Source organism: Nuphar pumila, chromosome 14 (genome assembly GCF_984573655.1).
Source record: "Nuphar pumila chromosome 14, dmNupPumi1.hap1.1, whole genome shotgun sequence".
NCBI lineage: Eukaryota > Viridiplantae > Streptophyta > Magnoliopsida > Nymphaeales > Nymphaeaceae > Nuphar > Nuphar pumila.
Window position 1 is genome coordinate 24398538 of NC_143262.1, and position 144179 is coordinate 24542716.

At 37.5% G+C, this 144179-nt stretch overlaps 2 protein-coding genes across 3 annotated transcripts in view; both read left to right on the plus strand.

Moving 5' to 3' along the window:
* Positions 1-1508, plus strand: part of LOC149816644 (pentatricopeptide repeat-containing protein At5g15300-like) — an 8917-nt gene extending 7409 nt beyond the window's left edge. Inside the window, exons 2-3 of the mRNA XM_089986939.1 lie at positions 757-1018; positions 1192-1508. Coding sequence (XP_089843065.1) covers positions 757-871 — 115 coding nt within the window. The 3' untranslated portion in view covers positions 872-1018; positions 1192-1508. The remainder of the gene's footprint in view (positions 1-756; positions 1019-1191) is intronic.
* A 15644-nt stretch (positions 1509-17152) lies between these two features.
* Positions 17153-89911, plus strand: LOC149816645 (uncharacterized). 2 transcript variants are annotated; one of them, XM_089987552.1, is made up of 4 exons: positions 17153-17522; positions 44788-45846; positions 47428-48295; positions 89344-89911. In XM_089987552.1, the coding sequence occupies exons 2-4, from the start codon at positions 44878-44880 to the stop codon at positions 89388-89390; spliced, it is 1884 nt and encodes a 627-aa protein (XP_089843678.1). In that variant the 5' UTR covers positions 17153-17522; positions 44788-44877; the 3' UTR covers positions 89391-89911. The 2 variants fall into 2 exon arrangements, with proteins under 2 accessions (XP_089843678.1, XP_089843679.1); XM_089987553.1 differs by lacking the exon at positions 89344-89911 and adding an exon at positions 69102-69209.
* The last annotated feature ends 54268 nt before the right edge of the window (positions 89912-144179 follow it).

Genomic DNA, 144179 nt, shown 5'->3' on the forward strand with positions numbered 1-144179 from the left:
GTGCTCGGCGGCGGCTCAGCAATGTGGTGGTGGTGCACCCGAGCGCAAAGAGAGAGAGATGCGCAGTGAGAGCGCGTGAGAGAGAGAGAGAGAGAGAGAGAGAGAGAGAGAGAGAGAGAGAGAGAGAGAGAGAGGTTTGACTCCCTTCTCTCTTGCTTTTTTTTCTTCTTCCTCCTTATTCCTGTTCTTCCTCTCATTCATCTTCCTCCTTCATGGCAGAACAACAGCGAGGGAGGAAGAGTGAGCTCGATTGAGAGAGGAAGGGCAACAGTGGCATGCAGTGGGTAGGTTCTCATGTGTTGATGATAATATTGCACTTTTACAGGTTTGGAAAATTTCTCAAGTAATCTTGTTTTATTTATTTCCCATTTGTCCTTTTTAAGCTGAGGTTGTTTTGAATCTGTCAAGCTATTTTGCAGTTAAAAGCTACAGGCATACTTAAGCATTGGACAGTGTTTGTTGGTTGCTTTCTAAACTATGCTCAGAGAGCTTGAAACTACGTAGTTATTTGTTTATATAGTTTCTTTCTGGCTTACACAATATGAAATTATGAATTTACATCTCCTTTTATTCTTTGTTCTTGCTAGTTTCATTTTGATTTCTTGGACAGTGTTTGTTGGTTGCTTTCTAAACTATGCTCAGAGAGCTTGAAACTACATAGTTATTTATTGAAGTTCGATAATGCACTTAGTGTCGGTTTGGTTTAGTTGCTGTGATGACTGAACATGAAGCTAGCTTTATTTTTAACATGCACAGGCTGGTCACTTGGAGAATGTGGTTGGATGGTACCGTTCCCATCTTGGTTATGGATGTTGGCTTTCTGATATGTCAACTCAGATGCTCAATCAACAATTTCAGGAGCCATTCTTAGTAGCTATCATAGACCCTACAAGGACAATCTCTGCTGGAATGGGTTGAGATTGGTGCATTACATGCATACCCTCAGGATGAGGCTGTCTCTGAATATCAAGCAATTCCTCTGTACAAAATTGAAGATTTTAGGCTTCATTGCAAGCAGGTGTGTTGGCAAAGTCATTTTTTTTCTCATGGTTCACTTCATTTGTTCTCACGAGCTGTAATGCTAGTAACTTTTGATCCTGCAATAGCTATTATCATATTGTGGTTTGTGCCTGTCTATTTGGTCTGTTATAGATACCATTTTGCTGATGATTTCTATCTTGTGTTCTGCAGTATTATGCCTTGGATTTAACATACTTTAAATCCTCTCTTGATTTCCATCTCCTAGACCTCTTGTGAAATAAGTATTGGGTGAACACGCTTTCTTCTTCTCCACTGTTGGGCAACAGGCACTATGTAGGCACTATGTTGCAGGACAAATTTCAGATCTTGGTATCTGTTGATACAATTTTTATGGATGTCTTTTTTTTTAAATCATGTCTTGCATGTTTCTTATGTTGCAGGACAAATTTGCATTTTTATGTTTATACACACACACTGCAATGCATAATGAGCATGAAACTCCAGTTGCATAATTGTGACCAAACAAAACTCAATATATTTAGCAAATTACACCTAAAATCATTCCATGGACACATAAAATCATTCCAGGGTGTGTTATTTTTAATTTTTTACTATTTGCCACACACTAAATAAGTGCGCCAGTAAAGGCTAAAAGCACAATGAAGCACATTTCCACTGGTGCTGTGATTGCTTCAGTAATTTGCGCCAGTAAAACCTTTATCAGCGAGGCTTTTACTGGTGCAGTCTGTGCCAGTAAAACTCGAATTTCTTGTAGTAAGAAGAGAGAGAGAGAGAGAGAGAGAGGCTGCCACGTGACAGCTCTCTATTGAGGGAGGGGTCCCTTCCATGGGGAATCCCCAAACAGCCCCTCCTCTTCTTCTTTTATTCCTCTTTTTTTTTATTTTCTTTCCCACAATGCCCCTTCTTTTCACTCTTTCGTAATTTCCCTCTGGGCTTGGGTCGCTTGGATTGAGGTCCAAACCCACCTATGTATTCTGACCTGCTTATCATTAAATGGGTTTTTTGGGGTTTTGGTCTGTCCAAATTCAGTTTGGATCGATTCCTTGGAGCTTGTACCGCTCCATCTCCGGTTTAGACTGGATTTCTCAATTCTGGGCCGTCCTTGGATCCAAACTTAAGTAAATCTTAAGTAATAATCACAAATATTCACATTAAAATTTTACTGTTATTACATTTACCCCCAATCCTCCCTCTTGTCTTGGCCTACAAACATCCTGCTAACAAAGCAAATGTGACGTTTGTTTCTCTTGTGATTGTTGCCACAAAAATGTGAATAATTTTTTCCAAGTTTTGTATAATGCTCATGTGGGAATCTTAAAGCAAATCATAAGATAAATAGGCATAAACGAAAGAACAGGGTTAATCAATGTGATTCTGCCTGACATAGAAAGAAGCTTGCCACTCCATATATGCGAAGGAGATTAGTCTGCTACAAAAGTTAGGCTTCAGTCTACCTATGAAAATCGACACTCAAGATACTTAAATGGAAGATACTCCTCACGCCAGCCAAGCATGCTGTGAATCCAAATCTGATAATTCGGATTCGGTATTGAATTTTGCATCTGATTTTGATTGTGTGTGAATATTGGATTTTAAGCTAGTCAATTCAGATTTGGTTTTATCTGACTCCAAATTCAATTACGTTAGATCTGATTAGGTTAGACTTGATTTTGGATAAATCGGACCCATTTACATCCCTAGGTCATTGTTTAACTTGCAAAAGAGACAAACAAAATGGGAGAATCAAACCTTTTTTTTAAGACACACCCCTATCAGTCAAAGTAGGTTATATGTCCCCCCCCCCCCCCCGAAGACGCAGGTGCGTGTTCGGGTCCGAATGAGTGCCACATATATAAGCACGTGGGGCTCGTATTCTCGTGTATGCTGGCATCACTTAGCATCGGAGTTCGGTGCGGTTGCAAAAACTTAAGTACCCTTTCCCGCTATTCTCGCCATGAAATTGATGGTTCAAGAAAAGAACAAAAATGCCCTCCATCCAGAAAAGTGAGGATGATCTTAACTCTTTAAAGTCCAAATATTCTATTTTCGCCCTAAGCTATAAACTCCCTTGATACAGTCGGATCACCCTTTGACGACACACCATATATTGTAACAAAAGCTCCCTTTTATGATGCATCATTTGCCATCGTCTGTTGTCGTCGGAGCACCCTTTGTCGTCGTCTGTTGTTGTCAGAGCAACCTTTGTCATCATCTGATGCCGTCGGAGCATCCTTTGTCATCGTCTGCGTAGTGGGAGCACAGTTGCCACCATCGGCTGCATCTACCTTCTGGGTGTTTCTCCTTCACTATCGGATTACCAAAACTCATGTCGTTTGGTGAGTTTCGTGTAAGGTTTCGTTACGTAAACAAATCAATTTATAAATTTAAATGTTAAATCTTACAACTGGTTGTACTATTCATGCTAAATAATACCTATTTTCATACTGAAATAAATCGATGTGTACCTATCTACTTTCTCGGTGTCAAAAAATAGTTAGCACAATTTGTAAAACCCGCTTTAAAAAAAAATTTAATCGGACCCGGGCCCGTCATCATTAGGGTTTCATAACCCGACGCAGGAGAGGTTTTGTTTAAAAAACAAAACCCCCTTGTGCACCGCACCTCACCCGCGCAGCCCTCCCCCCCCTCGACAGCAGGATAAGGGTAACCCTTTTAGGGTTTCCCCGAAGATCGCCCCGAGCTCTTTAAGAGCATCCCGGGAAAGGAGGGGAGGCACACCTCCCTTCTCTTCTCCTCCTCTCCTCCCGACGCTGCTGCCTCTCTCCAATCGCTGCCACCGACGACCTCGCAAGTGAGCCGACAGCGACGACGACGCCTCCTTCCAGGTACGCCCTCTATCTCCTCGACCTTCTCCTCCCCCGCCTTCTGATCCTCTTCCCGTTCCCTCTGCATCTATCGGAGGCCCGACAGGTGGCCTACAGGGCCCCTGTCGTCTCCCCCTCTCTCTTGAAGTTGTCGGAGAGCCGGCAGGGGGCCAGTCACCCGTGCGGCACCCTCCTCCTCTTTTTTTTCTCTTGAAGGGTGGCAGGGGATCGACACCCCCCCCTGTCGCACCTTCCCCCTTATTTCGCCGTTGTTTCGTCAGGCAGGGGCCAACCCCCCCTGCCATTATTTCGTTTCGTCAGGCAGGGGCCGAGGCCCCTGCTAGTTTCTGTTTTGTTTGGCAAGGACTGAAGCCCCTGCCATTCATTGTTTTGCAGGGGCCGAGGCCCCTGTCGTCCAGTATTGTCAGGCAGGGACCCAAGTCCCTGCCATTTGTTGTTTTCGTGAGGCAGGGGCCGAGGCCCCCGCCATTGGCTGTTTTGTCAGGCAGGGGCCAAGCCCCCTGCCATTTATTTATTTCGTTAGGCAGGGGCCGAGACCCCTGCCGCTTGATGTTTTGGCAGGTAGGGGCCGAGACCCCTGCCGTTTGTTGTTTTGGCAGGCAGGGGCCGAGACCCCTGCCGCTTGATGTTTTGGCAGGCAGGGGCCGAGACCCCTGCCGTTTGTTGTTTTGGCAGGCAGGGGTCGAGACCCCTGTCGTTCGTTGTTTTGGCCGGCAGGGGCCTCGGCCCTTGCCATTCACTGTTTTGTCAGGCGGGGGCTGAGGCCCCTGCCATCCGCTGTCCTGTTAGACAGGGGCCGAGGCCCCTGTCATTCGTTGTTTGGTCAGTCAGAGGCCGATACCTCTACCACTCTTTTGATTCTGCCGATAGGGCAGGTCTTACCACTGCCCTTCTGTTCTTTTTGTCAACTACGTCATTATAACTCTCACACTCTTACAGATTTAAGCAATAGGTCCCGTTCATGCTTCGCGATCGGACCCTCGTATTATCCTCACGCATAGGCGTACGCAGCTACACAACATTCCGAGGTAGGGTAAAGTTGCACAAGGGGCAATAGATCTAATTAAGTTGAAATAATTAAGATGTCGATGCTAGTTGTACTTAGATTTATATTGCTTTTGCGTGGCGTATTATTCTTGTCTACATGTTTATGAGTCGAGGTACGATTATACTCTTCGAGTATTAATTTGCGTATTTACTTATGTGTTGAAGGTGGTTTCGCACTTTTTGCAATACTTATGCCCTTAATTGCTTGCATATATACTTGCCTGTACGTTCCTATGGTTGATGTACAATTTCATTCTTCGATTATTATTTTGCGTAGTTGTTTTTGAATTTGAGGTGTGGTTTCGTACTTTTTGAAATACATATGCCCTTGTTTGCATGTATACATTTCTGCCTACATATTTCCTTTGAGTGAGGTATGACTTCGTGTCTCATGTATTACTTATGACCTTATGTGTCTGCCTATCTAAGTGGTCAAGGTATGGTTTGGCACCTCGTGTGTTACTTATGCGTTTTTCCCTCGATATGCGGCATCGCAAGTCGAGAGTTGCTTGTCGTCATATTATAATCTGCACATGCTCACATTTATGGTAAATATGTACTTACATAAATGAAGTCTTGTGCCTATCCTGATTCAGTTGTTTTCAAAACACTAAAAGTTGTACTTGTGCATTGCAGTTCTTTAAAAGAGGGTTTCCTCCTGCGAACCCAATGCTCTTCAAATGGCACAACTTTTGCAAGGTTAAGTTTTAATCCTCGAAAGATTTCGAAGTTGCATTTGAGTCCTCCCAAGTCCGCACACTTGGGAGAAATATTTTATAACCCCGATTCGAGTTGCGACCCAATTCGAATAACCCCGATCAGGGGCATGAGCATATGAATGAGCGGGGTTCTGTTGAAGGACCCATTCTTTATTTATCAATCTAGTGTCACATGTCGATTTTGGATGCGAGTTTGATAGTGTTGTGCCTTGCGTGAATGACTTAATGTGGCATTATGACTTTTAAGGATGAATTGTGTCAAATGAGCACTCCTTTATTCTTTGGATCGTTATGAAGTTGTGTGTTGGGTGTTCCTTTTGAGAAGCCCACACACCTCCCTGGTTCAGTATAGAGTACTTTTAGACATGCACAACATGTTAGGTACTTTGTTGATCGGACGAGAGATCCGAGATGACCTTGCATCATGAAATATGAAAATTGTGGTTGAAATGAATTCAAGACTTATCTTGTCAAATTGTGTTGTGTTACTTCTTATGCAGATAATATATGTTGGGGTTTCTTTGGTGAAACCATATCCTTTCATTGTAGTCGTACTTTTGACAAGTACGACTATACTTTTTGACAAGTACGCCTTCTTACGTTGCAATGATTGGATGAGTAGGTTGTGGCAACCTCGATGAGTGCAAGTAACAAAATGTTGTGATCACCTAAATAAGTGATGTTTTCGCCTTCACCGACAAGATACTCGAGTTGGTCTAAAGACCAGAGTATGTAGAATGAGTCTTCAGTTAACTACCCCTGATGTACTCATTCGAATCGCTGACTCCTGTCAGGAGAGAGGACAGGAAGGTACAAAACTTCGATAGACAGGCCATTAATGGCAGTTACGAGCAAAAGACTCGGCTTCCTCAGTCATCGGAGTTAGGGGAATGAGACTACCATAATTATCCTAGGTGGTAGCTCTCCATGTTTGGGATGCATCCATTGTTTATGCTGCTTTGGGGATTTCTCTCTTGGTCACCGACCGTCCCCTTAGGTGCGGACTCAGTCAGCTATCCGGGTTATCATAAAATACATAGTATAATAAACCCCCGGATCAGTCTAGGTTGTTTCTAGAATCGTGCCTTGTGCGTACCCGCTTGGCCAGTTAATATCGAAACATAATTTAAATCCGATCACATAATGTGTTCAGTTATGCACGTATGAAAGTTATAAGGTACAACATGTTCAATACTTATAGAATTGTGTGTGTGGTTGATGTAGCATCGTATTTTGCTAGTTAAATTGCTTATGCAGTTCTTTGCTTATAATAATTAGCCTACTTGTGTCAGTGAAATGCTTGTAATAGTTTTTGCATTTTGCTCATGATAGTTACTCCATAAATCTATTGAAATTAAATTGCTATATAATTGCCTGTCTACTTGACATATTAAATTATTCTGCTTAATTATGTTCTATATTGTCTTGTATGTGCACCTACCAGTTTTTAGTGAAACTGACCCATTTTATGGGCAGGTATTGGATAAGTAATACAGTCTGCGGTGGCAAGATGGCGTGATGAGATCAAATTAGAGCTCTTTCCCTGACGTTTCGCTCCTGAGGACATGTTGGTAAATTTGGTATAAAGGGTATTCCAAAATTTCTCTTTTTATTAAACCTTGAGTTACTAAAGCTGTTTTAGTAAACTTCTTCTCGGTTTCAACAAACAAATTCTCCATCATTGAAATTGCATTTCAAAAGCAATTGATTTCAATAGTTGTGCGGAATTCGACAAAAGAAAGTTTACGCTGTAATGCGCTAAAGGTCCATTGACTTGTGGTTTTAAAAATATCATTTTCCGCTGAAGTGCTATTTAAACTCTGATTATTGTATGATTTCAAAGCTTTCTAAACTATTCTAAAAGTTACAAGTCCTGGATTTTTGGGGCGTTACACAATTTGTTCTTATGAAGGCCAAACATTACAACAATATGTACTTATGAAGGCTAAATTTTTACAACGATTTGTACGTTTGAATGCAACAATGATTTAAACATTTAATACAGTAGCGATGTGTATTTATGCTTTATGAAGTTACCACGATTTGTACTTAAGTTTGCTAAATTGTACAACAATGTTTACTTATGAAGCCCAAATGTTACAATGATATATACTTATGAAAGGTGTGATTTCTACAACAATTTGTACGTTTGAAGCATGAACGGTTTATACATTTAAATCAGTAGCGATTTGTATAAGGAGTTATGAAAGCAGGTGCAGAATTTGAGGAGACAAATGTAGTCACAATATGGTACACTGGTAGAGATTATTACCAGTGGTTTTAATAAGATTAAGGAAACCAAGAGGCCATAGAAGAAAGAGAGTCCACCAAGTAAAAGAAAGAGACGATTCGTATGTCATAGTCCATCTGAGTCGTCAAGTGCCACTGAATAAACATTATGTGTTTTTTGTATCCCGATAATTATTTATTGTAATTATATAATTCTTTGTTGTAATTTTTGTAATTCTTTTTTGTAACGTGACATTCTATAATTGTATAATTCTTCTTTTAATAAGTTTAACACGCAAGTGCCACTGAACAAATCGTTGTAATGTTCGGACTTCATAAATAAAAATCGAAGAAGCGTTTAGCGTTGTGTACTGTGGAAATTATGATTTGCTTTTACGAGTTGTCTTTATATCGTGATTTACACAATGATTGATAAAAGGCTGAAACAATTTGTATGTATGAAGGCTACATGCTATCGCGATTTGCTTGATACTGATTAGTTTGCAACTGGTTATAATTTTTTGTTGTAACATAACATTCTATAATTATATAATTCTTTCTATAAGAGATCACAATTTATTTTTTATAGAGGAAGTGTTCTATCATGATTTGTACAACCACGAACATAAAGCACAAATGATTTGTCCTATCACGATTTGCGTTTATAAGCTTTGTCTATGTGAACGATATGTCCTATCGTGATTTACACATTGACTGATTCAGAAAAGGCGGAAAAGAAAACTAATAAATAAATCGATACGATGTTTAGACTTAGTAAAGTACCTAAACAATACAAATTCACATATTTAGATATTTGAAAAGGAAGTTCGCATAAGAGAAAAAAAATGTATAAAGTCCTCAAATTTTTTAGAATTTTGAAATGAATTAAAAAGATATTTTTGTGAATTATTATAGTTAATTCATTATAAGCTTTTTTTCTGAAAACTTATCGGTTGACTAATTAGCAAATTCATTATCGTTAATATTTCAATATTTATTCAAGTTATTTAATGTTTAATTGAAAAAATTATGAGATCTTTGGAGAGTATTTGGGTCAACCCAGATAGATATGGAAAGCGTTTAGACTAAGATCAGGGTTTGGACTGAACCTATAAGAGATTTGGATCCATTTAAGACCCAAATAGATCTCCTCTAATGTAAAAGTATTTTAGATTCATTTAGAGAACAAATTGGATCCTACTAAGAAAATAAGATATCGAATTTACTTGAAGACTTAATTAGATCCTATTATGTAAATTAACATTTGAACTCACTTGGAGATCTAATTGGAATCCAATAAGTAAATAAGGCTTTTGGATCTAATTGAGACCTAAATGGATCTCATGAAGGCAAAATGAATTTGTTTGGATTTGAATTTAATTTGAGACTAAAATAGATCCTACTTAAGAAAAGTGTACATAAGAATGTAGGATTCACTTATGATCTAAATAAATCATTTTAGTGTACTGTGAATTTCACTAGAATATAATAAGTTTTGGATCTATCTAAATTTCAAATGGATCCTACTTAAATAAATAGAATTTTGGTTCATTTGAGACCCAAATAAATTTAATTAAAATATATATATATGTAAATGTATCTCTCTCTATATATATAATAGTTTAGATTGGGTTTGGATTCGATGAGAGCTAAATGGGTCTCACAACCAACCCAATCCAATAACTCCCCCACCTAAACCCATCCTCTCAATCGAATACATCTCATCCCACCGAATCTGTTGGATTATCCCATCGTGATTTGCCTTTATGAACTTTGTCTATGTGAACAACATGTCCTATCACGATTTACACAATGAATGATTCATAAAAGGTGGAAAAGAAAAACAATAAACAAATCGACACAATGTTTAGAGTTAGTAAAGTATAAATTGGGGTAACTTCATAAATACAAATCTATTTATAACTTGATAATGATTTAAGTTTTATATTAAAATAATATTTTAGTAACAATTGCAATTCAATATGAGTAAATCACGATATTACATATCGATATCGTTCACAAAGACAAACAAAGACATATCGTTGTAGCGTAACTTTATAGATACAAATCGACATGATTTACAACTACATTCATTTACAAACAATATGAGTGTTTAGTTACAATATATCATAACCAATGGTTTGGCTATGAAACGATTTGTATTATGAAGATCTTATCTCGATATTCTATTTTATATAGCGATTTGCAAATGAAACGACATTTTTTAATTTATGCACAATGTAATTTATTTGTTTATTATATACTTTGCGGGCTATTTTTGAAAACAAGCGATATGTGAAACGACATTTCCTTTATAAATGAGACAACAATTTGTATATGTGAAGGCTAAATGAGATAATGATTCTTACTTTTAATACAGTTTATGTATAAAACAACTTTTTGCACAACCTTTCAAATATTGTATATGTACAACAATTTGTATATGTGAAGGCTAGATGAGACAACGATTTTTACTTTTAATACAGTTTATTCACAAAACATTTTTTTGCGCAATGATTCAACTACAATATATGTACAACAATTTGTATATATGAAGGCTAGATGAGACAACGATTTTTACTTGTAATACAGTTTGTTTATAAAAGAACTTTTTCCGCAATGATTCAAATACATTATATGTACAATAATTTGTATATGTGAAGGCTAGATGAGACAACGATTTTTACTTGTAATACCGTTTATTTATAAAATAACTTTTTCCGCAATGATTCAAACACAGTATATGTACAATGATTTGTATATGTGAAGGCTAGATGAGACAACGATTTTTACTTTTAATACAGTTTATTCACAGAACAATTTTTTGAGCAATGATTCAACTATAATATATGTATAACGATTTGTATATGTGAAGGCTAGATGAGACAATATTTTTTACTTTTAATACAGTTTATTCATAGAATAACTTTTTGCGCAACGATTCAACTACAGTGTATGTATAACGATTTGTATATGTGAAGGCTAGATGAGACAATGATTTTTACTTTTAATGCAGTTTATTCATAGAACAACTTTTTGCATGTGAAGGTTACACGAGACAACAATTTTTACTAATTGTATAAGCATTGAACAATGGTTATTTACCTATGGTATTTACCAGCTCAAGGTCACTTACACTCCTAAAACTAATACACCAAAAAGGACAAGCAGACAACCACATCTTGAATCTAGCTTGCTCCTTGTTGGATTTCCACATGACTTTTTCCAACCTTCCTTAGAATAAACAAATGTCTTTCTCACCACGACACTTTGGGCATTTTTTAACTAAGAATACCTTCTAACACTGAAGCCAAGTTTTAAGGCATAATCATTATAAAATTTATATGCAGCTTCCTCATTATTAAACTGAATTCCTTCTACGAGAACAGAATCAAGTGTACTATCATGTGCATTCTCAGTGTTTGCACTTTTATCAAGTGTACTGTCATGATCGTCTACCTCATTATCGAATTATATTTCTTTTGCGGAAATATTCAAGTCACTAGTGAATCCAATGCCCGCACTTTTATTATCATGTGCATTATTAGTGCACATATTCACTTCTTCAGAGGCGTCATTAGTATAGATGTTCACTTCTCCATAACTTTTCAATGATTGAGATACATCATCTTCACTGCAACCAGATGATAAGCTCACCACTGTCATAAGCAAGATATCAATTTGCGTTAGCCAGCACATATGTTTACTACGATTTATTCAAGATGCATATAACAACGGATACCGATTAGTTAAGCAAGTCAAAGAAACGATTGAATGAATCACAGTATAAAAACAACAATAATTTGTTATTTGCTTATACTATGCATCGAGTTGTTATTTATCATGCTAATAAAAGAAACGATTTATTGTATATGTGTGTTGACGATAGCGATTTAATTATATTTACGATGCTGTGAAGCGATTTCAACAGACATCGCTAAATGAGCAGTAATTTGAATACGCAAATCGTTACCGCAAGCGCGCAACAATATAAATTCCGCACACACATATTTTAAAATAATAATACAAATATATTACAAATCGACACTAGAAAACACATAATGTCTTACAAATCGATATACATATCATATACTATATTACAAATCGATACGACAATTCAGCATAATTGCTTACAAATCGATATTAACAAACAAAATAATATCTCAAAAATTGGTAATATGTTACTACACCCGCGATTTGCAATACATTGCATATACTGAGTGAATGAACGATACTAGATAGGGTAAAGGCCATTTTCTCGCATCTGTAACTAAGCATTCTTGTCAACATGTCTCAACGTTCTATAAATATCTTTAATTTTTCAACCGTCAAAAAGCCAGCATCCGCCTGCAATAACAATAGCGCCTTAATGGCACTCACAATGACATACGTTTTTCAATAATAGCATGATGACATGGAAATGTACTCACGATGCCTTAATGACACTTGTTCGAATGTTTGTGCATCATTGTTTTTTTCCATACTGCCTAACAAAAACAAAGATGAAGAGAAGACTGTAAAAAGAGATGGCCGACAAATCCCCCTATGACGCCCACCAATGATCGAACCAGTCGATCGATTTATAGTTATCTTCATGAGGTAGGAACAAACTTGGGAATATTTTGTAACACAAGGCATGAACGAGAAGGCGGTAATGTGTTGTAACACAAGCTAAAAACCAAGGCGAAAACCTCGACTCGCGGGAATGTGCAAAGCTATTTACGGAAGGACATTCCGTTAAACGCATATCTATCTTACGGGAGGACATTTCTGTTAAACACATATCTATTTTTTATATGTTATTTATCTTTTTTATGTGTTATTTTATTATAAAATCATCATGGATAACATTGTCATATGAATTATTGTGGGTCCCAAGATATTCCTTTGTATATCCCCGAACACATGAATTTGTCTTCGGAGGAAAACAAACAACCCCCTCTCCCTATCAGACAAGTGAAGCCTCCCTTAGTGGGGGAATCAAACCTTTTTTTTTTTGAAAGGCAAGCTGGGGTTAGGGGGATCCCTACCAGAACAACACCCACTCCATGTGGCAGAGAGATTTGATCCAGGGCCTTCAGCTTGACACAAGACCCAGCTTAGCACATGGGATACCACCTCGATGGTGGGGGGATCAAACCTTAACAAGAGACAAGAGTGCTAAAAGTTTAGGGAAATGCTACGTGCCTGCTCAACCTTAAAGACCACAAACAAAAAATCAAGAACTACACTCAGCCAACCTGCACGTCATGGCAAATCAACACCATTGAATATTTGGGATATTTTTGAACCTAGAGCAGGCCACGTTTGGCATCATTAAATCATCACCAAGTTCAAACGGGGCTGAGGCGGGGCGGGGAAAAGTGTAAGTCCATCCCCGCCTTCATCCCCGAACGGGGATGGATTTTAACTTTCGTCCCCACCTCCATCCCCGTTTCAAACGGAGCGAGGTGGGGTGGGCCCCGCTTTCCCCGGGTCCACTGCCAAGTGCCATCCCTACGTACAGAAGCCAGGTTTACTATGACGGACAAACAGCCAAAATTCTTACCAAAAAGTGGAGGATAACAAGTAGGGAAATTTTCAATACACACCAAACTTTTTATCAAAATTAATAAGCCACACTTTTCATACTTTTTGAATATCCTGATAACTCGTACCACCGTTAAGTAAATACCTCTATTCTCCACCACCATTAATTTAATCTCAATTTAATATTTCAGTTAATGTTGAGTATCGAGATAAAAAATACCATGCTAAAATGAAGAACAAATTTTCAAATATGGCCAATATAATTTTATCTTTTTCAGCTTTACGAATACCAAATGTTCATCAGTGCTGAGCGTCAAATATTTACTACATCAAATCAGAGCTCTTATTTTTTTATTAGGTTTTAGTGTTTGAGACAAATAAATTTGGACAAGGATAACGCTTATATCCCATATAGGGACCCATCTGATAGTCAGATGGCTCACAGGTTCAGACAGAATGGAGGACAAAGAATGGAGCTGCTGGAATCGCATCTTAAATCAATATCATTTTTGAAACCTCCAGGCTAGATCTGGCGAAGCTGGTGTCCCAATGTTTGGAGGGCAGAGGCATACTGACAAACGTTTTTATGGGCAAAATCTCATTTTTCAAACACTCACGAGAAATTGAAAAAAAAATCATAAATTTTGCATTTTTTTTCGGCAAAAACTTGGCAATAAAAAATAAACAAAAAAATAAAAAAATTAATTTTATAAGAAAATATTAATAAAATTTATTTAAAAATAAAAATACATGGTTTTTTCATGATAAATAGCCATTTAAAATGTAAATATTGCATTTAAACTGCAGTATTTATGTTTTTTTATAAATCTTGTGAGAAATTACCGTTTTAAACTTTAGCCCCTTTTGAATTGGCAAAAGGCCGATTCGATTCTGAATAACCGATTCAGACTGATTTTAACAACATTGCTACAAATATTCTGGCTTTCAACCTTCCCCAAATGGCTTCTGTTTCTTTGGAGCACTGCTGGAAAGATCCGCTTCCATATTGGTCCTGGTGATGTAGGCCATGTAACTAACCATTCATTGTGCATTTTTTTTTGTATGGTATACAATGGTAGGGGGTCTGCCTAACCCCAGCTTACCTATGAAAAAGAAACATATTACAAAAACAAGGTTGATTTTAACCTATTTACAAAATCATGAGTAGCCTTCCACAATTTACAAATACCCGCCTAGTTAACAAACTAATCCTTAAAGGCACGCTTTCTCCAAATCAGTTGGATCTACCATGATAAAGTTGCCCTATCTCTCCCTCAACCAGGGTGAACTTTTTTTTTAAAGGCAAGCTGGGGATAGACAGACTCCTACCAGTTATACACAAGTATACTGATGGGTTTTGAACCTACAACGTCCCAACACAAGGTGACGTACACTAGCTGTTCCTACCAGACAAGCGAAGCCCCAGTTGGTGTTTGAAGTTTGTACCTTTATAGTTTCATGGCTACCACCTTTATTGAAACAACAAAATCCCACCAATAGTTTGATTCTCTAATCATGATATACTCTCTTCTTTCCTTGCCATCTGGGCAAGAGGCCTGGCCACCCGATTCTCTTCTTGCCAAATTGCATTGAAAACTAGCGTTCTCATTAAAGACTTCTCACCACCAGCTCCTCTCCCCCTACCTTTTATAACTGCATTAAGCCACCTTTCTTCTTGAAGAAGCGACTATGACCTTTCCCTCATCTGGAAAATGTTGCAACACATGGCTCCAAGCATACCATTCAGTTTGGCTACTTGCAACCAGCCTAACACAACATTCCAACCCTCATTATTTCTTATTTTGTAAAACCAAATTTTCAACACTCATTTCACATGCTAAATATGTTCACCTTCAACCAACCGCTGGAGAAGAAAGCAACCAGTCGACAAGAACCCACCTTAACTTAATAGGATGGCTCGATTTCTCTCCCAGCCGAAGGACATGTCCTCTCACTTCATTTAAGATAGTACATATCCTTTCCCATCAAACACAATATTCTTAAGAGTCTCTCAAATCTTGCGAACCACAATATAGAAAGAGACCATCCATGCTTGATAGATGTGCTTTTTCTGTAAAAGAGTATTGTTATAATTTGCAGACACCTCAATTTTGACCGATCTATTTTATGTCATATGCAAAAATCTAGTGTTTTCAGTCTATTCCAAAGTTATGGTAACTTCAACTTTATTTTTTAGCTTTCAAAATGGTAGTTTCAAGATTTTTGTCTAAAATATCAATTAGAGTAGATGCTTTTAACTTTCAATCAAGTTAAAATTCAGGTCAATACAATATCAGAGTAGAAAGTTATGACGAAAGCAAGATAACTTATTTAGTAAAAAACTTTTTTTCAGGTAAACTCCATTTTAAGTACATTTTTTATCATCAAAACTATCATATTTAATTTTTTACTTAAAAAATAAATTAAAGTATAAGATCACCTTAAAATAACATTTAGACAGAAAGTTATAGCCAAAACAAGTTAACATGTTCTATCTATTTTGACCAATTTCTTAACAACAATCAAGGATTTTTGTTAAAAAACTATTAACAACAATTGAATTGTCGTTAGCAGTTTTTTATCTGTCATCAAGAGGGACAAAAAATTATGATTTGTCATTAGCACTTTTACATGTATTGTTAACACTTTTGCATGTGTCATTAGCATTTTTATTGATTGTCATCAATAATTGGCTTTTTTGTATTTGTCGTTAGCACTTTTTTAATGACAATCTCTTATTGGCTTCAATCACCTTTTTTGAGTTAAAAAATGTGCATCATTTTTTGTAAAAAACTACTCAAATCCTATCATGATCCTTCCAAAACTGAAATCTGACTTATCATAATCACAAACTACCCTGAACCTATCTAACTCCTAAATTCAGAGTAAAAGTATCCCTAGCTAATCAAAATCGTCAATTTGAAACCCGACCAATAAGATTTCATTCCATGGATGGATTCAAATTTATGTATCTTGAATTCACAAGAACTAGGTCCAAATCCATCAGAAAGACTATAAATAGGGTCCAGTCTCTCCATTTCAGTATATAAAGTTTGTGTCTTGATTTCATCTACGCCCTACCAAAATCTCTACATAATTAGACTCACGTAACCTAACCTAGTTGAGCTCACTTAGCTTAGCCTAGGACTCAAATTCTCTATCTCACCTAGCCTGCAGAACTTGACCCTAGCCAGAGTATTGCTCAAGTTTTACCACGCTCATCAACAATTTTGAAAATTATTACTTATGCCCAATGTGAAATTCAAATTATTATTTTTATTTATTTTATAAGTTTATTTTTTTTAATCTTTGCATATGTTGTTTGTTTTTACTTTTTCTAGAGTTTTGGTATCCCGCTCCACCAAGCTCGTTTTTTACTTTTAAGATTTACATACGAGGTAAGTGCACTCACAAGCCGAAATATGCTATTGAAGATCTCTACCTCCATTGATCCCTACTCAACAAAGGAGGAAAAACGCAACTTGCTTAACTAACCTAGCAACTTTAATTTTGGATCTGATTTTTATTCCCTTTTAAAAAAAAAAAAATTATTGCAGAAAACCTTTTTTTTTTTCAAAATTTGGGATCTCTTCCTAGTATGATATTGAAACTTTCCATTGATCGAAAAGCCTTAAAGTTATCTTCTCTTTGGGCCTATGTAGTGAAATGAAATGAATATTATGAATGACAACGACGCTACCTCTTTCGGCCGTTCTTTCCGTATTTAAACGATGCTTTCAAAATCGTGTAAACTTTGCACGCGGACATCCGTGTCAGAGAGACAGAGAGTTGCAGGCACAGCTAACCTAGCTGCCCTGCCTCTCAGCTACCACAAACTCCTCCTCCTTCTCTCTCTCTCTCTCTGCATCATTGTGCTAGAGTGTAGGCTTTATCTTTTGTGGGTAGGCGTAGGCCTCTGTGTGTGTGTGCGCCAGATCTTGTTGGAAGTGTGCATTCTGGTTTCTTTTTGTCACAGATTAGAGGAGATTTGTAACAAAAAAATCGATATTAAAGTGTTTGGAAGAAGAAAGCACGGGGAGTTCCTCTTTCTCGCTCTACGGTGGTGTCCTCGTTGCTACCATCCACCGAGCTACCTGCCTTTTCCCTCAATCGAGGCAATTTAGCTTCGTTCACGACCATATTCACCACGGTAACCACTCTCTCTCTCTCTCTCTCTCTCTCTCTCTCTCGTGGGGAAGGTGTAGATGGTTGATGGATGTGTAGAGGAAGAGGAGGCGACGAAGACGGCGTAGCAGAAGAGGGGGACGAGTTCCAAGCCGGTATCATGGACTCGGAAGGTTGGCTCTTTCTGGGGGTTCAGCTCGCGACCAACCGGGCGATGGGGGAGGCGAAGTCCTGGTGGTGGTGGTAGTGGTAGTGATAGTGATTCAAAATGCAGAAGGAAGGAGTCAAAAGTTTCCCTTGCGTGAGGTTCCTAGTGTTATGGTTGCAGCATGTGTAGTGGTAGGAAACTAACCCACTTGGTTGCATGCATATCACTGGAAGGTGAGCGTGGAGATGCTTGTTGTGGAGTTGCTACTGGGTTTGTCACACAGGTGTTGATTGGGGAATATGGTTGGGGAGGGAATTTGTTCTTTTTACCTCGGTTGATTTGTGATCTCTTTTGTGAGAGATTGGTAACTAATGCCAAACGTTCAGTGAGATGTATCTGGGAGATGTTTTGCTTAGACAAGTACGATCGTAGGGTTTCACCAATCCCATAGACGAAGATTCAACATAACCTTTTTGATGTGATAAAACGTAGAACAGATTTTAAAATGTCTCTATTCTCTATACAAATTTGGAACTATTATAGGTCACTTTCTGTTTTTCTATGCGAATTCGGAACTATAATAGGTGATTCATGATTGGTTCCTGGTTATTATTGTGTTGAGAGAGAGAGTGGAGTAACATGATGAATTCGACATTTGATGAATTGGTTAACGGTGGAGTATGTCAGAGGTAGGGAATTATAAGGGTATCTTAGCGGGCATCACAAAATGTAGCCCTCCAAGAAAGAGAGAAGTGCGATGACGAGTTGAATGATTATGGTATTGAAAACTGTTTTTGGTTACTAGACATAATTATGCAAATTTTACTGAGCACTCTACCGCTCACAACCAAGAATACATGTTAACCACAATATTGCCTAGAATTTGTCCTGATTCTCCACCCAATTAGGAATAAGCAATCAGATTCATCCATCAATTCAGTGTGAGCACAGCATTTTAAGTATTAGTTAGGCATGTGGGAAAAAGTTTGAACGAGGAACTTGTAGTTTGCCAGTTTTATTTGCAAAGTGCCTAAAAAATACATAGAGAGAAGACACATTTTAAAATGAGAAGTAACTTTGCGATTTTACAAAAAAATATGCAACTTAAAGCTTTGACGATCTAGGTCCATGATAAGTAAAACAGTTGTTAGTTCAATGGAACTCAACTATCTAGTCTAAGGAAATTTTAGAAAAGAACATGGCGTCAGCTGCAGAAAATTAAATAGAGATATTGAATCATTATTTGCATGTATTGCGCATCTGAGAACAAAAAGAAGACCAACTTATTCATAATCTATTTCAATCGGGTCTGGAGCTGATCCAACTTAGGAAGGTGTGCTTGAATGTATTCTGCAGTTGATCACCAACATCATAATTTCTGTGTCATTGGTGGCTCCATCTTTTCCGGATGCATATGTTTCTTTTTGTTTAAAGATCAGTGATGAGCCTTTCAAATATTTGTGCATGTCTGTTAGAAGAAGCACTGTGTGTGGTCTAAGACTTGGCTGGAAACTCTTGGTTTAGTTGAATCATTATGACACAGCTAGGCCTGGGACTTCTTGTGCAACTCAAAGCACTGGTTCAGGTGATGCCAACGCCATCTCAGGTCTCATACTTGATTTCTGCTATCAAAAGTGCCAGCAGCAGTACACGTAATGAGTGTCACCTGGCCTTGTCTAGTGTAGGTGATGTTGGGTAACTTAATGAACGAATTAAGGCTCTGTTTGGGAGCTGGAGATGGGAGGGGAAATATGGAATCAACAAATGCTACCTACCCCATTTTCCCTCATTGATGTTTGAAAGCCACATTTTGGGAGATAGGAAGGGTGATGGGAGTGAAGAAGGCAGTGGAGATGTTTTTTTTTAACTACATCCTCACAATGATGTAGTTGGCAACTCCACTCTCATCACCCATTTTTATCTTCACTCCCATCACCCCTCTCATCTCCTCTCCAACACCAGCTCCCAAACATAGCCTAAACTTACAAAATCCTTGTCATATTTATGGTTTTCATGATTTCTAACAATTTAATTTTCATTTGTCAAGTAGTTTTGATCATAGTTATTGGAAGCTTCTTAGATAGGTAGGAATCTTGCTTCTCAGAAGCTCGCTTTGGAATCTCGATTCTCCCATGTTTTTCCTATGCTTTCCACACACTTTGTCCATGTTTTCCTACAAGCTTCCTATGCACTTTTCTCATGCTTCTTTTCATGTTTTTCATGTGCTTCTTCTCACACTTCCCACTCACTTCTCATGTTCTTTCTCTAAATTGGCAACCGTTATCTTTAGATTTTGAGAAAAATTAAAATTTACACTAAAGAAACATGGTATTTAAGAATAATCTTTTTTATTTTAACTTCTATTCACTTCCTGTTCAATTCCCATATTGCTTCCTTTCTGACTCCTTGCTTTTTTCTCCCTATAAATTTGAAAATGCCTTGCTTCTTGCTTCTATTTCCTAGTCTAGCAACTTTGGTTTTGATCAATTTATATGTTTCACATAAATGTAATTTGAGTAATACAACCAAATATGTGCAGCAAGGCATGAAAATGCAGAATAAACTGTTCATCACTTATTAACATGACAACATAGTTAAACTTGCATACATGCCCATGTCTCTCTTTCTCTCTCTCTCTCTCTCGATATTTTAGAGAGACGAGAGAGAGAGATAAAAGAGAGAGAGAGAGGAGAGAGAAAGAGAGGGAGAGAGCACGATTTTCATTAACCTTAATCACCTATTTAAATAGGGATTAGTAAAATGGAAATTTACAAGTAGGCATACGTAATTTTGCTAAATTACATATGACCACACAGATTTATGAATATTGCTTTTAATACTCCCCCTCAAGCTGTTGCATATATATCTATCATGCTCAGCTTGCTGCAACATCTTGAAAAACCTGTACTTGCAATAGGCTTGGTGAAGACATCTGCAACTTAGTCCTCAGAAGTCAAATGACTAGTAGAAATATGCCCTGACTACACTAAGTCACGTATGTAGTGGCAATCAACTTCAATGTGTTTCGTTCTCTCACGAAAGACTGGATTGTTAGCTATATAGGTGGCTGCTCTATTATTACACATCATCAACATTGGAGATGAAATCATCACTTGTAGATCTCTCAAAATGGACCTAACCCACATCATTTCAGCAGTTGTTTGAGCCATAGCTTTATATTCTGATTCAACACTCAAATGAGCTATCACAGTCTGTTTTTTACTTCTCAAGTAATTAAGATTCCTCTTACAAACACGCAGAACCTTGTGGTGGACTTTCTATCATCGATGGCCCCTGTATAGTTCGCATCGGAGTATGCAATTATATCAAGGTTGAAGCTTTGTTTATATAGCAATCCCTTTCTAGGAGAGGATTTCAATTACCTGAGAATCATCATAGCTGCCTCACAATGCACTCGGATTGGTTTGTCCATGAATTGGCTTATCTTGCTCACGGCCAAGGCGATATCTGACCTTGTTACAATAACATATAAAAGTTTACCAACCAAGGATCTAAAACTTCTACTGTCAATCGGTTCTGCTTGTTCATCATACATATGCAGTTTAAGATCCATTGGTATATTGGCTGATTTGGCACCTAACATTCCTGTTTCCTGCAGTAGATCAAGCACATACTTTCTCTATGATAGAACTAACCCCTCGCTGCTTCTGGTCACCTCTATACCCAAGAAATATCTAAGAGAACCGAGATCTTTTGTAACAAAGTGCTTCCAATGATGATTTTTTTTGTCTGAGATGTCCTTCGTACTGCTCCATGTAAGAATAATATCATCCACAACCATAACCACAATACCAGTAGAGGTTTTCTTGATAAACAAGGAGTGATCTGTTGCTGACCCGTTGAAGCCGAATTCAAACATAATTTCAAATAACTTCTGAAACCATGCACGGAGAGTTTGTTTTAGAGCATATATGGCCTTCTTTAGTTTGCATACTACACTCTCTCTGAACCTCAAACCCGAGAGGTTGCTGCATGTACACAGTCTCTAACAGATCCCTATACAAGAAGGCATTTTTCACATCTAACTGACATAAACTCCACCTATAATGAACAACTAAAGATATGAACAGACGAATAGTCTCAAGACGGGCGACTGGAGAAAAAGTCTCAAAGAAGTCAACTCCATATGTTTGAGTATACTCTTTGGCCATCAACCGGGCCTTGTATCTTTCAATGGAGTCATCCGAGTTGTACTTAATGGTGTAGACCCACTTACATCCAACGATATCTGCATCTGTAGGTGGAACAACTAAATCCCATGTGTCGCATGAGGGCAAGGCATCCATCTCAACCTGCATCACTTGCTTCCACTTAGGATCTAACAACGCTTGATGATGATTAAGTGGAACAAATGTGGCAGATAAAGCTGAATAAAATTCTTCATGTGAACCCCAAGCCTTGTCTTAGTAACAAACTCGAAAATAGGATGTAATGTGCATTGTCTTTTACCTTTCCTGATAACTATAGGTTTGTCATCATCAACATTAGACATCTCAATATTTTGAGGAGAACTTACTTCTGAAGAAGGCGGTGATATAGGTTCTGATTCAGGTGGTGATTTGCGAGTGTACACCAGAGGAGGATCACAATACTGAGCAGTTGTGGGAAGCTGAGAATGAGTAATAGTCTATGAAAATGACTCCAAGGGAAAAAGAGGAACGGGTAGAGGCATGGCATCACCTTGTTCCACATGTAGTCTGGATGCAGTGGTAGAAAAGTAAGGAATAAATTCAAAGAAAGACACATCTGCACTAACATACTCTCGACAGGATGGGATCATAACACCGATATCCTTTTTAATTTTTTGGATATCCAATGAAACCACACTTGATGGCTTGGGCAGATAATTTATCACGGTTAGGTCCAAGTTTATGAACAAAGAAGACACATCCTAATACTTTGCTAGAAATTGGGAAAAGTGGAGCATTAGGATAGAGAATTGGAAAAGGAATTTATTCTTTCAATGATGAAAAAGGCATACGATTAATGAGATAACAAGTCGTGAGAATGACATCCCCCCAATATGAGGGTGACATATTTGATTGCAACATAAAGGTGCGAGCTACATCTAGAAGATGTCTATGTTTTCTCTCAGCGACTCCATTTTGCTGAGATGTATAGGCACAAGTGATTTGAGGACGGATGCCACGATTTCAATAAAATTGCAATAATTCATTAGACTTGAACTCGAGAGCATTATCAGTGCGGATAATCTTGACAAGAGAATGAAACACTGTCTTTATTTTAATGACATAAGACATAAGACATAAGATTTGAGGCAACCTCCGACCTTTCTTTTATTAATAAAACCCATGACAATCTAGAAAAATCATCAACAATAACTAAGTAATAACGACACTGAGATCTATTAGGAACTCTACTAGGTCCCCATACATCAACATGCAAAATCTGAAACATTTCTTGACTCGATGGACTCTGACTAGAAGGGAAGGAACTTCTGTGATGTTTGCCCAATTGACAGGCGTCACACTGGAATGAGTCAGACGGAGAAATCTGAGAAATAAGTCTACGAAGCTTTGGCAAAGGAACATGACCAAGACGGAGATGCCACTGATAGGAAGATGGCTCAGACACAGAATTCATGGATACAACTGGCTGATGTAGATAATAGACACCGTCCTCCTCATGGCCTCCACCAATTCTCTTCCCTGCTAGCAAGTCCTCAAAAATATAACACACAGGATCAAATATTACCCTACAGTTATGCTCCTTAGCAATACGACTAACAAACAATAAATTATGAGGAAATGGAGCGTGAAGGACATTAGTCAATTGAAGTGTTGGGGATATGGAAATGTTTCCTTGGCCTACAACAAGAGAAGGCCTCCCATCAACTAGTATAACATTGCGAGGTTCAACAATAGGATTTAACTTTGAAAAATTATGGGGTGTGCCATACAGGTGTCTAGAGGCACCTGAATCAATAATCCATCTACTACCTTGATAACTCAGGCCATCACCTGTAGAACATGCAACATCGGCAACATGCATAGGAGCACTCGAACTAGGGAGCTGGTGAGACAACAATTCATCGTACTCTGCACGACTGAGGATAACCGAATCACTGGAGGAGGTAGTGGGAGTCTTTGCCTCGATTTTAGCAACTGGAGCCTTGGACACATTCGGTTTAGGTGATGGGATAGGAGGTCGACCAGTCTTATCCTAACACCTATCTTCGAGATGTCCAAGTTTACTACAATATGTACATTGAAGCCTTCTTTTTCCTCCTATACTGTCACCACTGTTAAAATGTAATATATATATATATAATAATAATAATATTTATATTATTATTATATATATATTTTTTGTATTTTTATTTTATTTTTTAGTGTCTAGTTCTAATAGAACTAGACTAACCTTATCTAGTTAAGTTCCACTTGGAACTTAACTAGAAAGGTAACCATTGGAATGGTCCAACGATTACATTTCTAACTGTTGGACCATTCCAACGGCTACAAGGAGAGCTCCTTAAGAGCTCTCCTCTTCTTCCCTTTTTCAAACTTGTATATATAGGGGTGCAACCCTTCTTGTAAAATAGTTCCAATGCTTCTTAAGCATTTGATGTTTTTCATATCAATAAAAGAATATTTTATTTCTTTTGTTTCCCATTATACCCTTTTTTAAGGGTTATGCTTTAGTGTCTTTTTAGACACCTTCTCGTGCGGATCTAAGTTCATGTTTGGAAGATCCTCATTTCATTTCATGGTATCAGAGCAAGGTTCATCTTACGTCGTGAGAATTTCTTGCCTCGTTTTTTCGTGCTAAGCTTACAAAGGTGTTTTATCACCTTGGTTGGGTTCTTTGAAGCCCCTTTTTAAATGAAGGAGAAAAGAGGAAGGCTCGTTGCATCAAAATCTTGTGTTTGCTTTCTTTTAATCTCTCTTCCCCTTTATTTCTTTTCTTTCTTCTTTTATTCTTTTATCACCTTTGTAAAAGATGGATGATCAAGATAAAATAACCATCATACCCATGAAGCTAAACGACACAAATTATGTAATGTGGGCTTCAATAATGAAGCACCACATATGGGGAAAAGGATTATGGGGCATAGTAGATGGTTTCGATTCGGAACCTAAACTTGTCCTCACCAAAATGGAAGGTGATAAAGAAGTTCTTTTAACCGAATAGGAGAAAAACAAAGCCTTAGCCAACTTTGAAAAAAGTTGGAAGGAATGGCGAATAGTGCATGCTAAAATTATGTCATGGCTAATTAATAGTGTTGACATTAAAGAAATGCTCTAGTCTCGCCAAGTTTGAGCATGCCGATAAGGCATGGGAATATCTCAAGAATATGTATTCCCTAAAAGATATTGCACATGTGTGCAATCTTCAAGAAAGAGTGAGATCTATGACCCAAGTTGATATGATAAAACTATACGTGAATACTATAATGAACTATCAGAACTTTGGGGTGAATTGGCTATTTTAGAGCCAAAATGGCATTGTCTCGAGGACATTGAGCTCCGACAAAAGCAACTTGACATGGAGCACTTTTATCAATTCGTAAACGGTCTAAGACCGGAATTCGAGTTGACTAAGTCGGCCCTTCTTCATCGGGGAAAAGTTTCCTCTATTGTCGATACTATAGAGGAATTAACTATGGAAGAAAACATAATCAAGAAGAATACTCCAAAGATTGAAGATGATTCCGTTCTAGCTGTATCTAGATCGGGGAATCATGTACGATCTTATAGACCTCCTCATTTTAATTGACAAAGTAGTGGCTATGACAAGAAAAATGTTATTTGCCATCATTGTCATGAACCTAGACATTATAAGCCTCAATGTCCCAAGCTTAAGGAGTTGAGAGAGAAAAGAGCTGTGATTGCTGGATCGGAGCCCAAAGATCAGGATGCACTAGTTTCCATGGCTCAACTAATGGAGATTCTCCAACCTCTCATCAAAAGAGCCTCCTTTTCATCTAAAGCTTTAACTGGCACAACTGCCTCATCTTTTTCCGATTCAGGTAACTTTCCTTGGCTTCTTGACTCTGGTGCTTCTTTCCATATGACCCAAAATAATCAAAGTCTATTCGAATGTGTTAAAAATAAAACAAGTATGTCAAAAGTTTTTACAACTGATGGAACTTCTCTTGAAATAGACGAAATAAAATTTTTTGAAAAAATTCATAAAACTAAGAAATTTTCTATCCCAGAAGTTAGACATATTCCAAAATTAAATTTAAATCTTTTATCTGTATCTCAAATATCTGATTATGGGTGTAAAATTTCCTTTTCTTCTCATGGTTGCTGGGTTCATGATCGCCAGTCAGGAAAGCTGATTGGGGAAGGCCATAAAGAAGGAGGACTCTATTATATGAATTTTTTGAAAATGCCGAAGAATGCCTTTTGCTATAACGTTCAGAAAATTGAGTTAGAACTGTGGCATAAAAGACTTGGTCATCCACATATAGCCAAAATCCAACATTTTTCAAATCTAAGAAAATTTTGCAACTCTGAATCATTTGATTGTAAAGATTGTATTCTTGGCAAAATGAAAAGATTACCATTTCAGAACAGAACTTTTATCTTTTCAACACCACTTGAATTAGTACACTCGGATGTTTGGGGTCCTGCACCAGTAATTTCTAAAGTACGACTTGCGTATTACATTATTTTTGTCGATGATTTTCCCGACATGCGTGGATTTACTTTTTTAAACATAAGTCTGAAGTATTTTCATACTTTCAAATATTTCATAATATGGTTAAAAACAAGTTTCAAAATGATATTACTATTTTTCGCACAGATTCAGGGGAAGAATTTTTATCCATAGATTTTAAAAATTATCTTAATTTGCATGGCATCACACAGGTGTGATGCGTTTTGAGTTGATTTCTTTCTCTTTATTTTCTTGTTTGCTGAATTTACTTTTCTGCTTAATTGTTTAACTATTTTTAGGCTGTGTATAACTGTTTAGTGTACACTGTCGGTCCCAATTCCGGATAAAGGAGGAGGGTTGCGGTAGGCCAGTGACAGCCAACATAAAAACTTAGCCACAACTTATGCATATGAACCAATATGAGAATTTCGTTGGGGCGTTCATTATTGAGCGACTCACTGTACTAGATAGGTTCGGAGATAGTGATAAATGGGCAAGGATTGCTAGGTCGTCGCCCAGAAGCGATGCGTCACATCGACGCCCAGGTGTGGTGTCAAATAGGCAAGGGTTCTCTCATTTTGTTGGACGGGTGGGGGTAAAGAAGATAGTTCAAGAACATAAACTTAGGTTAGTCACTTGGAACATAGGGTCTTTAACGGGTAAGATGGTAGAGTTAGTAGATGTTATGTGTAGGAGAAAGATTGATATTTTATGTCTACAAGAGACCAAATGGGTAGGTGAGAAAGCAAAAGTGATAGAACCTTGGGGATATAAGATTTGTTTTACAGGAATAAATAGGACTAGGAATGGAGTAGGGATTGTTATTAGTCGTGAGCTTATAGATAATGTAGTTGAGGTCCGTAGGAAGGGTGATAGGATTTTACTTATTAAATTAGTATTAGGTACGGATATTATTATTATTATTAGTGTTTATGCACCTCAAGTAGGTTTAGATGATTCCATTAAGTGTCAATTCTGGGAAGATTTAGATGGAGTAGTACAAGGGATATCGTATGGAGAAAAACTTTTCATCAGCGGTGACCTAAATGGACATGTAGGCATTAGTCGGGATGGATTTGAGAGTATCCATGGAGGCTATGGTATAGGAGAAAGAAACGAAAGTGGAGAAAGGATTTTAGATTTTGGTTTGTCCTATGATATGATCTTAGCAAACACTTGGTTTAGGAAGAGAGAGTCTCACCTAGTAACATTTAAAAGTGAGGTTAATATGAGTCAGATACATTTTTTCCTACTTAGAAAGAGAGATAGGGGGTTTTGCATCGATTGTAAGGTTATACCGGGAGAAAGTGTAGCTACACAACATAAACTCTTAATTTTAGATCTTAGAATTAAAAAATCCTGCAAAAGGGATAGACATAGGATAGATCCTAGAATTAAGTAGTGGGCATTGAAAGGAGCTAAACAAGGAATGTTTGTAGAGCAGGTAGTTAAGGAAGCTGATTGGTGTACCGAGGAGGATTCAGAATCAACGTAGAATAAGATAGCGGGTTGCATGAGAAAAGTGGCTAAGGAGGTATTGGGTGAGTATAAATGCGATGCACCGCTAGGTTAGGATACATCATGGTGGAACGAGGATGTCAAATTAGCTATTAAGGTTAAAAGAGAGTGTTATAGAAATCTAAGAGTCGTGGTAATGAGAATTTGGAGAAGTATATGTTAACAAAGAAGGAAGCTAAAAAAATAGTGTGAAACGCGAGGGATAAGGTCTATAAGGAGGTTTATGACAAGTTGGATACCAAAGAGGGCGAGAAGGATATTTACAGGTTTGCAAAGAGGAGAGATAGGAAATCGAGGGATCTGGGTATGGTTAGATGTATCAAAGATGAAACAGAAAGAGTTTTAGTCAAATCTGAGGAGATTAAGGAGAGATGGAAATATTATTTTGATAAGCTTTTTAATGGAAGTCATGCTTAGGATCTTGGAGACTTCTACATTCCTTTTCATGAGATGAATCGTGACTTCATGTGCAGGATTCAAAAGAAAGAAATTGCAGAGGCTTTGAAAAAAATGAAATCAAGAAAGACAGTTGGCCCTGATGGTATACTTATCGAGGCTTGGAAATGCTTGGGTGAGGAAGACTTAGAATGATTGACAAATCTTTTTAACAAGATTTGGCGGACAAATAAGATGCCTAATGAGTGGAGGAAGAGTACGTTGGTGCCCCTATATAAGAATAAGGGTGATATACAAGATTGCACAAACTATCGTGGTATAAAACTCATCAGTCATACTATGAAACTTTGGGAGAGGGTGATTGAGTATAGGTTGATGAAGGTTGTCATGATATCGGAGAATCAATTTGGTTTTATGCCCGGAAGATCAACTATGGAAGCTATACATCTTCTTAGACAACTTATTGAGAGATATAGAGAGATGAACAAAGAGTTGCATATGGTTTTTATTGATTTGGAGAAGGCATATGATAGAGTACCAAGAGATGTTCTCTGGTGGTCAATGATGAGGAAAGGCGTTTCTCTCAAGTATATTAGTATAATTAAAGATACGTACAACAGAGTAGTAACCAATGTCCGCACTTGTAGAGGGGTGACAACCAATTTTCCTATAATGGTTGGGTTACATCAAGGATCTGCATTAAGCCCTTTCTTATTTGCTATAGTGATGGATGAGCTTACGAGATCAATTCAAGAAAATGTGCCGTGGTGTATGTTGTTTGCTGATGAAATTGTTTTGATTGATGAGACTAGAGCTGGGTTAGTGTAAGTTAGAATTATGGAGACAAACATTGAAAGATAGAGGTTTTAAGTTGAGTAAGAGTATGACAGAATATATGGAATGTCGATTTAGTAAGCAACTAACTAGTGATGGGAGTGTAGTGAAGCTTGATGAGTAGGAAATGTTGAGATTAAGAGGTTTTAAGTTTTAAGTTTGTTGAGAATAGGTGGTTTATGTTTAAATCTTCTTAGTTTGAAGGTTATTTGAAATTTTTATTTAATAAGGGACTTAGATATAATTTATTCTTTTGGCCTCTCTCTATTTAACATAGAGAGCAACCCTAATATGGATTAACAAGTTCTCTTACTGTGCAGTCGTCTCTTCTTCTGTCTCTCTCTCTCTACCTCGGTTTCTGCACATCTCACCTTACCTTCTACATGGTATCAGAGCAGTCGACCTTGGGAGCGTGATCTCGTGTTCTGCCCCAAGTTCTAGTAATTACGGAAAAGGTGTGATCGATCTTTGTTTCGAAATAAGTGATACAAATCTGATAACAGATCTGAGATCTGACAAATGTCATGACTCAGATCTGTAATCAGATCTAATGGTTACGATGAATATCTATATCCATGTTGATAAGTACGAGTGCTGTGCAAAAGTCGTGAAACTGATTTTGTTTTGGCTGTCGTGATTTATGTGGTTGGGAGCAGCTGTCGTGAATATCTATATCCATGTTGATAAGTACGAGTGCTGTGCAAAAGTCGTGAAACTGATTTTGTTTCAGTTGGCGTGAGTTCTATGTTTCTGCGTGCTCATGTTATTGCTGGTTGTGAATCTGGGTGCTGAGATCATCTCAGATTCTATTTGAATATGAATATCAGCAGTCGTGATTCCCTGCTGTGTCGTGATCTTTTTGGCCGGAACGTGTGTGCTGTGAAGGCAGCATGTTAATATAATATTTTTTTGTGGAAGCAGCAGGCGTGATTCCCTGCTGTGTGGAAAAACATTTTGTTTGTGGGAACCTTTTCTTGTGTCGTGGGAATCTGTGTTGAGTACTGCTACTGGTTGTCGTAGTGGCTGATGCGTGATGGTAACACACGCTATTCCCTGTGTCGCTTGAAGGTTGTCCATATTTTATCTCTGGTATGGAAAACTGTGTAGGAGTGGACTTGCCTGACGTGTGATAGTCTTAAAGCTAGGCAACTCCTACTAAATCAACTGAGCTGAATCTGTCCTCAAAGTGTGTCAATAGTGGTAGAGTGGAGGTTGAATAATTCTACTGTTTCGGGCATGAATCAGACACATCTTTATCGTGTTGGATGTGTGATCTTGATATGCAACCTATAGCCATCCTTTGTTGAGGTGGAAGGTTTTGGTCAAGTTTCTTTAAAATTATATTTGAAGTTTGGATCTGAACAGTCGACGATCGTGTTTCTCAGATTTCATTGGTGAATTAAAAAACTTGATATAGTCGGGTTCGTAGTTGATTGTGGGTGTGCGCGTGTGGTTGCTCCTGCATTTTGTGAATCAAGCCCAGTATTGTATATTATGGCTCAAGTGGTTAAATCAGATGCAGATTCCTCCAATGATTATGTAACTCTTAGCAGGGCTGAATATGACGAGCTCCTTGGTTTATGCTCATCCACGTCGAAGTCTTCTGTTGCGGAGGCTGTGTGCTCGGCAGGTGATGGCCTATCTGGTCAAGGTGGTAAGTGGATCTTGATTCTGGAGCCTCCAGACACTTGTGCGGAAGTTCGAGTAACTTTTTGAGTTTAAAACCTGTGATTGGTCAAAAAGGGGTATTTCTTGCTGATGGCATCTCTTCCCCAATTGTAGGGCAGGGAAACATGTCTATTTCCCCTACTCTTCAATTGTCACATGTTCTTCATGCTCCTTCGTTTCCACAAAATTTATTATCTGTCAGTCGAATGACAAAAGAGTTGAATTGTAGAGTGATTTTTGATCCTATGGGGTGCACCTTTCAGGACTTGCTGACGGGGAGAAGGATTGGTGGCGGCTATGAGGAAGGTGGTCTGTATTACTTACACCAACCAGAGGTTTCAGCCTATTCTGCTGTTACATCATCCTCAAGTCCTCTATTGTGGCATCATCGTTTGGGTCACCTTCCAGTGGAAAAACTTCGTCGTGTCATTCCTCATATACCTCCTTTAGTTTCTTTTCAGTGTGAAACATGTCAATTGGGAAAACATTGTCGAAGCTCTTTTCCCTCCGGTTAGAGTCCGTCAAGTCAAGGATTGTTTGATCTTCTTCATGTCGATGTGTGGGGTCCGAGTAGGATTCCTAATAGGTCTCAGTGTCGTTATTATCTAGTTATTGTTGATGACTTCTCAAGGTTATCGTGGGTGTTCCTGTTAAAAGATCGGTCTCAAGGTCCTGTCATTCTTAAATCTTTTATTGCGGAGATAAAAACTCAATTTGATGTATGTGTTAAAACTGTTCGCACTGATAATGCTCTTGAGTTCAAATCCAAAGACTTACTTCAATTCTATTCTGCCAATGAGATTCAACCTCAATTTACATGTCCCCATACCTCCCAACAAAATGGGGTGGCTGAGAGGAAACATAGACAAATCCTCAATGTTGCTCGGTGCCTTATGATTCAATCCAATATGCCTGCTTCATACTGTGGCGATGCGGTTTTGACAGCCGGTTTTCTTATAAATCGCATGCCGTCAAGCTCTGTAGAAGACCAAATCCCTATTCAAATTCTCCATCCAGAGGCTCCGCTCTTCCCTATCCCCCCTAAAGTTTTTGGATGTGTGTGTTTTGTGCATAAGCTGGGTCCTGATCGAGATAAACTTGCTGCACAGTCTATTAAATGTGTTTTCCTTGGGTATCCTAAGAACCAAAAAGGATATCGCTGCTACGACCCTATATCTCATAAAGAGTTTGTCAGTGCGGACGTTACCTTCTTTGAGTCTATTCCTTATTTTTCAAGTACTACTCCAAGATTACAGGAGAGCCTTGGTGATATCCTTCCTCTGCCGATTCTTCCCTTTCCGTTAGAGTCGCTTCCTCCTCAGTCCTTGGATCCATCGTCTGGTGTGTCTCGCTTCCGAAACCCTCCCATAGTATACACTCACAGGGTACCTCCTACCTCCATGCCGCCATTATCTCCTTCTCCTCAGGTAAGTATTTCTGAGCATACTGTTGTCCCTACTTCTGATGATGATCTTCTCATTGCTCTGCGCAAGGGAAAGAGACAATGCACTCTTTATCCCATCTCGCAATTTGTTTCAGATGTTAATCTTGGGGCATCTATGAAGAATTTTATTTCTGCTCTGTCTGCCTCCTCTGTTCCGCTTCATCATAGTCAAGCTCTAGTCGACTCCAACTGGATGTAGGCTATGCGTGATGAGATGGATGCCCTATGGTCTTGAGACACTTGGGACTTGGTTGATCCTCCCACAGATGCAGATATTGTAGGCTGCAAATGGGTATATAGCATTAAATATAACTCGGATGGGTCGATTGAACGGTACAAAGCCCGGTTGGTTGCAAAAGGCTACACTCAGACTTATGGTGTTGACTTTTTTGAAACTTTCTCCTCAATTGCTCGTCTTGGCACTATTCGTCTCGTTCTTTCTGTTGCTGTGCACCATGGATGGCCCCTGTTTCAGTTGGATGTCAAGAATGCCTTTTTGTATGGGGATTTGCATGAAACTGTCTACATGCAACAACCCCCAGGCTTCGAGGTTCAGGGGGAGTGTTAGAAGGTGTGCAAGTTGAAGAAGGCTATTTATGGCCTGAAGCAGAGTCCGCGGGCATGGTTTCACAAATTATTTGAGGTAATGTCGAGTTTTGGATTTGTCAGGTCAGCTTCAGATCACTCCTTGTTTATCAAGAAAACCAGTGCTGAAATTATTGTTATGGTGGTATATGTCGATGATATCATATTAACAGGCAGCAGTGCCCAAGATATTTCTGCAACAAAAGATCATCTTCAGAAACACTTTGTTACTAAAGATCTTGGTCACCTTCGATATTTTCTGGGTATCGAGGTTGCAAGAAACAAAGAGGGCTTAGTGTTGTCTCAAAGAAAGTATGTGTTGGACTTATTAAAAGAGACTGTAATGCTAGGAGCTAAGCCAACTAATATTCTAATGGATCCCAAACTCACATGTTCGATGAGAAGTCTGACTATGTGGATAGTGCCAACTTTAGATCTTTGGTGGGTAAGTTGCTATATGTGGCTGTTACTAGACTTGGCATTTCATTAGCCGTGAGTAAAATTAGTCAGTTCATGGACAAACCTACAAAAGTTCACTGGGATGCAATTATGATGGTTCTTCGGTACTTAAAGTCATCTCCTGGTAAAGGTCTGTTGTTTAAACGAAATCCATTTTTGGACGTTGTTGCTTACACTGACGCAGATTACGCAGGATCTGTTGAAGATAGGAAGTCAACATCTGGATTTTGTGTGTTTGTAGGAGGAAATCTTGTTACCTGGAGGAGTAAGAAACAAACCGTTGTAGCCAGGTCGAGTGCTGAATCTGAATACCGAGCAATGGCCCGGACTGCAACTGAGATTATGTGGGTGAAATCAGTCTTGACCGAGCTTCAGGAGAAAGTATCCCTACCTATGTTGATGATGTGTGACAATAGGGCTGCTACATATATTGCCAACAACCCAGTGTTTCATGAAAGGACTAAACATATTGAAGTTGACTGTCACTATGTTCGCGACTTGGTTCAGGCTGGGTATATCTGCACCGATCATGTATCTTCCGAAGATCAAGTAGCTGATGTTTTTACCAAAGCCTTGGCGAGACCCAATTTCTCAAAATGTTGTGACAAGCTGAGCATGATTGATATCTATGCTCCAGCTTGAGGGGGAGTGTTGAGATTAAGAGGTTTTAAGTTTTAAGTTTGTTGAGAATAGGTGGTTTAAGTTTAAATCTTCTTAGTTTGAAGGTTATTTGAAATTTTTATTTAATAAGGGACTTAGATGTAATTTATTCTTTTGGCCTCTCTCTATTTAACATAGAGAGCAACCCTAATATGGATTAACAATTTCTCTTATTGTGCAACCGTCTCTTCCTCTCTCTCTTTCTCTACCTCGGTTTCTGCGCATCTCACCATACCTTCTACAGGAAATACCGGTGAATGATTGTTTCAAATATTTGGGATTTATCATTAAGAAGAATGGAGAAATTGATGGAGATGTAAATCATAGGATAAAGGTTGGGTGGATGAAATGAAAAAGTGCAACTGGAGTGTTGTGCGATCGTAGAATGCCATTGCGGTTGAAGAGAAAGTTTTATAAGACAACAATTAGGCCCGCTTTACTATATGGTACAGAATATTGGGCTGCCAAGAGACATCATATTCAAAAAATGAGTGTAGCTGAGATGCATATGCTTAGATGGATGTGTGGAAATACAATAAAAGATAAGATTCGAAACGGGGAGATACGTAAGAAGGTAGGCATTGCATCCATTGAAAATAAGATGAGAGAGAATTGTTTACGGTGGTTTGGACATATTCGGCGAAGGCCTAATGATGCTCCAGTTAGAAGGATGGAGAAATGGGATAATATATTAGTTAAAAGAGGTCGGGGTAGGCCTAAGAAGACTTGGATGGAGATGATAAGAAAGTATATGAATGCTTTGAACCTCACCGAGGACATGTCATTGGATATAAATGATTGGAGGAGAAGGATTCATGTGGAAGACCCGAAATGATTTTCTTTTTTGGTTTATATCGCCGACCCCATTTTTTTTGGGGATGAAGGCGTAGTTGTTGTTGTTGCATGACATCACACATCAAAGGTCTTGTCCATACACACCTCAACAAAATAGTTTGGCAGAACACAAACATCGCCATATTATGGAAACCACTAGGACTTTATTAATAGCAAATCAAGTCTCAAAAGATTTTTGGGCAGAAGCTGCCTTAACTGCCACCTATCTGTTTAATAGGATGCCATCCTCTTCTTTGCAAAATATAATTCCCATTAAAAAACTTATGAATGTTTCTTCAGATTACTCTAGACTGAGAATATTTGGATGCAAGTGTTTCATTTTTACCGACAAAAATAATAAACTTTGTCCTCGTGCGATTCCTTGTACCTTTTTAGGATATGCTGAAAATAAAAAAAGTTATAGGTGTTTTGACCTAAAAAATAATAGATTATATGTGTCTAGAAATGTTTCCTTTCTCGAAAATGAGAGCTTCTTTGATTTTGAAAAACCAAAAGAAATAACTGAGTACTCTTTTTTGTTAGATCTGACATCAAAATCTGATGAATATGATCTTGACTATAACTTTGATAATGATGAAGGAATTATTGATCTTGATCATAATGTTGACAATGAAGAAGTTCATAGAGATACTAGTATACAGTATTCCAGGCGATGAGAGCCTAATCTTTCATGTGCACTTGAAAGATATTCTGACATTCCAACTAGACGGTCATCCCGAGTCTCGAGGCCTCCAGGAAAGTTTGTCATACGAGTCCTTCTCACCTACGTATAGGGTTGTCATTGCATTAATTCACTCATACGAAGAACCATCTACGTATTCTCGAGCAAAAAATGATGTCAAATGGATAGAAGTCATGAAAGCTGAATTAGATGCACTCCAAAAAGCTTCTACATGGACTGTTCAAGATCTTCCTTCAGGCAAGAAAACTATAGTATGTCGATGGGTTTATAAAATTAAAACCAAGAGTGATGGCACCCTTGAAAGATATAATGCCCGATTAGTAGTCAAAGGGTATGCCCAAGAATATGACATTGTTTATGAAGAAACCTTTGCCCCTGTGGCTCATATGACAACAGTCAGAACCTTAATTGCCTTAGCCTTCATCAAGAAATGGTCCATCTTCCAAATAAATGTCAAAAATGCATTTCTAAATGGAAAGCTAGTTGAAGAAGTATACTTGGAACCCCCTTCAGGTCTCAGTATTCCTAAGGGTAAAGTTCTTTGCTTGGATAAAGCCCTTTGTGGACTTAAACAAGCACCAAAAGCTTGGTATGATAGGTTTAGTCGGGTTATGATTGATATTGGTTTTCAATTTTGTTTAACTGACACTGCTTTGTTTATTAAGAATTCTGATGCAGGAATTATTGTGCTTCTTCTCTATGTAGATGATATGATCATCACCGGAAGCGATAAACAGGGAGTTGAAACGATCAAAACACTTCTTAAATCTCATTTTGAAATGATTGATTTAGGCTTATTGAGATATTTTCTAGGCATTGAAGTTGCCTATTCTCCTAGAGGATATTTATTGTCTCAAACTAAATTCGCTTTTGACATTGTTTCCAGGTCTGGTATTACTGATGACAAGAGAGTAGACACTCCAGAAGTTGTAAATGTTAAAACGAAGATTGATGATGGAGAACTTCCTGCAGATTCTTCCCTTTACAGACAGCTTGTCGTGGCACTTTTCTATCTATCCATTACCAGACCAGATATAGCACATGTTGTTCACACGGCAAGCCAGTTTCAACACGCTCGCACCTCTGTTCATATGGGAGCAGTCATGCGTATTATCAGATATATCTAGTTCTCTCTTTCACGGGGACTTTTCTTGTCTTCCTCTTCCTCTCTTGATTTAATTGCATATACTGATGCTGATTGGGGGATGTGATCCCAATAACAGACACTCAACCACTGGTTTTTGTGTCTTCTTAGGTGAATCATTAATCTCGTGGAGGTGCAAAAAGCAGCAGAAGGTCTCTCTATCATCCACCAAAGCTGAATACAGAGCTATGACAACCACGACCATGAAAGTAGTTTGGTTCCGGCGTCTGCTCGCTGACATGGGAGCTGAAGCAACAAAAGCTTCACAAATATGTTGTGACAACAAAAGTGCGATCTACATTGCAAGTAAGAGAACATTCTACGAACGCACCAAACACATTGAAATGGATTGTCACTACGTCAGAGAGGAATATCTACATAGGACAATTGGTCTGCCATATGTTACTTCAGAATATCAGCTAGCAGATTTATTTACAAAGCCTCTCGCTGCTTCTCGTTTTCACTTCGTCTTAGACAAACTTTCGCTCATTGTACCATAAGTTTGAGGGGGAGTGTTAAAATGTAAAAAATATATAATAATAATATTTATATTATTATTATGTATATATTTTTCTGTATTTTTATTTTATTTTTATGTATTTTTTCTATATTTTTTAGTGTCTAGTTCTAATAGAACTAGACTAACCTTATCTAGTTGAGTTCCACTTGGAACTTAACTAGAAAGGTAACCATTGGAATGGTCCAACGGTTACATTTCTAACCGTTGTACCCTTCCAACGGCTACAAGGAGAGCTCCTTAAGAGCTCTCCTCTTCTTCCCTTTTTCAAACTTGTATATATAGGGGTGCAACCCCTCTTGTAAAATAGTTCCAATGCTTCTTAAGCATTTGATGTTTTTCATATCAATAAAAGAATATTTTATTTCTTTTGTTTTCCATTATACCCTTTTTTAAGGGTTATGCTTTAGTGCCTTTTTAGACACCTTCTGGTGCAGATCTAAGTTCATGTTTGGAAGATCCTCATTTCATTTCAACCACGACCTCTTCCTTGAAAATTCAAGAAAGTACCTATTCCACGATCTGAGGTGATTGCTAGGGTTGATGCCTGTGATTCAGATTGGGTTTGAGGAAGAGTGATGACAAGCCTACTCGGACTATTGTAGGCTTCTACAAGAGTAGGAACATCAGAACTAGTTAGCATTTGAACTTTGACAACTGAAAATTCAGATGATAACCCTGTAAGGAATCAGACAACCATAATTTGCTCCTGATGGGTCTTCTGTTTGGTGCAACATAAGAGTCTGTGTGCATTTAGCCTCTCAAAAGCAGATTTAACAGAGACATAGTATTGGGCCAAAGTCTGTTCTCCTTGCTGCAACTGGTAAATCTCCTGCTCAACTTGTAGAATACGACTCACATTTGTTTCATGAGAATATGTATCATGGAGATTGTCCTACATTTGTTTAGCTGAGGTATAATAAATCAGTTCATCAACTATATGAGGCTATACACTGTTCATTATCCATGACATCACGATGTCATTGTCTTCGTCCCAGGTAACATATTTTTTGGTTCTTTCAGTGGGTTCCAATTCCAACAGGATGTGCTTTTTTCGATGACCAGAAACCGACATCATGAAGATGCGAGACCACCTTGCATAATTAGTATCATCTAGCTTAACTAAAGATCCATACGAAAATGGATTCACAAAGGCCTTATATTCACCAATGACCTCTGCTTTTTGGTCATTATCTTGAGCGCGTGACTCAGCCATAAAAAAAATTTATTTGCTCACCAAGGCAACAACTAAACACATTTTTTTTTAACAACCCAGCTATTTCTGCGCAACAAGAGTCTCCTGCATAATTTGCTTCCGGATCATTTAATCTCCACGGTAATGATCTGATCGCAAACATTCAACAACGATCTGTTTGCAACATAGTTTCGCCGACTGCAACATAGTTTAATAGCCTCCATTAAAATTTTTAACCCAAGACGACACCAATCAGATCTGAACCATGATCTATTTATTTTTAGATCCAATCACTGTCTTCAGATCTGCTTGCTTCTCCTTATGTGTCACGATGATCAGACACGATCTGATCTTTTTTTTAAGATCCACAAGCATATCACGATCCACAACATCCAATCCTTCTTCACACTTCACGATCAACAACAACCTCATCACCACGATCAACAACAACAAGGTCATCCCAGAAGGGAGACCCGCTTTGATACCATGTTGCGACTATCATCCTTTGATCTATTTTAGAGAGAGGAGAGAGAGAGAGAGAGGAGAGAGGAGAGAGGAGAGAGAGAGATAGAGAAGGGGAGAGATCATGATTTTCATTAACCCTAATCACCTATTTAAATAGGGATTAGTAAAATGGAAATTTACAAGTAGGCATACATAATTTTGCTAAATTACGTATGACCACCCATATTTATGAATATTGCTTTTAACATATACTTAGCATGCAAAGTCATACTAATACCAATTTAGATATGCTATCAATTATCATTCAGCATGTTGTAACAACTATCAAGCCTATTCCAAATTTTCACCACCCATTCTATATAGAGTAATAGTGGGAGAAAATACCCCTCTAGTGTTTCTAAAGCCAACGGGATTTTCACGCCAAAAACTCCACCTGAAACCATAATTTCCTAATTTCTTGTGTGAGAGAAAATCCCTTGCCTAGTTGACCCATGCACTTGCCTAACTCAACTAGGCTAGAGCCCTCTGTTAGTTTTGGATCATGGATCCGACCCGCACCACATTCCAAGGATCCATCTTGGGATGCGTGGGCAGTGGCTTGATTGTAATTTGGTTTTAGTTCTTGTGTAATGTCATACTATGTACAACACTTATAAATAATAAGTAAAAGAGGGAAACCCTATTGCCGCCGACCCCTCTCTTCTCTCTTTACCTCATCTCTAACCCTTGCAGGTGGATATTTCTGACATGGTATCAGAGCACAGGCGCGGAAATCAATCATCTAGAAGGCCTCTAAAGACCAACACGTGGTGCTAAAGGACGTAGGTTTATTTCTGTCCCTTCTTTCTTAATCAGTTTTTGCTTCTTTCCTCCTTTTTCTTAACCCTCTTTCACGTCATTCCAGTTTTTCTTTTTGGTTATTCTCATTCTCAATATTTCTGGTACGCACGTCTTAACATCCTGTTTCAGTCTGCCGAGTTTTTGTTTTTCTCCCCAAAATATTTTTGATTCTTTCCCTTTTTCTGGTTCGCACATTACTATTCTCTGTGTAACGTGTGTGCTGATATCTTTTTCAGCACACAACAACATTGCTGCTTCCTTTTCTCTGTGTAACGTGTGTGCTGATATCATTTTCAGCACACAGCAGCATTGCTGTTCCTTTTTCTCTGTGTAACGTGTGTGCTGGTAGCATTTTCAGCACACAGCAGCATTGCTGTTTTCCTCTTTCTCTGAATAACGTGTGTGCTGATATTATTTTCAGCACACAACATTGCTGTCTCCTCTTCAATACACTCTTAGAACAATTTTGGCTTCTCATTCTTCATATAATCCATGGATTCCAAGTTGAACCCTAGTTTTCTTACTCACCTCTTGACCCACAAGTTATCTCATGATAACTACTTACTTTGGAAACGTCAGATTGTGCCTTTTATTCACAGTCATGGTCTTTATGGGCATCTAGATGGGCGATCACCCGCCCCACCTACACATATCATGCAAGAAATAACAGGTGAAGATGGGAAGGTGAGTCAACTTCGAACCACTAATCCTGCTTATGACATATGGGTACAACGGGATCAGACATTAGTTGCTTACATAACTTCCACACTTTCTGATCGTGTTTTACAAACTATTTCTGATGATCAATCTGCTGCCGAGTTGTGGAATGGACTAGCTCATTCCTTTTCTCAGGTTTCTGAATCTCGGGCTTTGCAACTCAAGTGGCAATTCCAATCCATGCGAAAAGGAAACAAATCTATTACAGAGTTCATGGGGGATGTCAGGGTTATTACAGATCAGTTAGCTACCATTGGAAGTCCTGTATCAGATAAGGACATGGTACAAAAGGTATTAGGTAGCCTTGGACCTGAATATCGCATGTTTTGCACAACACTTCAGGTTGTCTCAGTTCTTCCATGTTTTGATGATCTTCAATCTAAGCTTTTGCAATATGAGGTCAGTTTAAATCAGGAACACGCGTCAGATGATACTCATCCTGTGATGATGGCACATACGCCTATTCAAACAGGAGCCTTCTTTACTCCTCCTCGTCCAAATGAAACAACTATAAACAAAGGAGGATTACTACCTACACTAGCTGGAGGAGGCCTTGGCTCAGGCAGTGTACCACGAGGGGGACGTGTTCCTACTTGTTTTCTATGCAACAAGCGGGGACATGTTAAAGAAAATTGCTGGTACAATCCTCAGAACCAGAACAAAACAGGGAGGCCAGGGAAGAGGGCAACTCAGACGTTTGCACGCACTCCTCAGGGACAGGTTCTTCCACAGGACGTACAAAATATCCTTATGACTACTTTCAATCAGATGAACTTGCGTCAAAATGATGATGGTGTATGATATATTGATTCAGGGGCAGCAACACATGTTACTTCTGATGCAGGTAAATTTTCTCACTTGACTCCTTACACTAGAAATGGCACTATAGTCATAAGAGATGAATCTCACCACCCCATCTCTCACACTGGAAATGTCTCCCTTTCTTTGCCTGAATCTCAATTACTCTTGTCAAATGTCTTACTCACACCTGCTATTCAAAAGAATATTCTATCTGTGTCTAAATTAGTTGATGAAACAAATTCTTCCGTTGAATTTACTCCTTCTGTTTATCTTAAGGATCTTCACACCAAGAAGACGCTCGCTAAAGGTGAACGACGCAGGAACATGTACGTCTTTGAAGAATCTCATGTGCCTTTGAAGACGTCGTCTTCCGTAGCCGTGGCTTCTTCAGCTCCTTCCTTTCCAACATTTTTGAGTCGATCCACAGATCATAGTTCTTCATCTAGAGTCTCGAAACTTAATAAGCCAGACTTATGGCATCTTCGTTTGGGTCATTGTAGTCAAGTTTTTCTTGACAAGTTGTCTGCTAAAGGTCTAATACTCGCAGTCAGTTTAGAGTCAAAATGTCCAAGTTGTCATTTATGCAAAAGTCATGTACTTCCTTTTCATAGTATCAATAAAAGAGCAACAAAGCCTTTTGAGATTATATGCTCAGATGTTTGGGGTCCTGCGCCCATTGCCTCTCTTTCTGGATCTCGATACTGTGTACTCTTTCTTGATTCTTACACTCGATTTAGTTGGATTTACTTCATGAAAAACAAACATGAAGTTTTCAAGTTGTTCAAACAGTTTCATGCACTAGTCCAAAACCAATTCAATACCAATGTTGTATATTTTCAGTGTGATGGGGGGGGGAGAATGCATATCCCATGATTTTAGTGAATATTTGAAGGAGCATGGCATTACACGTAACATTTCTTGCCCTCATACCCCTCAATAAAATAGAGTAGCTGAGAGAAAACACAGGCATATTGTTGAGACAACCTTGAGCATGATGCACACTGTGGGTATTCCCTTCTCTCTTTGGACCGAGGCTTTCCATACAGCTGTTTACGTTATCAACAGGTTGCCCATGACCATCCTTGAAGATAATTCTCCATACTTTGTTCTTTATAATTGTCATCTATTATATGAAGAACTACATCCTTTTGGTTGTGTATGTTATGTTCACATTGATCATTCATTGAGAAATAAGTTTCAAGACAGAGCTGTACAATGCAAGTTTCTTGGGTATGCAGATGAATATAAGGGATACAAGTGTTATGATCCTCATACAGGCAAAATTCGGGTATCTAGAAATGCTGTTTTTGATGATGAGAATTTTGACACTCTGGGTTCGTCTTCCACAAATACACATGACCGTTATGATCCTTGGCTCAGTGACTCACTTTTATATGACTCGTTGCCTTATGAGGATTCATCTTTATTGACAGACAATGAGCCCTATACTTTCGATGTGGAACCACATATGGAAGACATTCCTCCTACAACAACATCCTCACGTTTTTTCTGGTCTTGTTTATTCTCGTAGAGCTCATCCAGTGAATGATGAGACTCCTCTACGACGTTCCACTCGGATTAGACATCCTATAGATCGTTGGGTAAGTTATAACAATTTCTCTTTGGATTTTCAAACATTTTTAACCAGAGTGTCCAAAGAAACAGAACCTTCCTCCTTTCATGATGCTGTACATTCCCGTGCCTGGATAGAGGCGATGAATGAGGAAATAGAAGCATTGCATGAATGCAATACATGAGAAATTGTACCAAGGCCAGATAACAAGAATGTTGTAGGGTCCAAATGGGTGTACAAGATCAAGCACAAACCGGATGGCAGTGTTGAGCGCTATAAAGCTCGTCTGGTCGCACGAGGTTTCACACAACAGTATGGGTAGGACTACGATGAAACGTTCAACCCAGTAGTAAAATTGGGCACCGTCAGGATTATCATTGCATTGGCATTACAATATGGATGGTCACTTAGTCAACTTGATGTTAAAAATGCCTTTTTGCATGGTGAACTAAAGGAAGAAGTTTACATGGAGCAGCCACCTGGTTATAGTATGCATGATTCATCCAATTGGGTATGTAAACTTCGACGCTCTCTTTATAGCTTGAAACAAGCTTCTCGATCTTGGTTTGAGAGTTTTTCCACGGAGATCCAGCATCATGGGTTCACTAAAAGTGTTCTAGATCATTCATTGTTCATATTCAAAAGTGATTCAGCTATTGTTTGGGTGCTTATATATGTTGATGACATCATTATTACCGGGAGTGATGAGGTTCACATATCTTGAGTTAAGTCTATGCTGATGGCTAAATTCAAGATGAAAGACTTGGGTCCCTTGCGATATTTTTTGGGTGTGGAAGTTGATAGTCGACATGAGACTATTACGTTGAGCCAACATAAGTACACCATTGATATTTTACTTGCTACAGGGATGGAGAATTGTAAACCAATTAGCACACCTTGCCTTCTAAATCATAAGCTAAGTGCTAAAGAAGGCACTACTTATCATGATCCTACTTTGTATTGTCGAGTTGTAAGGATGTTACAATACTTAACATTCACTAGGCCTGACATAGCATACTCTGTCAATCAGGCTTCACAGTTTATGCATGCTCCTACAGATGTACATATGGAAGGAGTAAAAATGATCCTTCGGTATTTAAAGGGTACAATTGGAGATGGCTTGATGTACACCAAGGACACAACTTATATGTCAGGGCATCGACTATTCACCTACACAAACGCGGACTGGGCGGGTGATCCTGACGAGCGCAGATCAGTTTCGGGGTATTGCATTCTTATCGGCAATAATATTGTAACATGGAGTAGCAAGAAGCAAAAGGCAGTGGCGCGATCTAGTACTGAAGCAGAATATCGTGCAATGGCAGCAGGAACAACCGATGTTACATGGGTGAGACATCTACTGCAAGAATTACAAGAACCGATCTCGTCCTCTATGCTTCTTTGCGTTAATCAGAGTGCTATTAATATTGCCTTCAATCCCATCCTTCATTGTCGCACGAAGCATATCGAGATCGATCAACATTTTGTTAGGCAAAAGGTGGAAGAAAAAGAAATTGAACCTGCATATGTTCGGTCAGATATGCAAGTTGCTGACATCTTTACCAAGGGATTATCCACTCATCAGTTTTGGGCACTCAAAGGCAAGTTGAGCATGATCAAAGACCATACTCAACTTGAGGGAGGCTGTTAGTTTTGGATCATGGATCCGACCTGCACCACATTCCAAGGATCCATCTTGGGATGCGTGGGCGGTGGCATGTTTGTAATTTGGTTTTACTTCTTGTGTAATGTCATACTATGTACAACACTTATAAATAATAAGAGGGAAACCCTATTGCCGCCGACCCCTCTCTTCTCTCTTTACCTCATCTCTAACCCTTGCAGGTGGATATTTCTGACACCCTGGACCTAGCCTCACCTAATCAGAGGCAAGCAATAAAGTTCTGATGGTTCTGTTGCTGGTACTGAAGGATTTTATTCCATTAGTATCCAGATCTTGGTTGCAGTTGTGTGAAAGATGGACTGCCATGACATCTATTGTAAATGTCTATTATGGCGTTCTTGCTGAAACTATGGTTCTTTTACATATTTATGCCAATTGTGGTTGGTTAATTCTTTTATTTACAACTTCCAGGTTGCTTTAGAATGTATTCTACTAAGGTTTGTCTTCTTTCTGATGCAGGAAAGAATATTTGTCTTTTCCTTATTCAGGTGTTTCTTGAAATCAACAATGTTGGTTATGTAATTACTTGTTTGGAATAGGTTTTAAACAATGGATTTGGTTCCTCCTGACTGTCCATATCCTGGATGCTTCTTCTGTGTTATGAAGGAGGGGAATCCTAGTAAGCGTAGGGCAAGTGTTTTGAAGTTCTTTAGGGAACTTCCTTCCCAAGATGATGATGGCCAGGTTCTCCCGATCAGTGGCCTCTGGAATACTGCCATGGCACATCCCAATGATCCCGAGTTCATTGAGTTGGGAATATTTGAATGCATGTCTGCTCTTATATGGAAGGGCTTGAAGAATAGGCGGTGGCTTTCCCATGACCAGAATATCTATATTCCATACTATGCAGCACATATTATTGGATCATACACAATGAATATGGAAGAATTTGCAGAGCGTGCTGTGCACTCAGGGGTCATCCCACCTTTGGTGGAGCTTTTAAGAGGACGGTTGACTTGGGTGGAGCAAAGGGTGGCAGTTCGAGCTCTTGGACATTTGGCAACATATGCCTCTACTTTTCCTGCTGTGGCTAGTCATGGTGAAGTTCTTGAACTCTCCATTCAACTTGCAATGAGTTCACTTGAAATTGTCTATTCACATTTCTATCAGTTTGAGGATAGACGTCTTAGTTATCACTGTGATCTGCTGACACGTGGAATGGGTGGAGCAGAAATGGAATCAAGAAAAGCTGAAGAATGGGCTAGTCAGTTGCAGTGCTGGTCATTGCAACTGATTAACTGTTTTGCCTTCAAGCCAGAGTTTATCCCTTCTGTTTGCAAGTCTGATTTTCTTGTGAAACTACCAGGCATGTGGGGAGGACTAGTAAATGAGAATTCACCTGCTGGTATTGGTTTACTAAGAACAATATGTCACCATAAGCATGGTAGGGGACATGTTGCTAATTTCCCTGGAATCATTGAAGCTCTTTGCAACATTGCTCGCTCTTCGGATGACTGGCAATATATGGCTATTGATTGCCTTCTGTGGTTGCTTCAAGATCAAAATACTTCTCATAAGGTAAATCCCCTACTTATATTTAATTTGTGTATGCCTTAGCATAATACAATCCTCTTATGGGTTTTCTTTCCTCCACAGTGGGCTGTATGCTTGATGATTGATTTGATAGTTTTATTTCTGGACTTGAGATACGTTAATGCAGTGCAAAAAATAAAAAACTAACTGATTTTCACATACGGTAAAACAGTTCTAGGAGCCATATTCTATTTTCATCTGAAGTTGACAAATCATCTGTTTCTTAATGTTTATGTACTGCCCTGTTTCTTCCTAATGTTTTTCACAATGAGGGCATGAAAGGGGAGTCTTTTTGAAATGTTCCTCAAATGTTGTTTTCCGCTTGCTTTACCAGAACTGGTTCCATGATAGTGACATTTGCCCTGTTTTATTTGTATCTAATGTTGACATGTTTATCTATTTTTGAATATTTATGTACTGTTATGTTCATTCCTAATGTATTTTGCAATGAGGCCACACCATTTATATTTTACTGTTAGTTATCATGATTTATCCAGTTGTTTCTAGTTCGTAAAGTGTGTTGGGCTTCTTCGCTTTTTTCATTTAATGCCAAATGAGAGGTTTTAGCAAGGTTCCTCAAATCTGTATGTGTGTGTCCGTGTGCGTGTGTGCCTGTGTTTTTGTGTGTGACACGTGTGTGTGTGTGTGTGTGTGTGTGTGTGTGTGTGTGTGACCATATAGGGAAACTAATTTTGAAGTTTTCCTTGACATTGTAATTTTAGGATGTACTTTTCTACTAGGGTTTCCTTGAGGAAAATTGGCAAAGCTTTTAATTTAAAACATGGAAATTGCAAAAACTGTGCAAAAAATAAAATGATAAAAAGGTCTTGTAGGAATTAGGAATTTTCCAAGAAAGAGTGGATCTTCTGTGTACTTTTGGTATAAATTTTGATGATGTATAAATTGTTGAGAACTCTTGTTTATTAAAATGGCATTTAAGAGTTTCAGAATACTAATGATGCATTAGTACGGAGATAATTAATTTAACAAGTACATGTTGCAGGAATGAATTGCTACTTCTGTTTCCCTTACTCATCTTTGTTGATTATTTCTACAAATAGTATCATGAATTCTTTATGTTGACATATATGCCATCAAACTTTATTTTGGTACCATAAAATCATCCTTACAGCTTGACAAGGCACAAACTGTATGATGAAGTTGAATTCGAGTTTTTCTTTCAGGTTCGATCTTGATTTCAGAAGATTGATTATACCCAGAAAAATCATCCCACTGGCAAAGGAAGAAAAAATCATAAACATCTTAATGAAAAACAGAAATATAATATATTATGTGATTCTTCCCATGATTTTTGGTCCATTTGTTTTCCTATGCGTGTTTTTTCATAATGTCAAATATTGAATTTATCCAATTAATGCAGTAAATTAGTGTTTATTGTCAAATTCACAGTTATCGCTGCCCATTATTCTGCACACTCACTGCCTTGATCAATGCAGAAAATTAGTGTTTGTTGTGAACTTCACAGTTATTATTATTGCCCATTATTATGCATATGTACCAGCTTGGTTTTTCAACTTTTTTTCTTTTTCCTTTCAATTTGCATAGGTGATCGATAAGGCTGCACCTGCTCTCATAGACTTGTCCGAAGTCTCTACTCTAGGTGATCACAAAAAACTTGGGGAATCTATTGTTAATGTTCTTCAGGAATGTGTCCAATTGCATGGCATAGTAATGAACTCTCTAAGCGACCACACAAAGGAGCAACTTGATGAGCTTGCAAGCTCCCGGCAGAGAATGAAATGGGAGAAGAATATGCCAAAAGAGGATCTTCACATCAAACAGGCTGCAGCATTAGTTGTGAAACTTGAAGGAAATTCTCTTTTTTCTTCAGGTAACATTGCAGGTTCAGCTGTCAAGTATACTGAGGCCTTAGCTTCATGTCCTATGAAGTTTAGAAAGGAGAGAGTTGTGCTCTACAGTAATCGTGCTCAGTGCCATCTTCTCATGCAACAACCATTGGCAGCCATAAGTGATGCTACACGTGCACTCTGCCTTCATAATCCTATTAATCGCCATGCCAAAAGTCTATGGAGAAGGGCTCAGGCATATGATATGTTGGGCTTGGCTAAAGAAAGCTTGCTTGATGCCATTCTTTTCATCAATGAGTGCTCTCAGTCAAATGATTCGGACCTCACACTCAGACAAAATAAAGTCCCTGATTATGCCGAGCGTTTGGTCAAGAAGCAGATGCATGCCACTTGGTTGTTCAGAGAGGCTGCTATAAAGCATGGAGGTGTGAACTGTGATGGTGATAATGGTGATGTTTATGGGGAGGAAGGGAATGATTCTGAATGGGAGACTGCAAGTGAAAGTGATATAGAGAATATTGGCAGGGGAGAAACAGGTGACGAGGGCATTGATTGGCATAATGAGGAAAAGTTGAAAGTTAAATACAGGAAGTCTTCTAGAAAAGGTATTCTCTTTGTTTAGAATCCTTTTATATCGAGTTCTTTGTTAATCTTTTCATCTGCTGCAGGTTCTGTATGCTGGATATAATATAGGAAGCTTATGCTTTCAGTTATATTAGTTATGTGTAGATATTATGTTATCTGAAATCAATATTCTTTCCATCGGTCCTAAACAGGATTGTTTGAACAGTGAGATTAACTAAAACCCAGGAAACAATGTTTGCTCACACTTTATTCGTTTTGTGTGTGTATCATGCTAAATTTATGTTTCAGGAGCTTTGACATTATTAGATTTGGCAAATTCTCCATCTAGAGTACACAGAAGATTGCCTCACTGGTAATCCTCAGCTGCAGCATTGATTATGAAATCAGTTCTAAGGCTTTTTGTGAACCGTCTGAACTATATAGATGAACAACACCAATGGGTGCAACTGCAAAATTGTATCACAAAGAAACGGTGATGAAATAAACTCTCGATGGTTATCATGATTTCAAATTTATTTTTTTAATAATGATTAGCACATGCAATTTGTTAGCCTGGTGCCATGTCGCAATTGAGTAAAATGCTGCATTTTATGGTGCAAGCAGCCTTCCTCTATGGAACCAGTCCTCCATTGTGTCCAGCAGGGGATCAGAGATGTAACTGCTGCTTTCTGGTCGCAATTGGATAGGGCCCATCTGCAGGCCTCTTCTTTTGTTGTTAGGTCTATGTGTTACTGTGTAACCTGAGTTCCTTATTGGACTCTTAATTTTTCTTTTCGTTAATAATATCTTTTTGTTTCATAAAATGGCAAAATGCTGGTGGAGCATATGAGTATTTTTGAAGTGAAGCATGTGTTTTCCTAACCAGTTATCAAATCATTGTGACCAAGTAAAAGATCCTTTATTCTCATGCTAGTAAGGTTGAGCGTAAAAGGATCTTAGAATTGCTTTATCTAGCCTCTTTGGTTGTCCATGGGGATTGGCCTATCATCATTAAGCTTGTGATTGGACTCGATCCTTTCCATGCCTCAGATAAGGACAAACCGGCACCCTAAAAAATTCAGCTGCCTGTCTTTGGATGCTAGGGGTAAACTCTTTAGAGGACTTTAAGGTATCTAGGTATCCAAACATACATCAAATTTTCAATGTGATTAGTAGTTTTCTTGTTAAGGAGTCTAAATTGGACGATTTAGGGAGATATGGGGTCCTCTTAGATGCCTCTCTCTGTACACACACACAAAATACGCACATGTCTACATGCACACACAGCCATATTGGATCATCTTTTTTCATTAGTATGCTAGAGGTAAACTCTTTAGAGGACTTTAAGGTATCTAGGTATCTAAACATGCATCAAATTTTCAATATGGATGCTAGAGGTAAACTCTTTAGAGGACTTTAAGGTATCTAAACATACATCAAATTTTCAATGTGATTAGTAGTTTTCTTGTTAAGGAGTCTAAATTGGACGATTTAGGGAGATATGGGGTCCTCTTGGATGCCTCTCTATACACACACACAAAATACACACATGTCTACACACACACACAGCCATATTGGATCATATTTTTTCATTAGTATGCCTCATTTCAAGGCTTGAAAAGAAAATCACGTATCTTTTGCTTTTCTTCACCAAACTCACAGATTTGCCTGTTAAGAACAGACGTGAAATGTGTAATTTCTGTCATTCAAGTTAAAAGACTCCTTATGTATATTAAGGGACATTGTATTTTTTCAACATGAATACATGCATAAATATATTAGAGGACATCCCAAAAGCTTTCTTGGACTGCTTGGGCATCTTCTTTGGCTGCAACTTCTTCTCTTGTTGTCTTCTCTTTTACTTGTATATTTCTGTTAGGGTATCAGAGCCAGCAAGAGGTGAGTCCCTGTTAAATCAGCAACCTCTTTTTCCCTTTCTTCATCTTCTATTCCTTTAATCTTTTTCCTTCTTTCCTGCCCTTATCTCCTTTCTTTAATCCCTAAAAATTTTTTAAATTGTTTTTCATATATTTGTCTCTTTCTCAAACTCTTTTTTTCCTTTCATTGTTTTCTTCAAAGCTTCATCCTTTTCTTTCAGGTTCATGTAATGGCCCAATTTTCAAAACCAAAATTTTAGGGATTTTTTTTAAATCCCTTTACACGATTTTCAAGAAAACAGCGGGAACTCTTTTTAAGTTCGGTTCAAGCCTTGGGCGGGTTACAAATACAACACACACCAGTAAGACTGAAATAACTGAATCAAACCACCGTTTGAATTGCAATAAATCAAATAATAGTCTTCCAAATATCTGAGTTTACAGGACTAAATGAAATAATGAAGTAAATAAATTAATCTAGTCCATTCAACAACCTAAAGGAGTGTGACCCTCTTGATGCCACCCTGAGCCTCCTTTGATCACCCTCCAACTTATTTGTTATCTGAAATATTATAAGTAGGGGTATTAGCCACAACCCCAGAAGGAAAACACTCTACACTTAGGCATGAAAAAAACACAAATATATAAAGCATACATCTTTCCCAATACAAACAAATCATAACATATAAACTCAACAAAATTAATAATCACAACAATAATAATTTAATCATGCAGGATTACACAATAATTCATTCTTATCAACAAGTAATGAGCTTGCTTCATATTATTAGTTCATCATATTATTACTAATCAAGATCACAGTAAAACATATCCATATATGCCAACACATGAATTAAAAACTATACATGATATGCATAAACTTTTATGCCAACAATTAATGAATCATTTAATCACTTGTGAATCTAATCTAATGCATTGTTTCTCTTTCCTTTCCTAAAGGGTACACACTTAGGACCTAATCCTGACTCAACAATCAAATGGGGGTTTATTATGCTATTTATTTTAATTAACTCATTGATTCGAAGAGTCTGACCAAACATCCATTAAAGCGGTCTTTAACCGAGAGAGACTGAACAGTGGTCGAGGGAATCAATTCTTAGGGAATCAATTCTTACTCTGCAGTATCTCATACTAAACAATATATCATAATCAACATGGGTAATCACAAATATACATCCTTAATCTGGTATATCAGAATTTATTTTCATTATTTATCTTAAAAAAATCTCCGTATCTTGAAAACAAGTTCCACTTCGGATCACCTGGTCTTGAAAATGTATAACCTCACATGTAGTTTCCGCTCTAATCGGATTACCTGGTCTTGTACAATGCACTTTTTCACAGGAATTTACTGTATTTGCAGGTTACCTGATCTTGGACAATGCACCTCCTCACAGAGATTACCGCCCTAACCAGATCACCCGATCTTGGTCATGCATACCTTCACAAATATTTCATTTGGAATAGTTCCTCAATGGATCTATTGCTATGCATGCATAAACATAGTTAACCGCTCACAGGGTCAATAGCCACCAATTCGGGCACAAGTAGGTATACATTTAATATGCATCACATCAAAGGTTACAATCATATGACAATTCAATATGTAATCACATGTTAGCATATCAACAAGGTTTTATGACCCAATAGCTCCATCATTGAGCTTAAACTTTTATGTCTTGCATTCATAACCTTAGATCATGAGGCATTTCAACATCACATAGAATCTATGTCACATGGGTGCGGGTGCGGGTGCGGGGATTCGGCACTTCCGAAAAACCCGGGTGCGGGGGTGCGACAGGGGCAAAAATGTAATATATATATATATATATATATATATATATATATATATATTCCGTAGGTTCCCCCGGCGCGGGTCGGGGTCCAGTTATCGACCCAGCCTGCTGCTGACTGTCATGATTCAATCATGTCTGAAATTCCCTGGTCTTCACGAAAAAAAATATTAGCAAAGGTTTGATGTGGTTTGTTGGAGAGAGTCTTTACGAGGCCCACGACTCCACTGCCACACCACTGCCTAGGGTTCTTCAAATTTCATTTTATATATAGTTGCACACAGATGATAGCTAAAAGAAATTTATTGGATTTGACATGTGGAAAAGAGAGGTCTACACATGGCTACAACATCTCGTCAGGAGAAAAGTGAATACTAATAGCCACCAAGGCTACCACCATCATTATCATTTATTATGGAGAGAGAAAATCCTTGACGAAGAAGGATCTGGATCGTTGAAGCCTTGAAAGATAAAGACTTCAAAAGGCTCTTGAATTTTGGTTTTAATTTTTGAGGAAGATGGATCATCATTTCCAAGTTAACAGTGTGTTTTCCAACGCTGTGAATTAATTGTTTGGAGGCAGGAATAGCATGGGAATCTGGGATGCCAACAAAGCTCGTGAGATGTTGTGGACACAAGTGCCCCTTTATAAAACAAGAGCAGCATCAAGCAGTTGTCAGCAGATTTTTTTTTTAAATTCCGCAGCCCATTTCGTAGGGCAATTTTTAAAAAAAAAAAATCCAAAAAAATGGATCGAAATGACCCTGGGTGCGGTCAACGCACCCATGATCGGGTTGACCGCACCCGAACCCGAACCCACGTCGAGTCGCGTCGACGCGTGTACGACACCCTGCTAGCCGAATCTTTGTGACATAGCATAGAATCATATCATCACTTGCCTTGACATCGCAACATAGCCACATGTAACATCATATTTCATATTATTTAAATTTAATACATTTATAAATTGAACCTCGAAGCATACATATTTAATTAATTAAATCAATTATATCTTATAATTCAAAACATGTGTATTTCATAATATGAAATATCTAAACCTCAATCCTACGTATTTTCTATGTACGTCATTCAAGTCATAGATACATAATTTATACATGTATGCCTATGCATACTTCATGGCCCAATTATCATACTTAAATCTCATATTTTAACATGCAGTTTCATATGTCATCATGCACAAACTGTAAAACCCCCATTTAAAAAAAAAAAAATGTTTTGGACCCGGGTCGGGTCCGGACCCGACCCGGGCCCCTTCTTCATTAGGGTTTTAAGTAACCCAAGCATTCCCGAGCGCCGCACCTCCTCCCCTTCGATATCGGGCGAATTAGGGAAACCCATCGAGGGTTTCCCCATTCGTTGCCCCCTGTGCCTTTAAGAGAGACGTTGGAGGGCGAGGGGAGTCACGCTTCCCTCTCGCAGCCCTCGCCCCCCATCGCGCCAGTCTCCTCCTTCGCTGCGCACGCCGCCGACGCCGGCCACCGCCTCCTAGGTACGTCGTCCTCCCTCTTCTCTTCCTCACCCCCTCTCTGTCACCTCGCCGGGAGGTCGACAGGCGGCTCACAGCCCCTGTCGCGGCCTCCCACCACCCCCTGTGCCCATCGGGGGCCTGACAGGTGGCCTACGGGGCCCCTGTCGTTCCCTTCGCCCTCTGGGATTCGCCGGAGTGCCGGCAGGGGACCTATGGCCCATGCGACACACCCCTTTTTGCTGCCACCTTCGTGCTGTCGGCACGGGCCCCGCCCCTGCCGTCTCGTGGCCGTCGGCAGGGGCTGGCCCCCCTGCCGTCTGGTGCTTTCGGCAGGGGCTGGCCCCCCTGCCGTCCTGTGCTGTCGGCAGGGGCTCAGCCCCTGCCACTTTGTGTTGTCGGCAGGGGCTCAGCCCCTGCCACTTCGTGGTCGTCGGCAGGGGCTGGCCCCTCTGCCGTCCTGTGCTGAGCCCCTGCCACTTCGTGCTGTCGGCAGGGGGCTCAGCCCCTGCCACTTCGTGGCTGTCGGCAGGGGCTGGCCCCCCTGCTGTCCTGTGCTTTCGGCTGCCATCTCGATTCTGTCGGCAGGGGCTCTGCCCCTGCCACTTCGTTATTGTCGGCGGGGGATCAGCCCCTGCCACTTCGTGGCCGTCGGCAGAGGCTGGCCCCCCTACCGTCTCGTGCTGTCGGCAGGGGCTGGCCCTTTGCCACTTCGGTGCTGTCGGTAGGGGCTCTGCCCCTGCCACTTGGTGGTTGTCGGCAGGGGCTCAGCCCCTGCTGCTTCGTTGTTGTCGGCAGGGGCTCAGCCCCTGCTGCTTCGTTGCTGTCGGCAGGAGCTGGACCCCTATCGCCTCGTTGTTGTCGGCAGGGGCTGGCCCCCTACCGCCACGCTGTTTTCGACAGGGGCTCATCCTCTGTCGCCCCGCTATTGTCGGCAGGCATGGGCTTGTCCCCTGTCGCTTGTCTGTTTTCGGCCAGCAGGGTCACACCCCTGCTGCCACTTCGTTATAGTCTTGGCTCACCGGAATATACTCCGGTGACGCCTCTCTACGGTCAGGAGACTTCCTACGGGGAGTCACTTCCCTTCACCCCTAAGCGCAGATTCAGGCGCACAGGCAATAGAAGGGAATATCTTAGGAAGTACTCTAGCCGTCACTAAGGGAGGTAGCACTTACCCAGTTTTGTTGGAGTCTGTGAACTCATTTATAATTACGGAATAGAACTTTTGCTTATATACCAGCACAACTGGATTCTAAATATTTGACTTTCGTAATAAAGATCTATGTTTTTGCCTTTGCTTCTATACTTATGTCTACTTGTACGTCTTCAGTATTTTTGACCTTAATCTTTGTTGCTTTTTAAAGATGGCGGGAAACTCAAGCCACAACATGACCGATGAGTTGCGTGAGCAGAGGGGATTCATGATGGATACCCTCAACTCCTTGGCTGAGGCGATTCGTAACCAGGGTCGCCCCCATCAGGATCCGGGTTCTCTTGTTGGGAATACACCAACCGCCACGTATGAAAAATTTCTGAAGCTTGACCCTCCTACCTTCTCTGGCAAGGTTGATCCTGACTTGGCGGAGAGTTGGGTTAAAGAGGTGAAACGGGTGTTCCAAGTGTTGTCCGTCCCTGACGATAAGAAGACGATGTTCGGGTCCTTTCGATTGAAGGACGACGCTCGCGAATGGTGGGACACTACCCGGGAAGTTCAGTTTCCAGGTGCTGAGGTAATTCCGTGGGAGGCCTTCCGGAGGGCTTTTATCGGAAACTATTTTCCTCCTCATGCGAGGGAAAAGAAGAAGGTGAAATTTCTGGAGCTGTGCCAAGGCAGCTTAAGTTTGAATGAATATATCACCAAATTTCAAAGGTTGGAGCGCTACTGTCCTCACCTATTCGAGGATGATCATGAGCGGGTTGGGAAGTTCATTCGCGGACTGAAGGAAGGACTGAGGCATAAGGTTCTCACCAGCATGCCCGCGACTTTTTCTGCGGCGGTAGCGGTGGCCACCTTACTGAACGAGGATTGGGAGCGTTCAAAAAGTGTGCAAGCCAAAAAGTCACCCCAGACATGTGGTGATCAGAATAAGACCTATCCCGGTGGCCCAGGGCAACGACCACCATTTCCAGTGAAGACTGAGGGAGGGAAGAAGCAGTTCCCTCCGGCGAAGCGCCAACGACAGCATGGCCATCCACCGCCCAGGCAACCGTCTGGAGATAACTGCCCCAGGTGCAAGAGGACTCACGAAGGACAACCTTGTCCGCGAGACACCGGCGGATGCCTGTACTGTGGCAAGATGGACCACTTCATTCATGACTGCCGAAAGAAAGCAGTTGATGACCTCAAGCGAACCGGCAACGTATCTCAGCCTCCTCGACCACCTCATCATCAGCAGCGAGCACAACAATGCAGTGTTAGGGAGCCGGGTCGAGTTTATGCAGCCACGGTCGAACAATTGAAGAAAGGGGATCTCGTTCAAGGTACCATTCTTGTTGTTGGTCAAGCAACTTTTGCACTCTTTGATTGTGGTGCCACACACTCGTTTGTTTCAGAAAAATTCGTAGAGCAATTGCACATAACTGTAAACCCACTTGATAATGCTTTAGACGTGTATAACCCCGTTGGGAAGAACACAGTTTGCACCACTTATATACCTGAATTGGACATAGTGGTGGCAGAGAGGCACTTGCCTGCTTGTGCTATTCTGCTTGAGATGACAGAATTTGACGTCATCCTAGGCATGAATTCGTTGCACAAGTATCATGCCAAGATATTTTGCCGAGATGGCAAGATCGTTTTATCACCTCCAGGCTCTCCGAGAGTAGAATTCAGAATTCTCAGACCTGTTCGAGCAAGCCGGACGATCTCAGCGCTTAAGGCGCAGAACTTTTTGCTGAAGGGATGCACTGCCTTTTTGGTTAGTGTTATCCAGTCAGATCCAATGCCTATTCCCATCTGTGAGCTGGATGTTGTTCGCGATTATCCCGACGTTTTTCCTAAAGAGCTGTCGGGACTTCCACCGTCTCGTGAGGTAGAATTCAATATTGAATTGCTACCAGGTACGACGCCAATCTCCAAAGCACCCTACAGAATGACGCCGACTGAGCTTGAGGAGCTGAAGAAGCAGTTGCAGGAGTTGTTGGATCAGGGATTCATTCGCCCCAACGTTTTTTCTTGGGGAGCTTCTGTGCTCTTCGTGAAGAAGAAGGACGGGACCTTGCGTTTGTGCATCGACTATCGAATGCTCAACCAGGCCACGATAAAAAACAAGTACCCTTTGCCGCGTATCGAAGACTTGTTCGATCAGTTGCAGAAGGCTAAGGTTTTCTCGAAAATCGATCTTAGGTCTGGATACCATTAACTCAGAATTAGGAATGAGGATATTCCTAAGACGGCCTTTCAGACAAGATACAGACATTACGAATTCACGGTCATGCCGTTCGGACTGACCAATGCCCCTGCAACTTTCATGGACTTGATGAATAGGGTGTTCAAACCATTTTTGGATACCTTCGTGATAGTATTCATCGACGACATCTTGGTGTACTCAGAAAGTCGAGAACAACATCGGGAACACCTAATCACCGTGTCCCTGCGAAAGGAACGTTTGTATGCCAAGTTCTCTAAATGCGAATTCTGGCTTGAAGAAGTTATGTTTTTGGGACACATTATTTCTAAGGAAGGAGTGTCCGTGGACCCTGCAAAGGTTGAGGCTGTACTTAGTTGGCCGCAACCAAAGAACACACGTGATGTCAGAAGTTTTCTTGGACTAGCGGGTTACTACAGAAGATTCATTCAGGATTTTTCGAAAATTGCGTTACCCCTGACGAGGTTGCTGAAGAAAGAGGCTAAATTCTTATGGGACGAGAAGTGCAAGGCGAGTTTTCAGTTATTGAAGGAGCAACTTACCTGCTCCTATTTTGACCTTACCTTCTGGTAAAGGCGGATTCGTGATTTATACTGATGCCTTTGGGTCAGGCCTAGGGGTTGTGCTGATGCAGAATGGGAAATTGATCACTTATGCTTCTCGGCAACTTAAAATTCACGAGAAGAACTACCCAACTCACAATTTAGAGTTAGCTGCGGTGGTGTTCACACTGAAGATTTGGCGACATTACTTGTATGAGGAGCAGTTTGAAGCATTCACCGATCATAAGAGCCTTAAGTATCTATTTTCGCAGAAAGAATTGAACATGACACAACGGCGTTGGCTTGAATTCCTCAAGGATTACGACTTCACCCTCTCCTACCACCCAGGAAAGACGAACGTCGTGGCTGACGCTCTCAGACGCAAAGCACCGAAAGTTTCGATTAATGCTTTATTTGCTGGATGGAGGTTGGTCGAAGACCTAGCCTCATGGGAACCTTTCGCAATCACTCAAGGTTCAATCGGCTTATCCCACCTTGTTGCTCAACCTGAGCTACTAGCGAGGATCATCAATGGGCAGAAAACTGATGCATGCTACGAGAAGTTGAAGGCTCAAGCGATATTGGCAGATACATCTTTTCGTCTGAAGGAGGATGAAAGTATATGGTTGAAGGAGCGCCTTTGGGTTCCTGACGACCCGGTCCTCCGAGATGAAATTCTTGCGGAAACCCACAAGTCTAGATACACCATTCACCCTGGCGACACGAAGATGTTCAAGGACCTACAACACAGTTATTGGTGGAACGGTATGAAGCGAGACGTGGCTGAGTATGTCTCGAAGTGTTTAACGTGTCAGCAAATCAAGATCGAGCACCAGAGACCCGGTGGGGTCATGCAGTAGATAGAGATCCCTCTATAGAAGTGGGAAGATGTCACCATGGACTTCATAGTCGGTCTACCGAGGACGCGGAGGAAGCATGACGCGATTTGGGTGATCGTCGATAGACTCACCAAGTCTGCTCACTTCCTACCTATCCGTCTCAACCAATCGTTGGATAGTCTTGCTGATCTCTATGTTAGAGAGATTGTGAGATTGCACGGTGTTCCAATCTCGATTATCTCTGATCGTGATCCTAGATTCACTTCAAGGTTTTGGGGGCAACTTCAGTTGGCGTTGGGCACAAAATTGAAGTTCAGCACTGCGTTTCACCCTCAGACTGACGGGCAGTCGGAACGTACGATTCAGACCTTGGAAGACATGCTTCGAGCCTGTATGATGGACTGGAAGGGAGAGTGGAATTCCCACATCAGTCTGGTAGAATTCGCGTATAACAACAGCTATCATGCGAGCATCGGGATGGCCCCATACGAAGCTTTGTATGGGAGGCCATGTCGATCACCTGTTTACTGGGACGAGGTTGGCGAACGAAGATTGGAGGCACCTATAGTTTTGCAACACTATACTCAACAAGTGCAGATGATTCGAGAACGACTCCGTACCGCTCAGAGTCAGCAGAAAAGCTATGCAGATAGACGCCGAAGAGAGCTTACCTTCGATATTGGCGAGATGGTTTTTATTAAGGTATCTCCGACAAAGAGCGTATTTCGATTCGGGAAAAAGGGGAAGCTAAGTCCTAGATACGTTGGACCGTTCGAAATCCTGGAACGGATTGGAGAAGCAGCTTATCGTGTGGTGTTACCTCCTTAGTAAGCCCAGATCCATAATGTTTTTCACGTATCCATGTTGAGGAAATACGTTCACGATCCATCGCACATCATTCATTATGATGACGTGGACATTAGAAGGGACTTGACATTCGAAGAAAGACCAGTGGAGATCGTCGACCGTTGCGACCAAGTGCTAAGATCAAAGACCGTTTCCTTTGTAAAGGTTTAGTGGCAACATCATGGAATTGACGAATGTACTTGGGAATCTGAGAGCGATATCAGGGAAAAATATCCTGACCTGTAATGTGATTCTTGAAGGCAATAATTATTTCGTGGAAGAAATTCTTTTAAGGGGGGTAGGATGTAAAACCCCCATTTAAAAAAAAAAAATTTTTTTGGACCCGAGTCGGGTCCGGACCCGACCCGGGCCCCTTCTTCATTACGGTTTTAAGTAACCCGAGCATTCCCGAGCGCCGCACCTCCTCCTTTTTGATATCGGGCGAATAAGGGAAACCCATCGAAGGTTTCCCCATTCGTTGCCCCCTGTGCCTTTAAGAGAGACGTTGGAGGGCGAGGGGAGTCACGTCTCCCTCTCGCAGCCCTCGCCCCCCATCGCGCCAGTCTCCTCCCTCGCTGCGCACGCCGCCGACGCCGGCCACCGCCTCCTAGGTACGTCGTCCTCCCTCTTCTCCTCCCTCTTCTCTTCCTCACCCCCTCTCTGTCACCTCGCCGGGAGGCCGACAGGCGGCTCACAGCCCCTGCCGCGGCCTCCCACCACCCCCTGTGCCCATCGGGGGCCTGACAGGTGGCCTACGGGGCCCCTGTCCTTCCCTTCGCCCTCTCGGATTCGCCGGAGTGCCGGTAGGGGACCTATGGCCCCTGCGACACCCCTCTTTTTGCTGCCACCTTCGTGCTGTCGGCACGGGCCCCGCCCCTGCCGTCTCGTGGTCATCGGCAGGGGCTGGCACCCCTGCCGTCTGGTGCTTTCGGCAGGGGCAGCCCCCCCTGCCACTTCGTGGCCGTCGGCAGGGGCTGCCCCCCTGCCGTCTTGTGCTGTCGGCAGGGGCTCAGCCGTTGCCACTTTGTGCTGTCGGCAGGGGCTCAGCCTCTGCCACTTCGTGGCTGTCGGCAGGGGCTGGCCCCTCTGCCGTACTGTGCTTTCGGCAGGGGCTGCCCCCCTGCCATCTCGATGCTGTCGGCAGGGGCTCAGCCCCTGCCACTTCGTTACAGTCGGCGGGGGCTCATTCTCTGCCACTTCGTGGTCATCGGCAGGGGCTGGCCCCCCTGCCGTCTCGTGCTGTCGGAAGGGGCTGGACCCCTGCCACTTCGGTGCTGTCGACAGGGGCTCAGCCCCTGCCACTTGGTGGTTGTCGGCAGGGGCTCAGCCCCTGCTGCTTCGTTGTTGTCGGCAGGGGCTCAGCCCTTGCTGCTTCGTTGCTGTCGGCAGGAGCTGGACCCCTATCGCGTCGTTGCTGTCGGCAGGGGCTGGCCCCCTGCCGCCACGCTGTTTTCGACAGGGGCTCATCCCCTGTCGCCCCGCTATTGTCGGCAGGCATGGGCTTGTCACCTGTCGCTTGTCTCTTTTCGGCCAGCAGGGTCACACCCTTGCTGCCTCTCTCTTTTCCGATCGACAGGCCGGTTTTCTATTTCTCCGCATGATAAATAGAGTAGCGCTGAATTCTCACACTTTTGCAGACTTTGCATCGAACCCCGCTCTGGCTCTGTGGCCTGAGCCTCGTATCATCTACACGCGTAGACGCACCCAACTGCACGACATCCCGAGGCAGGGGAAAGTCGCACGAAGGGTTTGTATGAATGAAATAAAATTATAAGGATTCTGTGATAGAGTAGTTTATTTGGCATGCATTCTCACTCGTAGAATTTCCTAATTGGTGATTGTCTGTGTTGTGTTTCTGCATCCGTATTCTTTTGAAATTACATGCTTATTGTGAGCTCTACGAGTAGACTCATTGCTAGAAAGACCGTATTACTGTATTTTCGCCTTGCTCACTGTTTTAAGTTACTATAGATGCCTTATTGGTTATTGCCTGATGAATCTTGTATGCGACTTCTTGGTTCTTAGTATTCGAGCATGCCAAGTATAATACAGACATTTATAAAACCTTGTGATGGGTTATCTATCGAGAACCCACAAATTTACTTTCGTAATTAGACCTGAAGACAAGTATGATACAAATAGTACGGGAGGTCATTGAGTACCTCGAAGTGATTAAACAACTCCTTGTTGATATCCATGAGATAATACCGGCCTCCACAGGCCCATTTGCTTAAAGAGCAATACATGTCATGTATGAACTAAAAGAATCATAAAACATTATGTTGCCCTCTCATCGTAGTTGTACCTCTAGGAAGGTACAATCGTACTTTTGGACAAGTACGTCCCATGTGGGTTACGATGGTTGGATGATGAGGTTGTAGCAACCTCGATGCAGGCATTTAGCAAAATGCTTAGATCACATAAATGGTGACCTCGCCTTCACAGGCAAGATGCTCGAGTGGGTCTAATAGACCAGAGCATGTAGGATGGGGCGGCGGTTAAGAAACCCCCATCGTACCCATTCGACCTTCACGGTTCATCAAGGAAGAGGATGGATGGTACAAAAACTCCGATGGACAGGTTGTTAACAACGACCCCACGGGCAAAAGACTCGGCTTCCCCAGTCATCGGAGTTAGGGGAATTGGGATTACCATAAATTATCCTAGGTAGTAACTCCTAGGTACTTCTGCAAAAGTTGGATGCATCCATGGGCCACAAATGCCTTTGGGGATTTACTCTCTTGGTCACTGACCGTCCCCTTAGGAGCGGACTCAGTCAGCCATCCGGGTTAATAAAAACACCTGACATAATAAACCCCTGGATCGGTCTCGGCTGTTTCTACGTTTCGCGTCTGTGCGTACCCACAGGCCAGTTAATATCAGAACTTAAAGAATATCTTAATGAATAGTTGTAGATGATTGAGACTTACACTGCTTGAAATGCTTCAACTAACAACTCCTTGCACATATTACACTTGTTAGAATAGATTACAATTGTATTGATTGCTTAAATATCATAACTGCTTATCTCATGAATGTCCTGTTTTATTTTCATTATACTTATCTGTTCGTGCACCTACTAGTTTGTTATGAAACTGACCCATTTCATGGGCAGGTGAGGAGTAGGACTTCACTGGCGGCCGATGGCGTGGTGCAATATGAATCAAGATTTATTTTCTTTCTGCTGACGGCTTGGCTCTAGTCTTTTTGGAGTTTTCTTTAGATTTATTGAACTTTGGAACAAAATGCTCATTTTGTAATAAACTGCAGATTTTTAATCTATTGCCTTATTTCTTCAATTCCTTTAAGTGGTTGTACATGTGAATGATGGTTTTTCAGCTAACGTACCCAGGATTGTTGACTTGTGTTTCTTTATAAATGTCTTCCGCTGTCGTTTTTAAAAGTTAAAAATTTAAATCTTTGAAAGGTTTTTCGATAAGATTTTCGAAATCACAAGTCGAAATTTTGGGGCGTTACACAAACAATCAACATGCTTGCATACAACATATTCATGAAACAATTCATATCAAAATATACATGATTTACGTCTCATATCATATACCCACATACATAGATAAAGGTTGCGTACCCATACAATCATGATCATGCTTCAACAAGCAAACATACGATTTTAGCAAAATAAGTTCACAAGTCAAGATATTATCCAAAATCAAGAACTGTATAAAGTCTGAATTTGTGTGGGTTCTGTCAGGCTATCTAATCGAACATATATATTTCCATAAAAATTCACAGTCATACAAGAAAATGTATTAGCTTTCAAATCTAAGTGATAGATCTCAAAAAAACAATTTCGTTTGCTCGTAGAAATTCACGGACCAGAGACTGTTTTTTTATTTTGACCATGGTTGCCAGATGAGGAAGCGAGAGCGAAAAGTGAGGCACTTACAAAGTTTTAGAAAGCGGAAAGCGTGAGACCACTTAGGAGCGAATCGGGAATCGTCTCGGAAGCGACCTAAGAAGCGAGGGGGAAGTGAAAAATAAATAAATAAAAAATACAAAAAAATGAAAAAATGGGGGAAGCGCAGGGGGAAGCGAGGGGGAAGCGTGATGGGAAGCGCGTCCCATTAAAGAGAAGCGCACTTCCCATTAAAAAATGGTGCTTCCCTGCGCATTTCGGAAGCGTGATGTTTCATGCTTTCGAAGCGCGCTTCCCCACTTACCTAGACGCTTTCGGTAACTCTGGTTCTGACAGAACCTACTCAAATCTTTCATCACAAAGAAGCTGTTACCAGACTCAATCCGAGAAGGGTTTCATCTTCCCAAATTTTCTGATGATAGCCAAACTTATCTTTCAAAATCATACGAGTTTACAAAAAAATTCTATCATATGAATTTTCTAAATTTTTTAGATCAGACCCTGTCTGAGACAGTTCTAAATCCAAATTTTTGTCGAATCTTGATTTTTACATAACTTGTCAGACTTCAAGATTCACATAAAATAAAACTTATTTTATTTTTCTTAGATCAATTCATATGATATTCATAACATATCCAAAAATCAGACATAAACTCAAAACCATTGATTTATTAGATTTTCTGCAAAACTCACTCTGCACCCATGGCAGAATTTTTGTCTTGGGTTGCAGCAGTTATAACCTTCACTTTCGTACTACCATTGAGGCCTAATTTTTTTCTGAGACACCTTCCAGATGTATGGAGACCGTCTGAAAAGTCTTCATAAAAGGGTTTGGCGTTGGTGATGTGATTTGAGAACTATATTTATTTTACCGTAATGAATCTGTCAAGAAAACCAAGACAACATGAAAAATACAATATAAATCATGATAAAAACAAGAAAACTCAAGCATAAACATAAAATATTTATTTTAAATCATGCATCAACACATAGACAATATCTAAACATCATCTACAGTCATAAAGAGACATCATATGATCATAACACATGCTTTAGAATCTAAACTATCAAAATAAATCATGATTTTTGCAAAGAATAACTAGTTTAAGATGCTAGCATGCGAAAACACATGAAATAAATTTGCATAAACATGATTCATATTGTAAACACATGCAGAAAAGCAAATATACATCCAATCATGCTGAAAACAAAAATATAATCATCTAAAATTACATAGGAACACGAAAGTTTGCGTTTCGCATTACCCGATTTTCTGGTTTAGTCATCCGGGCATAGATTTACCAAAAACAATTTTGTAAATCCATTTCAAAACATGTTATTGAATAAAAACCACTTTTAAAAACTTTTTCAAACATATTCCAGATCTGATCCACTATGGATCAGCCAGTAGAATGAGCAAGTCGCACGGTTTATGCGTTTTGTAATATCGTGTATTTTCACCCTTAGTTAAATTTGAGATTTTCAAAAATTTGGCTAAGTATAGAAGAAAAATCGTTTGATTCTCTATTTTAGGCCGATGCTTTGGAGTCTCGGCTTGGCCCAGGTCTCATTGTCAAGGCCTAAACAAGCCAATCAAAACGTGATAAAAAGTTTTATTTTTTATCTTTAAATTCGAGCAAAATTCGGGTTATTTTTAGCGAATTTTAAAAAAAAATTCGGGTTACTTTCGAGCGAATTTCGAAAACGAAATTTGGGTTATATATCATTGAATGCTTCTCGAAATTTTGAGCGTAACGATATTTTATTTTCCTTGATTTGAGCTACGGTTAGCCCGAAAATTGCATTTTTTCAAAAATTAAGCAGTTTGTCGGTTTAGATCTGGCTTTGGATCGGATCAGATTTGATGGATTTGATCTAAATTAATATGGATTTAGACTCTATCCAAGACCCATATTAATTTGGATTGGATCCAACTTAAGTCTCATTTGGATTTTTGAGATAGATTTGGATCTTGGATCCGGATCAAAATCTAAATCCATGCCAATGATTTTTTCAACTTTAAATTCATTAAAAACCTTTAAATTGGAGTTAATTAATGTTAAGAAGTCTCCCAAGTTAATTTGGTAATTTTTGAAAGCTTCTGGAAATTTATTTATTATTTAATAATAAATAAATAAATAAATACTTAATTAATTTAATGTAATTCCGAAAATTTAATTTGACAATTGTTTAGGACTCTAAGTAGAGCCCTTAAACCCATATAAAATCACTTTAGAAGTGTTCTAGTTCAATAATATAATTTTTGAAAGCTTCTAGGTATTTATTTATTATTAATTAATTAATTAGTTAATTAATTTTAATTAATTCCAAGATTTTTTTTAGAGTATTTAGGACTCTTAGTAGAGCTCTTAAACACACCTAGAAGCATATAAGAAGGTTTAAGAAACATGGAGTTCTAACTGAAATAAAACTTTGAAAAAGTCAAGTTGGAGAGTTTCGAAATTTTTGAAACTCCAAGAGAGAAGAGAGTTCTAGCTGGGGCTGCACTCTCTTCTCCAGCCCATCTAGAGCTCTATAAATAGATAAAAAAAATAAGAAAGAGAAAGAGAAGGAAAAAAAGAGAAAAAGAAAGCAAGAGTGAGAAAGAGAGAAAGAGGAAGAAGAAGGGAGCTTCTTCTCCAATCATTCATCGTTTTCACCATCAAATCCATTATTTCTTTGTTTCCTTGCGATCTACGATTAAGGTACGGGTCTTTCTCTTGTTTTAAATGAGAAAAAGCGCATGGATTCGAATTTCATGCAAGATTTTAGCGAGATCTCATAGGAAAAGAGTAAATCTGAATATTTACTCTAAGATTCATGGTGAAAATTAATGTTTTCCTCCTTTTCGAAATCTATTTTTGAAATATAAATACGTACAAGTATATACATATATATGTTTTTATATCTATGTATATATTTAATGTGCCGTAGAATCCATGGAGGTCGACCGATCTGCCATGTATTCAACATGCGCAGATCTGGTCCAGATTTAGTGTTGTAAAGTTTTCAACAAGAAAAGTATTGCGATCTGCATTTTTTGTGTATGCTTATGGTTATGTTAAAAACTGAAATTCGGTTTTGATCATTGTTCATGTTAAAACATCATGTATTGTTGTGTGTTTCATGCCAATTTATCCTTTTGGATTTATATGAAAGTTTGAATGCAAAAATCAACATACTCATGGTGCATGATGGTGAATCTGTGTATGCATGTTTGAGTTTGAATGTGCTTACACTTGAACACCTGAATATTTTTTTTTAACCTTCATGTACTTGACAAAGACCCCATTTCTTTTTTTATTGCTGCTGTTGAGTGGCTCGGCTGGTGCAGGTCTGGCAGTCCCTGCCAGGCCCAGCCACTCGGTTGGGCTGGTGCAGGCCTGGTAAACCCTGCCAGGCCAGCCACCCGGCTGGACTGAATCGGGTTCAGTCCAGACCCAGCCAACCGATTGGCTGGGTTTGGCAGTGTGCCTACAAAAAAAAACTGTACTTTGGGTATGATCTAAATATACATACATAAATCTAAATATATCATAATGTGTTGCTGAGCCATAGGGTATATTGGTTATGATTCAAATATATATATATATATATATATATATATATATATATATAGAGAGAGAGAGAGAGAGAGAGAGAGAGAGAGAGAGAGAGAGAGATGAACACGCATTTACCATGACTCACTATTTGATATGTTTTTAGAAAAATATTATATGCAGCATATGTCGATTCTATATTGTCATGAAACGTTCATATGCTATGGTCATAGATGACAGACCAGCATATGGGGTTATGTTGAGTGCCATCAGCAGTGCATCGATCCACCTTGATGTGGTGTGATCGATGACATTGCGAGCCTAAAAATGTAAATTCTCTGCCTTATGCGTGTTGCTTGAGACCGGCAACAATATTAATTGATACTTGAAAAATCTGTTTCAAAGAGTATGGGATGTTATACATTGTCTTATGCATATTTCTTGAGATAGGCAGCAATGTTATTAGCTATGTGGAAATTCTGTTTCAAGGATGGTGAGATGCTGTAGATCTAATTATTGTTCGAGAGTTTTGTTTTTGGAATTGTGATTTCATGATTTAATAAACCATTCATGCCATGTACCCAATTAGTTCAAATATGATTTGAAAACCGTGTATAGATCACTACTATTTCTTTTTAGTGTGATATATATATCATTCATGTTGTATTAATCTGCCCTAATATGATCTGAAACTGTGTATAGAAATGACTATCATTTCATGTCATTGTGAGGCAGTTGGGTATATTGATTTCTCATTTATGTGAACCATGCTGTTTCAATGTATACCTATGTACAATGGTTTGTGATTGCATTCATAAAAAAAAAGACGATAAATATTTTGTTAAAAAGTTTTTAGTGCAGTCTGGTCAGCAGTCCAGCTGAGCTGAGCTCGGCTCAACTGGCCAGGCCTGGCCACACGCTGACAGGCCTATTAGGCCCAGCTGAACCGAGTTCAGTTGGCCTGGTCTGCCAGGCCTGTCGAGCATGCTAGGCCCAGCCGAGTGGGCTCGGTTGGGTAGGTTTTGAGAAAAAAAAACATATACATAAAGTTATCATGTGTTTGAAAAAGCATCTTCTTTCGAACAGAATGTTTGATTACATGTGCAAAATACATTCAGATTGTATTTGTGGCTCAGTCTATGCTCATTCTACGTGATTATGCAAATCTAGAACAAAATTCGGTTATGCATGTTAATTTTCAGAATTTGTTATTTAGATTAGATTTAACCTTATGCATGCAAAAGAATGAAAAGTTCACATGTTTAGACTTGATATATTATGTTGAATAAAGTATTATGACATATTTGTTTTCATGTGCATGTGCATATATGAAATGAATATGTTTCGCAGGTAAATGATTGCATGAGTGTTCACATATTTAATTAATATGAGACATGAATGAAAGCATGCATTTGACATGAATATGTGAACTGAATGAAAGCATGTATTTGACATGAATGTGTGACCTCATGTATATGTATATGAATATTGTTATTTCATGCACATATCTAAATTGGCATATATGAATATGCATTGAGAAGTATTTAAAAAAGAATGCATAGTGGTATGATAGTTATGATTTTTGCGTATGAATGCATCGATGATCAAAATAGATCATAATGGGTTGTGTGAGCCTTGAGCATGCATTGCTTTTTGTTTTAATTGTTCTATGCATTGCAAAAATCAAATATCATATTATTGTTCTTATTGCACTGTTCTCTATTGCCACAGGCTGAAGAGTTGCGCATGTTGATTTGCGAGCTTGTGTTATTAATTCTGCATGTTGAATTGCAATTTAAAGAAGATGAATTAATAACAAGATAAAAGAAATTAAAAGAACAGTGTAATCTATGTTTCCTTGACGTCCCTTCTGTAGTACAAGAATCTTGGACATTGCGGTTTTGGGGAACCGTGAGGATACTAAAACTTTGTGTGTGTTGTTACCCCTGAACCCAATATTGAGGTTCTTCTCCTGGCTACGGTTTTAGGGAGAATCTGTCACTTTGCCTGGGGGTGGTATGTAGATACAATTATTATTTTGGTATAACAAGAAAGTGACACTTGTGGATTTGTATGTCTCTGGTGTCTCCGACATTAGATTTGAATGTCTAATGTTTCGAAGACTGTTTCGGTCGGGGGCTAAGTTTGAAACCCAGTAATAAAATACAAATTGTGTGCTAAACTACCCTGGAAACCTAACTTGACCTCAGGGATTTTACCCGTTTAGTGTATCCGCGAGTAACGATAATTAAAAAAAAAAACTTAAATTGTGTGCATTTAATAGGGACATGCATATGAAAAGAAAACTCTGATAAAAGATAATAATTTATTCATGCATTGCATATAAATCATGCATATTCCTGTTATGCATTAACTCATGTATATTTACTTGTTCCCTTAATTGTGATATATTGGTGAATGCATGATGTTTGTTCTCTAATGCGTGTTAAATGTCTTTATTGCTTAAGTTGTGGTCTCAATTGTTTATTAAATTGTTCCTCGTGCTTAATAATTGTTCCTTATTACATGAATATTTAGTTATGAATTTGTTATAATTGCATCAGTTTAAAATATTGTATGAATCTTATTTATTTCATTAGAGAGATTAATACACAGAATTCTTTGGATTCTGACACCTCTACTTTTTTATTTTTCGCAGCTTCTGATGCTTAGTGAGGCGACTTGCTTTTGAGAGGAGTCACGAAGAGACTACATGACTGCTTGGCAAATTCTTTTGGATAGCGTGACTATTCTTTTCACTTTATTTACATTTTATTTGCTTATGTATCAGACTATGCATTTTAATAATGGGTTTGGTATGGTTTGAAAGATGAGTATAAGATCCCTTGTGGTGGTAGTTGTGTTTAACTGTAAGGGCCCCGAGTTTCTGGGAATGTTTTCGCACTTGTTTTTTTTTTTTTTTAAATTATCACTTTTTCACGGGTATGAGTTAGGGTCGTTACACGTTTGCATCTGATCTATGTATGAGTAGGATAAATCCTACCTAAAACGTGTTCTCGGATGTACCAACACCTTTGTTTTTTGTCTTAGCACCTTGGAGCGACTTCAATGGCTGCCGAAAAAGCTTTCTGAGAAGAAGAAGATGGTTGAGAGAGATTAGAGAACTCTAATGAGAATGGAAGAGGAAGAGAGAATTAACCTTATCAATCCTGCTCATTCAGACCTATATTTATAGATGGACTTAGGTAAGAATTATATCTCTAATATAAGATGTTAATCTCTATTAATTTATTTTATTAATAAAACAAGTAAATAGATTATGAGTCCTAACTCATTAGATTTCAAAACTAATTAAGCTAAAAAAGAAGGGTAGGGACTTCTTAACCTATCTTGAGTTCTAGTGACATAGTAACCTTTCAGGAGGCCTACATACCCAAAGACTCAACATAATTTGATGTTTAAATCATAGTTTTAAAACTCGCCGAGTCAACTCGTTGACTCGACTGACTCGGCTCGACCCTCCAACAAGTCAACCCGGCAAGGCAAACTCGGGCTTGACTCGGCCTTGACTCGGGCCTGACTCGGCCTGACTCGGGCGAGTTCTGAGATGTTTGAAATTTGATTTTTTATTTGAGTTAAACAAATATGGGACGAAGTACGGTTGTTACAGACAGAACATATGTTTTGTCTGTTATGTTCTAAGGGTCTGTCCAATCTTGGACAAGCAATCAGACAGACCCTTAGGGTCTCTTGTGAGTGTGTCCTTAGTGGTCCTTGTGTTGGCTGATTTGGTGGACTGATGTGCTCATTGGATTTGTGGTATGTGTGCTCTTGGATCTTCCCTGTGTGTGTGTGTTAACTTCGTAACAGGTACTAAGTATCACTATCATAGCATAATCAACTATAATATTTACATGCTGCATCTCTTTCGAGAATTTTTGTCATGCCACTTAATTTCATACTTTTCAACTGACACCATAGTTATTCTTCAACTTACTCCGTAGTCCTTTGTCTAAAAAAGAAATTTGAAGGCTATTTAGCAGGATATCCTAGAGTTTTTTGCTACAACATTAGTTGCTTTTAATGACCTTTGTTCATTTGTCAAGGATGTACATTTATATATGGTCACATGGACAACAAAAAGGACACATGGCATGCCATTGTTGTTCAATTTTTCATTAAGAATACTGTATAAGGGGGCATGACACAAGGGTAACTGGTAAGTTGGGAATATTCCTGTGAGATAGTCTGGGAGAGATCAGCCTATTCATTTTTCAATGCTACTGCTCTCTATGAATGGTTTAACTAGAAAATGACAAACCCAAGAAGTAATACAAGCAAAAAACAAGCTAATTCAGTTGATGCCAATTGTTATCAGTTCAAAAGCAACCTAAGAAAGAGTCACATCTCTCTCCCAGTTTCAGTGATTACATGCCTTTACACAACCCAAGGATCTCTTGTTTACTGAAAAACATGGTTTGAGACAAATTATAAATTGTTTTTCTTTTAAAATCAAAAGTTAACAAAACCCGGTCCGAGTCACCGAGTTGACCCGCCGAGTCACGAGTCAATAAAGAACGAGTCGAGTCCCGAGTCACGGGTTTTAAAACCTTGGTTTAAATAGTCAATTCGATAGCCCTCAAAATGTAGATCATCGTGGTGGTCATATATTTAATCATACATGAACGGATCGACAAGAAAAATTAGTTGACGCTGAAAAACGTTGATTTTCGACCTATAATTAGGCATGAACTTTAGTTGATGATAAAACACTCAAATCAAAGTCAATTTGGGCGTGTAGATAGTCGATTTCGATGACTTCGAAATGAGAAACGTAAAGGTTGACTCCGATTTAATAGGTGAGCTACCAATCGACCAAAATTTTCGTCAAAACAATAATAATGTTGTTCAGAGCGTCTGACCCCATGAGTCCAATCCAATAAGATTAGATCCAAATATCCTGAGTTATATCAAATCCAATCCATCCCTAATTATATCCAAATGCCATGGATTATATCCAACTTAATTGTGTTGAATCCAAATACCATAATTGAGTTGGATCCAAATACCATTAGTTAAATCCACTACCTAATTTAAAGTCTAAATCCATATTAGATCCGAATGCTAGGATTTAGATCCAAATCCAATATCCATAATCTAAACATATACAAATCATTTACTCTCTTGTTTAGTCCACATATTTTAAATTTTGCAATTATTCTTGCAATGTTCTTCGTAACTTGAGATTTAATTTCATAATAATTCGAAATCAAGAAAATCAAGAAAATCAAGAAATTGCACTCATGTTATAGATGCAGATAAAGTTCATCATTTATTTATTTTAATTGCCAAAGAAAAATCTCGGGTTTTACAACTCATCATTCCCTTTATCTTTTCCTTATTTCTTACAAGTTTCCTACTCCATGGTTACATGCTGGGGCAGCAAAATGATCAAACTTTTGGTGATCAGACTACAGTCGCTTCTACAGGTCTACTGCAACACAGCGATTTCAGTTCTTTCCTAAGGTATACATAAGAATGATTGATTCTTTGTTGCCTCTGTTGAAATATTTGCAAGATGGCATCACATTTGATGAGCATTAAAATTCAAATTGCACATGTTGGACCATCAAAAGTGTGTGTTCTGCAGCAACCTCATATTTTAAGTTCTCAATCCTAGTTGAGAGACCCATGCAAATTAAACATCCATTGGAATGTTTGGTAAGTTGTGAAGCATTTTCTATTTAGTTCAGGTTGTTTACAATAACACTCAATGAAGTGAAATAACCTAAGTCCTTTCGTGGGGTGTGCAAAGATGTGCATTGGATAGAAGCCATGAACTAGGAGATTAATGCATTGCATGAGTGCCACAAATGGGAGATTTTTTCTTGCCCCAACAATAAAAATGTGGTAAGCTGTCATTTGGTTTACAAAATTAAGTACAAAACTAACGAGTATCGAGAGATATAAAGCATTGTTAGTTGAAAGGATATATTAAAGAAGCCGGTTTACACTTTAATGTAACTTTCGGTCTTATGGTGCATATGGAAATCATCAGACTCATCCTTACTTTGACAGCCATGTATAACGGGGACCTCTGCCAGTTAGATGTCAAAATGCCTTTTTTGCAAGGAGATTTGATTGAAGAGGTTTACATGGAGCATCCACCATGATATGCTAAAGATGTTGTATGTCATATAGTTTTGATGCTAAGAAAAGCCATATGTGGCCTTAAGCAAGCTTTGAGAACTTTGTTTGAAACCTTTAGGACAATGTGCTCCATTCCCATGGATTTGTAAGAAGTTAATGTGACCATTCCCCTTTTATGCATAATAATGATTGATATCTCATTGTGGTATTGGTTTATGTAGATGATATTGTCATTACAACTAGTAATCCCTTCTTGAAGCTCCAAAAGAGTACCATAATGTGGCAGGAGCCTTGTACTATTTGACTTTTATGCAGCTTGACTTGGTCTATGCAGCAAACCAAGTTTGACCATTTATCCATGCACCATGGAAAAGTCATATGAATGTTGTTAGACATATTTGAGATACATTAAAAAGTATCATCACAAGTGGACTTGTGTATATATTATCAAAGAAAAACGATGGAGAAGGTTTTATTGATTCTAATGGTATATTCAGATGTTGATTGGGCATAGATTTGGTGACATCTTACTGGTTATAGGGCATTTTTGGGACCTCATTTGGTGCCATGGTTTCGCAATAAGCAAAAGATGGTTGCTCATTCAAGTACAGAAGCAAAGTGTAGGGCTATGGCAACTGTAACTTTTGGAGTTTTCTGGATACATCATCTACTTGTTCTTTGCATCCAAAGGCGGGGCACTCTGTGCTCTTTTGCTATAATAAAAGTGTTATCTCCAATATCTACAAATCCAGTGCAATATAGCAAGATGAAAACACATGAAGATGGATAAACACTTTATTCGTGAGAAAGTAAAAACTCAGTGACTTTGGAAATTTTCTAAATACATCATGTACTTGTGTCTTTGCATCAAAAAGTGGAAAATTTTGTGCTCTTTTGTGATGATAAAAGTGTTATAGTCATAGCTACAAATCCTATATAATATGGCAAGATGAAACACGTGGAGATAGATACACTTTGTTCATGAGAAAGTGGACACTAAAAAGTTACAACCGTCTTTTACACAAGGTGTAAATCAAGTGGTTGTTATTGTTCACTAAGCCACTTTTGGTTTCAAGATATGTGTTTGAAGACCAAATTGTCTATGATCTTAAACCATGCACAGTTCGACGTGTGTGTTAAGAATAGTTCTGCAATGTGTATGAGGGTAAGTCTATCATTCAAGTTAAGACTTCTTATGTATATATTAAAAAGGGACATTGTTATAATTTCTCAACATGAAAACATATATAAATATATTAGAGGATAACCCAGGAATTTTCTGGGACTGCCTGGGCATCTTACCTTGGGGAAAAATGGAAAAAACTTCAAATTACTTCAAATCTAGGTTCTTAACAAGGTTCCATGGTTTGAGGTAAATTTTGCAAAGAACACTGATTTTCATAATGTTGAGAACAATTGTTGTTTTATTTTTTGGGTTAAAATTAGGTTTAGTTGCAAAGAACACTGATTTTCATAATGTTGAGAACAATTTCTGTTTTGTTTTTGGGCATGGGGATTCCATATGGATTTTGAAACGCTGCCTATTCCACAGCAAGGAAGTAGTCTAACCCTTGTTGAAGCAATAGCATGTGTTTGAGGTTTTACCAATGGGTGGTAGATGTTCATAAATATAAATAAAATGTGTGCAACTATGTTGATAGATCTATGGGATTTTGTAGTTACTGGAAAGTCAAATTGTGATTGTAGCTTGTAAGACTGGGTAGGTTTAGTGGAGAGTGTGATCTTAAGGGTGTGAATCTCTAATTCCCTAGGCTATCACTTTGCATCTATGTCACATGGGTGCGGGGATGCGGCACTTCCAAAAAACCCGGGTGCGGGGGTGCGGCAGGGGCAAAAATGTAAAAATAAATAAATAAATAAATATATATATATATATATATATAATTTTGAAGTTTTAACAGTTAACATTGTCATAATATCATTCATCATGCATGCAGTATATCAACCTAAATATCAAATTATCAATCAAATAAGTAAAACAATTACATAAATAAACCTAAATATCAATCAAATAAGTAAAGCATAAAAGAACTAAATTACATACCAAAGTATATCCTGATGAAGTAATGGATGCTAATAATTTTCTTCTTCATCATCAAATGCATCATTAGAAGGAATACTGGGCTCAACTAAATCCATGTTTGTTATGTTGAAATCATGATCTCCCTCGAAGTCACACTTTTCTGGGTTTACATCTCAAAATTTAGATGTTCCTTGTCTGTGTTACAAACCCAATTTGAAAATGTTAAATACAACAACAACAACATCAACAACAACAACTACGCCTTCATCCCAAAACAATTGGGGTCGGCGATATGAACCAACAAAGAAAATCATTCAGAGTCTTCCACATGAATCCTTCTCCTCCAATCATTTCTATCCAATGTCACCTCCTCGGTGAGGTTCAAATCATTCATATCCTTTCCTATCATCTCCATCCAAGTCTTCCTAGGCCTATCCCGACCTCTTCTAACTAATATATTTTCCCATTTCTCCGTCCTTCTAACTGGAGCATCATTAGGCCTTCACCGAATATGTCCAAACCACCGTAAACGATTCTCTCTCATCTTATTTTCAATGGGTGCAACGACTACCTTCTTACGTATCTCCTCGTTCTAAATCTTATCTTTTATTGTATTTCCACACATCCATCTAAGCATACGCATCTCAGCTACACTCATTTTTGAATATGATGTCTCTTGGCAGCCCAACATTCCGTACCATATAGACGTCCTATAAAACTTTCCCTTCAACCGCAATGGCATTCTACGATCGCACAACACTCCAGTTGCACTTTTTCATTTCATCCACCCCAACCTTTATCCTATGATTTACATCTCCCTCAATTTCTCCATACTTTTGAATGATAGATCCCAAATATTTGAAACAATCATCCACTGGTATTTCTTGCTCACCAAGCTCCACTACACTCCCATCACTACTTCGTTGCTTACTAAACCGACATTCCATATATTCTATCTTACTCTTACTCAACTTAAAACCTCTTGCTTCCAATGTCCGTCTCCATAATTCTAACTTAGCATTAACCCCAGCTCTAGACTCATCAATCAAAACAATATCATTAGCAAACAACATACACCACGACACATTTTCTTGAATTGATCTCGTAAGCTCATCCATCACTATAGCAAATAGGGAAGGGCTTAAAACATATCCTTGATATAACCCAACCGTTATAGGAAAATTGGTTGTCACCCCTCCACAAGTGCGGACATTGGTTACTACTCCTTCATACATATCCTTAATTATACTAATGTACTTGAGAGAAACACCTTTCTTCATCATTGTCCACCAGAGAACGTCCCTAGGTACTCTATCGTATGCCTTCTCCAAATCAATAAAAATCATATGCAAATCTTTGTTCCTCTCTATATTTCTCTCAATAAGTTGTCTAAGAAGATGTATAGCTTTCATAGTTGATCTTCCAGGCATAAAACCAAATTGATTCTCCGATATCATGACAACCTTCCTCAACCTAGACTCAATCACCCTCTCCCAAAGTTTCATAGTATGACTCATGAGTTTTATACTACGATAGTTTGTGCAATCTTGTATATCACCCTTATTCTTATATAGAGGCACCAAAGTACTCTTCCTCCACTCATTAGGCATCTTATTTGTCCGCCAAATCTTGTTAAAAAGATTTGTCAACCATTCTAAACCTTTCTCTCCCAAGCATTTTCAAGCCTCGATAGGTATACCATCTGGGCCAACTGCCCTCCTTGATTTTATTTTCTTCAAAGCCTCTGCAATTTCTTTCTTTTGAATCCTGCACATGAAGTCACGATTCATATCATGAAAAGGAATGTAGAAGTCTCCAAGATCCTGAGCATGACTTCCATTAAAAAACTTATCAAAACAATCTTTCCATCTCTCCTTAATCTCTTCATCTTTGACTAAAACCCTTTGTGTTTCATCTTTGATGCATCTAATCATACCCAAATCCCTCGATTTCCTATCTCTCATCTTTGCAAGCCTGTAAATATCCTTCTCGCCCTCTTTGGTATCCAACTTGTCATAAACCTCCTTATATACCTTATCCCTCGCGTTTCGAACTAGTTTTTTTAGCTTTCTTCTTTGCTATCATATACTTCTCCAAATTCTCATTATCACGACTCTTAGATTTCTATAACACTCTCTTTTAACCTTAATATTTAATTTGACATCCTCGTTCCACCATGATGTATCCTTACCTAGCGGTGCACCGCCTTTAGACTCACCCAATACCTCCTTAGCCACCTTTCTCGTGCCACCCGCTATCTTATTCCACATTGAGTCTGAATCCTCCTCGAGACACCAATCAGCTTCCTTAACTACATGCTCTACATACATTATTTGTTTAGCTCCTTTCAGTGCCCACCACTTAATTGTAGTATCTATCCTATGTCTATCCCTTTTGCGGCATTTTTAAATACAATAAAAGTACATTTAAATGAAAACTAAGAAATAATCAACTAAGAGAGCAAATTAGTACTTGTATTCATCATTGCTTCGCGAAAGTAATCGAAGATTTAAATTAACATATACTAAATCCTCTGCACGCTTGCTGGTGAGTTTGTTTCTCTTCATGTTGTGGATTTGAGAATATGTGCTCCTATTTCTTTCACAACAAGATGAATTAGCAGGCTGCGATAGCAATCTTAATGCAAGACGTTGGAGAAGAGGTGTTTCTGATCCAAATGTTGACCACCATGTGATAGGATCTATATTATCTTCTTCTCTTGCGAATAATGCCGGTCCATATAATCTCGAAGATGAAAATTTTTCAAACTCTTGTGTGACTTGATGTAGAAGATATGTTTCTGGAAAATGTCTTGTCATACACATATTTCTATGTCTTGATAACTCTGGGTCTAAATTTGGAGGGACACGACCAATACCACGAGCCCGCCACTTATTTGCATAATATTTTGGATTAAGAGAATGTGTAAAACCAGTTAAAAAAAAAAATTTAAGATCGGACCCGGGTCGGGTCCAAACCCGACCCGGATCCAACCTGTGCCAGCCCCTCGAAAACCCTTTTCGAGGGGACTGGCAGCCCACAGGGGGAGGGGAGCCTCCGGCGACACAGGGGGCGAGCCCTGTGTGCGCCCCTTCCCTATTAAAAGACGAGAGGGGAGAGGGGAGGGCCTACGAGCCTCCCCCGACCCCCCCCCCCCCCCCCGACTCTCTCTCTCATCTCTCGTCTCTCTCCCCTCTGCTCTCTCTTCCCCCGACTCCATCTCCCTCTCCCTTTTTGCCGACGCAGGACAACCCCCCCCCTCTTCACGGCGCCACCCTCTCCGGCGAACCCCCCTTCACGGCAGCCCAGGTAGTCCCCTCCTTTTCCCCCCTCTTTTTCCCCCTTTTTCCTCCCCCTGATTCGCCGGAAGGCCGGCAGGTGGCCGGCGGCCCCTGCCGATCCTTCCTCCCCTTTTTTCACGACAGGCAAGGGGCTCCGCCCCCTTGCCTTCCTCTTATCTCGACAGGCAAGGGGCTCCGCCCCCTTGCCTTCCTCTTTTTCGACAAGCAAGGGGGCTCCGCCCCCCTTGCTTTCCTCTTCTTAGTAGGCAGGGGGCGGAGCCCCCTTCTCTTTTAATTTTCCGGTAGGGGCCATGGCCCCTGCCCTTCCCTTTCCATGTAGGGGCCGATGGCCCCTACCCTTCACCTAAAGAGAGGGGGGCAGGAGCCGAAGGCTCCTGCCCCACCCCTCGGAAACCAAGCAGGGGCCATTTGGCCCCTGCCCCTCTTTTAAACCGACAGGGGCCAGAGGCCCCTGTCTCTTTTCTGTCGAGCAAGGGCTCGGCAGGGGCCTTTGGCCCCTGCACTCCCCTACCTCCTCTCCTTTTGAGCCGTAGGGGGGCCTTTGGCCCCTGCGCTCCCTCCTCCCTACTCGTTCCATTGGCAGGGGCCATCGGCCCCTGCCCCTTTCTTTTAAGAAGGCTGGCAGGAGCCGAAGGCTCCTGCCCCTCTCTAGATCGACTGTCCCATTTTCTTGTCGAGCAAAACTCGACAAAGGTCATTTGGCCCCTGCACCCATCTCCTTTAACGGCATGGGTCATTGGACCCTACCCCGTTCTCTTTCGCAACGGTAGGGGCCGATGACCCCTGCATTGAGTTGCGGAGAAACCGAGCTTTCTCCCTACCTATATTCATTTTATACATGCTAAACTACGTATTTTTGCAGTTTACGCAACGGAGTCCGTTCGCGCCCCGCGAACTAAACCGACAATCACTTACGTTCGTAGAAGACTCCATCCTCGCAATACTCCAAGGTAGGAGAAGTTGCACAAGGACTTAAATAATTAAATCAAGCTTAAATAATTGATAATCGAAAGGACTTAATGATATATTTATATACTTATATGTATATAAGTACACTTTTAAATCAAGGACGCGGTTTCGCGATCCTTGTCCTTTGCTTTCGCATTTCAGTTTGCCGTCGCGCTTTGCGCCCAGGCTTTTACTTTCGTATTTACTGCTTATTGTCTTTTAATTCAAGGACGCGGTTTCGCGGTCCTTGTCCTTTGCTTACGCACTTTCTGTTTCTATTGCCGTCGCGCTTTGCGCCCAGGCTTTTGCTTTCATAGTTACTACTTACTGTCTTTTAATTCAAGGACGCGGTTTCGCGATCCTTGTCCCTTGCTTTCGCAGTTCCTGTTTGCCGTCGCGCTTCGCGCCCAGGCACTTCCTTTTCGCATTATTATCTTTTGTTTCTTTTCCTTGCCATAGACTCAGTGTATTCGAGAGGAATGCCTATTCCTCTTTCCACCCGATACGTTTTGGGAAAACCCTTGATCGGGAGCAAGACCAAGTTATTGGGTGATAGATTCCTTTGTAAAACCCATTTACCAAAACCAGTATCGTGACTTACATAGCACCCAGACACTGCGTCATCGGATGTCAGATTCGAGAAAATCACATGCCTTATGTTGGCAAGATTGTGTGTCGTTTCGAAAGATTTGATATGTTAAAATAGTTTTTATAAAACATTATATCTTTGCGAAACACACTCTCGAGGCTCCTATTAAGGACCTGTATCCCTTTTCTCGTAAGTGTACTTCTTAAACATGCGAGACATGTTAGTAATACGACGATTGGATGAGAGAGTCTTATGACCTCGATTAATGCTTAGTGCAGGTTGTTGAAAACACATATAAGAGTGGGATCGCCTTCATAAGCAAGATGCTCGTTTCGGTCTAATGGACCAGAGCATGAAGAATGAGGCAACGGCTAAGAAACCCCGTCGCGCTCAATTCAACCTTGCTTCGTCAAGAGAGAGGACGAAGGGTACCAACTCCGATAGACAGTCCATTTATGGCTTTCAAAAAGGGCAAAAGACCCGTTTTTCCCCAGTCATCGGAGGTTAGGGGGAGGGATAGGGGCTACATAAGTTAGCCTAACACTTCTGCAGAAGTTGGATGCATCCCTATCAGGCCTTGGGGACTTACTCTCTCGACCATCGGTCGTCTCCATAGGAATAGGATTCAGTCAGACAACCGAGGTATATTAAAATACTTAACATAATGAACACTCGGCTTGGACTCGACTGTTTCGACTCACGTGCCATGTATGTACCCGCATGGTCGGTTATCAAGTAATAACTAAATTGAGCATGCACACCTTTTTAGTTTGTTGTACTTAGCTTATTCCTCCAGTCTATCTGCTTAGTTCGCTCGTTACTACCTGTTGCATAAATTATCTATGCCTAATTTAGTTCTTTCTGTCTTTGTACTCTCCTGCTAGTTTTTCGCAAAACTAACCCATTTCATGGGCACAGGTGACGATTAGGTGCATCAGGCGATGGCGCGACTGCGAGATGATTTAAGGATCCACTGTTTCTGCTCGTAGTGCTTCTCCTTAACATTTTTGGTTTTTGATACGGTTTTCCCTTGAGGAAACCCAAATTTTGTACAAACTTGATACTCTCTTCAAATAGAAGGAATGGTTTCCTAAGTATTATTGCAGATCGTCTATGGTAAATCTTTGTTTTTCTTGCTAACGTGCCCAAGGTTGTCAAACCCGTCTTTTTTCTTTTAAAAGAAATCGTTTCCGCTGATTTAGAAATAAACTCTGTAAAGAAAAGGTATTTTCCAACTATTTCAAGGAATTTATAAGGTTCGAAATTTTGGGGCGTTACAGAATGTGCCATGCAATGCAAATGAGTGTTGCTCTTATCCAATCTTCTGACTAAAATTGAATGAATATGATTACAAAAATCTGAATCATCCAATGCAGGATTTTTTTCTTCATTCTTGAAAACTATAGCTTGTATTTTTTCAATCATATTATCCCACATTTTATAAACTCTGTGAAGCATGGGCTCATCCTTATCAACTTCTCTTAACATTTCTCAAATAGGTTGCATAAATTGAAGGAAGTATACCACTCTGTCCCAAAACTCATCATCAAGAATGAATTTTTTAATTTCTTGAGCCTTGATATCATCATCAGTACGATAGAATGTCCAATTTTCATCAGTAACCATGTTAATTAAAACATTCTTCACTCTTTTAATCCTCTTCACCATCATAATGATGGACGCAAAACGTGTTTCAGCGACCTTCAACAATTTCAAGTCAGAATGTCTATTAAATATAGCATTAGCATGATGGTGGTTAACAACAAAATTCCTAATGCTTTTGACATTTCTTTCTAAATCTTCAATCCATGAATATAAAACATATGCTTGTGAATTTTCTTATTCTTTGGGGTTGCAGATGCTTTTTAGGGTTAGATTTAAGCTGTGTGCTACACAGGGAGTCCAAAAAATATGAGGGTACTCACTCTCCAAACTCAACGCTGCACTTTTACAAACTGGAGCATTGTCTGTAATGATTTGTACCACTTTCTGATCACCCATTTCTTTTATCACTTCTATAAACAATCCCTTCAAATACTCTGCATTTTTATATTCCCCAGATGCATCAACTGCTTTCAAGAATAATGTGCCACTAAGCGAATAAACAATGAAATTGATTAATGGACGTCTTTGAATATCTGTCCATCCATTAGACACAATAGAAACTTCATTTTGCTCCTATGAATATTTTTTAATCTCCAGCAACCTCTCCACATTTGCCCTCTCTTCCGCAAGAAGTGTGGTTTGTATTTTTTCTGAACTTGGAGACACATAACCACTCAAATTACAATTTGCCAAGGATGTTACTAAATCCTTCTAATAAGGATTTCTAGCCGCATTAAATGGTAGTGAACCAGAATAAAAATACCTCCTAACTTTTCTATCCAATTCTTCTCTTCCATATGTATTGAATGATGCTTGTATCGTTCCTCTACCTCCTACATTGACTTTTTTTTTTCAGCATCTTCTTGGTGGCTTGCAAATGGCACATTAACTGCACAAGAATCGGCCATTGTCTTTCTCTTCTCATATTCTTCTTGTATTGTCTTCACATTGCCTCATCAACTTTTCTGCAAGCTGAAATGCCATGTCCTGGTATCTTCAACAAATGAGCCTTCACTCTTGTGTAAGACCCAACAAAATTTCTTTCGTAGAGCTTGCATCAAAATCTCTTGTTTCCACCACCTCCGTCTCCAGTTTTTGCAAGTTTATCTATATGTACCCATAGTGGCTCCACATCATCAATCCCACTGTAACTATCAGCAAAACTAGCAGCAAAACTCACATGTTGGGATGATGATGACGCAAGTACTTTCCCTTTATCCATCATTTTTATCCTGAAAACACAAAATCCATTCAAAATTATATCAATTATACAGATTGACATTATCTTGATATAAAATCACCGAGGGGGGATCTGTCCCTCCCCTGCCAAAAACAGAGAGCAGGGACGGAGGCTCGACCCCCTCCCCTGTCGAAAACAGAGGGAGCAGGGGGGGCTCAACCCCTCCCCTGCCGACCCAACAAGAGAGCGAGGCGAGGGGGGGGGGGGGGGGGGGGTTCGACCCCTCTCCTGAAATCAAAAGGAGCAGGGTGGGGGGCTCGGCCCCTCCCCTGCCGACCCAACAAGAGAAAGAGAGGGCGCAGGGGGGGGCTCCCCCCGCCCCTCCCCTGCCGACCCATCAAGAGAAAGAGAGGGCGCAGGGGGGGGCTCGGCCCCTCCCCTGCTGACACAAGCAGAGAGCGAGAGGGACGTACCTGTGACAACGGAGAGGAGGAGCTTCGGAGGTGGCGTCGGGAGGAGAGGGCTGCGCGGTAGAGGAGAGAAGATGAGAGGAGTGATTTGGGCAAAAAAATTTTTTGCCCTAATCAATCCTTTTCATCGGGTTTTTTTTAACGTCCGAAATGTAGATGAAAATGACCCTGGGTGCGTTGACCGCACCCAGGGTTGTGTTGACCACACCCGGTGCCGCACCCGCGTCGCGTCACGTCGACGCGGGTGCGGCACCTGCTTTGCCAAGTCCATGTGACATAGCTTTGCATTTGGAGGCACTCTGCATCTAGAGGATAGGTATTCTCAACTGAAATTCCAATGTCATCCCTTCCTGTGGGAACATGAAGAGGAAGGAAATAAAAGTACAAGCAGTGGAAGGCAATAATGAGTGCATCATAATGAGAAACTTTATTCAACTATTTTCTATGTGCAAATTTCTTATCAGCTGTAGGATGGAGTAAGATTCTATTGAACGTACATATGAGATTTCCTGCAAATGCACATTTGACTTGTACTATAGACGGGTTGATGCATCGACCCTAACTTATCCTTGTAAAAGGTGGATTTTTTTTTTAAATAATTGTGGAAATAAAACCCAAAGATTCAGGGTCTCACAGATTTAATATATACCATACCACAAGAGATAGTGCATTGAATCAAAATAATTATTTCATTAATCAATTGAATAAATGTCAAAATAAGCTGAAATAATAAAATCGTCTAAGACAATGGGTCACTTTGTCGAAGAACCCAGAACCAATCACGCAAGGCTCATAGTTTCCAGCTAGCAAGTCACCCCATCACTGAGCTTCCGGTCCTGTAAAACAGTTTTGAAAACGAGTAACAACCAACGTCCTTTGTACGAATTCCTCTAAAAATTCAAACAGTAAAGAAATAACATAAACCAAATTCATGCATAATTTCAGAAGAATATTACAACACTTTTCATGATCAACTTACCATTCAAATATTTAAACAAATATCATGCGACATGTGAAACAGAATAAGCATGAATGCATGAGCTAATGCATTATAATAAAGATGCTTGATTCAATGCACATGAATGAATAACTTATTAAGTTATTATCATAGTTGGTTTTGCATGCATGTTCCTATTAAATGCACATAATTTTAGTTTTCACTTTTTCTTAAACTCGCGGATACTTAAAACAGGCACAACATTCCTGAGGTTCAAGTTAGGTTCTTAATTGTAGCTTAACACTCAATTTGTATTTTATTATTGGGTTCCACATTTGTCCCTCGACCGATATCAGAAATCATCACCTTCCATCAGAATATTAGGAATCCTCACCTAATGTCGGGACATCAATGAAAATCTTCAGCCATTGATGTCACTTTCTTCGTATACCAATAACTATAACTGAGTCATCAACACCACCCTTAGATACAGTGGCTGAATCTCCCTAAAACCGTAGTCAGGAGGTGAACCACCATATCAGGTTCGGGGGAACAATCGCACATGGAGTTTTAGTATCCTAACACTTTTTTCAAAGCCGCCATCAAGATTCTCACACTATAGAAGGGACATCAAGAAAAAGATTAATTATATTGTTTGGGCTCTTTTGTTATTTTAAACAATTTCAAGTTCTTTACGTAAGAACCGTTTTGCAAATCCACATGCAAAACCAATTTCGGGCCCTGGCCAACCACCACATTTTAACAGTGCAATTAATTTTGGAAAGCTAATAATTTTCAGAAATAAATTTTGCAATGCATAAATAAAACCAACAACATGGGAGCAACACTTGTTCTAAGCCCACACGGCCGTAGTGGTTCATATGTGACCACAAAAGCATTTCAAAGTGATTTATGCATTTTTTTTGCAAAATTTCAGTGAACATGCAACACCCTTGTTTCAAAACATGTCCACAGTGCACATTTGATCACACAACATGAATGCACATAAAACCAATTGTATACGCATGCGAACACATGTTTGCAACAGACATTATCATGATCCATTTCATGCATAAATACCCAGCCATGCACATGATCATATTTATGCAAACATCAAAATAACTTTAGAAATTTTATGCGTATGATATGTGCATTTATGCAAACAAAATCAAATCAGAATTAGTTTGACGTATCACGTCAAATAGATACGTACATGACTAAACTCATGCACTTAGACAACAATGCAAAAATGTTCTTTCTACAAGTCCAACCATTGAGGTTGTCATATGGATCGGCCATTGTGAAAAATCCACATTTTCATCATGGTGGCTGATCCTTGTACATGATCATAATAATTTATGCGTATATCCTATGCAACAAGTTAACTGCATAACCGATAAAGCCCAAACATGAAAATATTCATAACTGCATGGACATGTAGTTCGATTAGCATATAACAAAAAATAATGCATTCAGATGCATGAGCATAGACAATCAAGCCTGAATCAATGTCAAACATAATCAGCTGTAAAGGCATGTAACAAGACAGGTTTTTAAGTCATAACGGAAGGAACATGTACTTCGGCAAAATCATACCAGAAATGCGAGCTTTATGCACACGACAGATCGGATCTAGCTTGCATATTGATATTACAGTAGATCTGGATCATATCTGCACACAAATGAGACACGACAGATCTGTCCAGACTGCATACACATATGTTACAGCAGATCTGGTCCAGATCTGCACACACATTTTACAGCAGATCTTGATCAGATCTGCACACAAATGGGTCCTGTCTGATTTGTCCAAACTGTTAACAAGTATGTTATAACTTATCTGTACACATTTTACAGCAGATCTGATCCAGATCTGCACACTGCACACAAATGAGGCATGTTAGATCTGTCCAAACTGCATACGCATACCACAGCATGTTGCTGCTGCAGAAACTCACAGCAACATGCCGTGGACAGTGGATCGGTGTTGCAAAAAAAATTTGCAGCACTATAATGTCCAATAACAGTCCACCTAATAACATATGTACAATATAATATGTTACACATATGTTACAGCAGATCTGGTCCAGATCCTTACACACATTTTACAGCAGATCTTGATCAGATCTGCACACAAATGGGTCCTGTCTGATTTGTCCAAACTGTTAACAAGTATGTTATAACATATCTGCACACATTTTACAGCAGATCTGATCCAGATCTGCACACTGCACACAAATGAGGCATGTTAGATCTGTCCAAACTGCATACGCATACCGCAGCATGTTGCTGCTGCAGAAACTCACAGCAACATGCCGTGGACAGTGGATCGGGGTTGCAAAAAAAATATGCAGCACTATAATGTCCAATAACAGTCCACGTAATAACTGTAATGAAATATGCGGAAAAGAAAAGTATGTCCTACAATGGACATTCACATATAGAAATCAAGAACAAGTCCAAAAGAAGACACACAAAAGCCAATAATGGCTAGAAAGCATAAAATCTTATAAATGCACTAAAGGGTTTGAAGAAGCCACACCTTACAAAGGGGGAGACCCCACTTATTTATAGGCAAGAGAGGAGTGAGGGAGAGTTAGAGAAAAGCAAGAGAGAGGGACCATTGGGAGTCCCAACAAGGAGTCGTTGGGCTCCCAACGGTCACAATTGTGACCGTTGGGGGCCCAACGACTCTTTGTTGGGGCCCCCAATGGCTGTGCATTAAATGCACAAAAAGTACACAAAAAAAAACAGAAAAAAAGAAATAAGGAAAAGCGAAAAAGAAAAAGGAAAAATAGAAGAAAAAGAAAAAGACTAAAATGCCCCTATTGGGCGAGTTTACAGAACTACCCCTTATCGGGTAGTGTATGATAAATATATTTATATATATATATATAGATATATATATATAAATATATATATTACATATATTTTAACAATAACATATGTACAATAGAATTTCAGCATTTATTACAGTCATTATGGCAGCATCAGGAACATATTAACGTCAGTCAACTGTTTTGATGCCAATCCACATGACAACATCAAAACAGTTATGATGTCAAACAACATAACATCAAAATCGTGTATAGTTAAGTAACAAAATCATATGTTTGATCACAGCCAACCAAATCAGCCTAAGCCAAAAATCGCCTGGGCGAAATACACACACACACATATATTCAGCAAGGAACGACTACCTGCAAAAAATAAAAATGTTTACATATATCTATTTTTTTTCCTTTGAATATGAGTGATAAAAACCAACCTATGCCAAAAATTTATATATATATATATATATATATATATATATATATATATATATATATATATATATATATATATATATATATATATATATATGTTCAACATAAAAAAAGATTAGATGCAGAAATCGATATGTATGTAAATCCAAGAATAACTTTATGTTGAACACATGTTTAAACATTAAAATCATTGGCATGGTTACATCAACCAAGAATATACAAAATTGTGAATCAAGACATAGGTTTAAACATGTTTTTGGAATCAAATTTTATTTTCCCATCTAAAATTTTACGTGAACCTGATTTAAAACCCTTTCTTCCCATACGAATCTAGAGAGAAACCCGTACCTTAGTTTGGAAGTGGAAAAAACCAAAAAATCGTCGGATGATCGGCGAGAGAGATGGATTTCCTCCTCTCCTTCTTCTTCTTCTTTCCTTTTTTTTTTCCTTCTTTCTCTTTTCTTTCTTTTCCCTTTTTCCTTCTCTCTCCCTCATCTCTCTCTCTCTCTAGAAAACGAGATCTAAAGAGAAAGACGAGTTAGACCTCTTATATAATTTTTTTTTTAGGTCTTCTAGAGAGGGGGTGATGTCCCCTCTAGAGGCCTCTAATATGGGTAGAGTTCTACTATACGTAGAACTCTACCTTCTACTTTCTACCTTTTTTATCCATCTAGATCTTATTTCTTTCTACCAATGTCCGCACTTGTGGAGGGGTGACAACCAATTTTCCGATAACGGTTGGGTTACATCAAGGATCTGCTTTAAGCTCTTTCCTATTTGCGATAGTGATGGATGAGCTTACGAGATCAATTCAAGAAAATGTACCGTGGTGTATGTTGTTTGCTGATGATATTGTTTTGATTGATGAGTCTAAAGCTGGGGTTAATGCTAAGTTAGAATTATGGAGACAGACATTGGAAGCTAGAGGTTTTAAGTTGAGTAAGAGTAAGACTGAATATATGGAATGTCGGTTTAGTAAGCAACGAAGTAGTGATGGGAGTGTAGTGAAGCTTGGTGAGCAAGATATACAGGTGAATGATTATTTCAAATATTTGGGATCCATCATTCAAAAGTATGGAGAAATTGATGGAGATGTAAATTATAGGATAAAGGTTGGGTGGATGAAATGGAAAAGTGCTACTGGAGTGCTGTGCGATCGTAGAATGCCATTGCGGTTGAAGGGAAAGTTTTATAGGACGACTATTAGACCCGCTTTACTATATGGTACGGAATGTTGGGCTGCCAAGAGACATCATATTCAAAAAATGAGTGTAGCTGAGATGCGGATGCTTAGATGGATGTGTGGAAATACAATAAAAGATAAGATTCGGAACGAAGAGATACGTAAGAAGGTAGGTGTTGCACCCATTGAAAATAAGATGCGAGAGAATCATTTACGGTGGTTTGGACATATTCGGCGAAGGCCTAATGATGCTCCAGTTAGAAGGTTGGAGAAATGGGAAAATATATTAGTTAAAAGAGGTCGGGGTAGGCCTAGGAAGACTTGGATGGAGATGATAGGAAAGGATATGAATGCTTTGAACCTCACCGAGGACATGGCGTTGGATAGAAATGATTGGAGGAAAAGGATTCATGTGGAAGACCCAAAATGAATTTCTTTTTTGGTTCATATCGCTGACCCCAATTGTTTTGGGATGAAGGCGTAGTTGTTGTTGTTGTATTCTCAAAAAAATATTTCAAGGAGATTCCAAAAGCCCATACTCATCCTTATTTTATTTTAAAGTTGTTTTTAAACTTTAAATTCAAAGTAGTTTTTAAAATTGTTATGGATAGATTTTAGATCTAAATCTGGATCCAAGATCTAAATCCATATGGATCCTAGACAGGGTCCAGATCTATATCAACTTGGATCAAATGGAGCAGATCTAGTCCGATCCGATCCAATCTAGGAAAAGTAAAAATAGAGGCGGGTCATTTTTGAAAAATGCGATTTTCGGACCAATTGTAGTCCGATTTCAGAAAAAACAAAGCACCAACATTCTCAGAATTACAAGACGCATCTAACGGTATACTTAATTTTTGCCTCCGAATTTTGCTTGAATTTAACCTGAATTTTGCTCGATTTTCGCTTGATTTTAAAGGTTAAAAACGACAAAGTTCTCAAATAATAATTGGCTCAACTAGGTCTTGTCAGTGGGCTCTGGGACCCAGCTGATGTCACTTATTTTTAAGGATATTTTTCATGATTTTTATCATGTTCATAAAAATACTTAAAGTAATTTTAACAAGTGAACCTGTTCGTTGATCAGGGTTCATGTGTGCACCTATGCATGAATCTACCTACATGACCACTTGGCATTCTGTTGTTTTCTGCTTTTTCTGTTTTTCATTTTAGTCCTGTTCATGGTTTTCTTTTCATTTTATTGCGTGTAATATTTCACATATAGTTAATGATTTATGATTTGATTGATCACTCTGAATGAAACAGACCTGAAGCTTGGATACAAGGTACAAGTTGCAGAAGATGAGCAATAATTTCTTGCAGTTTCAAGTCTCCATGTTTGTGCGCCAATCAACATGGAGTTATGTGTTCTAGTCATGAGGAATTTACATATTGTTTCAATATCTATCCAGTTGTTCATCATGCAGAGCCACATCAGGTCACTCAGGTGGGATTTTTGGCTAGGGATTGTTTTTTGTTCTTAACATGGTCCAAACTGCACTTGGTCTTGTACTAGGTGAGGTCTTCCTGAAGAACACTGGCTCAAACAGAACTGGGATTCTTTCAGTGAATTTTAGCATTTCTTTTTCCTTTGTTTTTTTCCTTGATTTCTATGGCCATTTTAAGATTGCAATCTAGTTGATTGATTCAGTTGTTTGTGGTTGTGGTTCGCGCTGTAATGGAAATTGGTGCTGACGTATGAATGGGGATAAACTGGAATTGTTTGGTCTGTGTTCAGAACAGTACATTGTACATAGAGCTTGTGAGGCATTGACTCTCATATTGAGCTGAATGAAGCACTTTGCTTGGATTTATTGGCTTTGATTGTACTGAATATTAGTTTATATTTTTTTGTTCTTACAATTTTCACCCCTGGGTTCATGTTGCATGGCTTTCCTTCCTGCAGTATTCCTCCTGTTGCCATCATATTCCTCCTGTTGCCATCAATTATTACACTATGGGTTGGGATCAGGTGATATTGAAAATCACCACTGGTGGTGATTTGTGATTTTCAATATCCACCACACATCTTGTACCGTGGCATGTCCCTACCACGAAAATGCCCTTAGGGAGCCCAAAGGGTGGTACCAAAAATGCCCTTGAGAGGAGCCTAAAAGCACTCCCCATGGTGGTGCTCCGTACCACCGTAATATGGGTGGATATTAAACAAATCACCAATGGTGGTGATTTTCAGTATCACCTGATCTCAGGGTGTCACATGTTATATGTTCAGTCCCATGAGTGTTGTTCATCTGCCTGACACTACCCAACGTGGGAGTAAAGTTAAGGGTGGTTGCTTAAGGATTGCTTCCCCATATTGAACATTGTTCTCAGCTGTGATAAATGGTTTGCCATTAATGACATTATCATGCCTGGGACTGCCCTTGTTGTCGCTTCTATTGAGTGGGGATGCAAAAGGTTTGGATCGGGAACATGGAGATTCAGATCCAAATCGAATCCTGAACAGCTAAAAATTCTAAAATCTTCATCCTATATCCAACCCATTTGCATCCCTACTATTGAGCTGCAAACTTTCCAAATACTAATAAGAATTTAAAAGTGTATAATTCCCCCGATACATGGTCAGCATGTAACATCATGCAGGCCAGGCCAGGCACTTTTTTTTTCTTTCAAATGTCGGAGAAATAACTGATTTTTTGGATCACCGAAAGGTGCAACACTATCCATGCACTATTCTGGAGCCCTTGTGTAAAACTCCATGACCGTGCCCACTTGGAAAACATTCCCTTGTGTTTCAGCTTGTGCAAGGAGCACATCCCTTAGGTTTCAAATTGAAGATGTTCCTTCATCGGAAAATGACTGTACTGTACATAAAAAATGACACATTTCTTTAAATGTCCTACAATTTTCTAAACCTGCCCCATGTCTAAAATTGCAAATAGCCAATTTTATTAGGACTTTTTTACCCTTCACATGTGTGACACGAAGTTCAGTATATCACTCCACTTGTTGGGTATCATAAACTCTTAAAAAGAAGTCCACATGTTTTTTTTGTGAACATCATGAAGCTCACATAATCATATTTGCTAACATTATGTTAAACTCAAACAACAAAACTTCGCAAATACCTAACTAAATTCGCATATATAATATGAAATTCACATAGAAAATGTGTGAATCTCTTACTAAATTGAACTTGTAACCTCGCAAATATCCTACTTAATCCGCATATGCCTCACGAAATTCACATAAAAATATTTGTGAACCTGTTGTTAAACTAAACCTCATAACTTTGCAAATATTGGACTAAAGTCGCATATATGATACTAAATTTGTGGGGTACCATGCGGACCTCCTTTCAATAACAAGGAGATCTAAAAATATGTGGCTATTTGTACCTGCGTAACTTCACATGTTTGCCGAATCATATATAAACTCTTTTTATTCATTCTTTTTTCATTTGTGTATGAAAAGAATCATATTTTTCCGGTAAAACCCTCAATATTGTTTCTCTCCCCTTGTGGGGAAGCTAAGATTCTTTTTGGCACAAGTTCATGACCATATTCACCACAATAACCACTCTCTCTCCTAGCCCTTTGTTTTTTATGGTAGGTGGATTCGTCAAAAAACTCAGAGTAGTAAAGAGAAAGAGGAGGAGGTTTTTGGGATCTCTCTACTTTCCCTTTGTTTTTTTGGCAGGTGGATTTTTTGAAAAACTCATAGCAGTGAAGGGAAAGAGGAGGAGGTTTTAGGGCTCTCTCTCTCTCCTGGCCCACTATTTTATATTTTGTTGTTTCTCTCTTCGCCCTCTGTGGTGGTTTGTCAGAAAAAAAAGAGGTGTGGAAGAAAGAGGATTGCTGGAAAACTCAGAGCGGTAAGCAAAGAGAAAGGCGAGAAATGAAAAGAAATGAGGTTAACGGCGGTGGCAGCTCTGTTACACTTACACCCTCTTTTTTAGTGGAACTCAGTTAAAACATGTGGTGCGTCATGGTCTCATTTTAGTTTGGGAATGTCACCCACTGTTTGACTTGATTTGCTCTCCATTTAATAACTCCATGTGTATTTGTGCTTGGTTATTGTTGTGGATGTTTTTATATATATTTTTATGTGTTTTATTTAATATTTTCCACCGGATTTACTGTTTAGGGTTTTTTCACATATATATATGTTTGAAAATAATTTATGTTTGTTTGCTTGTCCTTTAGTTAATATTCTTTTTTTTTGTATAATGGGGTTAGGATTCAATATGCACAAGCATTGAATAGAGGATATTTGGTTTTCAGAGTGGCTGTTGTAGGTTGTTTTGTTTATTGAATGTATAGAGTGTATATGAATAGTCTTTTCTCATATGCTAGTTTATGAAGACAAATTATATGTTGTGTAGTTGGTGTAGGCAGTTAATGATGGCTCTGAAAGGGTTAAAATATACTATTGTAGCATTGATTACCTTACTTGGAGAACTATAGTGGTTTTTAAAAATAGTAGCTATAAGGAATTTATAGCTTTGATGTCTAGTAAAACCGGGTATGCGAAAGAGTCAATGATCCTCCAGTATAGTTGTTCTTCAAATGTATATAGCCAAAATATATAGATGGGTGTGTTGAATGATTATGATGTAGAATAAATGTTATTTAGTGATGACATTTACTTTTGTTTACAAAGTTGAAGAAACAGTTGTTGCTTTAGAAGTTAGAAAAAAAACATTAATGAATGGAATAATGAAAATTATGTAGAGAATGAGTATATATTTGAGGCATTATCTATCTTTCTCAATCCTTTGAAGATCATCCAACTATCCCAAATAGTGAACAATATTGATGTCCCAAACATTGAGCTCAAGCATGAGAAAGCCATTTGGTTGCCTGAATCGATTAGGGATGAAGATGTTCGATGTGCAGACAATGAAGAATGAACAATTGATGTTGTACTATATGATCAAAGGATCACTGTATAAAATGTAAAACCACATGGAAAAACCAATGTCAGTGATCTTCATTAGAGTAATTTGAATAACATTCAGCCTTTCTGGGCATATGACAAAGCTAGGTGCAAGTTGTTGGAATTTATAATTTATACTTAAGATATAAGTGAAACGGTAAATGTGAAGTTTTAATGGTTAATTTTGAATATTAGAAATGCAGAAATGTTGAATGCATGAAAGCAAAGGAAGTGATAGATATGATGAATTTTGATTTAGTTTGTGCAATCAAACAATCAATTAGTGGTAGCAGCGATCACGTTGATAGTGAAAAATTAGATGATATTGATGATGATGACTATACCATGTCAATAGAAAAGGATAAAAATAGTGATGACATGGGACAAATAATGACAGGTGAAAGTGATACATAAATGACATTTGAGAAGTTGAACCCTTGGGATGTTGTATAAGCTATATGAACATTTATTGGACAATATAATTGTTTTATGTTATTAAACTAATGAGGCATGGTTGAATAGGTTCTCGTTCAATGGATTCTTTTAAAATCAAGAGCAATTAAAAATCATTGAAATGGAGGCATCTTGTTTGTATGATGAGTTACGTAATAAACAACTTAATGATTGCGAACAATTCTAGTGGCTAACAATAGGCTCAAACGATCAAGAATTTGCTTTTGACAAAAGGTTTAATGATTTTCAGCACTGTCAAGAGTTTTTTAAAGATCATGTGATCAATAATAACTATAAAGCAAAATTTCTAAAGAGCTACAATAACATAGTCATTGTTTTATGCATCAGAAAGAACCCACAGACTATGATTAATTTATCCTGAAAGATCTATTGCATAAAGGAGCACGAAACAGAGTTCTTTCAAGTGAAGAAGTATCAAAGTGTGCATACTTACCATGCACATGGTTCTTTCAAATAGAAAATCTATTTGACAACTTTGCATACTTATAAAACTTAAATAACATACTTACCGTGCGCAATGACCTTAAACTCGATTTATTTTGCAGTTCTTAACTCTTGTCAACTAGGCAACTACCACTGGGTTCTTTGAAGAATAGACTTGAAGGAGAAGGTGTTCAAGCTGTACAATTCCATGGGGTCCATAGATTGTGCAGATGATAACGTCATACAAATAGTAGGATGACTACTTATTCAATAATGTACTTGCTATTTTTCATACGTTTGTTAACTCATTTTTTTGCAAGTTCAATTTTTTTTGAAGTGGTTTGGTTATGATTATTACAATGATTAGATAGCTAAGACCATGGAGGGTATTCCTAAACACCAAAATGAGTAATTATTTTACATATGTCTGTTAACTCAATTCGTACATGTATATATTCTTGACTTGTATATGATTATTACATATATTTGTCTTACTTTACATGCAATACTTGGGTAAAAATTAAGAATTAAAATTCACACAAGTACATATTTATATGTCATGTTTTTTTTCAGTTTGTTAGGATGTAAGTTATAGTTAGTTGTTTGCTATTAACCCTTTTTCATAATGATGGCATAAAGTACATGAGGTATATGATTAAATTCTATGAATGAATGAAGAAAGAGGCTTTGGAGAATGCTAAAAAAATGTTGATGAAGAGGCAAAGAATGAAAAAGAACCACAACAAAACATAGATGGCATGAAGGCCAACGAAAAGGTAGAGGTTGAGGAGACATCGATCCTCAGTAAGGTATCGGTTGATGAGGTCTTGATAGCTGAGGTGTGGACAATTAACAACTACATGTGCAAGTAATGCATTGCCACCAATAATGGTATGAAGCCCACAACCAATCTCACAGTTACAGTATTGATCTTGAGAAGTAGTTATGCTCTTGTGCAGAGTGACAGATTAACAAGATTTCATATGAACATGCAATAACATACATTTTGTATGAGAACAAGCTACCAAAAGATTTTTACAATAAGTTCTTTATAGTTAAATCATATTAAATTGCATATAATGAATATTCATTATTCTCGATGACAGATAATGTTTCACATATCACTTCATTGACTCTTATGTTTATCTATCCATTAAAAGTGATTTGTAAAGTAGGGAGACCTAAGATGAAGAGATGGAGAACATAATGCAAGGATGTTGTGCCATACATGTGTAGTGTATATGGTGAGGTTGGTCACAACAAGCGGAAGCATAAATAACAATATGTTAGAGTATGTATGCTTTGCAAAATGTAGGATTTGTTAAGAGTTGTTTAATGAATTGCTTATTTCTTCTATGTTTTTAAATGAGTTTCTCCAATGATGTCTTATATATATTAAGCATATCTTCTATTTATTATCGTAAAAAAAATATGACAAAAAGGAAACCAAATCTCTATCCCCAACCCTAAGCAAGGAACCAATTGTGGTGCTTGAGGTATAATCAATGTCCTAAGTCATATGTGTATATTTTTGTCCCACTGTACATGTATGTGCTTATATAAAATTTCAATTTATGATGAGAACATGTTAATGATGATGAAAAAGTTGTGAAGCAAAATATAAAAGTGTCAAAAGAGTATGAATTTAGTGAATAAACTTTGTTGGCAAGTAACGTAAGTGTTCAACTTGCTTGTTTGTATAGTTATTTTTTTGTTACGTTTGTATGTAGACTCATTTGAATATAATACAAATATATCACATATTTTAATTATATAACATTTAGTAAAATTTGTAGAAAGACTCCAAGCTACTCATAATGAAGACACAGGAAAAAAATGCCAAGGACCCTTTATCTTACCCCATATTTCTTTTTTAGTATGAAAAGCGAGATTTTGTTGTTTTTGTACCGACTAATAAAAATTAACTCATAAACTTTTTTTGTTCATAACAAATGGTCGCAATTAAAGGGCTCTGAGATTGGGCAACTAGATGCTTGGAGAGGAGTGAGTTGTATCAATTTTTTGAAGCTGACAAGGTACTATTGGATAACTTTGCATACTTACAAAACTTAAATTTTTACATACACAACCTTAAACTCGATTTATGTTGTACCTTTTAATTCCTATCTACTAGGGAAACTACCACTGGGTGACATGAAGGTTAAGGTGTCCAAGTTGTACAATTCTACATGGTCTAAAGATTATACAAATGAGAATGTCATACAAATAGTGCGATAACATTATTTATTCAATCATATACTTGCTTTGTTGTATATGTTTGTTAACTCATTTTGTTGTAGGTTTGCTTTTTCTTTAACATGGTTTAGCTATGATAGTTACAATGATTGGACAACTGAGACCATGAAGGGTATTTCTTAACAACAAAATGGGTAATTACTTTATATATGTTTGTTAACTCAATTTGTACATGTATATGTTCTTAACTTGGTATATAATTATAGTATATTTGTCCTACTGTATATGCATTACTTAAGCATAGACTAAGAATTGAACTCCATACAAGTACATGCTTATATGTCATATTTTGTTCAATTCTTTGAGACATAAGCTATAGTTAGTTATTTGCTAATAACTCTTTTTTCAAAAAGATGCTACAGAGTACAAACGGCAGATGGTCCAATTCTATGAACACGTGAAGAATAAGGCTCTGAAATATGCAAAATGGAAGGTTGATGGAGAGACAAAGAATGAAAATGAACCGCAATAAAATACATATGGTATGAAGGCTAATAAATAGGTGGAGGTTGAGGAGACATTAGTCAATGAGGTGCTGACTAAAAGGTCTCGATAGCTGAGTTGTAGACCATGATAAAGAGTTTAGTTTGAATAGTCAATGTAAATTTATATGAATTATCAAACTTTAAGTATGTAAATTATGAGTTTAAATTTTGAATATTTTTTATATATTCTATATATAAATTATGTTTTGTAAGTAAATGATATTTTTTAAATAGTTGATGAGGTTCTGCAAATTTTGTATGTTTAACTTCATTCCATATGTGAATTATGTAAATGTTATCAATTTGAATTGTGTAATTGTAAACATGTAAATTTGAATTATGTAAATGTTGTGAATTTGAATATAATAGGTGTTTTTTATATTTAAAGATTTTAATTACAGATTGTAATTGTAAGCATGTAAATTTATACATGTCAATTTGATTTGAGTAGGTAAAACTGTATATTTGTGAGTATGTAGAAGTCTGCAAAAATAATAGGCAAAAATGATCAATGTTTGTGAGGATGAGAAGTTCGTATAAAATAATATGTAAAAAATTACAAATATTTGCGAGGATAAGGATGCATAAAATAATAGGTGAAAAATAATAAATATTTACAAGGATGAAGAAGTCTTCATAAAATAATAAGCAAAAAATGATAAATATTTGCAAGGATGAGGAAGTTTGTATACATTATTCATGAACAATGACCAATATTTGTGACAATATGAAAGTCCAAAAAAAAAATTTGTGAACAGTTGACCATTACATTTATGAATTTCTCCTAAATATGTTATATGAGATATTTAGGATATTGTATAAGAAAAATTGTATATTTAAGATGAATTCACAAATGTATTGGTTAATTGTTCATAAATTCATTTTGCAGACTTTTACGTCCTCGCAATTGGTTATTGTTCATGAACAATGTATGCATACTTTCTCATCCCCATAAATATTTGTCATTTTTTGCCTATTATTTTATGTAGACTTTCTCATCTTCGCAAATATTTGTCATTTTTTACCTATTATTTTATGTAGACTTTCTCATCCTCGCAAATATTTATCATTTTCACTATTATTTTATTCCAACTTTCGCATCCTCACAAATATTATTTTTTTTGCTAATATTTTTGCAAACTTCTGTGTACTCGCAATTATATAGTTTTATTAGCTAAAATCAAATTGACAACATTTACATAATTCACCTGCTTACAATTATAATTTATAATTAAAATCTACAGATATAAAAATGACCGTATAATATCCTTTAGCATATGGATTTCGTCTAATGCAAGAGTCAACTTTGTTTTTGCTTCACTTGCAGTTTTTTTGTGCTTCTCCTCAACTTTCTTCTCCTCCTTAATGGTCCTCTTTGCAAAAGGATTGCTTGCAACCTGTTGGGATACAACAAATACATCATTGTCATCGATGACATATACCATGGATGACAAGCTGATGTTTTTGTCACTACTATACCAGTTTTCTACTTTAGAGTAAAATATTGTGGGGTAATCCTTCATCCAATCCCTTATTTGCAACGAGACAGACTTGCTAACTGTGAAAGAGCGACGAAGTTGCTGAACAAATTCAAACAACGAGATGACTTGACTGGCTATTAGGTGCTCAACTTCATTCATGTTGTGCAACCAAAAATTCATCCTCGCGATGTCCTTTGTCCCCACAACCACATTGGCATTATCCTCCTCATTTGGGTCTTCGTATGGGCACCACTTTACCTACATAATAAAGTTTTATTTGTGGTTAGTTCTATATCACATTATTTATAAAAGTATAAAAAATATCATTAACAATACTTACATATGCCAATGATGCAATGCATTTGGAATGTCACATGTATGGATCCACCACAATTCGATCAGTCACCTCTTTGTTGTGTGACTGCCTACATATTACAACACATGAAAATTCATGGAGACAGGCACACATCTTGGGCCTTGCAATGGATATGTGCTTTCATATCTAAATATATAAGGATTAACAAGAATTAATACATAATATAGTACATTAACAATGTTAAATAATGTTTAAGTATAATGAAGGAATAAATTGTTACGACAACGAAGCCGTACATGATACTTCAAGTACAAGGTTTTGATGATGAACAAGTGAATCAACTGCATTTAAGCTAAGGCAATGAAGAAAGATGACAATCATTGAAGAATTCGATGAAGAATCTTTGAAGACTAGTGTGCAAATGTTAAATTCATTAAAAGTCTTAGATTCTTGTAAGAGCCTTACTTAGAGTGCATATTTCGGTTGCATTTCAGCTAAAAAGTCTTTGAAAAACTTTTCTAAAAGAACCCTTCATAAAAATATTTTTAGAAAACTATTTTCTTAAATTTTCGTGTTTATTAGTCGACCAATAGACTCACTAGTCGACTAATCCTTTCGCGCCAAATTTTCTAAACAAAATGTCATTTTTGTCAAATTAGTCGACTAATGACTTTATCAGTCAACCGGACAAAATGTCTGTTTTCTGAAAATTTAGCAGGAGTCGACTAATGATTTTATCAGTCGACCGAACAAAACATGTATTTTTAGAAAAATTTAGCAGCAGTCGATTGAAAGGTTTTTCAGTCTACTGATGATATTATCAGTCGACTAACTTTTTTTCTCGTCGACTAAGTTTCAAAAGTTCAGATTTTCAAACGGCTCGATTAACAGATCAGTCGACCGACGATAACTGTCAGTCTACTAATAGCTAATTATCAGTCGACTAACTACTGTTTCGGTCAACTAATTTTGTTGTTTTTCCTGAAACTTTTAAAAGGCATGTCTTTTCATTTTTTAAATGTTTTGATTATTCAAAATGGACTGTTTTGACACCCTTTCATACCCTCAACATATGAAATGTTTCAACTATAAATATGAGTGCATTTTACACTCAAAAGCAATGCAATTCAATCAATTTGAATAAATTACTCTTTGCTTTTCACTCATATTCATTTTCTCACTCACGTGATATTTTTCACTTTAGTTTTTCACTCAAATTCCTTTGAGAGATAGTGAATTTGTGAGTAGAGTATTTCAACAACCTCAAAAGCCAATTGCATCTCATTTGCATTCATAAGAAGGGCTCATAGGTTGTTTTGTAAGTTGTTACTTATTTCAATTTTCTGTAAAAGGAAAGGACTCCTTGGTTTAAAGGAGTTGTTTGCTTTCAGTAGGTGTGTTACTGAAAGTGGGACCGGATTTGGTCTGTATGATCTTGTAGTTACACAAGGTTAATAGTGAAAATCTCAAGCGGGTTTTGCTTTGGGACTGAATGTAGGTCGGGAAAGACCGAACCAGGATAAATTATTGTGTTCTTTGTGTGTTTTCTTTGCGAATTGCAAAATTCGTCAAAATTCCAAAGATTTTTTTTAAAAGCACTATTCACCCCCCCTCTAGTGCTCGTTGCCTCGATCCTATTGCACTTTCATAAATACCTCCAATAGCACTAACATCCCAACCATATTTTTTCTTTCACTCATCATGCTACTCAAATTGCATACAAGTGTGCAAGTAAAGTTGTTCTTAATGCATATTGATCGATGTGATCCAGGTCTTACAATAGTTTAATGTACAATGCATGGATTGACTTCTCACAAATGTCGATGAATAAGCATGCACCGAAGAAGTAAAGCAAAAATGCTTTCACCACCTTCTCCACCCTACTACCACCATTCCCTCCAACACATGATAGCTTGATCTTCATCCACCTCTCCCTGCTAGGGTCATAGCGGTTCCTTAACCATGATAACTAAATTATTTCTTCTTTGAATGCATCATCCTCCATATCTAAATAAAGATCACATGGGTGCTTAAAATCTTTCCATCGATGTTCACCTACTGGCTCCCCATGACACTTAAATCCAATGATTTGTGCCACTTCCTCCAACATATGGTTATCTTAAGATATTCAAACTAGAATGTATTGGTTGTCAGCTTTCAAAACTACACAACAACCTCTAAGTGGGGGTGACCGATGTTCTATGGTGTGATCTCAAAAAAATATTGAAAATACATCCAATGTAACCACTCCGCTTCTTCCATTAGTGTTAATGTAATATCACGTATTTTCGCACTTAGTCATTTTATGATTTTGTTGAAAATTTGGCTAAGTATAGAAGAAAAATCATTTGAACCTCGATATTAGATTGATGCTTTTGAGTCTAGCCTTAATCCAGGTCTCATCAACTAGGTCTAAACGAGTCATTCAAAATGTAGGAAAGAGTTTTATTTTTGACCTTTAAATTCAAGCCAAATTTAGGTTTTTTTAGGTGAAATTCAGAATTTATATACATGTGATATATCGTTGGATGCGTCTCAAAATACCGAGTGCAACGATATGCTACTTTTTCGAATTCAAGTTCCGGTTGGCCCGAAAATTGTGTTTTTCTAAAAAAAAGCATTTTGTCGGTTCAAATCCGGATTTGGATCGGACTGGATCAGATACATTTAATCTAAATTAATATGGATCCAGACTCCATCCAAGACCCATATTAATCAGGATTTGGTCCAGTCTAAAACCTAATTGGATTTTTGAAGATGGATTTGGATCTTAGATCTGGATTAAGATCCAAATCCATGCCCAATAATTTTCTAGCTTTAAATTTATTAAAAAGCTTTAAATTAGAGTTAATTAAGGTTAAAAAGTCTTCCAAGTTAATTTGGCTATTTTTGAAAGCTTTTGGATAATTACTAATTTTTTAATACTTAATAATTAATTAATTTTATTTAATTTTGAATTTTATTTTTATGGTTGTTTAGGACTTCTAAATAGACTTCTTAAACATGAAAGTGTTGTAGGATCGAGGCAACGAGCACTAGAGATGGGGTGAATAGTGCTTTTAAATAACAATCACACAAAGAACACAAGATTTTATCCTGGTTCGGTCTTCCTAACCTACATCTAGTCCCCCAACAAAACCAACTTGAGATTTTCACCATCAACCTTGTGTAACCACAAGAAAATATAAACCAAATCCAGTACCACTTACAGTAACAAACCTACTGAAAGCAAAGAACTCCTTTAAACCAAGGAGTCCTTTCCTTTTACAGAAAAATATAAGCATGCAAAATTACAATCAACCTACAAGCCTTTCTTATAAATGCAAATAAAATGCAATTGACTTCTGAGGTTGTTGAAATACTCAACTCACAAATTCACTATCTCTCAAAAGAATTTGAGTGAAAAACTCGAGTGAAAATATCAAGTGAGTGAGAAAACGAATACTTGAATGAGTAAGAGTGAAAAACAAAGAATTTGATCTTTGAAATTTAATGTAATTCAATGTTTTTGAGTGTAGAATTCACTCTTATTTATAGTTGAAAGATTCTATACGTTGAGGGTATGAAAGGGTGTCAAAACAGTCACTTTTGAACGGTCAATGAAAAGACACATCTTTTTAAAAGTAACAGAAAAATGACTATATTAGTCAACTGGAACAGTAGTTAGTCGAGTGAAATCAAATATTAGCAGACTAAAAATTATTGTCAGTCGACTACTGTGTTTAGCAGAACCGTTTTAAAATATGGAGTTTGAAACTTAGTCGACTAAAGAAAAGTTAGTTGACTGATGAAATCATCAGTAGACTGAAAAACCTTTCAGTCGACTCCTACTAAATTTTTCTGAAAACAAACATTCTGTTCGGTTGACTAAGAAAACCTTCAGTCGACTCCTGCTAAATTTTTCAGAAATCAAATATTTTGTCCGATCGACTAAGAGTCGATTAGTCGACTAATCAGAAAGTTGTTGTTTTTGTTTTGAAGAATTAGCGCAAAAAAGTTGGTTGACTGGTGAGTCTGTTGGTCGACTAATAAACATGAAAAATTAAGTAAAGAGTTTTCTAAAATGATTTTCATGAAGGGTTCTTTTAGAAAAGTTTTTCTAAAGACTTTTTAGATAAAATGCAATTGAAATATGCACTCTAAGGCTCTTATAAGAATCTAAGACATTTAATGAAATTTACATTTGCACATTTGTCTTCGAAGATTCTTCATTGAATTCTTCAATTATTGTTATCTTTCTTTATTGTCTTAGCTGAAATGCAACTGATTCACTTGTTCATCATCAAAATCTAGTTCTGGAAATGTCATATACGGCTTCATTATCGTAACAATCTCTCCCTTTTTTATGATGATAAACTAGTCAAAGATGGAGCATTTAGATGCATAGATAGAGATTTTACTCATTTTACACTCTCTATCAATATGCTGTCAAAACATAAGAAGTTAGCACAATCAAAGCATATATATCACATATTGATTGTTTTGCATTTCCATCATTATTTCATGCATTTCTATTTCTTTTTCTTGAAATTGGTATCAAGTTCTTATGCAATTTTTAATGCTTTCTCATGCAATTTCATGTTTGTATTTTTCTCCTCCTTTGTCATAATCAAAAGGAGTAAATGTGATCATAGGATAAGCAAAATGCAAATTCAAATTCTAAATATTACAACCCAAAAATTATCAAAGTTCAGAAAAAAAATGTGTTTTATCAAAGTAATAACAGTAAATAAAGTTCAAGAGAAGTGTTACTTGATCATCTCTTTGAGTTCAGCAATATCATTCTGAATTGACGAAAGTTGTTGAGTCATATCCTCACGAAAAGTGTGTTGATGTAGCTCCAAAGCTTCTATTCATTGCAAAACTTCATCATGATCTTGATCAATGGGGACTTTCTTTCGTTTGCCTTGAGATGGAGGTGACATAGGAGATAGTGATGGTTCAGAAGATGTAGGAGAATCAAAACGTGAAGGAGGTGGATAGGTGAGTTTCATGCATTTAAAAATAGTTTCATCAAAGATTTCCTTTTGCGAAACAAATTTTTTATTAGTCAAAGGCACTTTTAAATATTTGAAAATGTGGGTAAGAAGACACCCATACAGAAGAAAGGGTTTTTGTTTCCACAACGTAGTAAAATATACGTTTGCCCAATTCACAAAAATATTTCCAAATAAGACATAAAGAGCAGTAGAAAGATCTATTGAAAAGTAATCAAAGGATCCAATTTTAGGGAGGACATTATGGGTAAAAATTCATCGGCAATGTGAGCGCGAGGTTGAAGATTGGTATTTTTGAAATGAGGATAATGAGGTGTACCGGGAAGAAGAATTTGTTCAAAAATATTTTCATCATTAAGTTCAATAGTATTGAATGAAGTTCTCGAAGATGGACCATCGAGGATTTGTCCAAGGAGTTTGGAATCAAACTCAATTTCAATGTCTCTAACAAGAGAGGAAATAAAATCAGTATCGTGATTGATTTGCAAATTTGTGTAAAACAAATGAATTAAGAACAAATGATAATCATGATCGAAAGATGCATAAAAAAGATGTAAAATCCCTGTAAATAATGCCTCAAGATCATATCGTGAATAAACGTGAAAAATAACACTTCTACCGGGTAAGATAGGAAGGGCAAAAATAGATCCAAATGTATCATATACAAGAGAATTTCTAAGTAGGCTAAAAGAAAATCCATGACGTCCTTTGCCTATAGGTGTAGATAAAGAAGGGGAACCTTGTGCGGAGGCAGCTTTCTGATGAGGCATGGTCGAAAGAAAAGATGAACTTGTCGAAGAGAAGCAGTGTCGTAGGGAGGAACAAGTAGAGACGCTGTGGATGTCGGCTCTCCAATGCTTCAAGAATGATGTCCGGTTAGAGGATGATGTCATCCAGCATCATGGAGGATAACCGATGAGAGAATGCAAGCGTCTGATGTTGCAGACGTTATCTGATGCTATAGTGGAATGCTGGTGCAGAGAGGTGATCGTCTGGCGTCGCAAACGTGAACTGCTACAGAAATAATCGGGTGCAACAATAAAATTCCAGTGAGGAAGAGGAGTGTGACCGACAAGAGATTTTAGTCTCCTAGGGTTTGTGGAAGATGAAAAGGAACGACAGAGAGAAAGGAGTGTGTTCGGCTTCTGAAGAGGGGAAAACACACATGCATGTTTTAAAAAAAAATAACGACTGCCCTTTTAAACAAAGACCAAGGGGTATCGGGTCCCTTCTGTTTAAAATTTAAAAACAACCATCAATCGACTAATCAATTTTCATTGGTCGACTAAAAAGTTTGATTTTAAAGATTTTTCAAAAACAGAACATTCTAAAATAAATTTATAAATCTAATAATGAGCAAATGCCTAGCTCTCTCCTAATTCTCATAAAATCTTTATTTTTAAGTGGTTTAGTAAAGATATCGGCTTGTTGTGCATTTGTGGGTATAAAATTCAAAGAAATATCTTCTTTTAACACACGATCTCGTAAGAAATGATGGCTCACTTCAATATGCTTAGTTCTTGAGTGCTGAACAGGATTTTTTAAAAAATTTATAGCACTAGTGTTATCACAATAAATTGTTGTTGTAAAGTAATTCAAACCAAAGTCTGAAGTGTCTTTCAAGTATCAAAGAATTTGTTTTACTATAATTAAGTGAGATTCCTTCGAATTATCTTGAAATCTAATACACATGAAAACACTAAACATTATATCAGGTCGACTAACAGTTAAGTATAATAGAGATCCAATCATACCTCTGTAGAGCTTAGTATCTACAGTTTTACCATTTTCATCTTTGTCAAGAGAGGTAGTTGTGCTCATAGGGTTTCTTCTTGATTTCGATGAGTCTGTGCCAAATCTTATAAGAAGTTCTTTTGTATACTTGGCCTGGTTAATGAAGATTCCTTCTTCAGTTTGCTTTATTTGAATTCCAAGGAAGTAGTTCAATTCACCCATCAAGCTCATTTCAAACTCTTCCTGCATAGCTTTAGCAAATTCTTTACAAAGAGAATTATTAGTAGAACCAAATATTATGTCATCAACATAAATTTGCACAATAAGAATATCTGAATTAAGATTTTTAATAAATAAAGTTGAGTCTACCCGACCAATGAAAAAATTAGATTGTTCTAAAAAATTTTGTAGTCTTTCATACCATGCTCTTGGTGCTTGTTTGAGTCCATACAAAGCTCTTTTTAATTTGTAGACATTTTCTAGATATTTTTCATTTTCAAAGCCTGGAGGTTGCTCTATATAAACTTCTTCATTGATGTATCCATTTAAGAATGCACTCTTAACATCAATTTGATATAACTTAAAATTCATGTAGCTAGCAAAAGCAAATATCATTCGAATTGACTCTAATCGAGCCAATGGTGCATAGGTTTAATCAAAATCTATGCCTTCTTCTTGATTATAGCCTTGTTCTACTAGCCTTGCCTTATTTCGAATGACTTCATCATTTTTGTCTAGCTTATTTTGGAAGAACCATCTTGTTCCAATTACCGGATGATCCTTTGGTCTATCAACTAGATCCCATATATCATTCCTAGTAAATTGGTTAAGTTCTTCAGATATGGCCAAAAGCCAAAATTCATCATCACAAGCGTCATTGATATTCTTTGGTTCTATTTTTTATATGAAAGCAATATTTGTAAAATATTTTTTCAATTGCCTTCTAGTTTGGACACCACTCTTTATTTTTCCAATAATATGCTCATGTGGATGATTGGGAACTTCTTTCTAAACCGGTGGAAGAGAAATATTTTCTTGAGAAGTACTCTCTATCAAAGGTTCTCCTTGAAGTATGACTTCTTCTCCTTCGCTTAGAGGTATAATCTGCTCACTATTCTCATTAAATGCAACATGTAAAGATTCTTAAATGCAAGATGTTCTTTTATTAAAAACACGATAAACTTTACTTCTAGAAGAATATTCAAGAAATATTGCTTCATCTGATTTTGAATCAAACTTATCAAGATTATCTTTGGTATTTAACAAGAAGCATTTACTTCCAAAATTTTTGAAATATGAGATCTTTGGTATACGATCATAATACAATTCAAAACATGTTTTATGTAAGAATGGTCGAATAAGAACACAGTTTAAAACATAACATGTTGTATTTACTGCTTCATCCCAAAAGTATTTTGGTAAATTTTTATCTTGAAGCATGGTTCTAGCACATTCTTGCAAAGTTCTATTCTTTTTTTCAACAACTCAGTTTTGTGGAGCCGCTCTAGGAAAAGCAAAGTTGTGAGATATACCATGTAAATTACAAAACTTTAAAAAAGATTCATTTTCAAATTCACCACTATGATCACTACGAATGGTAATAATAAATGTAGATTTTTTATTTATAATTCTTCTACAAAGTTTACAAGATTAAAAAAAAGCATCATTTTTGCTTTTTAGAAAAACCACCTAAGTAAAACAAGAATAATCATCTACTATAAAAAAAACATATTTACTATCATTCAAACTTTGAATTCTAGATGGTCCAAATAGATCTAAATGTAAAAGTTTAAGAGGACGCTTTGTTGAAATTATATCTTTTGTTTTGAAAGAACTCTTGATTTGTTTATCCATTTGGCAAGCGTCAAATAAGTGATACTTCTTATAGGGTATTCTAGTTAGGCCTCTAACAAGATCATTCTTGGATAACTTAGAAATTAATTTAAAGTTAACATGTCCAAGTCTCATATGTCATACCATTGAATTTCATTTGAAGCGATAAGACATTTTTCATTAAAAGTGGGTAACTCATCTAGATAAAGTTCATATACATTATTTCTTCTTTTATCTTTAAAAATGATCTTTTTAGAATGAAAATCTAAAATTAAGCATAAATCATGTTCAAAAGAAACGAGAAAACCTTTATCACATATTTATCACATAATTACGTCTACTAAAAGAACATTTTCTATTACGAGAAATTTTGGATTACCAATACCGATTACTTTTTCCTTGTTATTGTCACCAAAGGTGACAGTTTCTCTATCCTTACTTTGAAAGATGGAAAATAACTCCGGCCTTCCAGTCATATGTTTGGAACAACCGCTATCCAAGATCCATTTGCTCCTTATTTTGTGTACCTACAACAAAATTGGAAGACAAAGCATTTGACCCTTTTTTATTTTCGGGTCTATGAGCGTTAGTCATAGAAACCCATATCCATTTGAATTTTGGTTTCCTTTGAGAGTAAATATTCTTTCTATAAAAAGATTTAGCATTTTTAGAATAATCAAGTTTAGGCTTATAAGCTTTATAAGTACCATGATTAGATGTATTTCTACTATGACTAGAAAATTGAATTCTTTGAACCAATGATTAAGAATTTTGACTTTGATTTTTTACCACATAAATTGCACCACAACAAAGCAGTAGATTAGCGACGACCATATTCCGTCGCTAACAGGCGCAGCGACGGATTAGCGACGACGAGGCGACGATATGCTTACGTCATGAATTTTTCGACGCTAACTGGCGACGGAATAAATTCATCGCCAGGTCCGTCGCTAATTGCGACGGACTAATGAGCGTTGTATTTCGTCGCCAATTCGTCCGTACTAAACGACGACCTCGGCTTGGCGACGGATTTACGTCCGTCGCTAAGACGTCGACGGATGTTTTCGTCGCTAATCCGTTGCAAACACGAAAAAAAATTAAAAAAATTATTTGAAAATTAAATACCGAGAACAATACAATTTATATTTCTTGTACAATTTATATTTCCTGTAAATAAAAAACAAACTACACTAAAAAATTCCATATAAAAGAAATCTACAACAATTAATCGTTCCACCTTAAAATTAACAAGTTTAATTATTTACAATTCAACAATTACAATTAGGAAACAAAAAAAATAGAACTTCTTCAACACAGTTCTCTAATCATCGCCATGATTTTGTGCGTATTCTTGTTCATTGCCTTTATCTGACCCTTCAGCTCCGCTACGCTGATTATCGCTAGCAGCCTACACAAGAAAAGAATAGTCAGTATTGATAAACAAAATATAATGAAATAAATTACACACTATATGTGATTCTATCATGTGCTCATGTGTGTTCTAAGGCAATAAAAAACTCTATATGTGATTCTATCATGCTCATATGTGTTCTAAGGCAGACAAAAAGTTATATATGTGATTCTATCATGCTCATATGTGTGCTAAGGCAGTCAAAAAATTGAATATGTGATTATAGCATGCTCATATGTGTTCTAAGGCAGCTAGAAAAACTCTATATGTGATTCTACCATGCTCAGATGTTCTTTAAGGCAGGCAAAAAGCTATATATGTGATTCGATCATGCTCGTATGTGTGCTAAGGCAGTCAAAAAATTGAATATGTGATTATAGCATGCTCATATGTGCTCTAAGGCAGGCAAAGCAAACAAATTTATATGTGATTCTATCATGAATGATATATGTTCTAAGGCAATAAAAAAACTCTGTATGTGATTTTGGCATGCTCATGCGTGTTTTAAGGTAGTCAAAAAACTGAATATGTGATTATAACATGCTCATATGTGTTCTTAGGCAGTCAAAAAACTGAATATGTGATTATAGCATGCTTATATGTGTTCTAAGGCAGTCAAAAAAACTTTATATGTGATTCTATCATGCTCATATGTGCTCTAAGGCCGGCAAAAAACTTTATATGTGATTATAGCATGCTCATATGTGCTCTAAGGCAATAAAAAAACTCTATATGTGATTATAGCATGCTCATATGTGCTCTAAGGCAATAAAAAAACTCTATATGTGATTCTATCATGTTCATATGTGCTCTAAGGCAGGCAAAAAGTTATATATGTGATTCTATCATGCTCATATGTGTGCTAAGGCAGTCAAAAAATTGAATATGTGATTATACCTAAGAGGGACCTGCAATCGAAGATCCTCTATTCAGCACAATACTGGTGATCTCATCTCGGAGAAAGGGGGCGACGATGTCATGGAAGTAGTCATGCATTGTGTCCTTAATGATCTGGCGTACATCATCACAAGAAAGAATAGGCTGCTGCTTGGAGCTTATGTCGGCGAAAGTAGCCTCTGAGTCGTAACTGGAAGAAGCAATAACTGGTGAAGTGTTCAGATTACTCCCAAACCCGAACACGCGACCTTTTTTGGGTTCATCTGCTGCAGTCACCCATGCTGCAGGATCAAATGATGGATGCTGAGTAGTGTCATCGCCATATCGCTCTACCATCTGTTGCTCATATGCCTCCTACAAAATAATGTTTAAAGTATGCATTAATAATTAATGATAACATTATGATAACTTGCATATTGCAATGATTATTAATAGAATAAATACATACTGTTGTCGTTCTTGCCTTCTTTGATACAAAGACTCCCATGGTCTTCTGTTTATGTGTTTCAATAAACACATCCTTATATGGTACAATGCCTCTTTTTTCTGCTTCCTGCGAAGTTAAAAGACAAAAGATTTAGTACACAAGTTTACAACAATACTTATAAAATTAATATTATATATTGATTAGTTATCATTTTTTTTAGGTGGCTCCCAAATGTCTTAGATCCACCTGTGTATAGATGGGCTTCGGGCATTTTCGCTCAATTTTGTGCAACCTTCGCATAGCGATTTCGAAATGCATCTCCCGCCCACTTATCGCACATTTCATCCCAGTAATTTCTCCTGATAGTAATAGGGCCATGGCCCTTCCACTGTAGTGGATCATCTACTACGCCAGATGTTTTTTTTGCTGCAGTCTTCATAGTGTGCAGCATGTCTGCAAATCGATTGGCAGCCACCTTCTGCCACACCTTCCTTGCATCATTTTCTTTCACTGTAGTTGCGAAGCGATTCGAAGCCTACAAATATTTTCAGAAAGTTAGTAGACATTACTTAAAAAAATTAAATATGAAACGCATTAACTATGAGGAACAACTGTATACCGTGAATGAGGACCACAATCTGTCTAACACCTCCTTTGGGTACTCTTTCTATTGAGCAACCGGTCCTGGTAGATGTTGAAGAAGTGAATTCCTAATCTCATGTACTACTTCTTGTGGCTCAAACCTCGTGCTTCGCATGAATTGTTACACAGTAAATATCAATATAAAATATTTATAAGATATGCAATAATTGAAAACGAAATACTTACGGTCAATTATCGATATACACTATTCGAATGAGTCTTCTTGTGCCAGACTGAGAAGACTCTGCTTTCTGTGTTGGCTCCTGACTTGTGTGATCAACTGGTGTAGGTGGGTCGTGTATAGGCGAAACATCATCTGTAAAAAAATACGTTAGAAATTCTCAGAATGCGCATTTGAACTAATCAAGCATCTTTTTAGTTAAATGATATACCTATCACAGGAGCCCGTGAAGATGAAGGTTGGGCATGGCTACTACTGGATGAGCGACCACTGTAACCTCCACAAACCATATTCTAACAAATAACATATGTCATACAATACATTCAAATAATTCACATCAAGTATTACAATACATTCAAGTCATTCGCATCAAGTATTACAATAATTCAAATCATTCATATCAGGTACTGCAATGCATTCAAGTCATTCACATCAAGCATTGCAATGCATTCAAATCATTCGCATCAAGTATTACAATGCATTCAAATAATTCAAATCATTCACATCAAGTATTGCAATAATTCAAATTCATTGCATAAATTACAATACATTCAAATAATTTAAATCATTCACATCAAGTATTGCAATGCATTCGAATCATTCGTATCAAGTATTATAATACATTCAAATAATTCAAATCATTCACATCAAGTATTACAATGCATTCAAATAATTTGTATCAAGTATTACAATACATTCAAATAAAATTTTTAATCATTCACATCAAGTGTTGCAATACAACTCATGCATTCGCATCAAGTATTACAATACATTCAAATCATTCACATCAAGTATTGCAATGCATTCGAATCATTCGTATCAAGTATTACAATACATTCAAATAAAATTTTTAATCATTCACACCAAGTATTGCAATACAACTCATTCATTCACATCAAGTATTACAATACATTCAAATAATTCAAATCATTTACACCAAGTACTGTAATGCATTTAAATAGAGGTTTGTAGTACAAGATTTTGCTCACTAGCTTGAGAATTCTTCCTCGTCACTAGTTTGACTTTCTTCTTCTTCTTCTTCGTCTTCTTCTTCTTCTTCATTGTTTGCCCATCCACTTGGTACATCATTTGGATCATATTCCTCTATGAATGTTTCATCGGCCAATGGAGATATGGCATGCATATCATGTGCAACATCGTGACCATAAGCAAAGTCATAGACATCATCTGATTGATAGTAATCGCTGTCTTCAGCTAACTCATCTTCCTGTAACTGATCATACTCAGGGTATAGTTTGGACTTTACCTTGCAAACTGCCCACCATTCATTTCTATTTGACTTTTTTATACTCGGATATGTAGTATAATGAACTTGTTGAGCTTGCGAGGCTAATATGAATGGTTCATATGTTCTAAACCTGGATTTATGATTCACCTCCACAATGCTTGAAGCTTTGTCGAGTCTTGTTGCAGTTGGATCAAACCAATGACACTTGAATAAAGTTACCCTGTTATTTATGCCTAAGTAAGTCAACTCCATTATTTCCTCTATAACACCGTAGTAATCATGTTCATTTTTAACGTAGCTGCTACCCTTGACACACACGCCACTATTTATTGTTGATTTGTTTATACCGTAATCTTTTGTATGGAATCGATAACCATTTACGATGTACCCGTTGTAGCATTGCACAACTTTGGTCGGACCATTTTCTAAATCACATATTCCTTGATTTTTAACATCACCATGGCGGACCTACGCACAGGCATAAACAATGATTGTGATCACAATCAATTAAGTAACTTAGTGTTGTTTATAAGTATAAAATTTATGTTAGCTTCTTTACCAACTGTTTCAACCACTCCACAAACTTAGTTTCACGTTCTTTTTGTACTTCTGCATCAGTGAGATGTGAAACTTCTCTTTGCAACTCCAGATCAAATCGTCTGCAAACCACAAATACTTATATTACCGAGCCATGTATCCACATATAGAACATAAAAGGATTTATAATTGTGTTGCATCTACATATACTTACTCGATGTATGGGTCGATCGCTGAGCAATTAAAAAGAATATAGATGTGTGTTGTGTTTTGCTCTCGATCTGTCAATAGCCTTGATCGGCAACTACCAAATGCATGCCCAAGTGGTTGAAATATCGACAACTTGTCATCTACAGTTACTTGTTCTCCATCATCGTTACGGGGCGGGCATGTGTAACGTGTTGGAATATGAGGTTCGAAGTACATAGATGAGAAATTTAAAATCTCTTCTAAAGTGTATGCCTCACAAATAGAGCCTTCTACTCTTGATTTATTACGAACCTTTTTTTTAGGTCGAACATGCATCTGACAAGAATATATATTTCAAATTTTAAATATATGTCATTAAAGAGACAAATATAAAAAAACATATACCTTTCAAATGGGTACATCCATCGATATTGCATAGGGCCACCAACCCTTAGTTCATATGACAGATGTATGATCAAATGTTCCATAACATCGAAAAATGCTGACGAAAATATCTTTTCTAGCAGACAAACAGTGGTGATGACAGAGTCCTCGAGATTCTTTACATCTGATACTACGACCTCCGATGCGTACAATGTTCTGAAAAATCCACTCAACTCAGACAATACCCCCCATATAGGTTTGTCTAACATATCATGGAATGCTAGGGGTATCAATCGTTGCATAAATATATGACAATCATGGTTCTTCAACCCATATAACTGTCCATTATCAATCTTCACAACCCGAGCAATGTTAGAGACATATCCATCTGGAAATATCAGTTGTCTCAACCATTGACATACATGTTTTATTTGATCAGGTCCGAGCACGTACTTTGCCTTTGGTTTCAGTACTTTGCCATTATACTCTTTGAGTTCCAATTCTGGTCTTTTACATATTAATTTTAAATCCATACGGGCCTTCAGATTATCCTTCGTCTTTCCTTTAACATTCATTACTGTATTGAACACATTATCAAACATATTTTTCTCCACATGCATCACATCCAAATTATGTCGTATCAATAGGGTCGGCCAATACGGTAGTTCCCAAAAAAATAGATTTCTTCGTCCAATTGTGATCCTTCCGAAATCCACGGAAGGGTGTAGGACTGCGGGCATCTGTTAATACATCTAGAAAGTATCAAAATCTTGTTAGAATCTCTATGCCAGACAATCTTGAGGATGGACCTTCCGTTTCAGTTGTATCTGCTTTAAACACATTATTTTGTCGTTGGAATGGATGGTCGCTGGGTAGAAATCGACGATGGCACTCAAACCAGTAAGGCTTCCTTCCATGCCTCAATCTAAAAGCTTTGGAATCCTCCATGCAGTACGGACAAGCCAACCTCCCATGTGTGCTCCAACCAGATAGCATACCATACGCAGAGAAGTCACTGATTGTCTATAGAACAACGACTTTCATGTTGAAATTTTATTTTTTGTGGGCATCATACGTGGTAACACCATCATCCCACAATACTTTTAGTTCATCAATCAATGGCCTTAAATATACATCAAGATTTTGGCCAGGTGAGGTCGGACCAGGGATCAACAGAGACAAGAAAAGATTTGGACGTTTCATACACAAGCTTGGTGGAAGGTTGTATGGAGTTACAAATACTGGCCAGCATGAGTATGAAGTTGATCTACCCCCAAATGGATTAAATCCATCTGTATATAGACCGAGTCTAACATTTCGCACTTCTATTGCGAAGTTCTGATGAGTACGATCAAAGTGCTTCCAAGCTTCAGCATCAACAGGATGCGTGATCTTGTCTTCATCGTGTCGAACTATATTTGCATGCCATCTCATGTGTTTAGCTGTCCTTGAAGACATATACAATCGTTGTAATCTAGGAGTGATAGGAAAGTAGCAGAGCGACTTGTATGAAACTTCCTTTGATCTTGTTCTACCATTGCCTCTTGTCTTTGGCTTGAACCGAGGATGCCCACATGCCGGGTATGATATGTTGTTTTCCTGCTCCTTGAAATACAACATGCAGTGATTTGGACAAACATCAATCTTTTTGTAACCCATACCTAGAGCGTTGACCATAACTTTCGCACGATAGAAATTTTGTGGCAATTTTTCATCTTTGGGCAACATACTCTTCACAATCATGCACAAACGGTCAAAACATGATTGACTCAAATTATACTCGGACTTCAAATTCATTAGTTGAAGAACTGCAGACAAGATAGTGTGACTCTCACAACCGTTCCAAAGTGGCTCATCAGCATCTCTAAGTAAAAAATAAAATCTACTAGCTGCATCGTTTGGTGATTCTTCATCTACGGCAGTTCTTACATCACTAGAACTCATAGCAAAACTCAGTTCTGTTCCTGCGACATCAAATATCAAATCCGTATATGGATTATCGTGCACCACATTCACCCGTGCATCAAAATCGTTTCTAAATTCTTCTCCATAAAACATCCAGTTCTGATAATCACTCACAAAACCCTTCCTGTATAGGTGATGTCTAACGCTATGAGGTTCTACAAATCGATTATTCTTACAAATCTTGCAAGGACACCTAATCTGACCTGTGGGATCCACTGTACTGACACTTGTTGTTGCAAATTCAATAAAACTGTCAACACCATCCATATATTCATGCGATAACTCATTGTCCACTATCCTACGGTACATCCATTCACGATTTGCAGTCATTTTCTTATGATGTTACGAATAATAGCCTAACGAATTAAAAGAGAGCAATCATAATACAACGATGAAGAACATATCAAATTTATCATGCAATATATGATGTCATACAATAACAAGAATTTTGATGCATGCATTGATAACTTAATATTTTCATGTGCAAACTATTAATGACACGACACAATAATTTGAAACATGCTTTCATTATACAATTTCACATGGAAGTCATAATCAAATTGAAAGTAACTACATGCAAGCATGGATACAATTACATCAAACATTGCAATACATCGTAATCATTCATATCAAACAAATGGCAAACATGTACCTGCACCAAACACACTTCAATATCTCACTAACTACTACCATGCCTAGCATGGACTCCGTACAACAAAAATAAGAACACTTCAATATTCATACATTAAAATCATGCTCAGCATGATCTCCGAACTCTAACAAAGCAACCCTAAATATCAACAACTGAGTGAGTGTGTGAACAATAAAGTGTTACATCTAATAAATTCAATAACATGTGATACGCTTGCATCACTTACTCACCATGGGTATTTATCTGATTTGCATTGTTTTTGACACTTACTTACCACAGGTGGCTGAGCACAAGCTGGTTCCGTTGAAAAATCTGCATAAAAAAATACTATTTTAAAATGAAGTCACAACGAAAAAAAAAGTTGTTCCGGCAGGGGGTCGACCCCCTTACAGAACATAGGGGGTTAACCCCCTTACATAACGTAGGGAGTTAACTGACCCCCTGTTCGGGCAGGGGGTCGACCCCCAACCTTTATGCCAGTGAGTCGACCCCTTGCCAGAACAGCAAGGGGTCGCCCCCCTGCCTGAGCAGGCAGAGGGTTGACCCCCTACCTGTTCCGGCAGGTGGTTAAACCCCCTGCCGGGGTTGACCCCCTGCTGGGGTTGACCCCCTGCCCGGCCGGAACAGGCAGGGGGTTAACCCCCTACCTGTTCTGGCAAGGAGTTAACCCCCTGCCGGAAAGGCATGGGGTTAACCTCCTGCTATTCCGGCAGGGGGTTTAACCCCTGGCGGAAAGGTAGGGGGCCCCTGCCGGAAACGGCAGGGGGTTAACCCCCTGCCGGAACAGCAAAGGGTTAACCCCTTGCCGGAAAACGCAGAGGGTTAACCCCCTACCGGAACAGCAGGGGGTTAACCCCCTACCGGAAACGGCAGGGGGTTAACCCCTTGCCGGAAAAACGCAGGGGGTTAACCCCCTACCGGAACAGCAGGGGGTTAACCCCTTGCCGGAAAACGCAGGGGGTTAACCCCCTGTCAGAACAGCAAGGGGTTAACCCCCTGCGTTTCCGACAGGGGGTCAACCCCCTGCCAAAAAATGCGGGGGCGGGGGGGGGGGGGGGGAGGCGTCCTTGGAACTGTCTTTCTTGAACCGTTATATGTTTGCCAGAATCAAACAGGTCTTATAGGGATGATTTCTCCCTAACCAGAGATCGTATTCCCAATTTATAAAAAGGGTTATTTTCATTAATTTATCTAATTTCTCTCTATTGAATTTCATAAATTTTTATTACTGTTTGATATGTCATTCTGGTCTAACACCATGACAAGTATGAAATAGTAGGTAAAATAACATATTTTTTATCTTTTTATTTAATATTTATATCCAAAATAATCCCAAAAATTTATTTTTCAATTGCATATTATTTTTAAGGGTTATTAGAAGTGTCCATGTTGATTTTTTTGGGGGGGAATTAATTTAATGTGTTATTTAGTTATTTCATAAAAATAGGATGCCCATGGAGTTCTGATTCAACCGAAACATGGGAAAATTTTATCTTCTTTGTATATTTTATTATCTTCATATATTGTTTTTGTGATTTTAGGATTTGATCATGTTCATAATCATGTTAGGGTGCTCTCCACTCGATTTGGCATTGTTTTGCATCCGTTTGATCACTGGATTAAGCGCATTACAAAAATCTTTTCTGGAAAAACCATGTTTTTGTAATTAACCTTGATTTTTAAAGGTATTTTAGTCATTTTCTCTAAATTCTAAAATTTAAAGTTATTTACCTTTATTATTTATTTAGTCATGCGTCATATTTTATTTATTTTATTTTAGAGAAGCTTGAAAAAAGGCTTATATCCATATAAATCCTTCAATTTTCTAGAATTGTTGGATAAATCCTGAAAAGCTGAAATATTTCTACTAACAAGTTTGCTAATTTTACAGGAAATCTCAAGAATAGATTTTTTTTATCCTTTTTTCATTTCAGTTATTGGTGTAAATTGTAATTGTAATATTGGAATAAGAATATTTTACTTTTCTGCTTAGCTTAGGATGCATTTGCATATAGTTTGATTTTGATATATAACTGTTATTGCTTGTCATTCATATGCGTATTTCAAATTTACAATGGTTAACATGAATGGCACGTGCACCTGCTTCTAGGGAGTTAATAAACTCAATGGAGTTCATATTTGTTGCCATAGTCAGAATACGAACGATACTCAGATTTATCATCTTCTTTTAAGTTACAAACAACCTACACTCTTAGGCTATCTTAAAAAATCATTGCATATTTTCAAAAAAAATTAAAAACCCTCCTTTTAGGATTTAATGAGATATATTCAAAGCATATTTGTGGCCTTAGTCAGGGATACACAACGAATTTATTTTGTTCAAATTCTATAAGGCACATAAAATCCCTTTATTTTATACAAATTTGATTTCTGAAAGAAAGAGAATTTCTCAAAGATTTGTCGAATTCCTTTTCCCAAATATGATTTCCCAAAAAAACATATTTCATTCATCATATAAGTTAGTCAACATCATTTTCTAAGCCTTTTTCTTCAAAAATGATTTTCTCAAAATCTCAAGTTTTCAAGAAATTTTTAATCTTCTAATTCACGATTTTCCAAGTTTCCTTTTCTTTAAAATATTTCCCAAGTGTGGCTCACAATTTTCAAAGCATCTCATTTCCCAAGTATTTTTCAAACATTCGAAGCATACATCATGTTTTCAATCTGTATTTTTCTAAGTCATAGCACATGTCTGCTTCCTCGTGTATTTAGGAATTGAATAACGATTTAGTCAATTGAGCAAAGCAAAGCACAAGATTGATCCTTGGTTCGATTATCCCTGGTTATGGTGCTAGGAACGGTTGAACCTCGTACCGACAGGCGAGTCCCATTCTACAGAATTTTTCACATTTTAAAACGGAGGTGAGTTATTTTTAAAACTTTTTCAAAAGGTCAGTTTGACTTGCAAAAGTAAAATTTTACAATGATAACAGATTTGGCGACCGAGATGGGACTTGTCTTCGCCTGATCAATCTTATGCCTTGCTCTATTCAACTTGTCAAAACCGTTATTCTAATCAATGTCAGCTCTATTTCGTGTGAACCTAGGAGCCTAGAATCAAACCCAACTGACATGAAAGTATGTAAACTTAGGCATGGTTTTTTAGGACCGATTAAGGAGGCATTATTCATGCTCACATAGACTTAGGTGTCATACAATCCTTCCCAATGTAGGATCTGATTGAAAACATTGTTTACTTCTTAAAAAAATTCAAAATTTTACTTCTTTCGGTCATTAGAGCCTTCTGTTTTCTTGCATGTTGATCATTTTGAAAAAACAACCCCACCTATTTTTACCTGACCACCACGTTGTTGGGCTTTCTTCCAAAACCATAGTTTGGGACAAAGCCTCACAACTGGGCCACCTATTTGAGTCGAACCCCTCTGCCACGTACCGAGGTCCATAGTCCAAAGTATATCAGCAGACGCTCAAGAATGTTGGAAAACATGAGCCTAGAACCAGAGAAATTTATTTTTATGCCACGTACATCGGGTTTCGACTCGAGTATATCAACATAGCATGATTGGACAAAGATGATCTGAATGTAGCTTATTTTTTCTACAGCTATCTGAAAATTATTTTTATGCCACGTACATAGGGTCCTACAACTATTTTAAAATTTATGCATTTAGAGTCAGCCTTTTTAGGGAGTGATATATGCACATATTTATACTATGCAGGATGTGATGTGAATGTAGCTTAGCCATTTTTTATTATTTTTTCTTTTTCTTTTCCTTATATTTTTCAAATGATTTCATAAAACCTTGGATATTTTTTTAAAAAAATCCTCTATTTTCCTTCAAAACTCCAGGTAATTTTTTTTTATTTTCTTTCGTTCCTCTAGATCTCAAATTTCCATCCTTATGTTGATCCTACCTGCAATTTTTCAAAAAATATCTTATATATTCCTTAAGTCTTGCCCTTATTTCTTCTTTATTTTTCAGTCTATCCTGATGGCATCCAGTCACCTTGATTTCATCTTTTCTGAGGGTCATATCTCTTATGAGGTGTGGCAAGGTCTCCCTACACATCAGACTCTGAACACTGGACCTTTCCTTTCTCGGTGGTATTATTCTTAGCTTAAAAACTTCTCGCATATATTTTTGGATCATCTGAGCGACTAAGGATTAGAGCTGGCAACGACAATTGGCATGCAGTTCGTCAATGGCAACTTGATTCAAGCACTGGCAGAGTGGTGGAATCCATGCATTTGTACCTTCTGACTCTCGTGGGGAGAGATGACTCTACTATTGGATGAATTTTTAGAGATTATGGGTCTACCTAAGTCAGCTGGTCAACCAGAAGATCCATTAGAGCAGCAGTTTTTTATCAACATCAAGAGACTCGACCCCGAGATGCTTTAGCCCATATGACAGGATACAGGTCTTGGCCACTAATAGAAGCATATGTGAGTCAGTGTGTCGACTTGTTTGAGCTACACCGACAATATAGGGCGTTTGAAGAAGTCGATTCCTTATCCCGAGCAACGCGAGAAAGGATTCAATATGCCATGATTTTGTGCACAGTAAGACTAGCCTTCTTCCAAGACAAACAAAACTATGTTGACATCAGAACAATGCAGCTTTTGCGAAGGTGGAAAAGTCGATAGATCAATCGTCTCTCGATCGCCATGGCCGCACTTGCCTTCTTGTACCGTGGGTTGACCCGCTTAATGCTTAGAGATTCGATCTTAGTAGAAGGGTGCATCTACGCATTGCAGTCTTGGTTCTTTCGACATGTGCCAACTCGAGCAAGTTCTTTCAGATATAACGACATGGAGCCACTACCTACTTCTCAATACAGATTCTTGATCGAGAACCTCCATGAAGAAGAAATCGTGTGGGATTACTTTGACTGTTGAGAGTCACTCCCTCGATATACTTATGTGTATGGCAAGTGATTCAAGTTACTTGGACCGTTCTTCTCCATCTATTGCCAGCCAGAGCGATGCGTTAGGCAGTTCTTGCAGAGGCAGAAGCGTATTGATACTCGATTACTATCAGGCATTATGCCAAAATTCGATCTAAAGTCTGCTTAGTGGTCTGGAATATACCACTCTGCTAAATATAGTTGGGGTTTTTTTGTCATCCTTACTGTCTTTGCGGGTTCTTGAGTGTTTCGTGCTTATCTTGAGTGGTGGCAGATTGTTTGTCCACCCCCCCTTTTGTCAAGTTTATTACCAATAAAATCATTTACTTTCAACAATTCTCATTTTATCATGGCTTGACGACCTCGCCTAGGTAACAAGGCATATCTTAGTTACTCATTTCTTTCATTAAGAATGGCAACGCAATTGTCACAATTCCAGCAATGACCCAATTCCTGGTCATGGAATATCCTTCAAATTGTCGACTTGATTCTCACCAAATATTTTCCCTCTATTCATTTTCATCCAAATCGTCATCCTCAAATTCTAACCATGCACCTCATTCTGCAGAGAGCGTCGATATTCTCGAGTGGTTCAGATAAGATCTAGCTAGAAGACTGCATCATCTTAGTGTATCAGTTAAAGCAACAATAGCGAGCAAGAGATGAATTCTCCAAGATCTGCCCGAGGACAGGGTCAAACAGACAGGCACCTATCAAGCTATCAATTGTTTTAGAAAATAATGATTAAAATGATGTCTAAGCAAGCTAAAGTCAGTTCCAAAAAAAAATCATTGAGAAGAAGGCACCTATCACCTTCTCCATGAACATCACTCGTAACAACAACGGCAGCGGCACAGAAGGTTTTATGCCCGATAGAACCAACATTAAAAGAAAAATAAGAAACACCTTCAAGCAAGACAACAATCCATTCCAATCGAGCTCTCACCAGAAATCCCTACAGAAAGAAAAGATAAAGCATGATGGTTGGGGCTATAACTGCGAGTTCACTCCTCTGGATCAGCCGCGTGAAAAAAGTTCTTGAATACATATTGACTAAAGCATTGGCCAAGCTCCCAAGAGTCTCTGATCCTCCTACGGTCATGGGAAGATTTAAAGATCGATTCCGCAAATTCTATTGGACAATGAGATATGATACCGAGTACTGCTTCATTCTCAAGAACATCATCTAATATTGCATTGACAAGAATCTCTTCATTGAGGATGAAAAAGAAGACCAGTCGACTGTCCTGACCAAGCCTTGGCAGAAATCAAGCACTCAACAAAAGATACATCACGACAGTTAGAGCCATGATCTTAAACTTACCCCACTGGATCAAACACTTGAGAGTGTTCTTAAGTACATGCTGGCAAAGGACATGGTAAGACTTCCGAAGGTCACCGATCCTTTTGTCACTCTGGGGAAATAGAATGATCGATTTTGTAAGTACCACCGAGCATTGGGGCATGACATAGAATATTGCTTTGACTTCAAGAACATCGTGCAGGATTGCATCAACAAAGGACTTCTTGTAAGAGACAAGGAGGAGGATCCGCCAGCTATCTCGCCAACATCTTCTCTGAACGCAAAGAAGAAGGATGATGCCAATGCTACATCATTTCTTTCATTTTGTTTTTGTCACTTTAAAGGGGGGATGTAGTCTCACTTCTTTTATCGATTTGTTATTACTTTTCTAATACATCAATAAGACATCAACTTTCCTCATAGTTGGTGCCATCTTCTTTATATATTGTTGTTCTTTATCCTTTTGCAATATGTCTTTTGTGAGGAGTAGCCTCTTTTTAGGGTGCCTCCCGAATCAATCAAGAAGCTCATTGCCAATCTTTCCCCTGTTATCTTCAGAGAGTGTTCTTCAAACATCAATTATTTATCCTTTTATCCAATATCTTACTCCCTAGTTACACTAGGGCATTTTTTTTAAAATTTATCTTTACCTCAAAATGTCCTATATGTAAGTAGGATCAAACAAAATCTTTCACCATCCATTTGCATTCATTTGCATCAAATTCATTACCCATTCTGGATAAGGGATAATCTTGAGACCCCGACAGTTGTCCAAGTCATGGTGAGGGTGAAGATTGAAAATCTTTCATCACAATCATCAAGTTCTTTCAAAATACCAGTCTTTTTCAAATTTGACCTTCGGGTCGAGTCTTTTATCGAAGCCATTTTAGTCGGTCATGTCAAAATCAACCTTCGGATTGAGCCTATTCCAAAATCGTTTCAACCAATCCTTTTTCAAAATTCAACCTTCGAGGTAATTTTCTTTTCGAAATTCAATTTTCAGACCCATCCTTTTTATTAAAAGCAATTCTATTTCAAAAATCGATCCTTAGAATCCTTTGTTTTTCAAGACTATTTCGGACCAAGTCTTTTAAAAAAAATCCAATTTTCAAACTGAACCCTTTTTTGAAATATCCAACTTCCAAGTTGGTCTAGTTTTGACTCAAATTTTCTTTCAAAATCCAACTTCTGAGCTGGTCCAGTTTTTCTTTGCAAGATTTGAGTTCTGACTCAAACTTTTTAATTTTCCTTTGAAGATTTGAGTTTCGACTCAAACTTTATAGTTTTTCTTTGAAGATTTGAGTTCTGACTCGAACTTTCCAGTATTCCTTGCAAGATCTGAGTTCTGACTTGGACGTTCTTTCAAATTCAACTTTCAAGTTGGTCTAGTTTTCCTTACAAGATTCGACTTTCGACTCAAACTTTCGAGTTTCGACTCAAACTTTCTTTCAAATCCAACTTCCGCGTTGGTCTACTTTTCCTTTAAAGATTCAAGTTCTGACTCAAATTTACTTTCAAATCCAACTTCCGAGTTGGACTTACTTTCAAAATCCAACTTCCGAGTTGGTCTAGTTTTCCTTTGAAGATTCAAGTTCTGACTCAAATTTTCTTTCAAAATCCAACTTCCAAGTTGGTCTAATTTTTTTTTGAAGATTCGAGTTCTGACTCGAACTTTCTAAATTTCCTTTGAAGATTCGAGTTCGGACTCGAACTTTTTAATTTTCCTTTCAAAGATTCGAGTTTCGACTCAAACTTTCTAATTTTTCTTTAAAGATTCAAGTTTCGACTCGAACTTTCTAATTTTCCTTTGAAGATTTGAGTTCTGACTCAAACTTTCCAGTGTTCCTTGCAAGATTTGAGTTCCGACTCGGACGTTCTTTCAAACCCAACTTTCGAGTTTGTCTAGTTTTCCTTGCAAGATTCGAGTTTCAACTCGAATTTTCTTTCAAATCCAACTTTTGAGTTGGTCTAGTTTCCCTTTGAAGATTCGAGTTCCAACTTGAACTTTCTTTCAAATCCAACCTCTGAGTTGGTCTAGTTTTCTTTTGATGATTCGAGTTCTGACCCAAATTTTCTTTCAAAATCCAACTTTCGAGTTGGTCTAGTTTTCCTTTGAAGATTTGAGTTTCAACTCTAATTCCTTTAAAGATTTGAGTTTCGACTCAAACTTTCTAGTTTTCCTTTAAAGATTTGAGTTTCGACAAAAACTTTCTAATTTTCCTTGCAAGATCCAAGTTTCGACTAGAATATTTTTTCAAATCCAACTTAAAAGTTGGACTTACTTTTAAAATCCAGCTTTCAAGTTGGTTGAACTTCCAAATTCAATTTCATACCTAATACCCATTTTTAGCAATCAGATCTTCGAGTCAACCATTTTATCAATCAGACTTCTGGGTCAACCAATTTTATCAATCAGACTTCTGGGTCACCAATTTTATCAGTCAGACCATCGAGTCACCCATCTTATCAGTCAGACCTCCAGGTCACCAATCTCATCAAGCAAACCTTTGGGTTACCAATATTATCAGTATCGATGATTTTCTGACCCACGGGTCACATTTTGCCAATCATGGTCTTTCAAGATTCGACCTTCGTGTCAAACTGATTGGCTCACTATCTCAATTATCAATCATCTTTCTTGTGAGGGACCCTATTTTCAGGAAGAGTTTGAGGGAGCTTGTTCATTTTGCATGAAATTAGTTCTTCATTTACAAGAACCCTTTTTGTCAGGGTGAGTTTGAAGGGGCTTGTTTCTTTGTGAACAGTTTGTAAAACAATCTTTATTGTCACACAAGAAACCCTTTCTGTAGGGAGAGTGTAAACACCCTAAAATTTCCTCGTTCACTTTTTGACACCCCTGCCATAGATACCAAACTTGTAGGTCAGTATAGGAGTCTAACCCTAGGCCTGTCTCCTTTTAGATGTCATTTCACCCTCATTCTGTCAAAAAAATTCCCATTTTACCCCTAGGTTACCTTAGATCCTTGTCAGTCAGAGTCGACCAAGCTCATTTTTTTTTAGCTCAAAACAATTGGAATATCAGTCATTTCTAGATCATCTAAGCTTACGATGAGTATATCATGTTCATTTCTGACCATTCTTGCCAAAATGGGTTCATTTCCTGAGAAATGAGCTCATTTCTAATCTGAATCCCAGTCAATTATTCTCAAGTCAGTCAAATCCAGTTGACCCTATTCCCTTGAGTCTAACCTGAGCTCACCAGGAGCTCAAGTAGCGTGGTTCTAGTTCAAATCCATTTCCCATAGTCTAGGAGTCCATTTTAGCTCATTTCAGCTGAAATTGAGCTAAGTTCAGTCAGTTCAGCTAGTGTTTGAGCTTCACTTTTAGTTCATCTCAGTATTACTGATCTGTATTCCATCTCAAACCCAACTCTTGTTCGTAACTCACTTCACTCCAGTGATCATTTCTCTAAGAAACGATATCATTTCTTGATCGTTTAGTCTAGGAGTTTAGTTGAGTCAGTGTTTTGTCAGTTCATTTGAGTTTTAAAACCCTAGAACTCAGTTTATTCTAGTTCAAACCAGTTAAAATCCCAGCTTTTAGTGTCACTCTTGGCCCTGCAGGGACAAAAACCATTTCTTAAATCATTTTGTTCATTTTTATTAATTTTATCACTTTTTAAACTGGTACAACTATCGATCGGGGTCCAATACCTGAAATCCTTTATTCAGGGTTTGCATTTCATATGACATTACATGTCATATCTCATCATTTCTTATCATTTCTTATCATTTCTCATTATTTCATATCATTTCATTGCATTTCATCTCATTTTCGAGATCCAGCACTCTGGTTTTTCTAAACATTTAATCCAGATTCGATTTTAAAACCATTCTTTTGAAAGTAATTTCAAAAACCTGGGTTTTTAAATTGACATTTGCCATTTGGCTAACCCCCAAAGCTTCATTTCAAAAGCATTTCTTTAGAAAACAATCTGGATTCATTCTAAACTAATTTTCAATCTATTTTAAACCTCAAATGAGACCCATCTAGGTGGTGTCACTTCTGAATCAATGATTTCTTTCAAAATTTACACAATTTCAATCATTTCAGAATTCTAGTTAAACTAGAACTCTATCATTTTACATTTTAAGCCCTTTCAATCTTTAATTTACTGATTCTAAGTTAGAAGTGGGTCCATACCTTGTTTACTCTCCTTATTTGGTCTTTTTCTCAAAGTTCTAGTCGAATTAGAACTCTGCCTCAGAGTCCTAATCGAATCAAAACTTTATCCTGATTTCATTTTCTTATTTTATTTTCACATATTTTCAAAAGTCCTTTTTAAAATCTCATCATTTGCTTCTCAGAAAACCAAAAATTCTCAGAGTTCTAGTCGAATTAGGACTCTTCCCTAAAGTCCTAGTCCGATCAGGACTTTGAACCTGACTTCAATTTCTATCTTATTTTTACCTATTTTCTAAAACCCACTCATTTGTTTTCTAGAAAACCCTAAATTTTAAGAGTTTTAGTCGAATTAGGATTCTGCTCGAGTCCCAGTTGGATCAGGACTCTAATTCTGATTTCAGTTTTCACCTTGTTTTCATCTATTTTTGCGAAAAAAATTCTAAAACCTCCTTGTTTGTTCAAAATTCTAAGAGTTTTAGTCAAATTAGGACTATGTCACAGAGTCCCAGTTGGATCAGGACTCTAATTCTAATTTAAGTTTTCATCTTGTTTTCACCTATTTTCGCGAAAAGCTCTCAAAATCTTCTTGCCAGTTTTCATAAAAATCAAAATTTTTAGAGTTTTAGTCGAATTACGACTCTGCCTTAGAGTCCTGATCGGATCAAAACCCTGTTCTGATTTTTGTTTTAACTCCCATTTTCACTTGTTTTTAAATCCTTTTTGCCCATTTTTCAAAAAAAAAAATCCAATTTTGTAGAGTTTTAAGTCAACTTAGAACTCTATTTCAAGAGTTTTAGTTGAGCTAGGACTCTAACCCTAACTTCGTTTTTCAGCTCATTTTATCAAATTCTGAGAAAACATTTTAAAACTCCTTTATTTATCTTTCAAAAATGCTAGATTTTCAGAGTTTCACTCGAATCAGGACTCTGTCTTGAAGTCCTAGTCAGATTAGGACTCTAAATTTTTGTGATTTTAATCTTTTATTTTATTCATTTTAAAAATCTTGTTTCTTAACCTTTGTTATATTCTTTTAAAATTCCAATTTTATCAGCTTTCTTCAGGTGGGGCCTACAATACATGTTGTGTCCAAACCCAAAATTCTCCATTTTTATTCAAATTTCTTGTATTTCATATTTTATCCATACAAAAATACAAAAAAATGTTAAGAAATCTTGGTGCTTTTTGAAGTTTTTGAAAAAAAAACAATTTTAACCCCTTTTATTTTCAGGCTTTTTAAAATAGTTTTCTCAAAAACCAAGTGGGGCCCACTCTGAGTGGCACCACATTTGAGAGTGTTAGGGTTAGCTTAGTATCCTAGTTAGGTTAGAAGAGTCAAAATTGATTTTAAAATCTCATTTTCACTTTTCATTTTAACCTTGGTTTTTAAAGTTTTTAAATTAGAGTCTTAAAGACCAAGTGTGGGCCCACAGAGAGTGGCGCCACATTTGGATTCTGCTAATTTATCTAGGGTTTTAGTTAGGATAATTAGGGTTAGTTAGAGTCCCACTTAGGCTAGAAGTTCACCAAAAATTGCCCCCCCCCCCCCCCACCCCCCCTTTAATTGGTTTTAGATAGAATTTTGAAAAGTCAAAGAGGGCATTAATTAGCCCTAATTAAGTGGGATTTCAAGAGGCTATAAAAAGGGGACCAAGGGGGTCGACCCTTAAGCTCTCTCTCTATCCTTTTCTTGCTCTCTCTCTCTCCTCCAGCAACCTTCCTCTCCCCATTGTTGCAGCAACCTCCAAGGTGAGTTCTCTTTATCTTATTTCATTAATTTCTTATGATTGTTTCTATGGATTTCACTATTGGCGCCCATTGCATATGGATTTCAAGACTTTTTCAATTCAATAACCGTAGGATAGATTCAAAAAAGCGATCTAATGCTGTGTAAAGGTATTTTTATGATTTCTAACTGTTGAAATCGTTTGAACCATCGTTTTCTACATTTAAGCCAAATAAAAGATGAGATTCGCCAGTTTAATGGGTCGAATCCCTCTTTTCGAAGGCTAAATTGAATTTTAACCATGTATTCCCTAATTTTTTTTATTTATTTATCATATTCATGTTTATTCTATTCATTAAAACATCAAATCCAAATTTGTGGTGTTATTTGCAAGTTTTCTTTATTATTTTTCAAGTTTAGATTAGGTTTTTAATGTTTTACCGATAATCCATGGATTTTGATCCTAGGCATGCAGAAACCATATTATTTTATATTTAAGTTTTTATCAAAAAAATATGAGTTTTTTAAGGTTGAACAGTGAATATGTCAGTGATTTTGTATAAAAAAAATCAGATTGTTTTAGGTTCTGTAACTCAGTCAAAAAAATAGAAAACTGAACCTTGCTTTTTGAACCATGAAAACCCTATGTGGATTCAGGAACGACTTGCTGAGGTAATATCTCCCTTGTCAAAGATCTGATCGATGATCTGTAAGCTGCAATATTTTTTTATTTTTTTTAATATTTACTATAAATCTTTCATATTATTTTTATATATATGTTTGCTATTTTTCCTCTAATAGAAATCAGAATCGGTTTTATAGAGCCTGTTATACCTTGTTTAAACCTTAAATCAACTTGGGCAGATTGTATCTCCCTAACCGAAGATTCGATCAATGATCTGTAAAAATGAATATTTTTATCTGTGTATATAATATCATATTCTAAAATTTTATAATTTTTTAACATTATTTGATATATTTTCCTATACCTGAAATCAGATGCATTTATTTCAATGCATTATTTATTCGCTGGAATCAAGCATATATTGCCAGAGCGATATCTCCCTAACCGAAGATGATTTTTCCAATCTGTAAAAAGGAAAATTTTTGTTTATCTGTCTAGTATCTCTCTGTAAATTTTTATAAATTTAAATGATAATTTGATACCTTATTTGAGCCTGACACTGTGCCAGTCATGGGAAAAATTATGTATTTTAAGGTTTTATTCAATTTTCATATTAAAATAATGTCAAAAACATATTTTTTTGAATGTAGTTTAATTTTCAGGTTATCAAAACTATCCATGTTGATTTTTACTGATTTTTTAATTCATTTGATATATTATTTGATCAAATCACAAAAGTAGGGTGCCCGCGGAGTCCCGGTTTGAGTAAAAGACTGGAAAAAAATCATTATTTTTATGATATTTTGATTTTTTTATAAAACAAATTTATATTTTTAGGGTTTTATCATATTTATAATCATGCTAAGGTGATTCACACCCGATTTGGTGTTTATTTGAATCCATTTGAGCCCTAAATCCAAAGTTTTACCAAAATCTTTTCTGAAAACCCTGATTTCAAGGCCATAGTCTTGTTTTTAGAGGTATTTTTGTCATTTTCCCCCAAATTTTGAATTTAAAAATTATTTATCTTTATTATTTATTTAATTTTATATCATATTTTATTATGTTTATCTTATAAAAAAGTGAAAAAAAAAACTTATATCCAGATAAATCCAGTAATTTCTAGATATTATTGGATAAATCCAGAAAAACCGACATATTTTCACTAACAAATTTTCTACTTTTGTAGGAACATTCAAGAGTGTATTTTTTATTTCTTTTTTCTTTTTTATGTAAATTGTAATTGCAAATTTAGAATAAGAATTTCATTTTCTGCTTAGAATAGGACTGCATTGCATGTAGTTTATTTCTTTCAATAATGTTAATATGTGAAGAATGATGATTCATGCACATTTTAAATTTACCGTGGTGTACATGAATGGCATGTGTACTAGCTTCTAAGGAGTTGATAAACTCTGTGGGTTTCGTATTTATGGCCATAGTCAGAATATGAACAAAACTCAGATTTATCATCTTTTTCTAGGCCACAAATGGCTTACACTCTTAGGCATTTTCAAAAATCATTGCATATTTCAAAGTTTTTCCAAGTATTTTCTCCTTTTAGAACCAAATGAGATATTATTCAATACATATTTATGGTCATAGTCAGGGATATGTAGAGAATTTATTTCATGAAAATTCTATAAGGCACATAAATTTCTTTTTCAAATGATTTTCTCAAATTCTTCAAAAAATACTTTCTCAAATTGCATTTATTCATTCATCTAGGTTAGATTGCACCATGAAATATTTCATTGGGCCACATGCCCCTTCTTCTGACTTACTTCATAAATTCATCTCAGAGAAATCAATTTTCTCAAAGCTGTTAGATTTTCCTCAAAAAATAATTTTCACAAAACATCAAGATTTTCTTTTCTTCAGAAATGTTCTCTCATTATGGTTCATGATTTTTAAGGTGTCTCTTTTTTCAAATATTTACAATTATTCCAAGAAAACATCATGTTTTTAAATCTGCATTTTCTGAAATTTTTATCACATGCCTGATTCTTTGTGTATTTAGGGAATAGAACATTGATTTAGACAAGTTGAGCGAAGCAAAATACATGATTGATCCTTGGTTTAATTACCCTTGGTTATGGTGCCAGGAACAGTGAAACCTCATACCGACAAGCGAGTGTCATTCTTCAGAATTATCCAGCATTTTAAAATAAAGGTGAGTTATTTTCAAAAACTTTTTCAAAGGTCAGTTTGACTTACAAAAGTAAAATTTTGCAATGATAACAGAGAGTTTCGACGGAAGCTCATTTTTCTTGTGGCCCCCAATGTCTTTTTTAGGCCACCCCATCATCGATGACCTTCTTTCCAGGGAGAGTGTGATGAACTCATTCCTCTACGATAATTTATCGACCTTATCCAATCGGTCGCCTTTCCATAAGAGAAGCCTAAGGTTAGGGAGTTTTGACGAAAACTTAAATTCTCTTTGAAAGTTTCTTTTTACAAACACCTCCTCTTTAGGAAAGAGAGGCATATTTTTTTATTACCCATTTAGGTAAGGGTCAAGCATGAGTCTCTCCTTTGGGGAAAGGAGAGGAGAATTTAGTCATGGATGTGTCAATCAGATGTCAAGTGATTTCTTTCATCAAGGATTTCAAGAATATTTTACCAATTTGCTATAAAAAACAGATGTTGATCTTAAAAAAAATTATTGCACAAAGATTTTACCTCAAATTATCTTCAGTATTCTTTCCAAAAGGACAAAGACTTTTGTGAAGAAAGAATAAAATTCAAACCTTTTATGTTGGTCAACCAAAAAGATGAAGAAAAATCCTCGATATGACCGGTAAAGAAAAATTCAATGATATTGAAAAGCTATAAGTGAATTGATATTGATCATAGCTATGACACATTTTTAAAGACTATTCTTCTGGTAATAAGGCAGTGGAAATATCCTGAGTGATAAAAAGAATCTACTGAATCCCAATATCTCTTCAATCATTCAAGCTGCAATTAACTATTTGTAAAAGGGATCTCTCAATTATCGTCAAGTTGAAGACTGATGGATGAGTTAGACGGGGCAAGAGGAAACTCAGATCATCTCCAAGTTGAAGGATCATGTGACGTATCCTTCCAGGGAAAGTTTAAATCATCACCAAGTTGAAGGTTGATTCGATGAACCTCCCGCCAATCCCTAAAAGATATTTGATCAATGTTATCATTAAGAGATTTTCAATCAAAAAGATAATATTATCAATATAATTCTTGGGACCAAAGAAGACTCGGATCATCTCTAAATTGAAAAAGCATGTGATGCGTCCTTCCAGGAAAAAACAGAATATCATCAAGTTGAAGGTTGATGCAATAAAATTCTCACCAAATCCTAAGAAAAGCTCAATCTTTGTCTCAAAAGAGTACAAAAAGATTATCATGGGTAAACCCCAGATATCAAACTGCCCAAACTGCCAAGAATTGTCCTTATTTATGTGAAATTATTTTATCAATATCCTTTCATAAATCGTGTTTATGATACTGAGAGCAAATTTCTTTCTCTTCATATCAAGGAAATGGATAGCTTCCTTGAAGAAACCCAACAACAATAATTTGATTTTGATTTTGAATTCTATGGAGTTAGCGCAGTTGAAGGTAATACTCTAGGTAGAAGAGGGAATATATTTTTGCACAAACGCACACATTTTCAATCATTTTTTAATCAATTACAATTTTTATCATTTTGGCAACATTTTCTAGCTATCTCGACGTGAAGTGAGAGCTTGATGTCTATTTTGATATATCCTGACGTTGTTGTTATCCCTCTTTAGGACTTGATAATGGGAGTTTTCAAGATCTTTCCCTTCTTTTTAATCTGGGCAACCAGGCTCTCAGATTCGCACACTTCCCTGTGTTTTTCACTGTCTCACGATCGACAGTTTATTTTTGGTCCAAGGTCGAGCCAACATCTACATTCTCAGCAAAAGGTTACCATAAAAGCTATTTAGTCTCAACAATGAGGCACCCAAGATCAAGCCCTTTTCAAACCTTTAAGGAACCCCATTTTCATACTTTTGCAAACCCCTCTCATATTTTTTTGTGCAAAATCCGAAGGTTCCATCTTGGTTTCTTCTTTCGAGGATTCCATTTTCCCGTTCAGGTTAAGGGTCAAGCCTGAACCTCGTTCTTCCATGAGGTATTTTTCTCTTTTAGGATAATGATTAAACCTAAATCATCTTTCACAAAAAGGTCATCTTTCAAAAGCTATTTAGTCTCAGCAATGAGGCACCCAAGATCACTCCTAAAAGATCTTTAAATCCTTGCCAGGGGTCTGGGACTTTAAATCCCTCATCCAGGGTTTGTATTTTGCATGTCATTGCATAGCATTTCATGTCATTTCATATTATTTCATCGCATTTTATGTCATTTCATGTTATTTCATATCATTGTATATCATTTTCAAGATCCAACACTCTTGTTTTCAAAATATCAAATTCAGACTCAATTTTAAAACCTTTCTTTTGAAATCAATTTCAACAACCTAGGTTTTAAAATCAATGTTTTCCATTTGGCCAACCTCCAGGGCTTTGTATTCGCTTATTTCAAAGCATTTTCCCAGAAAAACGATTTGGATTTGTTTTAAATTTGATTCCTAAATCGATTTCCAGTTTTACCAATTTTCTTTAAGTGGGGCCCACCCTGTAGGGGGCACCAAAACCTAATTTTTCCATCTTTCTCCAATTTTATTTTATTTCATGTCTTACGTATTTCAAAAATACAAATTTTTTTACAAATATAGTTGTCTTTTAAAAGCTTCTTGAAAATCTTATTTTTAACCCCTTTATTTTCACCCTTTTAAAATCATTTTTGAAAACCAAATGGGTCTCACATTAGGTGATGCCACATTTGAAGGTATTTAAGTTAGTTTAGGTTAGTTAGAGTTTTAATTAAATTAAAGTTTGAAAAGTCAAATCAATTAAGGAAAATCCCCCCTCCCCCTTTTTGGCTTCTCTTAATTAATTAAGAGAGTTCTGGTTAGATGGGAACTCTCTAAACCTAAAGTCAAAAAAATATATAAAAGGGGACCCATAGGGGGTCGACCCTCATGCTTTTCATGCTCTCTCTCTCTCTATCTATCCCTAGCATCCATTCCTCTTTTTCCAGCTCCTTCCTCCATTGAAGCTCCAAGGTAAGGTCTTCTTCTTCTTTTCTTTTATTATTTTTATTATTATTTTTATTTTTTATCAAACTTACCATTGCCGCCCTCTTTTGTTCATCTTTTTTCTCTTTTTTTCTTTCAAGAACCCATATTCACGATTCAAGATAATGATTTAATGTGTTTTACATATTTTTGATCTGTTAACAATGTTTATCTTTCGTTTATTTTGTTAATGCTCAAAAAAATATAGAGATTTGATCCCTCTATGGATAGAGTCCCTCTTTTAATGGCTAAATCAAGTTCTTAATCATGCTTCCCTGTGTTTTTACTTTTATTTCATTATGCTCATGTTTATTTTAAGTTATCCATGCATTTAATCATGATTCGTGGCATTAGTTATATGTCTTATCAACTTTAGCATGCTTAATTAGATTTATTTTGTTCTAGGGTTTTAGTTTCATAGCCTTCAATTCTGGCCATCTGTTCATGCTATTATTTTACACATTTATATTTGTTACTTAAATCAGAATTTTTATGAAAAAATTATGCATCTGTCTACGGTTTTCAGTAAAAAATCAGACTTTTTATTAGATCTGTAACCCTATTTTTAAAAATCAAAGTCTGAACTTGTTTTATGAACCGGGAAAACACTGTAAATCTAGGAGCATCTTTCCGAAGTCATATCTCCCTCATCAAAGATCATATTTTAGATCCATAAAAAGTGGCATGTTTGTCAGTGTGTCTAGTTTGTTCTATGAAAGTTTTATAATTTTCTATGTTGATTGATATTTTTCTTTAACCCGATATCAGAATTTATTCTTCTTGAATCGACAGGCACGATTCAGAACCAGGTTTACTTTGCCGGAGTAATTTTTTTCTAACCAAAGATTGTATCAATGATTCGTAAAAAGTGACTGATTTGTCAGTATATTTACTTTTTGTGGTGTAATTTTTATAAATTTTTACCATCATTTTCTATTTTCTTGAAGCTCAAAATCAGAGTTTGTGTTTCTTGAATCGTCAGGCATGATTCAAACTCTGGGTCATCTTGCCGGAATAATTTCTCTTTAACCGAAGATCATATTTCTGATCCATAAATGGTGTTTTTCTCATCATCATCTCTAGTTCATTTCAGAAAAAAATTATGAATTTTCATGGTTGTTTTCTATTTTTCTTAAAAATGGAATTGGGTCTGTCTTTCTTGAACCGTTATACGTTGGCCAGAATCAAGCGCATTTTGCCAGGATGATTTCTCCCTAACCAGAGATCGTATTCTCAATATGTAAAAATAGTTATTTTCATTAATTTATCTAGTTTCTCTCTCTTGAATTTTATAAATTTTTATTATTGTTTGATATGTCGTTCTGGTCTGACACTGTGATAGGTATGAAATAGTAGGTAAAATAGCATATTTTTTATCTTTTTATTTAATATTTGCACCCAAAAAAATATTTTTAGATTACATATTATTTTTAGGGTTATTAGAAGTGTCCATGTCAATTTTTATAATTTTTGGAATTCATTTGATATATTATTTAGTTATTTCATAAAAATAAGATGCTCGCAGAGTTCTAATTCAACCAAAACACCAACAAATTTTATCTTTTTTGCATATTTTATTATTTTTATACATTATTTTTGGAATTTGAGGATTTTATCATGTTCATAATCATGTTAGGGTGCTCTCCACCCGATTTGGCATTATTTTGCATCCGTTTGATACCTGGATTAAGCGTATTACAAAAATCTTTTCTAAAAAAACCTTGTTTTGCAATTAACCTTAATTTTCAAGGGTATTTTAGTCATTTTTTCCAATATCTGAATTTTCAAGTTGTTTACTTTTATTATTCATTTAGTCATGCTTTATTTTTTATTTTTTATTTATTTTATCATAAGAAAGCATGGAAAAAAACTTATATCTCTATAAATCTCTCAATTTCTCGATATTGTTGGATAAATCCTGAAAAGCTGACATATTTCTACTAACAAGTTTGCTAATTTTGCAGGAAAGCTCAAGAATAGATTTTATTTTATTTCTCATTTTTCTTTTTAGTTATTGATGTAAATTATAATTGTAATATTGGAATAAGAACTTTTTACTTTTCTGCTTAGCTTAGGATGCATTTGCATATAGTTTGATTTTGATATATAACTGTTATTGCTTGTCATTCATATGTATATTTCAAATTTATAATGGTCAACATGAATGGCACATGCACCTACTTATAGGGAGTTAATAAACTCAGTGGAGTTCATATTTGTAACCATAGTCAGAATACAAATGATACTCAGATTTATCATCTGCTTTTAAGTTACAAACAACCTACACTCTTAAGCTATCTTCAAAAATCATTGTATATTTTCAAAAGCTTTTCAAAACCCTCCTTTTAGGATTTAATGAGATATATTCAAAGCGTATTTGTGGCCATAGTCAGGGATACGTAATGAATTTATTTTGTTCAAATTTTATAAGGCACATAAAATTCCTTTATTTTATACAAATTCAATTTTTGAAAGAAAGGAAATTTCTCAAAGATTTATCGAATTCCTTTTTCTAAAGATGATTTCCCAAAAAAACATATTTCATTCATCATATAAGTTAGTCAACATCATTTTCTAAACCTTTTTCCTCAAAAATGATTTTCTCAAAATCTCTAATTTTTAAGAAATTTTCAATCTTCTGATTCACTATTTTTCAAGTTTACTTTTCTTTAAAATATTTCCCAAGTGTAGCTCGCGATTTTCAAAGCATCTCCTTTCCCAAGTATTTTTCAAATATTTGAAGCATACATCATGTTTTCAAATTGTATTTTTCTAAGTCATAGCACATGCATGCTTCTTCGTGCATTTAGGAATGGAATAACAATTTTGACTGTTGAGCAAAGCAAAGCACAGGATTGATCCTTGGGTCGATTACCTCTGGTTATGGTGTCAGGAACGGTTGAACCTCATATCGACAAGCGAGTCTCATTCTAAAAAATTTTCCCATATTTTAAAATGGAGGCGAGTTATTTTCAAAACTTTTTCAAAAGATCAGTTTGACTTGCTAAAGTAAAATTTTGCAATGATAACATACAGTTGCTTGAGATTCCAAAGTGAAAGTGGGATGATATCTTGATGAATTACATCGTAGGGTTGTCAAAAATCCGACGACAGTGCGATGTCATATGGGTGATAGTGGATCATTTGACGAAGAGTGCCCATTTTCTGTCAATCAGGATCAGTCAGAGCTTGAAGAGTTTGAAAGATCTCTACGTGGATCAGGTAGTTCATCTTTACGGGGTGTCATGTTTGATAGTGTCAAATTGAGATCTGTGTTTCATATCTCGATTCTGGTGCCAGTTATAAAAGGCCTTAGGCACTACGTTGAAGTTTAAAATAGTGTTCCATCCACAGATGGATGGGCAGATGAAGCGTACGATCCAGACGCTCGAGGACATGTTGAGAGCGTGTGCCTTGGATTGAGCCGGTGATTGGGACATGCATGTGAAGCTCGCAGAGTTCTCGTACAATAATAGCTTTCATGCCAGTATTGGTATGGCCCCGTACAAAGCTCTATATGACTCACCATGTTGATCCCCTATACTGGGGTGAGATTGGAGTGAGAGCAGTGGAGTCTCTAGAGATCATCCAGCATTATGTGGACCAGGTGCGTTTGATCCGGCAGAGGTTGGTTACAGTGCAGAGTAGGCAGAAGAGCTATGTCGATCAGTGGCATAGAAAGCTCAATTTTGACATACGCGATGACGTGTTCGTGCAAATTTCTCCCATGAAGAGTGTCTTCTAGTTCGGAAAGAAGGAAAAGTTGAGTCATCAGTTCGTTGGGCCCTTTGAGATTCTTGGATGAGTTGGGGAGACTGCATACCGAGTATCCTCCTCAGTTTTCGCAGATCCATGATGTGTTCCATGTCTTGATGTTGAGGAAGTATGTGCTTGACCCCTCACATGTGATTCACTATGAAATGATTGAGGTACAACCTGACTTGACGACAGAAGAGAAGCCAGTTGAGATTGTGGATCGTCAAGAGAAGATGCTACGGAGTAGGATGATCTTGTTCGTGAAAGTGCACTGGCAACATCATGGACTGGACGAGTGCACTTGAGAGTCTGAGGTGGATATGCGTCAGCACTACCCACACTTATTCGATATGTTCTAATTTTGAGGACGAAATTCTTTTAAGGGGGTAGGGATGTAATATCGCGTATTTTTGTGCTTAGTCATTTTATGATTTTATTAAAAATTTGGCAAAGTATAGAAGAAAAAACATTTGAACCTTGATATTAGACTGATGCTTTTGAGTCTGGGCTCGGCCCAGGTCTCATCAACTAGGTCTAAACGAGCCATTCAAAATGTAGGAAAGAGTTTTACTTTCAACCTTTAATTCAAGCAAAATTCAGGTTATTTTTGGGAACATGTGATATATCGTTGGATGCATCTCGGAATGCTGAGCGTAACAATATGACACATTTCTGAATTTGAGTTACGGTTGGCCCTAAAATCACGTTTTTCCAAAAAAGGAACAGTTTGTCATTTCAGATCTGGATTTGGATCAGACTAGATTTGATGGATTTGATCTAAATTAATATGGATTTGGACTCTATCCAAGACCCATATTAATATGGAATTTGTCCAGTCCAAAACCCATTTGGATTTTTAAAGATGGATTTGGATCTTGGATCTAGATCGAGATTCAAATTCATGCCCAATGATTTTCTAGCTTTAAATTCATTAAAAAGCTTTAAATTAGAGTTAATTAAGGTTAAGAAGTCTTCCAAGTTAATTTGGCTATTTTTGAAAGCTTCTGAGTAATTACTAATTATTCAATACTTACTAATTAAGTAAATAATTAATTAATTTTATTTAATTCTGAATTTTATTTTTATGGTTGTTTAAGACTTCTAAATAGACTCCTTAAACATACCTAAGAAAACTAAGGAAGGTTTAAGAAGAGACTTTTAAAATTTTGGAAACTTTAAAAAAGTCAAATTTTAAAAGAGTTAAAAAAATTTGGAAAGGGAGTGAGAGAGTCCTCAAAAGAGGAAACTCTCCTTCTCCAGCCCATCTAGAGAGAGGGGGGGCATCACCCTTTCTTTGGTTTATTTAAGATCAAAAAAAAGGGGGGGAAGAAAGAAAAGAGAAAGAGAAAAGAAAGAGGAGAGAGAAGGAGAGGAAAAGAGAGAAAGAATGAGGAAGAGGAAGAGGAAGAGGAAGAAGGAGGAGCCTTCTTCTCCAGCCATCCAGTTTTTTTTCACCATTATTTTCCTTGTTCTCTTTGATTCGCGTAAAGGTACGGGTTTTCTCTCTTGAATCGAGTGAGAAATTGAATACCGATTGGATTTCCATGCAATATTCTAGTGGAAATCCATGGAAAAAGAGTGAAGTTGGATATTTACTGTAAAATACATGGTTGGAAATTTATGAACCCTCTTTATTTGATGTATTTTTATTTCTATAAGTCTTGTCAAAAAAAATTTATGTATATGTTTCTTTTCATAATAAAACAAAATTTCTATGTATGATAAAAGCAGTTTTTGAGCATGGGATCTATGGTAAAAATCGATTTTCCCGTTCTGAAGTTTATTCTGGCGAAAATACGCAAATCAAAATTTATATTTGTATATGTATTGCCATGAATTTCTAAATCAGGACAGATTTGCCATGCTAGAGGCATGTGCAAATCTGACCCAGATTTAGTACACTCAAAGCCTTCAAAATAAATTTTTGTTTTGTTAAAAAAAAAATAAAAAGAGTATGAATAGATGCACGGTTCATGGTAAGATAATACATGATGGTTCTATGTGTATTGAATGAAAAAGATTATGTAGATGCATGTAGTTTTGTAGCTATTGTGTTATGCATGTTTACCAAAGAGATAATAGTGAGATGCATGCTTATTTAAACATGAATCTATGCATATCTAAATAAATTAATTTCTTCAACATATACAGTCTGTGATATGCTCTCATATTATACATGTACAGTGATTTTGGCTTGATATCTTAGCCATTCATATTTGTATGAGAGTTGGTGCCTAGGTTTAAACAGGAATATGTATGCCTATGCTTACTACAACTTTGATTTGGAACTCCCGTCATGTAGCGAGGTCTGGTTTTCTATAGTCGGCGTTCTGCTGGGCAGCACTGGCAAATCTGTTAGGCCTTCCAAGCCGTAGAGGCCCAGCCGAGTGGGCTCAACTAGGCAGATGATTAAAAAAAAAAAACAGCTGACTGCTAGTTGGTTGGTTGCTTATTTGCTACCTTGGGGGCCTTGGCCACTCCTGTTAGCCCAGCCACATGTTGGCTGAGCATGGAAAAAAATATATATAACTTTTTTTTTATAGTTTGGGTTGGCTGGTAGCCAGTCGAGTGGCACTCGGCTGACTGTCAGTCCATGGCAGGTGGTGCACAAGCCCAGCCTGGGCCATGCAGTACTCTGCCAGGCTCAGTCGACCTAGTCGACTGGGCTGGAGTCGATCCCCAGCCATCCCGGTTGGGCTAGAGTCGAGCCCCAGCCGATTTGGTCGGTTGGGTGCTAGTCCATCTTTTATACAAAAAGAAAGTTTTTTTTAGATATTTTTAAAGCAGACTCAGTGGGTGGTCTAGCCAGATTAGACCAAACCTAGGCAGCAACTGGCAGAGGCTGGTAGGTCCTGCTACCAGGCCTGTCGAGCCTTATAGGCCCAGTCGAGTGGACTCGGCTGGGCAGGTGGGTGCCTTTCAAATAAAAAAAAAAACATAAAAGAGGAGGTTTAAAGAGTTTTTTTTAGCAGACTCAGTGTTGGCTTAAATCTGAAATTCTAAAGTTATATGTATGTTAACTTTCATATTATGCTAAGTACATGTATTTTGATTTTAATACATGCTAAGGATGGGAGTTTGTTTCATGTGCTTTGACTTGGTATGATGTGCTTTAACAATATGTTAATTCAAGTGGTTCCAAGTGCATGTGCACACATAAAAAAAGGTGTTCACTTATGTGATCTAGTTTCCAAATTTCTCTAAGTGTGGTTGATTTACCTTTATGCATGCTGATAATGGAATTTTTTACATGCCTACTTGATGCACCCTGCTTACTTTAGTTTTAAATGAAAATTTGGCTATCATATTGTTATCATTGCAAAAAAATTTCCTTTCTACAAGAGAGAGAAACGATTCTGCGAGTCAAACTCAACCAAAGTTTTGAAAAAAAAATTGAAAATAACTCGCCTCTATTTTTGAAATTTGCAGGAAAATTTCGTAGAATGGGACTCGCCCGTCGGTACAAGGTCCAATCGTTTCAGGCGACTTTACCAGAACTAATTGAACCAAGGATCAACGTGTGCTTAGCTAGGCTCAAATATCTAAATTATACTTTATTTCCTAAATGCACAGAGAATCAGGCATGTGCTATGAAGTTTTTAAAAAATACACATTTTGAAAAGATGATGTTTGCTTCTAAAGTTTTGGAAAATACTTGGAAAAGGAATTCATTTGAAATCATGGATCACATTGAAGATTACCTTTTGAATGGAAAATTGATTCTCAGGATAGTTGAAACTTTAAGAAAATAGATTTCTGAAATAATTTGATCATTCTTTTGAGAAAATCAATTTCTTTATTGAAATAAATCAATGAAAGAGAATTTGGCCCTTTGAAATGCTTTCATGATGAGAATTAGCCAATGTGAATGAATGAATGTAACTTCAAAGAATATTTTCTATGGAATTTGAGAAAATCATTTGAGAAATGCAGTGAATTTCAAAATAGTTTAAGAGTATAGGTTGAATGTGACTAATACGAAGATGATAAATCTGGGTCTCGTTCGCATTCTGACTATGGCCATAAATACGAATTCCACCGAGTTTGTCAACTCCCTAAAAGCTTGTGCATGTGCCATTTGTGTCAACCATAGTGGATTTCTGAAAAATGCATGAATCATCATTCAATCAGATATTGAAAATTACGAAAGTAAACTACATGCAATGCATCTTATTCTATGCAGAAATGTAACTCTTATTCCAATATTACATCTGATATTACACCAAATAATAAATAAGAAAAAGAAATAAATGAACAAAGTCTTTCACTTAAATATCTCTACAAAACTAGAAAATGGATTAGCACAGATATGTAGGTTTTTTTGGATGTATCCGATAATATCAAAAAATTATCGGATTTTATCCAGATATAAACCCAATTCATACCTCTCTAATATAAATATGAGAAATAAATGATGCTAATGCATGAAAATATGAAAATAAAGTTTGAAAATTTGAAATTGAGGTAAAAATAACCAAAATGCCCCTAATAACAATACTATGGCCTTGAAATCAGCGTTTTTAGAAAGGAATTTCATAAAAATGAGAATTTTGAAATTCAAACAAATGCAAATGAGAATAAGATTAAACATAAGATGATATGATGTGATTTTATGCATGCTAAAACCCCAAAAATGCAAAAATATCACCAAAATATTGAATTTCGCTTGTATTTCATGCAAATTAAACATTTCTTTTGACAGTTTAGCTAACACACATGGCAATTGATCTCAAATTTATACTAAATTTGGCATGAACAACTATATTGATCCTAAGAATGGAATAGAATAATAAAATCAGTTTTTTTGGCATTATTTCAATATAAAAATTTATAAAAAAAACCTTAAAAATTCATGCTTTTTCCTACAAACCTGCACCTACTTTAATGACAGCATGATTTTGGGTACTAACTTACCATAGAAACTTACCAAATTTTACAGCGTAACAGTAAACAGTTAGACTATGATTTTTTCTTTTTACAGATTTGAGATTAGACCTATGGTTGGAGAATTACAACTCCGGCAATATTGATCGGATTTCGGCAAATCAAAAACCAGTGAGAAACAACAGGCTTTTGTCTAAAATAATGGGGAAAATAATAAACAGTAACCAAAATTCACAAAAAATTAGAGGAGAATTGCAGACAAACAGAGGATCATATCCTTTTTTTACAGTTTTATATTTTGATCTACGGTTGCAGAGGACACACTGGATTAACAAAGACCTAAATCTAATGAAATTGTAATAACAGAAAATTAGAAGATCTACTTTAAAAATCTAAAAAAAATAAAAATATGAATTTTAAAATCCTTAAATTCTGGAAAATGATAGAGGACATCATGAGGATCAATTTTTTTTGACAGATTGAGCATCTGTCTTAAAGGTTGTGAGCCATGATCAACCTAAGTCGATCAAAAGCTCTAACAACCTGTAACAGGCATGATACAGTGGTCTATAAAACACAATTTTTGAAAGATAGCAATATTTATCATAAAAATCCAATAAAATCTAGTAAAATGCTAGATCTCATCCCGAATCTACTGTATTTTACATATTGTGAATCAGTTTTTTCGTGAGAGAGATCTTGGATTAACAACTCTGCTAAAGGTATGCCCAGCATTTTCACAGAACTGAAAACCTGATTCGGTTTTCTATTTTTAAAATGGGGCAGCAGATCTCAAAAGGATTTGAGTTTTTTGCAGAAAACCGAGTGTAAACATGTGAATCTCTCACAAAAAAATCAGGATTTATCGATAAAAATTTCTACATGAAATCATGACTGGACTATGTGCATGAATCAAAACCTATAACTACCAAAACTAAATAGATGAAATAACTACAAAACGATGAAGTAAACTAAATGCCAAGCTTAAAATATGAAATTTACATAAACCTTAATGATGAAATCAAAATGATTAGGGGGTATGGTCTATATTTAATATTGGTCATTGAAGCGAGGGGTCCAGTCCATTCATCGAATGGATCACCTCCTCTATAGAACCTTGATTATAGTAAATCAAGATTACAAAGCCATGAAATAGCCTTTTTGACCGTATGAATCCACTTTCAAAATTGGATTTGCAATATAATCGTAAAGAAATTGTTGAAGCAAGAGTTTTTTTTTTTACCTTGAGAAGGGAGGTGTTGCTTGAAACGGCTGAAGAAAGAGGCCTTCGAGGAGGCGGCAACAAGTAGCTACTATGTTGTGGCTGGAGATGGCTTGCTGCACCAATGGGGCCGGTTGGAGGTGGCTACTACCAAAGAGAGTTGAAGAAAGGTTGTTGCACCGGCTGGAGATGTTGCAACTACTGAGGACTGAAGCAATGGTTGGGCGTCCCTTTATGTGTGTTGGGCATCGGCTAGGATGAGGCCTGCTACTAGGAGGGCTGGAACAATGGCTGGGGCTGCTATAGTTGAGAAGGCAAGAGGGAGAGAGAGCTAGAAAGAAGGGAATCAATGAGAGAGAGGGAGTGTCAACCGTGTGATAGGGTTAGGGTTCTTCTTGTTGGGATTTAGTAAGAGGGATGGAATTTTAAGAAGAGGGGGTGGCGACAAGGTGGAAAGGGAGAAGGAAAGGAAGAAAGAAAAGAAGAAAGGAAAAGAAGAAGAAGGAAAGAAGAGGGACAGAAGAAAGGAAAGAAGGAAAAGGGAAAAGGAAAGGAAAAAGGGAGGGAAAAGGAAGAAGAAAGGAAAGAAAGAGGAGAGGGGGAAGAAAGGAAATAAAGAAGAGAGAGATAGAGAGGGTCGACCCCCTTGTGGGTTCCACCTCCTCCTCCTCCTAATAAAATAGAATTAAAAAAATAAAAGAAAATAAAATAAAGGAAAAGGAGAGAATGGGGATTTTGAAATCTTTCAAGTGTGGTGCCACATGGGAGTGGGCTCACACGGCTTTTAAAAAAAAAGTTTTAAAATAAAAATAACAGAAAAATTTAAATGTGGTACCACATTGGAGTGGGGACCACTTATTTTTAAAAGAATGATTTGAAAATTATTTGAAAAACCAAAGGGGTTAAAATGATTTTATAGAATTTTCAAAAGAGGATTTTGGACTAAATGAAAGATTTTTGTATTTTCGAAATGAA

Coding starts and splice junctions, on each gene's coding strand:
- LOC149816645 (XM_089987552.1), top strand. CDS start 44,878: ATGGATTTGGTTCCTCCTGACTGTCCATATCCTGGATGCTTCTTCTGT. Junction 45,847..47,427: donor ATCAAAATACTTCTCATAAG/GTAAATCCCCTA, acceptor CAATTTGCATAG/GTGATCGATAAGGCTGCACC. Junction 48,296..89,343: donor CAGGAAGTCTTCTAGAAAAG/GTATTCTCTTTG, acceptor TGAATGAAACAG/ACCTGAAGCTTGGATACAAG.